Source organism: Micromys minutus, assembly GCF_963924665.1.
Source record: "Micromys minutus genome assembly, chromosome: 23".
In the NCBI taxonomy this organism is placed as follows: Eukaryota; Metazoa; Chordata; class Mammalia; order Rodentia; family Muridae; genus Micromys; species Micromys minutus.
The window spans coordinates 7,795,098-7,939,276 of NC_137958.1; the positions used below are offsets into that span (position 1 = coordinate 7,795,098).

The 144,179-nt window shown below is 41.8% G+C and overlaps 1 protein-coding gene and 1 pseudogene across 8 annotated transcripts; one reads left to right on the forward strand and one right to left on the reverse strand.

Annotated features, from left to right (window-relative positions):
* Positions 1-4,203: 4,203 nt before the first annotated feature.
* Positions 4,204-100,124, reverse strand: RBM33 (RNA binding motif protein 33). 7 transcript variants are annotated; one of them, XM_080936487.1, is made up of 19 exons: positions 99,703-100,124; positions 88,350-88,428; positions 80,017-80,065; positions 73,250-73,326; positions 70,787-71,099; positions 67,741-67,860; positions 60,503-60,674; positions 56,782-56,987; positions 53,378-53,660; positions 50,314-50,372; positions 33,644-33,776; positions 32,324-32,667; positions 30,553-30,852; positions 29,306-29,455; positions 26,005-26,637; positions 12,987-13,196; positions 10,641-10,829; positions 6,811-6,899; positions 4,204-6,593 (listed from the first exon to the last, which is right to left on the reverse strand). In XM_080936487.1, the coding sequence occupies exons 1-19, from the start codon at positions 99,743-99,745 to the stop codon at positions 6,545-6,547; spliced, it is 3,498 nt and encodes a 1,165-aa protein (XP_080792613.1). In that variant the 5' UTR covers positions 99,746-100,124; the 3' UTR covers positions 4,204-6,544. The 7 variants fall into 7 exon arrangements, with proteins under 7 accessions (XP_080792613.1, XP_080792609.1, XP_080792608.1 ...); XM_080936483.1 differs by having other exon boundaries at positions 12,987-13,193; positions 29,168-29,455; XM_080936482.1 differs by having other exon boundaries at positions 29,168-29,455.
* Positions 83,353-85,244, forward strand: LOC308435602 (KAT8 regulatory NSL complex subunit 1-like; annotated as a pseudogene). The gene has a single exon. The product of its transcript is annotated as a KAT8 regulatory NSL complex subunit 1-like (transcript).
* Positions 100,125-144,179: the final 44,055 nt, after the last annotated feature.

Consider the following 144,179-nt stretch of genomic DNA (forward strand, 5'->3'; position numbering starts at 1 on the left):
TAGTGGGGACAGAGCCCAAGTCGCACAGCATGAAAAGGGTTCTGTCCCATGTAGGGGCACAGAGGTCAGAACAGGTCATTTCGCTGTTGACTCCACACTAAGGACACACAGGCCCTCACCAGAGCAGAGTGGCTCTCCACTCACAGTGCCTCCTATGTGGTCTAGCCTGCCGGCAAAACATTTACTACCGGCTAGGCCAAAGGACTGGAATGACCACACTCCAGGAACACATTTGGAAAGGCTCTCCTGTGCACCCATACCTTAGTCCACACTTAGACACACAGCCCTTCATGTACCCCAGGCTGGGCTGAAGGCCACAATGTAAAACAAGACCTATAACTGGGTGGGCACCTTAGGATTTGAGGCTGGACAAGGAGCTTCTCTAAGTCCCTTCCTGTTGTCAACACATGGCCTGAGCCTGATGGAGAAGGCACAGGCCAGCAGGGCACGGTGCCATGTCACCTGCCTTAGCCTCATTCACAGCCACTGGCTGCTGAAGGCTGGGGTCAGCTGTGACATGCACTCCCTTAAGAAAGACAAGGAGCAGGCAAGAGCTCTACTGTACAGAACAGCAGTTGGCCCAGACAAGGGTAGAAATACACAGGGAGGGGGAAGGGAGAAGATGCAGCCTAGGATGAAACCTTTGGCCTTTCAGGCACAACAGTCTGGCTTCTCTCTTTGAATGGGACAACTTTACGATGCCTCAATCTCAAAACACAAGATCTGCGTGAAACAGAGCTTGCAGCTGCAAGGAGGTGTTACAGCCATTGTCTCCGTGCACAGACTCTGAAGAGCGGTGGCATGATATTCATTTCTGCAGGAGTAACAATCTCCCTGACCACCACGCCACCCTGTCATCACCTGGTGAGTTCCAGGTCTTGGATCCGAATGATAGTGCTGTGAAATTTCCTGATTCCATGGCCTCACTAAGGAGACACTGTCACAGCTTTGGGCTGTGCTGAGTACTTCTAGCCCCAATCCCATCTAGGGCCAATCACTGCCCAGAGCATTGTACAGGGTGGACAGATGCAAAAGGAAGTAAACTCTTCAGAGCCAGGAAAATCTCTAATACTTTATTGACAGAGTTTTTGGTTACAGTACAGCTGAAATACATTTTTTGCTATGAAAGCACACAAAGGATACACACAACAATACATTTTCTTTTCATCTACATCACATCTATTCTTCACACATAAAGCCTGAAAGAGTTCCCACGCAGTTAACGCAAAGGATAACTGGAGTACAGCACGGCCGTGTCACTCATACGGAAGGGCATGTGACTGGCAGAAACACGAAGACCAGCAGAAACAGTGAGGCCAGAGGAAAGCAAGGTGGCGTCTCGTGGTTTCTAAGCAGTCAGCGCACTCCCAGCAACACAGCCTGCACTCCAAGCTGCCTGCACAGCAGGGAGGCGCACACACACACAGGACGACGAGGGCCATGTCAGCAAGGGCAGTAAAATGGCTACACGGCCACCACTTCCAAGCGAATGAGAGCACGCTACCACTAACACTGACCCATGCCCCAGGTCCTGCAAAGGTAGAGGGGTAAAAACAGAGAGGGGTGGTTAATGACATGCAGACCACAGCTGAAAGGCACTGGCTTCTTTAGGCCCAGAATCAAACTGCAAAATAACAAGCAAAAGGTCAAGCTCTCCAATTCGGGTTTCTGGAGGAACGAATCCCAAGGAAAGACCTGTCAAGGCAAAAGGGTTAGAGAAACTGCACCTGTGGGTCTGGTGCAGCCATCCACAAGACTCCCTCCTGCCAGAGGGAGCCTGACTCAAGTAAACACCAGTGGCCACTGCATGTGTGAAAGCCACAGAAGTGGAGGAAAAGAACACGCAAACAGACTCACTGGGCGGGGAAACAATGACAACACCTCAGGTGTCAACAAGACGAAGAGAAGGGAAGATGAGGAGGGAGCCAGAGTCCCAGCCAGGGAAGGGGAGTGGGCCGCAGAGCGCAAAGAGAACAGAATATCAGACTCTCTTGCAGTAAAAGGAAAGCACGTGGCACCGCTGCTGCACCTGAAAACTAAACATGAGAATTAATGCCGGGGAGGTAAGTCCTCACAGAGGACACAGCTCGGGATCAGGATCCCACACCTGTGAAAGGTAAAGAACAAGTGGTTATCTGCTCCTCAGCGGCCAGTCAAGTGTGGACTGGGTACAACCTGCTGTCTACAATGTGTGTGTGCTCTAAGACATCAATGCAGAATGCAAAATGTGTTAGTCCCCAAAGGAGCCTCTGCTGCACATGTCCTTAAAATGAAAAGTAGTTTAGCAGAAAGTCATATAAGAAAGTCACGAGGCCTACCACCTAAAACATATTAAACTTTCCGACACAGAACACAGCACATGCACCTGTCTGTCCATCTCATCTGCGTGACTCATAAGAAAAACTACTCAAGGTTCTCTCTAAATCACCTGCATTCTCCCACAAACTTGAAAAATCAGTAAAGGAAACCAAGGAGAACACTTAACTACCTCTTCTCCTGTACATCTAAGGGGAAAAGGAGAGCTCTTTCCGTGCAAGTACCTGTCCTTTCAGCCCGTTCTACCAACACATGGTAGAAAGAGGTAGCTGACAAGCAGTTTCTAGGAGAGTCAGGTAAGGTACCTAACAAGTGTCCCCCTGACACCTGATACCAGCAGGAGGTATACCTGGGATCCAATATGAATCAGTGGATTGCTCTGGTTCTAGTACACAAAGCCATGGGTTTGTGTACCTAAGAAGTTAGGCATTTTAAATGACGAAAACTAAACAGGTTGCAAAAAAACCTTACAGGAAATCCTTAGGATTTAATAAATCAAGGCTAAATGCCTTTCCAAGTTTATATTTAAGAATATAAAAAGAACACTTCATCATAAGCTTTAAAATATCCCAGCTATCATTCCAGAATCATTAAACTTGGTGAAGTGTCTAAGGCTCTCCCATAACTGAGCTAAGCTTACTAGTGGCTTCCTCTGTGGGGGAGGGGTCTTGTTCTTGCCTACCCTGTGCCCCATTAGTTATCTCTTTGCAGAGCACATCATGGCACAATCCCCTAGACCTATTCTCCCTCTCTGAGTAACAAAGCAACTGGGCACGAGAGGAAGGATGCAAAGCCAGAGCTGGGTCCAACAAGCAGGAGGTGGGAATTAAAGCGGATTCTGAGGAAGGGGAACAGCAAGCAACAGAGCCCCCCCACCGCCACCCCCAGTGGGCCCACAGCTCTGGCACAAGGAAGCACTTCCTGACTCATACATTTTTGTCTTGGGTCAGAGCACCCAATGATGATCAAAACCAATACCTAACTACTGCGTGGACCTCTCGGGCTAGTGTTCTTATGTCACTAGGACCTATCTTTGACTAGTTTCAGCCAATGGTCTACATCAAGATTACTTTCCTAATAATGCCACAAAGAAATAAAAGATGAACAAACAAAAACCAAAAGACAGAAGACAGGGAGAGTCCCTAAGCCTAGTTCTCCAAGAAGACCCTTCACCTAGCTTATGTCACCCAGAGAACTCCCTCACAAGCCCATCTGTGGGGCTCTACACCCGAGTAAAGGACCACCCTTGGGGTCCCATCAGGTGTACATCACTAAAATTTCATCCTATAAGACTCTCCTTTCCCACTGGACCACTGTCCGGTCCTCCCTCCCATGCCTTCTAAGTTCCCTACCAATTTCCATGAGCAGCAAAGCCTTCCACCTGCTTCAGGAATGCTGCTTGGTGGGGGATGGGTGCGGGGCCTATGTCCATCCTGATTCAGACAACCATCTCGGACTGTTGCATTTTACATGAGAACTACCCAGATGAAATGGTTAAGGAAAACCCACCTCCCACCCCATTCAGTCACACTTCTCCACAGCAAGCCATGGGCACAGGATCTGCACAAGAAGCTGCCTGTTTGGATTGGGTCGGGGCCAGGGTGGGGGGTTGCCTCAGAATCTCTTTTGAAAAAGAAAAGGTGAGATTTCCCCCTCAAGAAAAGTATCAATATAAGGATTTAACAAATGTGGCCAAGCCAAGGGCAACATAGGGTTATGTTCAGGTAAGCAGCTAAGTGAACTCACATTCATTACAGCACAAAATCAACAAGGCAAAGAGAGGGGAAGTACCTTGTCCCCTCCCCCTACTCTCTACCTCAGGATAGATGTGAGAGTCATTCCTTTAACCTGGAACTTGGGAACAAATAATACACAGATGAGGGTTAATGCATTGACTTACTACCATCTTTATGAAAATCAAATGTACACACAACAACAATTATGAAAGTGTCTCCATTAAACTTTGATAAGACAACAAAAAAGAACTAACAAATAGCTAAGATGTTGCTGTTTGAGTTGAAAGCATTTCCATTAGCGGTTTAATCTGAAAAGGTCCATATTTACACAGTATGCTAATGCTTTTTCATCTCATTTTAAATGCATGATACACAAAGAACAGAGATAATGGTTGCAGCAGATCTTCCACGGTCTGACTTCACTGTGAGAAGGGCACTGCAAGTAGGGAACGCTCTTTCTAATTCTGCTTCTTTCATTTTCTGTGGTTTCCTTCACAGAAGCTAAGCCTTTAGGACTGGCTTGCCTGGTCTGACAGTCCACTGCAATAAGAAAAAACTAGCTCATGTGTGCAAACAGTTAAGGGACACACATGGTCCTGGGCATCTCATCACACTCTAAGTGGCCCTGAGACCCTCAGTGAACAGTGGTCTTGGTGAGCATGTTTCCTTACCTGACTTCAATGCTTCAATGCCTACTTTTCAGACAAAAATTGGGTTTTATAGACCCAGCACTCAAAACTATTTGAAAAAGCAGTGAAATTGTTAAATTCATTTTACTGTGTCCTAACCCCCTACATGGCGTCTATCTTGTTCAACAAGAGCTAACATATTACCAAACTCACCAATTTAATGAAGTATCTATCAATATTTCCTGTGTCCAAGTGAAATGAGTGGGCAACCAGTTCATAGCACTTGGATGGGCTAGGGCTGAGCTGGATACAGCCCCTGCAGGACTGGCCCTTAGTGTACCAAGCAGGGGTGAGGCAGAGGCTTTGTGGTCACAGTTGGCACCATACCACAAGGTCTTCTAAGACATCCTAGGAATGCCTCAGCTCAATTGCCTGAAACCCAAACAACACCTGTGTTCCCAGTGCTCCTTGCCAGCACATAGTGTCATCTCAGAATCAACTCTATGCAAAGTTTCTTGGGGCCTGGAATACCATTCTCCAGTTGTTAACATTGGCAACGTAATTGAAAACGTTAATGTAAGACTTCAGCTGTGGAAACCAACTGCTTTGAGTCCTGCACCTAACTTCTTCCTTATTACCCAGTGACAGTAGATAACAACAGACTTCTGCCTCCCTCCATCCTACTTAGATATGTGCGATAAAATTACAGGTATAAAATACAACTAAAAAGTCCTGAGTGTGTCCTAGTGTCAGTCCATTCTAGAGTATGACCCAAACACTGAAGCGTTCATGGGTGAAACATAATAAGGCACTGTGTTCAATGTCTGCCCAGCATGAACTTCCAAGGGATGCTTTGTAGAAAGCAAGTCTCATCTGTTAAAATCAATCAAAACGACTAATGTGGACAGATACACTTATCTTGGGCAGCGTCAGCCCTGCTGAGAAATCCATCCCTCACATATGTGATAGAAGGACAACCCAAAGGAAACTCAGAGCCCTGAAGGACAGTGAGGCAATCAAAGCAATGACAGCACACGCCACAGAGCTAGGGCATTTAAAAAGCAGAGAAGCCCAAGTAGGTCTGACCACCCTTCAAGCTGTGCCTCAACCTATGCCAGAAAACTAGGCCAAGAGGGCTACCTGTAGGGTGGCAGAGCCACTGGCTTTGGAGTGCCCTGTGCTTGCCTAGTTAGCACTGAGCCCATCTGAGAGTTTCTGCTGAAACAAAAGTGGCACTTGGGAGGTATTTACAAGAAGCAGAATTGCCACTTCCATGGCACCATTCCCAGACACCCATCTCACACCCTGGCTTTCCAGGGCAGGTGAGTGTCAATCATAGTCACCCATTTTTACCTATGTTTTTTTTTTTTTTAAACCAGAGCCTGTGAGGGCTTTCTGAGACCACTGCAGTTAAGCCTGGTTGAGAACTCTTTTCTAGTCTGTACTGAAGATAAGTGCAACCATTATCAAATATTCTTTGCTGTGGAAAAAAATCCTTGGAATTTGAGCTGGTAACGAACGTTCTTTCCTGACTCTAAAACTCTGTGACCAATCAATCACACAGCAGGATCACGAAGAACAAGGTCTACATGCATTATAAGCACTTGGAAACAAAAGAACACGAGAACAGAGTTCTTGTGGACAACAGAATCCTAAACAATCTAACACCAGACTCCAATCCCATGTCCACCAGTTTAAATAGCTCTCTTCTGGAATCACCCTGTGGCTGGCTGGCACGCAGACAAGTTGGCAAACTGCAGACCGGAGAGACCTGCACTTCTGGGGATCCTGCATCAGCCTACAGCTTCCTTGAAGAAATTCCACAGTGTGTGCAGCATGAGGTCAGATTTTTTCCATTCAAGATCACTCCACAATCAGGGCCACATTTATGTGGGACAAATCAATCATGTGCCTGTGGAAATTTGAAGAGACAGTTAACACAAGCTCTTATGACAGCAATTTAATGAGCATGGAAGTGAACCAGAATGATGGAGGTCCTGATGAGCAAATCCTAAGGTGTACAGGGGGCCCTCTCCAAACAATGAAACCGTTTTACAGAAAGGAGGTGGAACCTGGTCTTGTTCTGCACCCTCCTCTTCCCCAGTCACCAACTATGGAACAGAGGATACCTGTGGAATTTCTGCTGGAACGCTAGTGCGTGAGCTGGTTCCTTGAACTTTGCTATGGCTTTCCGTTGCTGGGGAAGCATCTGTAAACTCTAGGGGAAGGAAACAAAGGCAATTAACTAATGCCAACTGTGACATAAAATAAAACATGTCATAAGTTTCTATACAGGACTCTAGGCTGTTGGCGCAAACATGACAATAAGTCACCAGTTCTCCTTGGTCTCCCTGAGCACTTGTACAAAGCAGTGCTCCTCAGTGAGCTGGGAAGCACCATGCCCACTCTCTGGTATGATACTCAGAGACTAATACAGGTAACCACAGGTGAAAATAATTCTTCCCCTGTGCCTTTCTGGAAGGCAACTCTTGATTGATGGTACCCTCACCCATCTAAAAATGACAATCCGCCCTGGTTTACCAGAGGGTAAGTGGGTTCTGGGCATGCATCGGGGTGGGCTGGGGAAGCACCCTGTAGAAGAATGGCATATTGAGCTCCAGAGCCTTGGCTCTCTCTCAGTTCTATAGACATAGCACAACTGACTCCCAAGTAAGAACTCTGACAAAGGCTGCAACTGAGAAATGACAAAACAGGTATCTTAACTCAAGAAAGGTCCAGAGCCTGTTTTCTTACGGCTTTTCTGAGGTGCCTTTCTGAGGGTTAGTACAAGTGTGAGAAACACACTCACAGTTGCTAGGCATTTCAATCTAGTCCACAGAGCTTCTAGAACAAGCAACTAAGCTAACACAGAAAATGAAAAAGAGCAGTGTCAATCGATTCTCAGTGTAGAAAAAGAGCACCGTCTGGTCAGAGGCAGCAATTAGATACCAAATATTCCATTATGGCTCACACCCAGTACTGGCTTGGCTACTAAGCCATGTGAGGAGGAGTCACTTTTTGTACTTAGATACTGGAGGTTCATGGGGTAAAAATTTTCTTCTGAACACAATTTCAAGCAGAGCATAGCAAACAGATTTGTTCTAACAAAGGGGCCTCAAAATTATAATAAACTTACTCTTATTCCCTTGGCTCTTAATTTTAACCTGGCTCTGCTCTCAGAACAACCTTCCCCAGAGACTGACTCACAACTAGCTGCACTCTATCTGAAACTAAAACACCAGGAGACTTAATGACACATCTATCTCTTGCTCCACTTTTCATCAGTCTCCTTTGGTCTGGGGGAACTTGTAGAGTGTTAGGAAGTAGCATGCTAACTGAAACCAGTAGTGCCTGTGGGGTCACTGCCCCACCAAACATAATTTAGGTCTGATGGGTACTAAAATATGGTTTACCATCACTATCCCCTTGGCCAATACTTGGTACTAAGGCAGTGAGCACTAGATACCCCAAGTACACTGACCTCACATTATACTTTGAAACACCAAGGTATAATTTCCCAAATAGAAATAACACACTGTTTCTTCTCAAAGCAGGATTAACAGTGCTAGAACCTTAGTTCAGCTACTTAATGCCATTTCTTTGATTACTGTATTTAAGTCAAAGAAATCAAACACTCTTGAACCACAAATCTATCACTTAAAAAATTATTTAAAATTGTGTGTGTGTGTGTGTGTGTATGTGTGTGTGTGTAAGGGTGCCCAAGAAGGCCAGATGTGGCAGGCAACTGTGAGTTACCTTTTGTGGGTGCTGGGAATTAAACTCTAGTCTTCTAGAAGAGCAATAGATGCTCTTAACTGCTAAGCCATCTCTCCAGCCTCAAGTGACATCTTTACCCCCATCAAATACTACCAGACTTTTGTTAGTACAAGAGTTTTGTTAGTACACACTCTTAATCCCAGCACTTGGGAGACAGAGGCAGTTGGATTTCTGAGTTTGAGGCCCACATTGTTTACAAAGCCAGTTCCAGGATAGACACGGCTACCCAGAGAAACCCTGCCTTGAAAAAAACAGAGAAAAAAAAAAAAAAAAAATCACATACTCCTACTCAAAACCTGACCTAAGACCAGTAGGCACCAAGTGATCTGCTTCCAGAGAGAATAGGCCTTGGCCCAGCGGTCCCTGAGGGACTTCCAGGGTGGCACACAGCACTGAAGTCTCTATTTCATCTAAAGAGTAAGCATGTTACTAACATAACCCAGATACTTATAACATGCCATTTATCAATAGCAGCATTCCTTCCGCTAGGGATTTTGAGTGACCACAATAAACTTTCTTTTAAAATACAATTATTGTTTTCAGAACACATGCACACACAAAAACAGCAAATAAAAGGGAGATGGGTATGAGGCACTTAAGAGATCTATATTAATCCCAAAGTCCCATTCAACATGTCTGCTGGGGATCACCAAAGTGAAGAGAATACCCAGACTTGCTTATGCTGAAGCACATGGCAACAGTGCTAGAGCTGCCCTCACACTGCAGAAAGTGAGAATCCTCACAAGACCCAATTATAAATGTCGGCCTTCACTAAGCTCCTGAGGCCACAGTGGGTAACAGTGTTAAAATCTGGACTATCTGAACCATTGTGCAACCCAGAATTTTCAACTAATACTTATTTTGACTCTCTGGTTACAATAACTACATGTTAACACATCTACAATCCTCTATTAATAATTTTGTTCCTACAAATAACCCATACCACAATCAACTACTCAGAAAGAATCATTTTAGACAGTCTCAATATATGCATGCCCCAGTTAGCCTCAACTTGTGTTCCTCCTGTGTGAGCCTCTCAGTGTTGGGATTACAGGTGTGCACCATCACAGTAGCTAAAACCACCTATCCTTAAAGACTGTGTTTCCAAATAGCTAGAAAAAGTGGTAGTCAAAGTCTGAAGATTAATCTCTCAATATAAAAGATGGTAGGTAAGTCGAGCAACCTCTCTAAGAATCCCATAATAAAGGTGGCTGCAACTAAACTCAAATACCTAAACACCAGGCCCAGTTTTGGAAGGCTTTCTCTTCTCACTTTTAGACCTCTTAAAAGTAGACATGTGTCTGTTTGAGGAAGGGTCATTCCTTCTTCCTATATAACCCCGGCTGGCCCATAACTTGCTTTGTAGATTATGCTGGCATCATTCTCAGAGGTCCTCCAGCCTCGAACTCCCAAATGCTAGGGTTAAAGGCATAAGCTACTATCTGAAACATCTTAGTCAAGCACTAAAAGAAAAAGCCCTTGGTTCTGCTCAGAAATGTGACATTCCCTGTATAACCTGCATTTTCCACTGGTCATGCACAACTCTGAAGACCACCTGTAGGGTCAGTCCACTCTCATAGCAGACATGGAATGGTGTCTGTCTCCATCTTTCATGACTGGTAACAAGCTCAAACCTCCATTTTTAAAGGACATAGCCACAGTGTAAGTTACTGCTACATCTGTATTGCAAATGCTAAGATAAGCACCAGAACTGTGTGACACAGCTTCTGAAAATAAGACAAGGAGGCCTAATAATTTCAAGTAATTATAACTTGAAATTTTGAGAAATTATCACAAATAAAAATTATCACAAAAAAAAATTATCACTGATTGTTCTTTTAGAGGTTGTGGGTTTAATTCCCAGCAACCACATGGTGGTTCACAGCCATCTGTAATGGGATCTGATGCCTTCTTCTAGTGTGTCTGAGAATATCTACAGTGTACTCATATACATAAAATAAATAAATAAATCTTTTAAAAAATGTGATTCAATACAAACATGTATAGGTATCTGTACACATGTGAACTTTAGGATAGATTTTAAAGGACAACTACTTCCGAACTCTGAGACAAGCACTATCATCTTTCCTCTTGAGTACCAACTTACTACAAATGTAATCACAATGGCCACTGTTCTGGAAAGACAGCCCACTGGCATTGTTACCACATGCAGGCAACCCACCTGGATGGGCCCCACGGACATCAGCAGGCTCTTCAGCTGGACATCAGTGGTGGATGAGGATAGGCCTTCCACGGACACCACACAGGGCTGTGGCTTGCATTCCACCACTCGAAGGTTCTGCTTATTTGGCATTAGTCGTCCCCGGCCCATGGGACCTGCTACTCCTCGGCCTCGTCCATGCATGATGGCCTGGTAATGACAAAGAAGAAGCATTCTGACATCTGAGTGGATTCTTCCCATAGCGGCTAATAAAGTTCAAAGGTAAGAATGTGCTCAGGGTCCCTCAGGACATGTTGTGAGCCACAGGACCTTCTTAAGAGGGTGGCCTAATAGGTAACAAGGGCAACACCAACAAGTAAAATGAGGCTAAGATGGAGGTTCCAGAGTTCTGCAGCTATGTTTGGAACGGATTCTGGCACTACTTTCATTCATGATACAAGCACCACAAGGACACGACACTGGCAGCAATTAGCATAGTGAAGGGTCATATCCCATCCTAACTGTCCCAAACAAACACTTCTCCCACCATGGCACAGGCCAACGGACATATGGTAGACACAGTACAACTGCGACAACGAGTCATCTGGGATTCAACACAAAGTGGCAAGGTTTATATTTATCATCCTCAAGCCTTGAAACAAGACCTCATCTAGCCATGTGTGACAATCACCTCCAGAGCTTTCACACAGTCATGCACTCACTGTCTTTCAAAGCTGCCCACATTTCAGAACCACAGTGAAGAGCTTCACTGTAGAAAGGCTTGATGGCTGGCATTTCTAGCATTTTCAACGTGTGAGGTACTTAAAAGGAGAATACCTAATTCTGCAGTTATCTAGTTAGGAGTGCAGAGAGTGGAACCCAAGTACACTGGACCTCACCCATGTCCTACCCTAAATTTGTCCTAGTTCTTGGTTTAAGAGCTACCACTACCCCACTACCCCACTACCTCATGAGGAAAGGCAAAAAGCCAGAGCTGATACTCAGAATATGTGTGGGTACCACAGGAATGGAAACCTAGAGGAACAGAATTAGAGGTCCATCTACATAGGGCCACTAACATTCCTGTGAGACATATCAAAGGTGAGTTAACCAGTTTTCTGTTTTCATTACAGAAAGTCACATTATGTACACTCTGGTATAGATTTCAGCCAGATACTAGGTTTTAATATAAATTCTTATAAAAAAGCCTCACAATAGCTTCAGCAAGTAAGAGAATTCAACAGAGAACTAAGGAGTGGGAGGTGAAGCTCCTCTAGCAAGCCCCCATATAATTCTCTAAAGTCATGTTATTCATATAGTCAGAGGTTAGGTCTGAAAGGAAATGTAGCCTAGAGCAATCTGTGAGATCCACCATCTTATTGCTGGACCTAACACTAATGTGTATGTACATCTGCCTGCTGCAACAGCAGAGTCATTAATGGGCTCCTATCTCATTAACAGTGTGAGAGACAGCACACACAGGTTAAAGAAACACACATCGTACCAGCAGACCCCACATCTGGAAAGGGGCAGAACCTGCAACAGTCTCCTTCTGCCTAGCCTCACCTGCACTTCAGACACGTGCCACTGCTGAAGAGGGGACTATGGGTCCTCCTACTTTTGACAGTTGGAAGCTGCCTTCCCCCAGAAGTTGGAGAACATACACTAGAACTTCTCTGTCTGCAACAGGATTAGACTGGCTTCTTCAAGAAGGGACAGGGAGCCTTAAAGGCTCCAGATCTCCCATTTGGCAGGCTGGTTCAGAGGAGATGAGCCCTACAATCTCACCTACATCTTTACCTCCACAGGGCCTTGTCTCTGCTCCTTGAACTGCGGGGTGATTAGACAGGACAAGAACACCTTTGTTTCTCCATTAGGAACATTCCTGCTATTAAGTGGTGAGAGGAACAGCAGTGCCTGCCAGTACTGTCTAGACAGGGCAGCCTGCTCCATGGTGCAGGACAGACACACTCTCCAGTTGTACCACCACAGTAAATGAGTGGAGGGAAAGGCTTTTTAGATCTTTCTAAACCAGGACTAACAAAACAACAGCTTGGAGCTGGAGAGAGGGCTCAGTGGTTAAGAGTACTGACTGCTCTTCCAGAGGTCCTGAGTTCAATTCCCAGCAACCACATGGTGGCTCACAACCATCTGTAATGGGATCCGATGCCCTTTTCTGGTGTGTCTGAAGACAGCTACAGGCTACTCATATACATTAAATAAATAAATAAATAAATCGGAAGGAAGGAAGGAAACAATGGTTACTAATGTGAATATTACCAAGCACCAAAAACCCAACTAATGCCAAGTTCTCTCAACCAGTGGGCCAGGAAAGCTATAGGGAACAGGGCCTTTCCACTTCAGTACCTTCTTGGCTGGGTGAATCCCTTGGATGCTTTTGATGCCTGGAGGAATAGTCGGGTACATGTGGGGCCCCACAGGAAGGTGCTGGGGCTGCTGAGGAACCCCCTTGGTCAGCGTCACCTTGCGGGTAGGCTGCTGTCTCATGTCCGGAGGCTGCGGAAGCCGCTGTGGCTGGCCTTCTGTGTGAGAAAAACCATCGCTCTCTCCTCCCTGCTGAAATCAACAAGGCAGCAGGCAGATCAGTGTCTGCCGACTGTTCTGGTCAGGCACTGGCACCCACTGCCAGTGTTGACCTCGAGGCAGAACCTTTCAGACAAATAATACCAAATCTGCCTCTTCCCGGGAGCCAGTAGGGAAATTTCTCATTGGGCAGTAATTAAGGTTTTTAAATACTATATTTTTGAAATTTAAAACATTAAGTTTTTTTTAATGAATGTATCCACTTAAAGAAGCTGCAATAAACACAATTATTTAATTCATACTGGTTACATTGTAAAACTACTTCCATTTTTTATTGCCAAGAACACTCTTGTTGAAAACTGACAACCAGTCTTAACTTTGTAGTTGTTGCTCAAACCACCACAAGTGGAAAAGCTACCTGGCTCCAGGGTCTGCTGCAAGAGGTCCCCCATCTGAGGATCTATACCACCAGCAGGTTTCACAGCCAGTGAACTCCAGAGAAGTAGCACATGTGCTTGGCTAAGAGCTTTGGAAACATCCACAACCTGTTTATTGGTCCTCCTGCTCTCAACTCCAATGGCTCCTGATCACAAGGACCATGAGGTATGACCATAGGCATGCTCACGTCAAATTGGCACCTGGTTCTACTGTACTATCAAGCAGCAGCATAAAGATAGTCTGTGGGTGGGGCCTAGGGGCAATCTGCAGGTTTTTTTAGCAGTGTTTTAAAGAATAACTGGTGAGTGGGACAGAAAGAACAGATGACAAGAATTCTGTCCTGTTACATTATACAATCTTAGTAGACATGGATGCTGCCCCTTGAAATGTGGCAAGTGTACCTGTACTCCTCTTGATGTGAATAGGCATAGATCAGGTGATGGTTGGTAACCTTCCCACACAGGCTACACAGTTGTGAGGGTAATGGATGGTGACTTAGCAAACCATTTGAAAAGAGGTACATGTCTGTATCTATCTCCCATTCCCTACAAAGGTGGATTATAGTCTATCCTCACCGAAGCCATTCTCAAGTTTAACTGTCAGTGCAGTGGTGTGAGAGGGCATAAAGCCTTTAGAAGGTGTTTTAGTCATCCACCCTCATGAAGTGATTAATACGGTTCTATGAGGATGGGTTTGTTATGCCAAAAGGCACCTGGCTTCACGCCCCCGCACCCTCTTCTGTAAGCATCTGTCTGACTTTCCTCCATGAAACCCTCACCACAACTAGGATCCTGGCTGCCATGCTCTAAAATTTCCCAGCCTGGAGAATCCAGAATCAAAATTAAGCTGTCTTCTACATCCAGCCTTCAGTATTTTGTTATAACCACAGGGGGTGGGGGAAGACTAAGAGAATCTCCTAAGTTATCTTTTAGAGACCACTTACTGGAAGAAAGGAAAAGCAACCAGTATAACTATGACCCAAGAAAAGATGAGCCGTTAGTTATACAAAGGAGTAGAGCTTTGACCCCTCTGCAGCATGCAGAAACTGACAAGTCTGGTTTCCCTAAAACTTCACAGACTTGCAAAACAACCATTTTAGAGCGGTGGGATCAACACAGTGAAAGAAAAGGTGACTGTTTGCCAGGACAAGTGCATATGTACTGTTGCTTCCCCCACAAAGGACCCAGCAATTGTCTCAGGGCAAAACTGTGTGGAACCCACAGGTCTCTGAGGCTGTGGTCCTGTTTGAAGACTGAAGGAGCCACCAAGAGCAGAGGCACTTTCCTCAGGGTGCCTGGAGGCTGAGAGTGTGCAAGTAGGGGGTGGGGATATGACCTGAAAGGCTATGCTAAGCTATGCAGTACCAGTCCCCAGTCCAGAACTAAGGAAGACATGGTTAAGAAGTAATGATTGAAAAAAAAGAAGAAGAAAGTGAACTAAGTTCAAATATTAGAGTTATTCCAAAAGAGGAAGGGAAAAGACCCAAGGACAAGTTGAGGTTTTTTTTGTTTTTGTTTTTTTTTTAAGATTTTTTTACGTATTAAATATAAGTACACTGTAGCTGTCTTCAGACACACCAGAAGAGGGCATGAGATCTCATTAGAGGTGGTGTTGGGATTTGAACTCAGGCCCTCTGGAAGAACAGTCAGTGCTCTTATCCACTGAGCCATCTCTCCAGCCCCACAAGTTGAGATCTTAAGGGGAACCAGCCCCACTTCCAAACGGAGGAGGAAGGGGACAATGAAAGTCACACTCAAGAACAGATACAGAGAAGCCACATCTCAGCCCCACAGGCTACTCTGAAAACAGCAAACACCACACTCTTTTAATCATCCTGACTTAGAAAAATAAATGGGCAGAGGACAAACGTTTCACACTGGAAGACAGACGGATCATAACAATGTGGCTCAAAGCAGTGAAAAGGACATTATGAACATTATGCCAGCATATTAGTCAACTACCCATGAGATGGGCCAAACCTACAAAAACATACCAAAACCCAAGAAGTAAAGACTAGAGCTCTAAGGAGCAAGGACAAAGAACTGACGAAGAGACTTTTCTCATACAAAATACATTCTCCCAGGTGATTCTACCATGGTGCTAAAGTAAAAATGTTCCCTAGTCCAATCTCCTTCAGGATAAAAGGGGGATGGGAGGCTCATGTTATGCTGACCACAAACCCACCTACATCAGCAGGAAAAGGCACCTACTAAAGAACACCCTCAGAAATACCCAAAAACCTTTAAGATGTTAGCTGGTTCCCTCTAGGAAGACAGAAAAGGCATTTTACACCAAGGTGATTCAACTCTTAATTAACCATAACATGATACAGCTGTAGAGAGCCAGACCTCAGCCTGAGAGGAACGGGCCCCGGTGAGGGCATGTAGGTTACTGGCTCCTACAATGTGTGGCTATGTACTTACATTTAAAAACATTTTACCATGGAAAGTCTCCAATATATACCAAAGATAACCAAATCACATGTATGTATGTATGTATGTATGTATGTATGTATGTATGTATGTATGTATGTATGTATGTATGTATGTATGTATATATGTATGTTTTGTTTTTCAGGACAGGGTCTCTTTTTGAAGCCCTGGGTGGCTTCAAGCTCAGAGATCTGCCTGCCTCTGCTGTCCGAATGATTAGATCAAAGGCAAATGTACCACTTTTTCTTTTTGAATCAACTATATTTTGAAAATTGTAGGCACTTACAACAGGCCTTGCCTACTAAATGAATCCCCTGTTCCTCAAGGACAAAAATTTCTGAAAGTTCTTGACAGGCAGAGGGCAACAGCCTGACTGAGAACCATGGTCCTATGTATGAGGAGGAGTCTGCCTTTCCACAATCTTCCACTAGGTGAAAGTCAATTCTAGACTTTCACACATGAAAAGCTAATTTCAGCAAAGTTTTTGGCTCTCTGGATTAACATTAATAGAAAATGGCCAACAGACAGGATAATGGGCCATTGCCAGGACCACATTTTTATATCTATAATCATGCACATAAACAAACCTGACTGAGATTCAAGACAAACTAAATCTACCCTATATCTTGCTTGTTGTGACCTGTACACCCAGTCCTATCACCTGTAATCATCGATCTCTATGTCACACAAGTTTTAAAATACTGTTGCTTCAAATTGGGCATCTCAGAAATTTGTTGCTGAAATGTAAGTAAACCAGTGCCCTGTGTAGATGGCAGATGGTGTTCCCATGAAAAAGCCAGTCTGCAAGAAGAACAGTCTCCCAAGGCAACATTGTGCTTGAAGTAACTTCTGGCACGCACAGCAATTTATCCAAAGCAGATGAAGGGGAAGACGTTGTAATCATCATGACCACCAGGTAGAGACATACAGATGAATTGCTCTAAAGTAATTGTCTTTTAATGAATAAATAAAAATGTCCCTTTAAACTAATGTTTGGTTTTAAAATTCCTATCTGAATTTTTTTTAAAGTAAGCTCAGGGAATACTTTTTATCAGCTTAATCTTACAAAAAATGAGGTTTGTGGCCATCAACATTAGCAGGACAAATTTATTTATAACAAATGGTTTAAATGTACAGATAAAAATGCCCATTGACACTGTCAGAGCTTCTTGCAATTTGACAGATCAAATCTTATTTTCATTCTTTAAAGCCCATGAAGAAGTGGTATCGCTGAGTTGCATTCACTAGCAGGCAAATTGATTAATCCCTCTCCATAGAACCTCAGCCCTTGATTATACCTATCAGGCGTTAAGCAGCATTATTCTGGAGTGACAACACTTGACAAATTCCCCAATCATTTTCCTCAGCTTTTGTGGCCCTGCTAGCTTGTATTAACCCTGATGAAAAATTAATTTTCCTTATCTTCTTCTAAACCCCAAAATCCAAATCCGCCAAACTGGCAACTCTTTCTGTAAGGTATTATGAAAACCTCTAAAAGATTAATTGCATGTCTTCAGGTGACATTAAATTAATTTCTGTACTCATGACAGACATTTGATACTCAGCACTGAAAGGACAGATAACATTGTCAGGACACACAGAAGGACAGTGGCGTGGTGTCCCGGGGCAGCCTCTTATGAATTCTCCCTCCGATAAATCCACACTTCACTGTCATGATGTGTGCAGTGTAGATGACAGTGCAGCCACAGCCCTTGCTGCACAGGTTTCTATTAAGGACAACAATGCAGACCGATCCCACAAATCTCCAGGGGGCTCGTTTGGGATCAGCACAATAAACAATAAATACGCAAGCCATGTAAAATTTCTAAGTACACATATGTGTAGAACTCTATTTTTTCTCTGTAGACTGCTGGACTACATGAGAGACTGGATAGAAATGGGCCAACCCTAACCTCCTTGCCCCAGGTGCTGCTGCAGGATGTGAGAACACCTTACACTGGTCACATATGCTTACATGCCAGCAAGCACACTGGGGACAGCAACATTATTTCAGATGATGGGTCCAGAGAGCAACAAACCGAATCCAAAAGACAAAAGCTACTTGAGTAGCCAGACCTAACTACCGGCCTTCTCTTCATGGGGGATTCACTTAGCATATGTGTTCTGCTTTACCATAATAGAATGTGGCAGTTATTTGGGTGACTACCTTGTAATAATCCTCCAAGATTTGTTAGATATGAGAGAAGAATTAGTCCTTAAATTAAAAAGAAAGAAAGAAAGAAAGAAAGAAAGAAAGAAAGAAAGAAAGAAAGAAAGAACAATTAAAAAAACAAAACACTAAAACCCTAAGCCTCTGAGGAGAAACAACAATGTCCAGGGCAGATGGCACAAATCTACCAGGTGAAAAGAAAAATGTGCTTCCTAAGCAGTGGGGCTGGTAACTAACTGGTTTTGGTTTTTCCAACTCAGAGCTAAGGCTCCAGGGAAGTTGTTCCTGCAGGCATGCAAGCCTGTTACCTACTGCCCCACCCATGTCACCAAGTCTCCCCAAAACTCTATCCATGGGTCTGTCCTATCTACCTGCAAAGATATATAGTCACAGCCAGTTCCACCTCCATCTGAGCTATATGCCATATGCCCTACAAAGCTAGCTTCTGCCAGAACCAACCAAGCAGGGCAGAGCTGTGTCCTCTAAGTAACAGTATCAAACTAGCAAATGAGACAGATCTACCACTTCAGAGTTCAAAACTGGAGGCAGACAAGATGGCTCGGTGGGTAAGGGTGTTTAATGGTAAGCCTGATGACCTAAGTTCTCTTCTGAGACCCACATGAAGGAGAGACAAGGCTAGGGGACAACTATCCTGTTCACTGTCAGACATTCTGGAGATTCCAGGTTCTCTCTATCTCTGCTTTGATACAAGAAACCCAACTATGCAGACACCTTCAGCTTCATGTTTAAATTTAAGTATTTCTAATACCCTTGAAGCTGTCCTAGGTTCTAGTGACAAACATGGAAAGCTCCTCAAGGAGCAGGGACCAGGAGCTAGTGCTCTAAAGCATAGGAAGCTCTAGTCAGCAGGCAGGGCAAAGCACATGCAGAAACACCAGCAGGAATGTTCTACATCACCCCCGGACCAAAGAGGAGTGTGCAACTCTCCATCATGCCGGCACTTCCCAAAGAAGACTGGAGGGATAAGATGTTATGTTCTCTACTCATCACCTCAACACTAAGGTGATTAGTTATGTCTTATGTCCTCTTCCTATTATGCTTAAAGTAGGACTCAACCCCAAATCTAGAAAACAAACAAGCAAAACAACTGGCCAATATTCCTAGTTTATTTTTCCCCCTTAAGCCAACAAAACAAAATGAGACCATCAACTCATCAAAACTTCCAAGTGGCTCCCACTGCTTTAAGAATTAAGACCTAAAGAACCTATTCAAGGCCCATCTCCAGATTCCCCAACTCTCTGTAATCAGCCCAATGCCCTCCTTTAGTTAGGAACTGCTAGTTAGTTACACATACCCCACTCTCCCCCCCACACATACTTGGAAGACCCACCCCTTTACCCCACTTTCTATTCCACTCAGAAGCCATTTATTTCTCCAGATCTCCCTGCTATGTTGCCCATCCCATTTCATTCTGCTTGAACCTGCTCGTACACACTCAAGAGTCCATGGAGTACTCGGTTCACTACAGAGCTCCACAAAGGCAGGCTGCTTTTATATGCAGCTCAATCACCACTAATGCCTATTGCCTCCGTTCATGTCACATCTGAAGTGACAACTGAGACCATGGCTACTCTACAGGCTCTGATTAGACCTCACTGCTGATACTAATACCATGTCCTTCTTCCCTAAGTAACTGGGGCAGTCAGAAGGCCTCATAAAGGCCTCATCAAAATGCACAAACATTAGAATCCAGAGACCTTGCCCTTTAGGGCAAGTCCCCAGATAGCATCCCCTCCCATTACGTGCCCTATGCCTTGGCTAGTAGAATCACAGAGGCAGGTCTTAGCCCTTGAGTTACAGAAGAGATTCACTTCAAAGATTCAAATACATTCAATTTCTCTTTTGACTATCATATAAATCTAATAGGATGTAGTAAAAGAAAAACAGATATAAAATCTTTGAAGGAATAGGAAACCTCAGTAATACCCAGCAGGCTCAGCGGTGCCTTAATGATTGTTCTCTTTGCAATTTCCAGAAGAAGGCACAGATATGCACTAAGAACTATGGTCCTGACAACTGACAGCCATGATCTTACATGTCCTTCAAAGGCCATGGTTAAAGATGGCCTTCTGTGGTGCTCCTGGAAGATTGAACAGGTCACTGGAAAGTTCCCTCAGTTATATGGCACTTTTCCTTCCAAGCATAACACGAGGCCATCTTGGGATAGAGAATACGGTGGCTCAGTAGCTAGGACCACTAAAAGTAAAATATTGGTAGCCAGGTCACTGTAATTGTAATGGAAGAGATGGTCACAGAGTATCATCTGGGATTCCTGCCACGGCTCCTTCCTGCCCTCCCGCAGCTACAATGATCTCAGGAAATTTTAGCATATGTAAGACACAGAACTCTATGATAAATCTTTCATGAGGTCATTGTCTATGATGTAGTGGGACATGGGTAGTGATACAACTTGGAGGTCACTCATTCTTATAAGTTACCCTTCCTCCATGCTCTGTAAACTCATAGGTTTACCAAGTTGGATTTGTGTAGAATTCTAAATCGGTCTGCCATTGAGATCCATGGAGAAATATTTTTTTCATGTCTCCCCAGGAAAAGCTAATGATTGGAGATATTTTTGGGACCTCAGCTTCTTTTTCTTCCTCTGTTAGGAGACAAGGCCTTCTCTCCTGTGCTAACACTGTAGACATAACACCGAACAGGTAAAACTTTGAAACTGTGGCTCAAAACCTGACTTGGTGAGACAGGATAAACCATTTTTTCTTTCAAACCAATTACTCACCTTTTCACATCAATGGGAAGCTGATGAACACAGCAGCCCCTGGCACATGTGCTCCAAGGGACTAAAGACTTCTCAAGAAGACCCAACGCAGAGTCATACAGAAAAAGGCCAAGGCACATCAAACAAGAGTTTGAGTATAGGGAAGGAAATAAGCATGCATTCAAAGAACAATGGAGAGTTCTCAATGGACACAGACGCCAACAGGAAGAGGCCCTCTCTGGCCAATCATGATGAGATCTAGCATCCAAGTAAATAATGGCAATGACAGTTCATTGAAAACCCAAAAGCTCACAAAGCTGATGATGTTAAGTAAATGAACAGGTAGGTAAGAGCTGACAGATACACAAGGCACATTAGAACTGGACACATCAGTGCTGGATGGTTAAGAAGCTAGTGTAGAAAGTGGGGTCTTCACACAGAGCTCCTTCCCCAACTACAACTTACAGAGAGCGGATAAGGCCAGCTGTAGAAAGACTTAGCAAACATTGCCTCACCTAAGTCATCAAAGCTAATCTCAGCACAATCATACCAAGAACAGGCTCCCCTCTGTGGCCAGCCTGCCAAACACAAACGTCAAACTCATCGGAAGAAGCACAGGTCACAAAATTACTGACTTTAGTTTTTTAAAATGTCAAGGGCAAGCAACATAAAGACCAAGAGTGCTCCAGACTAAAAGGAGACCCAAAATCAAACATGTGGCTCTAGGTAAGAGCCCGGGCTAGGCTGATGTACTGTAGCATGCAGCTATAGTCTCTGTGCCTCTGGCCTAAGGCAGCACTCTGTACCTCCAACCTTCTAAACCACCCGAGGAAGAGAAAGTACTCATTACAAATAGATGTTAAAAGACAGAGACGGGGTGGAGGTGGAGGAGCATATGTAGCACAAGATATAAACACCAGGTGAATGTGGTAAAGGGACTAGGCCTCAAATTTTCTCTCTCACTGAAGATATAACAAAACAAAGTTTATCCTGTGGCCCACAGAAAGAGGGACCCATGCATTGCCTCTAAAGAAAGCCTGGTGAGAAGGATGGAGATACAGTCACTGCCTCTTTCTAAGACAGGGAAAGAGATGAACAAATTCACTCCACTTTCCAAAGCAAGCTCCCATAGATCAACTGAGGCCTTCCACAGTGTAGTAAGGAAGCCTTTAAAAATCAAAACAGAAAGAGCCACAGCAAACAGCTGGCTTTCGTGCCGAGTGGAAGTCCTGAGTCTCTCCCACTTCTTCACGTGCTCAGAGGAAAAACAGTTTATTTAATTTGCTGCCAAATTTCTAAATCTTTTATAACCTGGGTCAGGATAAAGTATCTGCCTAATTTCCTCACACTTTCTCCCTTCAACCAAAGGATAGTTCACTGAAAGGAACTAGGCCTTCATTTTATTAATAAGCAAATAAGCTCTATCAATCCAAGTAACCAAGGTTATTCAGAGGTGAACTGGGTTTCATCTCTCATGAGCGAGAAGAAACTGAAGGACTTTCTCAGGCACACACTGTTTTAATAGCTTGTTTCTGTAGTTAATCAGAGAACAATTGATGGCCTCAGTAGTTCACAATAAATAAACTTTTAGTGTTTTCTACCTTTGCTTTTATTATTAAATAGGGACAAGACTCAGACTTGAACCCAGCCACATGTCTGGTCCTACTGCTTTGTTTATGTAGAGACTCAGTTTGCTCCACTGTGAAATGAGTGTAGCTCTACTTGCCACTCATTGGCCTCATGAGTGGCGCATGCTCAACCCTGGACAAACAGTAGCCATTGCAAATGCCACAAGGAAGCCTCTTTAGAGACTCAGAAACACCTTCATCTGCCAGCAATTTCCTTCTAGAACTCCTCCCAGCTACCAGCTATAAGTCCATTTATAGGCAGGAAATTGAGATAATAACAATGAGGAAGCAGCAGCACAGCATCCCAGAAGCAACCAAAATAGACAACTACCCAAACATGGGTTTTTCTACAGCAAAATCAGGGAAGCTTCTATGTGACAGATGATCACACAGAAGGTTAGTTTATGACCCTGGAGAGGGAGAACTTCAAGTTCTGTGTGCTATAAAAATAAGTTTCAGAGCAACCAATGGAGATATGATGCCAACAACAAGCCCTATACAAAACATATCATCTTCCTCCAGAAATAACTGAACTGTGACTCAGCCATCACAAGTACACAGAAATAATATTGAGATATCATTCTCTAAAACAAAAGATTTATTTATTTATTCTGTGTGAGTGAGTGCTCTATCTGTAGGGACACCTGCATAAGGGCATCAGATCCTAGTACAGATGGTTGTGAGCCACTATGTGGTAGCTGGGAAGTCAGTGCTCTTAACCACTGAGCTATCTCTCCAGCTCCCAAGAAGTCATTCTTATGAAAATCTTTAGGATTGTTTCCTACTACCACAATGAAATTGTTGTAATAAAGAGGACCCAAACAATTTCAACAAAGAGAACTAATATACAACACCTAGAAGACAAATGAACAAAAACATCCTTAAGGTAACATAATTAAAGAAACGACAAACCTAAAAATCTACTGTCTTAAACTCAAACTCTCCATCTTTCACAAAATCGAGTTTTTTTACAAAAAAATTCTAAGAAAGCCAGGTATGGTGGCAACCCACTTTAATTATTGCATTTGGTAGTCTAGGGAAAAACATCAGGAATTCAAACTATAAACCAAGTTCAGAACTACATGAGACCCTATCTCAGAAATCAAAATGAAATACGGAAAGATGATGAGCTATGGAAAGCAAGAAACACCCACTAGGAGTCACAGCAGTCTCACAGGTTGTAAGTCACACACACCTGGCTACAGCCAAGCACCGAGACACACATTCTTAGGCAGTACTGGTCGGACAGCCTGGCTAGAGAGTGACTGCCTGAAGGAGAGACTACCGAACACTGTCAATTTAGTTCCATAGACTTTGTGTTAGCAGTGAAGGAGGCAGCTCTCTTAAGAAGTATAAGCAAACTTCTGCCTTATAATAAATAGTCTCCAACAGTCAGCCCTGAAAAATACAAGTAATATTATACACACATGCGCAGGTGTGTGTGTGTGTGTGTGTGTGTGTGTGTGTGTGTGTGTGTGTGTTGCACACTTGCAATCTAAGCATGCAAGAGGCTAAGGGAGGAGGATACCAAGTTTGAGACCACTCTGGGAAACAGTAAGAAACTACACTGCCTTGTAAAAACCAGGAATCAAAAAGAAAACACATTAAGTTTTCCTTGAGAAACTTTATAAGCAATATATTATACTTTTACTCTATTAGAAGCCAAACGCTCCTAGTCAAATAGAATTCAGCCAACCAAAAAATGTCATAATCAAACAGAGAATTGGAAAACTAAAACCATTCGCACAGATGCCACACTGCACACCTGTCCTCCTCAGGAAGCCTGGTTCAGCGCAGACTCAAAGTGAGATTCCTAGAGGCTTCACAAAGTCCTGCGCCCTAGCATGATGCCAGTGCCGGGAAGAGGACAACCATGATTAATATCTAGTAGCAACTAAGGGCGATGGTAAAAGTTAAATAGATATGACAGCACTAGATGCTGGGACTCACAGCTACTTACTTTCTTAGTTGTCCTAATTAGCCATGTTTTGCAACTAACCCACGATTATATGTTCTCTTAATAACAGTTCCTATCCACTTGGGGGAGGTAGCATTAGGGAAATACTATTTTACTCAAGATAAAAGTGAACACCAGAGACTCATCAGGTTGACCAAAGTTGCCAACACACAGGACAAGAGCTGCTAGAAATGGACATCAGTATTTAAGAGTCAAAAGAAAGAGAAAGGTTAGAACCTGTTCCAAAGCATTTGACTGGTGGCCACTTAAGTAAAAAATTCCAAAGACTGTCTTACCTATTTGTTGTAAAATTAGGCAGCAATGAAATAAAATCACAAATACATTTCTTATTAAATGACTTAGTTTTGTTTTTACATTGGAGCAGAGAGATAATTTTAAAAACAGCTCCCCCCCCCCTTTTGAAAGGAAGTATGCCTTCTAGTTTAAATGCTGCTCCCTATGGGTAGACACTTAACTTCTACAACAGAGCATCTACACAACTCTTCCCACCAGTGGGGAAGGCTATTTCCACCAGTAGCCATCTTCTCTTGAGCTTTTAAGTCAATGAGACAGACTAAAACTTCAAGTTTAAAATAAAGTCCCAAAGCTAAGAAGCTATGGTACAAACTTTACTGTGCCACTGAACACAGCAGCTTCTGATGTTAAATGTGACAGGAGGGACACATTCAGATAAAACAGGATTGTGGACGCTCAATGAGTATTCTACATATGGAATTTACTTGACCTTTTTCTACAGACTTGTTCTTATATCACATGGGAGAAATCCTGTTTTCTGCCTCCACATACTCTGCTAACTGAAGCAAGCCACATACATGGTGCTTCATATACCTGGGGCATTGCTGCCTGTGCCTTTAGTCAATCACTCCAGTTTTACTCTACAAGTCTGTGTCCACAGGTCCCCACTTGCCCAGTTTACATGGTGAAACGCATACAATAGGTATCACTGATACAGAACACAGCAAATACATGGACAAATGTGTGGTCCACTTCTGCCTGAACATACGCGAGTAACGCTATAAACAACTACTATGTATATAGAAAAAAATTTTTTTTGAGCTAGGGTTTCTTTGTGTAGCTATGGCTGTCTTGGAACTCACTCTGTAGAACAGAATGGCCTAAAATTCACAGAGATCTGCCAGCCTCTGCCTCCTGTGTGCTGGAATTAAAGGTGTAAGCACACTTACAACACGTTTGATTGTCTATTGGATTATGAGAAAACTGTTACTTAAGAAAAAGCTAAAACTGAGAAGGGCACAGGGGCAGGATGTCACAATGGCCCTTCACTACTCAAGACCGCTGAGACAGCACAGGTTCAGACAGAAGTAGAACGTGAATCTTAAGGTTTGGTTAATCTACATGACTCCACCAGCGCTCACGTTCAGCTCTTTTTATGGAGACTGATGGCCTCTAAAGCAAACACATTTACAGAGAAGTGCATAAAATTTGTCAACTTACCCCTCCAGACAACTTAATCACCCTGACCTTGGAGCTGACATGTGGCCCATCTCCACCACCTCCACTGTTGGCCCTGTGCATGACAGTCCTCTTCACCCCTGGCTTGGTGTCCTGAGGCCGGCCCTGGAGGGACGTCACTCTGCCTGCCTGTGGGGAGTGGGAGGTCTCCTCCATATCCATAGGTTTGACCTGGAGGACTTTGTGCGGCAGCTGTCGCAGATGCTTCAGTGGTCTCAAGTGTTGCCCTTGATGCTGCATGTTAGCACCAGGCGGGACAAAGTTTACTGCTTTGGGCTGAACATTAGCAGTGGTGACATCTTGGTTTTTAACGAGAAGTCTGGTTTTCACATTCTGCCTGCACTGTGCCCCTGGAAAGGGCAACAATGGGTTACCATTGGTGGGTGATGGTGTAGCTGCCAGTTCCTCTTGCTCCATGGGGGTCTGAGAGCCATAGATTTGCTGCTGCTGCTGCTGCTGTTGCTGCTGCGCAAGTCTTTCCAGTAACTCCTTCTTTCTGGCACCAGCCTGCTGCTGCCTTCGTAGCTCCTTCTGCTTCAGGATTTCTTCTCTCAGTCGCTTTTGCTCCTCTATCTTTAAGCGATATAACCTTGTCTCTTCATCTTCATCAGGAAACTAAAATAAAAACCATAGTTCACTTTGCTTTACATGGTAGGGTGGCCATTTCAAACAAATAAATTACCCCCCCAACCTTGCAATTCAGTATTTTAAAGAAGGCATTCAAAAATCTGCTTAACAAGAAGTACAACTCTTTCCTCCTCTAGGGAGGGGGGAAAATTATACAGCTAAACCTAATTTGGGAAATCTTATCAGAATATTAAAAATGAAATAATGTAAATTTCCACTCATTTACAAGTTTGAAACCAATTAAACTATTCATTTAAGATATCAAAATATGTTTCGAATGAAAATGGCAACAGCCATGAGTCCTTGCTGTCACAGGGGTTTTATCTGGCTCTTCTCTGACAAACCAACAAAAGGTGGGGTGTAAATGACCTGAAAGGCCCTGATTAGAACTATTGATTTTTCGTACAGAATTTTCAGCCTGATCTCAAACTCATTTGTCACAGAATAATTGGTTATAATGAATAGCACAAGTCAATCTTTCTGACCTTGAACTCACACACCCTCCTCAGAATCAAAATGCTGCCAATTGCAGTATTGGAATATTAATGTTAAGAATGCCCTGAATATCTCAGACCCAAACTACATTCAAAGTCTATACAGAGAAATCCTTTCAAACATCTAGTGATTGTTTTTACTAAGGAATCTAATGAAGAAAGCTTATTATTTAAAAATGTTTTATAAAATCACCTATCCATAAAATCTTTATTAAAAATTCAATCTATCTACAATTCACCTAGTTACAAATCTTGCCTATTTGCATAAATCTCAAGAATTAGAAACATAACATGGAAAGTTGAGTGGGCACCCTGTGGACTTCTTGTTGAATGTCAAAGTCTTGGGTACATTTCAAACAAAACTAAAAGTTGTTAGGTAGGCAAGGGGTTGTCACTACAGCAGGTATAATAAGAAGCCCACGGAGCAAGGGATGCAGCCTGCAGCCGTCAGCATCAAGACTTGGACATACCACTTCCTAACACAGGAGTAATTCCTCAGCATTTGTTTCCCAAGCAGTCAAGAAAGGGTTAAAGTAGGTTCAGAGATAGAGATAAAAATACTTTAGATTTATCCTTTACTGTACCAATACCAACTAAATAAATCTAAGCCAAGTCAGTAAGTTGCCTTTAGTTAAGCAAAATAAATACATATAAGCTTGGCTTCGTGTGTGTGTGTGTGTGTGTGTGTGTGTGTGTTTAAACCAAATGAAAACAAATTAAGGCATTCAACCGATACCATTGCCAACTTTCTATGTTACTTTCATAAATTATCTGCTGCCTGTAGGAATTCCTGATAAGTCTAAAAAAAAAAAGAAAATGAGCAAGCATGGCTGATTGTTCCTCTCCTTCTATTATTTAGTCACTATTATTTTATCAGAAACATGTATGTGAACCCGACTGAATACATGCACACACACTCAATCTCTCTCTCTCTCTCTCTCTCTCTCTCTCTCTCTCTCTCTCTCTCTCTCTCTCTCTCTCTCTCTCTCTCTCTCTCATCAGCTATATAACTCAAAGGCATTATTAAATGATTGGCAAAAAAAAGCTGAGATTGAACACAGGGCCATGGGAATGTTGGCCAAATGCTTTACCACTGGGAGAAATATACATAAAATCGTATCATTATTATTAACTCTGAGAAGCATCTAAGCTGTCCAGACTGGCCTTGAACCATTGATTTTCCTGCCTCACTTAACCTTCAGAGTAGCTAAGAGTACAAGGGTGTAACCCAAGACCCAGATCACAAAGGCTCTTTATAAACAATGTCCTTTCAGTCCAGTAGAGCCAGTTTTCTTTCATCCACTAATTATGAAACCCAGACATCAAACTTTTAATAAGTCATGACATTCTAAACATTCTGGCTTCCTAATTTTGATGTGATACAGTTAATACCATTATAATCACTTATCAGAAGAAACCTGAATAAAGAAAATCTAATTAAAAGGTTAAAACAGTGTTAACTGGTTTTGTAGAAGGATGAATTCCCTCAATTCTTGCTACTATTCACTGAACAATATAATAACCAGTCCACTCAACATGGATTTTACGGGTGCTCACATAACTCCATGTACTTATCTATGCCCAGCTCCCATATATACTGCACTTTATTTCATCCTCATTTAACAGGTAAGAAAGTTGAGGTTTTTAAGAGATGAAGATCATGTAAAATACTGATCCACATTTATTACTCCACACCTACTCTAACTTACCAAATATAAAGTAAGGCCACAGAACCACATGATTTTGTGAGTAAGTTTTTCCTAGTATTCAACACATCTGTTCCTGTAAGAACTATTTATAAACCACCTTGTACCACAACAGCAGAAGTAAGTAACTATGATTGTCTAGAACATCTATAGAACCTGGGGGTCCTTTACAGAAAACACCTGCTAAATCTGGATATATACTGATTCTATATAATACAATAACTGTACAAATTTAATTCTTGCATGAGTGAACCAAGCAGAACATAGTGATACTCAGAACCCTAATCCAGAACAAACATGCCCAGGGAGGCATCCTACCTCTGCTTCTGCCTTTGCTTCTTCCTTAGGTTGAGCCCCAGGACTAAGTGGCTTGGCTTTTGCATCAGTCTTTCCCTGTGAGCTCCTGGAAGCCACCACAGCCCTACAAGGTGGGGATGTGTTGACAATGGACTTCACCTGAGCTGCAGGTGTGGAGGAGCAGCGATTACCACTCATTTCCAGAACATGTGAAGGTGCTATGGGGAGTTCACGAAGATTACTGTTTCTGGGAGCAGTGGGCTGCATCTGCTGCATGGGCCGTTTGCTTACATTCTGAGATGCTGCATTCTGTCACAAAAAGAAACACAAGTTTATTATTGGATAAAAACACAAGGGACCACTATTATCACCTTACTCTTTGGCAGATGCTTCTTTTTATGCTTAAGTGTTGCTGTGTGCCCTAATGCGTAGGACTCAGTTCCATAAAGATACAGCTTCCAATTATAAAAGTCAGACCCAGTGACTTTTTAGTATATGGACTAACATTTACAACAACAAGAACACCTCACACTGCCAGACCCAACTATATCAATGGCACAGTGTTTCTACTGTACCTAAGTTTAAAATGGAATAGGAGAACCCACCACTATGTTTCAACCTTATTAAAAAGCTTTCTGGAGGATAAAGGTGCAATAAAGTCCTATTCTATAAAGAAGAGGCATGCCTGAGAGAGAACCCACATGTCAAAGTGGCCGAGACAAGGAGGAACTGAGCTTCTGACGTTACCTTAAACAAGGAAACAGGACTACACAAGTCTCTTTTATCTAGAAATCCCCTTAAAGCTTCCGCCCAAGTCATATTACAATAAAAAGAGGCAGGATTAGGAAAACAGGGTCAAAGCAACTCACTGACTTGCTCAAACTACGAGGATAAAAGTACAGGATTAAAAGGCAGACTTATAGAAAAGAATTATTAGGATACTGTGATTTGTCCTGAAAGAGACAGTAATGGCAGTTACTAGTGGAGGACAAGAAAATGGAAGCTAATTATACTCTCATACCAACCTACTATTTCCCAGTTCCTTTCAATAGATGACAAGATCCGCATTTGCTGACCATATGTAAAATGTAACATCACAAACAAATATAAGTTAATTTCCTGTAACTGAATGTAAGCTCTTATTCAGGACCCACAGAGGGGTCTATATCAAAAACTAAGCCCCTTGCACTGGAGGAATGACTCAACAGTACTACCTACAGAAAACTCAAGGCTCAAAAGAGGGTAAATTACTATCTATAATTTAAATCTTTTTTGCAAAGTACTCTAAAAAAATTAGTTTTGCTTTTGAAAATATACAGTTTATTAATTTTTAAAAACTGGAAAATTAGCTAGCTCAAAAGTTATATCCCATAAAGCCTGTAAGTTAACCCACATCTGTTACTCACATGCCGGAGCCCCTGACGTGGGGTACACTGCATCCGACTGCTGTTGGACTGAGGCTGGGCAGTCTGTACATGTGGCCTGAACTGTGGCTGAGACATGGGCATCAGAGGAGGGGGAGGAGCAGAAAGGTGGTGGTGATGCTGGTGCTGCTGTGGCTGATGCTGAGGGGGAGGCTGATGTTGTGGGGGAGGCTGGTGTGGAGGCTGGAGCGGAGGCTGAAGGGGTGGCTGCTGCTGGTGATGCTGGGGCTGCGGCTGGGGCTGTGGTTGATGAGGTGGTGGCAACGGAGGATGCAAGGGTCCCTTCCATTACAAAAGAAACAACAGCTTATTAATAAGTGTGCCAGGGATATTTCAGTGCAACGGTTTCCTTAAAAACCCAGCATGAGAAGCTGCCTGTGTGGAGCACTAACCTCCCACAGCATGCTCAAAGGGTTCACAAAGACCATAGTGACTATAGTACCTGAGGGAGAAAGTACAAACTTAAGGACACAGTGCTTTCCAACTAAAAAGAGACATACCTGCATGTTCATGGAACTGCTGCTTGGTAACAAAAGTATTAATTTCTTTAGATTCATTTATATTCTAATATTTCTATAACAAAGAAGAAATTATTTCTATTTTTAAAAATCAAAATATATAACCTGCTTTGAGCACTAAATATATATTTAACTTAAATATATATTCTTTTAAGTTTTTTATAGCATTTACTTATTGCTCAACTAGCTGTGCGTATATGTGAGTACATAGGCAAAAACATGTACATATGCCCAAGGAGGTCAAAGGATAACTTGCTACAGTCAGTTCTTTCTTTCCACCCAGACTCCCAGGGGTTAAACTCAGGTGATCAGGCTTGTTTACAGGTCCTTTTCCTGCTATGCCATCTTTACCAACTTAGATATGCTTTTAAATTATTTATTTATGTGTATGGATGTTTTTGGTGAGCGTATGTCTATATACCTTGGGTATGTCTGATGCTTTGGATCCCTTGGGACTGGAATTACAAATGATTGAGCTACCATGTATGCACTGGGGATTGGACCCCATCCTCTGAAAAGGCAGCAAATGCTCTTAATGACTTAGTCATCTCCTTAGTCTCTAAATACACACTCTTATATTCCTTGTGTATCTAAATAGTTGAGACAAGTATACTATTACCAACTCTCACCCATCTGCTTTTTGGGTACACAATACTTCTCAAGTTCTGGAATTAAAGAATGCCACTGTACCTAACTTGATCACTATATATCTTGATAATTAAGATTAAAATACAAAGAAAATATATTTGGTAGAAAAAAATTGTCACAAATACTTGTACTGGCCATTAAACGCCTACCAGCAGAGGGCACACAAGCCTGTCACATAAAGACTGAAAAACAGCATACTTTTCCTCCCCACCAAGAAAGGCTCCTTTTTTCTCCCTAGCAGGAATAGGTTGCTGAGAAAGCACTACATAAGATAAGTAAACGTACTCGCACTATCAGGACATACTTTAAATGTTAGTAGTCTTACATCCCTTAGAAAATTCCAAGAGTGACCCAAGTTCAGTTCCTGGAAAACAAAAATCACTTTTTCCATATTTCTTAGTATTAAGCAAGTAAACAATACTGTCAAGAAGAGCTGGCTGTAATGAACAGTATACTTAAGGCTACTACTCATTTCCTTTACATAACCATAAGTCAGTAGAAACAAAACACGAAACTTTCCTTTCATGCGACACAAAGGCTTAACACCATAAGGCATGGTTTCTTTCAAGGCTGGTTCATGTGCATACCTGAAGGTTAGGCTGTGCATGTGTAGGCAGGAATGGCTGTCCCGGGCTGGGTAGAAACGGCTGTCTAGGAGGAATGAAAGGCCTGGCAGTTGCTGACCCTGGCTGGCTAAAGTGCAGGATCCCCACTGGGCCTGGGGGCTGCAGGGCTGGTCTTACAGGCCTCTCTCGAGGGAACACTGGCTGCTGTCCTTGCTGATTAAATGCTGGTCCAGGCTGAGTGAACGGTAGGGGACTCTGAGTGGGGACAGGATGGCTGCTGTTCAGGAGTGTGGGAGGTGGCGGTGGTGGAGGAGGACTTCGTTGTTCCAAAAAAAGATGACTGGGGAACCTTGGTTCACCTGAAACTGAATAGTAATTCATTACCTTCAAGTTAAAACACACACACACACACACACACACACACACACAATTAGGAATTTTAATACAGCAACATGATTGCTTTGGGAAAGGATTACATCCTAAGGTAAGATCTGGCCAGAATGCAGATACCCACTGGATTACAGTATGATCTGGCTAGAATAAAGACACACCCTTAGTCCACACCTTTAATCCCTAACAATGAAGGTAAGGTTAGTTTGCAGAATGAAGCAGTCAAGTTTGAAAGGGGACAGACAAAATGGTGGATCAGAGAAAGACTGACATAATGAGAGACAGGACACATCCAACTCACAAAGAACAGACAGCAAGGCTAGGCTTACTTAAGAGCACTGAGAGTAAACCATTAGTGGTGGGTGTGTATGGTGAAGACACAGGTTGCAGAGACAACAAGCTAGACGTAGGAAAAGACAGAATAAAGCAGAGAATGAAAAGGAGCCAGAAGATTAGAACATAGCTAAAGTTAGTATGAGGGCAGGCAGAGCAATTCAAGCAGAAGCACAAGAAAGCAGATCTAGTCAGTCAGCTTGGAAGATTAGACTGGACAAAGACTAGAAGCTACCAGGCTTAGGCCCAGGGATAGAACAGAGAAAGAAATTCTGAGCTCAGCCCAAACCCTGTATTTATACAGCGAGGTTAGGCTCTCATGACAATGACTATTTTCAGAAACTGCCTCACTATCTTCAAGTGTTAGCATCACATTTTATAAAGAATCCTAGATTTTAGCTATCCCACGATTTTGAGGGTTTTTTTTCTACAAATCTTCCTTCTTTGTACAAGACTGTCATATTTTAGATACAATTACTGTTTAATTTCAGCCTCTGAGATAACTGGTAGAATCATTTTAACACATCTCCTAGCAGGAGGCAAATTCTGTTTTAGCAGTAACTGCACAGATGTAGCTTCTGTCACTTCATCTTGTGCCCATTACATCCCTTCATGTACCTCCTAAGAAGAAAGGGTCTCGTTCTTGAGGTGGAGGTGGGGCTCTCCACTGGTCCTGGAGAGGAAGTCGAGGTGGCTGGTTAAAACTGTTAGGAACAGGTCCAGGTGTGTGCTGTGGAAATTCTGGAGGGCCCTAAAGAACAATGGAAAACAAGATGAAAAACACCATGTAGACTTCAGAATATACACATAATTCTAAGCTTAACAATGTATCATTCATTTCCTATAGTCAGCCTACTTCTTTTTGTTGCCTCTCTAAGTATGCACATGTATGACAATAGATACTTGCATGTAAATATAAATGTATTCCATAAAAAAAGATTTGCCATAAATAATAAAAACATAGCATCAAAAAAAAAAAAAAAAAAAAAACTTTTAACATTACCAGAGAGCCATAGCGCTGCCCTAAGACTTACTCAAATCTAGACAAATGGACTTGGACTTGCAGAAATCCAAAAGACTAAGTGTGTGGACACCCGTGGCTTTGTTTTGTCCAAGATGTTACTCTCTGTCATCCACTTCACACAGCTCTAAGCTACAACTATGAAGCAATTTATTTCAAAAGAAAAAAAATTTCAATTTGTACCTTAACAAAAATTAGCAACCTGAGATAATATAAAAACATTAATTTTAAGAAATCAAATTATTAAAAGAATAATATAGCTGATTATCTTGTATAAAAACAACTTACATTCAGGATGGATTATAACTCAGTGCTAGAGTGTTCCTCTGCCACCAACGTAAGGTCTTATGTTTTATACAAAGCACCCAAAGAAAACCAAACTAACCAAACTCAATCATTCTCAGTAACTGTATTTTATGGGAACAGCCCCATCCCACTGTCCTTTAGTGTAGTCACTGAGATAATTCAAATCTGTGCTAGTATCAAAGGAACTCGAAGAAGAAAAGACACAGAGTGCTCTAAAACGAAATAATAAATATCAAATTCTTTTCATGTGGTTATTACCCCATCCATGGGAAATGACCCAGTACTTCTCAACTCCTATACTCTTAACTCAGCGGTTAAGAATGCTTGCTGTTTTTGCAGGGGACCTGGGTTTGGTCTTCAGCACGACTGTAAACAGCTCATAACCACTTGTACCTCCAGCTATAGGAGATCCAATGTCCTCTTCTGACCTCTGTTAGCACTGTGCTCCCATGTACATATACATGCACATTCCCATGTAAATACATAATTAAAAATAAAATTTAGAAAAACAATCTTCCTCATATACTCAAAACTCTTAATGCCTTGCTTATTGTTTTATTACTAATTTTAGCTATTCTCCCTAAATGTGACCCCATTTTATAGCACCAAATACTTTTTTTTCCTATTGCCTTTAAATGTCTGCTCTAAGGCCAGCAAGGTGACAATGGTTGCGTGTGAAGTGTCTCACATCAAATCTGATGACTTGAGTCTGACTCCCAGAACCTAAATAGTAGAGGAAAAACACTGACTCCTCCAAATTGTCCTCTGACCTCCTCACATACACCTCCTCACACGTACCTTATACGCAAGCACACAGAAACAACAAAAAAATGCAAGTCTACTTTAGAGTTGGAAAGATATCTCAATAAAACTTGCTTCATAAGCATCAAGACCTGAGTTCCAATCCTCTGTATGCGTATAAACACAGGTTGTGGTAGCACAGACCTAGAAACCCAGCGCTAAGGAAATGAAGCAGAATTCCTGGGATCGCTGGTCAGTCAGACTAGCTAAACTGGCTCCAGATTTAGTTACAAACTCTCAGAAAATAAGACAGAAATGTGTCTGAGGAAAACATCCAGCATTATCCTCTGGCCTATACGTGTGTACCCATACACAACACACACACAGAGGGCGGGAAGGAAGGATGGAGGAAGGGAGGGAGAGATAAAGAGAGCAAGCCTGAATCTAGGGGCACAATAAGAATAGTGCAAAACAAACACTCCCATTTACCACAAACCTGTAAGCCTATTAGCTAAAAGTGGCAATGAAATGAGGTTTGAAATGTGAACATTACATTAGGATTTATTTAAATATATAGACCCAGAAATCTCCACAGATCATCCTTTTAGCTGTTACTTTTTGCTATGTCAAGTGAGATGAGGCAACCCTCATTTCTTGTTACCCCCCCAAAAGTCAAGATACCTACCACTCAGAGCACAGCCAATGAGGAACCTGTGAATATGTAAAACATACCTGTCCATCCTCAGAACATACACACAATAAGGATTCTTTAATATCTTCAGTTTGATAAAATGCAGAAAAACCTTTTCTATCAACACAGATTACCATATTGATACTCACAAAGCCTGAATAAGAAGTTCTAACAGACATGCCCATTCTTCATGAAGTCAATGAAACACATCATGAGCATTGTATTACACATTCTTTATGTGTAAGAGCACAGTGAGAACACTCCAGTTTCAGTTCTATTCGTCAGCCTATGCTATGCTGGCACATACAATTTGATCATCCTTAGTCTGAAAAATCAGTAACTTTCTAAATCGCACTCAAAGTTTCATACTGTAGATTTCAAATTTTGGCTTAAGGTTACTCAATGGGTAAAATCCAAGTTATGCATTTTCCAAACTAGAAAACTTTGAAACCCAAGATACTCTGGTCCTGACCATTTCAGATAAAGATGATGCAACACCTATAAGTTTATCCAAACATGATTTTAAGTGATCTTCAAAACTTCCTGGATTATGAACTAGAAATCATGTTTATGCAATAACTGATGGGGTGGGAAAGGGAAAATGGAAGGGATGGTATATGAGGAAGTCTAACTGATACTATAGCTTCTGATCCAAGTGCCTTAATTAGGGTTTCTATTGCTGTTAAAAAAAAAACACCATGACAAAAAAGAAACTTGGGGAAAGGATAGATTAATTTAACTGCAGCCTGCTTTCTTCCAGGAGCATCAGCTTGGGAGTAGCACCACCTCACTGTGTGCTGGGCCCTCTCATATCAATCATCAATCAAGAAATGCCCCAGAGGCTTATTCACAGGCCATTCTGGTAGGAACATTTTCTAAGTTTAGGACTCAGTCTTACAAAATGACTCCAGCATTTGCTAAGTTGACAGAAAACTAACCAACACACCAAGTAAATCAGCAATCCTGACTCTTTCCAACTAGACAACTCTTCTCCAAAGCTGTGTAGAATTGCCACCTCAGGGGCAGTCTGAAATGGAACACATAGAGGCCATCAGAAATCAGAAACAGTAAGCCCACCTCTCATAACAGTTCAGAAGATTGGAACAGTTTAGAACTCAGTATGTGTGAAGAAGTTGTAACCCATATTCTAAAGCCAAGCACCTAGCATGTTTACTTGAATCCAGTGTTGTCTTTGGTTACATGGTTAATCTTGATGTCGGAGAGAGAGAACTGGCCTGAATGAAGGATCACATACTCCCTACCTTACAGTGGTTTTAACATATTTTTTAAAAAAGATTTATTTATTATATAAATGTGAGAATACTATAGCTTGTCTTCAGACGCACCAGAAGAGGGCATCAATCCTATTACAGATGGTTGTGAGCCACCATGTGGTTGCCGGGAAGAGCAGTCAGTAAACTATTGAACCATCTCTCCAGCCCTCACAGAATTTTAGTAACTACCATGTGACTTCAAGAATATAATAATGAACTTCATAATCATCTACAGAGAACCAAAGGTGTTCTGGTTCAAAAGACTGTGTCATCATCACTGCCCATACAAGGTCCATTACCTCATCAAACACAACCAGAAGACAAAATCTGTTTTAATCTGTTTTCGTAACTTTAAATCATACCAGTCTTTCAGCTACATCAAAAGATTTCACTGAAAAAAAAAAAAAAAAAAAAAACCTAGTGTGAGTACCCACAGGTCATCGTTGTCAGGACAAAGCTCGCAGAATTGAGATTTCAAACAGTAATCAACTTTCCCCTTAGATACAGAACATCAATGCCGGTATTCTCTTTGGCACTATGGACTCTGGGAACTATACTAGACTTCTACAATGTATCCATTTCTTTACAAACTTTGTTCATGTTTTTGTTTTAAACAAAAATACAAAATTCCCCAGGAAACAGCTTCTCTGGTGAAATGGTACTTTCTGCCACCCCTCTTCATTCCACATAGGTCCAGACTGCTCCTTGGGGTTTTGTTTCACAGACCCACCCTGGTGCAAACCACAGATGACCTACATCCCCACTTCCCAGCCTGCAGAGAGACTATATCAAGAAAAGGCTCATTACAGCAGTTAAGTATCACCAAGTGGTTTTAACTGGCCCATCAACACTAAGAAGTCTTTTTCCTATCCCTAGTCAATTTCCATTTGATCATCTCTGGTTCTAATCTGAAATATAGCTAGCTGCTTCTATGCCTGCAACAGCCTGAGCAGCCTTACCATATCCAAGTACTGCATACCTTCATTAGTAATATGCGTGCTAATTTTTAGGAACAGCCTATTTAAGATAATCTAAATTTTCATTCTGTTACTTCCTTTAGTCAATTTTTAAAAATAGAAACAGTACACCGAGTTACAGCAAGCACTGAAGCAGGCTACTGATGTGGTATTTATCAGGAAGTTTAACAGGATGACAAAGAGCAGATGCAGGAGGAATTGAAGAGGAAAAATTTAACACAACACACAAAACTTGTACTGATAGCTGGAAATCAGCAACACTCAGTGTGAAAACTGTTATCACTTTAACTTTCACCAATTTCATAAAAGAGCGCAGCAAGCCTAATTTATTCACAATTCATCAAACCCTGCTACCACTGCCACCACTACACAGCTGTTCTCCCAACCCAACTGACCCAACCTAGTTCCTTTCAGAAACCAGAGTGACTTATTGCAGTGTACCTAGCTTTCTAGACAACCTAAGTTATCAGGAATTACACCCATCTCCTTCCAGAACCAGAGTGACTTCCTGCATTGTGCCCCTGGTTTCTATACATACCTTCTACATTTTTGTTCAGATCTCAGAAAGACCAATCAGCAAGCTCCAGTTTCCTTTTACTGTGACTTCCTCATGCAGACTTCATAACTGAGTGTAATTAAGCCCAGCACTCCTGTTTGTTTTTGTTACTGAGCTCACCGAAGTAGAACATGTGTTGGTTCTGTGAACTGAGTCTGGTATCAATAGGATGCATCATATGGCACACAGAGCTTTTCATAATCCTTCTCCTGCCCCCCACCACCCCACCTTCCACTTCCACCTTTTCAGACAGCTAAAGCAGGAAAAGCAGGCTAATTTCCACATTATGAGGAGTGAACTTTAGCTGAGTTATGATGTCATGGAGAGACTCTCCCCTTAAACCTTCATCCTTGCCCCTATTAGTGGTCAGAGCCAAGAGGACTCCAAGGAGACCAATGCATAGTTTTCAATAAGAACTTCAAGCATTGGATGGTGGTGGTGCACACATATAATTCCAGCACTTGGGAGGCAGAGGTAGACAGATCCCTGTGAGTCTGAGGCAGCCCAGTCTACAGAGCAAGGTCTAGGACTGCCAGAGTTACACTGTGAAACTCTGTCTTGAAAAACAAAAGAAGGGCTGGAGAGATAGCTCAGTGGCTGAGACTGTCCTTGCAGAGGTCTTGAGTTCAAATCCCAGCAACCACATGGTGGTTCACAATCACTATAGTATCTGAAGACAGCTATAGTGTACTTATATATAATAAATAAATAAATCTTAAAAAACACAACAACAAAACAACAAAAAACCCAACAACTTCAAGATATGGCAGACTAAGTACATTGCTTCCCTACCTGCAGTGGGGTAACTGCAGCTCAACACCAACTGTCATTCCTCTCCAGGTGCTACACACCTGTTCTCTTAGACAGGTCTTCACCTCACCAAGCAGGCCATACTGGCTAATCAGCAAGTCCCAGGGAAACCTTCTGTCTGCCTCACAAGCATGCACCGCTACATTCAGATTTGTTATGTGTGCTTGGTATTGAACACAGGTCTTCATCTTTGTATGGCACGCTTTTTGCCAGCTGAGCTATCCTTGTGGCCCCAGGTACATTACTTCTTGTGTCTATATACACTATCAGAGTTCACAGAAAGATATCTAAAGCTGTATAACTTCCAAAGACACTCTTTTAAATTAAACTGAAAATATAATGGGATCTTTAATTTTGTTCCTCTGGATTCTGAATACTGTTTTCTTTTCTAGTACCCATATGCTGCTTAAATGAATATTCACAAGTATCACACTGTATGAGGTATGATAATTCTATGGTTCATTGGAACATAAAAGCTTAAGACTCATGGTAATTCTTTAGCAGAGCATTATTCTGGCTTCCAGATGAACCTTTAAGGGCCCAGCTGAGAATGGATGCTCACAATAACTTTGACTGTAGCACTTGCTCCAGGGTATAGAGTAGAAGAACCCAGAGCTGCCTCTGCCCTGTCATTCTACACAGTCACTTCCCAGCTGTAGCCCAAAGCAGGTGACTTACTGTCTGGACCCATGTTTACTCACCTGTAAAATGAAAATAACAACAGTATCTAAAAGTCATGGAACAGAAAAATACTCTGCACAGTATCCAACAAACAACCCAACTCTATCAAACATGTCATTACCATTCTTGCATGATGTATTTGCATATGGTCATTTGGACTGAAATAAGACCTAGGACTGCTGATAATTTCCACGTTTCCTTGTCATATAAGAAACAAAGGAGTTGGAAACCTAAAATCCCTCAGTCGCAAGTTTGTTCCCACTTCTCTCTGCCTCTAACTGAAGGCCTGTAAGGCATAATACCATATCTACTGTAGATGCTAACATGTCTTCCTTGCTTGGCACAAAACCTGGCACACAGGCTGTCATGAGGTATTACAGTTAGTAAATAAATAACTTCCTACTTCTAATAGCATGCTAGTGCCAAGCCTCACATTGTAAACTTAGAAGTATACTAAAATACTGGCTTCCACAAAGCACGCTGGTATTGATAGCATGACACAAGGCAGGAGGAAGAAAGGAGGGAGGAGGGAAGGAGATTGGTTTGGGGTCTTAGCCTGAAGTTTCATGAGCTAATTGTATCTGAAACTCACAAAGTAAACAGAAGCCAGGGTCTGAGGTGACCACAGGTTTTAGCACTCTCAGATTCTCTGGCTTTGTAACATTACTGAAGAAGAAAGGAGATATAAACATGGATTCTGTCTCTTAGAGGCAACTGCTACTGCTTTCTTTTCTTTTCTTTTCTTTTTTTTTTTTTTTTTTGAAGAGTCAACATTATTTGGACAGTCTGTTGTCTACTTCTAGGACCATCCATTTCCATTGCTCTGCTAGCTATAGACTGAACTGAGACGGAAACACTTATAAGATCCAGAAAATCCAGCTCTAATCATTCACCCCATACATATCAACAAGTACTTTCTGGGGTTAAATCTAAATATAAAAAGAGGTCAACAAACTAGAAATATCTTCATTACTGCAGACATTTCTCAAAGAATAAGAAGATAGCAGGAGTAACCCATCCATTACAACATCTATGCAATTAATTTCCTGAATTGGTCCAAGTACTAGCCAAAGGTTTGTGTCTGTGGATGGCAGTTAATGGAGAAGAAGGAAGAGGAGGAAGAGAGGGGGGAGGAGGGAGACAAAGAAGAGGAGAAGGAAAAGAATCCCATTGTTACTGCAAGAACATGGGTGCTAATAAAATATTAATAGAGTGCTATTTGTTTTACACCAACCTAAGCCCCACTAGAAGTCCTCAAGTGTGTCTGTCATGTTCTGAGAACTAGCAAGGCATACAGCCTTCTGTGAATGTCTTGCAGCTAGGAAAGCATATACAGTGAGTGGAATCTCTAACCCAGAAAACTAAAGCCTCCCATAAATTATCCTCATTCATTTCCCTGCAAACGTGAAGAGCACATCAGGGTCAGAGGCAGGGAGTCAATATACATGAAACTTGACAAACAAACCATGTAATAAGAACATTTTGTTCTACCTGTGAGGTCAGCTGACTCTGGGTATTCATGAAATGGGCATTCTGATGCCATCTAGGTATCAAAACTACATCTGCAGATGTTTCAAACTCCACCGAGACTCACATTCACTGCTTTTCTCAAGTCTACCAAAGGTAGAGGAGGAGGGAGAACTTTTACACACACATGCTTACTCAAGCTAGGACTCAGGGCTCTGCCTTAAGTAGGGGTAAGGGTCTGGGGCTCAGGACTCTTAGCTGGAACCACATCTCAGACTTGCCTCATATCCTTTGCTTCCTGATTCCCTCTGCCTAGCCAGGTTATGCTGCTGGTACCCTCAGATTCAGCCCCAATTACCATCATTCCAGCTGAGGATCTCAGAAGGCCACAGCTATCTTAATTCCTTTAGTTCTGGGGTGCTTCAGCTGGCATGCACCACCTAGCAACTTAACTCAAGTACTCAGGTAGCAACTGAGCAGGTAAGTAATCTAGGTTCCCAAAACATTATAGAACTACCATCAACCCAACATGGGCTTCCTTTCTCAATCCTCCCCTTTTATGATCACTGAGATCTGGTGTATGACCCCTCAACACACCCTGGCCCACACAAGTCATACAGACAATCCTGTACTTAGAAAGGTGCAACAAGCTATTATTCCTTAATAGGAAGAAACCACAGATGAATGGCAGCCACACTTGAGATTTTTCCATCTACTTCAGCTCAATGCTTAAGTCACAGAAGACTTTACCATGTCATTCCTGCAGTCACTCCTACCACTGTGTGTGTATAAAGCTTAAAGAATGACTAATTCTCTCACCAAATGCAGTACAACTGTGTTGACACGGAACTTTCAGTACTAACGTGCTTCTACCATTGGAAAGAAAAGACTAGTTTAATCCATTCAAACTGTTTTGCTTTGTTTATATCTCTTTAAAAAATCCAAGATAAGAGATTATTATCCCCTCATTAATTCCTGTACAGATCGTCCTTTTACTTTTGTGCATCTCTTCTTAATTACATGACATTATCTATAGTAATCCTATTCGGAAAGAAATGATAACTTCAGTTACAAAAAACCTAGATGGAAACTCTGCATAAATTGCTTAGCAAAAACTTAATCGCATAAAGGCAAGAATAAAAAGGCTTCAAGTACTATTATGCCACTTATCAGCTTCTCTAAAAGGGTCAGTGGTATGTTTTAATAAGACTAATTAAATACTTTAACAATGTCATTGAAATTTCCTGAATTTTTCAATAAATTACTACCCTCCTGTATAACATGTTTTCATTTATTAATCTCACTTAAAATGCAAAGAACTCTTTAAGAAATGAATTGGCACTTAAGAACACCTCTCAGTTAATTCTGATTAAATGGGTTAAAAGCAAAGAATAAAGACCACCAGTGACCCCTGACATAATTAAAATTACAGCCTTCTATCACAATGTGTTAATCCTCTTATCTGAGCATTCTCCATAGATTTTTTTTTTCCTTTCAGGTTGTGCCTTGTTTAAATACACTGATTTTCCCAGAAAGCCTTTTTATATTTATAGATAGAAGTTAAATTCTCCAAAGAAGGAAGTTTTAGTTTCATATTCAGGAACACTGAGTAATTTATGTAAGGCACTGTTGTTGGTTCAAGCAATAAACTAGAACGGTGACTGTACACTAAAAACCTCTCTGTTGTATAAAATATTGCTCTTGTAACCTTCCGAGAAATCTTACATCCTGTCACAAAATGGAGTAATGCACTAATTGTGCGCACAAACTCAATGTGCCTATTATTAACAGGCCTTACTAGCAAATCCTCCCAAGGACTGTTAAGAGTCCTGTAGAATTAGTTCTAAGACATAGACTTTTTTTTTTTTTTTTAAAGAAAACAGAAGCAATTAAAAAGCAAGCCATAGCCAGGTGATGGTGGCACATGACTTTAATCCCAACACTCAGAAGGCATAGTCAGGTCTACAGTGCCAGTTCCATATAGAAAGATCCTGTCTCAAAACAACAACAAAAGCTGTGGTCCAGTTATATGGAAAAAAAGCATATAGCCTGTAAATTCCCAACTGAGAACACATTTTACACATGACCCACTGACAACCTAAGGATGAGCCCTTGTTTCTAGCAACACTATAGTGAACAAACAAATGGCAGTACTGGAACACTACACAGCCAACAAGAAAGGACAAGTTACCAGCAGGAACAACAAAGCTAGTGAATCTCAGGTGCCTTATGCCCGGGGAGAGGAGCCAGACTCCAGACATGTCCAAAAGTTCATTTAAAACACAAGATGTGGGCTACAGAGATGGTTCAGTGGTTAAGAGCACTGACTGCTCTTCCAGACGTCACAATCATCTGTAAAGGAATCTGATGCCCTCTTACGGTATATCTGAAGATAGCTACAGTACTTATATAATAAGGAAATAAATCTTAAAACAAAAACAAAACAAAAAATCCCACAAGATACTCAGTGACTGGCAAGGCCAACATAGACCCAGAGTAATGACACTGTCCCAGTGATTAATCCTGCCTCAAAATAAATAAAGTGCACAGATCCTGAGGAATAATCTCTATGACCTAGTCATGTGTGTATGCACTCTCTCTTTCAAATATAATAAAATAAATTAACCAGTGTGTTCTTTGTAGAATACACCCCACCACCCAAGGAGATTTTCTTAGTACAGGGAGTAATTCTATGATTTTAACTTTCTAGGGACAGAAAAATGGCTTAAGGGGTAAAGGCTCTTGCTGCCAAGCCTAGGTACCTGAGAACCCAGATGGTAGAAGAAGAGAACCAACTCTCAAAAGTTGTTCTCTGAACTCCGTAAGAATGCCCAAGCATAAATGGGTGTGCACATACAATTTGTACATGTGATGATTGTGATTACTATATAAGAAACCCGTATGAAACAATTTCAGTGGCTATTTCATGGCCCCTGGGTTGTCAGTGTGGCCTTTAACCCAGACCCACCTCTAGCACTGTGCATACGGAATGCTGACATAATAGACTCAGGTTAATGGGTTATAAATCTGATAAGTTACCTCTACCTTTAGTGGCTCTTTCCACTGTGTTCAGCTGCTTGTGTTACTGCTGCAGATGGCCATTCATTGATATGATTAAATTTGATGGTATGATAATGTATGGTAATCATGATTAATCAGAAACCCAGAAGCAAGTGGAGGATGCTGGGTATTATGTCACCTGCATTTTAAACTGTATTCTCTGCTCGTAAGCCTGACAATATCTGACAGCTGGAAGGATCTCCTACCACATTCTCTTGCTACTCCTCAAAGATCTGATATGAGAAAATGCCCATCATCGCTTCCCTATCTTAAGTGCTAATAATTATAAGGCATGTTGTAAAAACTGTAAGCACTAGAAACCAAGACTGTTCTTCCTAGAGAGCACAGTCTTGATTCTCATCAGTGAGGCTGTAATCAGAAAAGAAATGGGATTTGCTGCAGCAGTCTCTCAGACATGATTTGCATGAAATAGCACTCAGGACCTATCCAGCAAGCCCCAATCACCAGCACCTGATACCTAACAACACAGCCTGGCCCAGACCTCGGCTGCACCAGCCTCATTTGCCAGATCAAGCCAAACAATAAAAACACTGCTAAAGACTAATTCCAATTTAAAACTATAAGCATTTCCATTCTTGATGTAAATAAAGAACAACAAAAAATTATTCAACACCAGTATGGAGAAAAGGAAAGTGGACACATAGTCCCACCCTTAGCAAAAACAATTCGCAATTGATACCTTCTGGGAAAGAGAAAATCAACTTTCTTTAATGGAATATAACTGGGTATATCAACCAATTCCAGGGTAGGCCTCCTGCACTCTACTGTTTTGGGAGGACAGTGTTAGTGTGGTTTTACTTTTTGTGTATGTGTGTGTGTTATAACAGGCTTTTGTTTAACATTTGTTTTTGTTGTCTGTGTGGAGAGGTGGAGGGGGAAGGCATGAAATTATATGAGTAGGGAGGTGGGGAGGATCTGGGAAAGGGAAAAATATGACCAAGATATATGCAGAAAATTTTAACTAAAAAGTGGGGAGGGGGGCCCTACAGCCTATCTGTATGTTATTGGTTACCAGAAACATCACTAGTCTAATACAATAGTGCAAAATCACAGTACTGAAACAGCTTTACTAACCAATGGCAGGAAGCTTTAATCAGTGGTTCTCAACCTTCCTTATGCTATGACCCTTTAACACAGTTCTTCATGTTCTGGAGACCCTCCCACCAGACATTTTATTACTACTTCATAATTGTAAACCTGCTACTGTTATAAATTATAAGTATGTTTTCAATGGTCTTAGCTGACCCCCATGAAGGGGTCAATCGATATCCCAAAATGGGTCAAGACCCAGAGTCTTAGAACAATTGCCTTAAATGGAAATTTGTATGTAAAACAGCAGCAAGACTGGAAATAAACTATCCTGACAGAACTCCAAAGTAACAATAATTGCAATAATTGACATTTTAGCATTGTTATGAGCAAACAATGTATGTTCTAGGACAAACAACTAAAAAATATGCATGAAAAAAGAACTCACCGCTTTCCATGGTAAAGACATACAAAGGAGGGACTGTTTCTATGCAGTGAAACCAACAAGATTTTTAACATAAAAACTGGAACATTTGAACTGAAAGTAGAGCTCAGAAAAAAAAAAAAAAAAAAAAGACAGGACCTGGCTATAAGGTAAACTAGTGCCTCCTATTATAAAACCAACATACAAGTGCTCTGAACTGATACTGGCAAGCTCTAGCTGTGCAGTGAGTGCAGTGGTTGGTCCTAACAGGCAAGGAGCCAGAAAGAATAGCCTAGGACCCCTGTCTTGGATACTGCTAGCTCCTGTGGACATCTATCATTTAAATAACAAGTACAATTTACATTCAGAAGATTTTAACACTGACTCAAGACAAATGTGAAACATACCCATTCTCTGATCAACATCAACTGAGATATAATGCATATTGGCAAGAAATTTGTAAGTCTGGTCTAAAATATATAAAATAACCATTTAATTAAATTAAAAAATGAAAATCTACTGCATAGACCTAATTTTTAGTCTGAAGCTTAAATCAAAAATACTGGGGTTTACCAAATGTGTGTGAAAAGGGTTAGAAACCACATCCGTGTGTGAAGACTAACATGATCCAAACACCACGACAAAGGAACCTCCAGAGCAGTTCCTTCCAAAACTAAATACTTAAAACGGGATCTTTTTAGAAAATTTCTTACCCTGACATTTAAATATTTGACATAAAAGATGATATTCAATTATCAATAGTTACTGTTCATCTTATAACAGTCTATAATACATTTTGGTTTTAAGAGTGAAAATCTAAAATAATGCTAAGTAATCACATGCAAGTGTTTGTTGTTAGGCTGTCTCTGTATTAATTTAATAGTGGCAAAATGAAGGCAAGGCTAGAAATAATCTGGGCGCATTCCCCAGCACCATTCCAAACATAGGCACAAAAACCATATCAAACCAACAAATCTAGAGGAAACTGTCACTAGAAAAAAACTCTACACATACTACTTTTTAGTTATTTTTGAAGTTTTCATACGACTGCCAAACAAAATAGACCTTTAAGCTAGTACAGTTACCTCTAGTGAGGAAGAAAAAACATGCTCAAGCTGAGTGGCAAATGTACCAGGGTCCTTTTCAGATCTGGAGCTGGCACCCTAGTCTGGCCTGTCTGCTTCCCAGTCAGTAAGGCAAAGAAAGGAAGGAATCATTCTTAGTTCAGTAAGTGCTGACTAATCCTCCAATAAACATTCAATGTATCCTCAAAGACAAGGCAAAAAGAAATTTTTAAACATTTTCCCCTCTCTACACTACCCACTTTCACAAGTACCAGTAAACTTTCAACTCTAATATTGTATACCAGTTTCCTCAGAAATTGTAACATTCTATCCTGCAGGTAGCTCCTTAAGTCAAAGGTAAACAACTTGAAACAGCATCAGGAAGTCCCTGAAACTGACCAGATTCAGTAGGCTCTCCTTGCCAGAGTAAGCAAGAAAAACTGAGAATCCCTCTCAAAAGACACCTGAGCTACAAAGAAAACTCTCAGACCAGAACAGCTGTATGAAAGAAGCAGAAACCAGCAAGGCTGCCTGGAAGAGTTTTAGACACACTGAGACACTTAAAAAAAAGACTCTCCAACCTGTTGAGTTGCCTGTAGGCTGTGCAGGATGCTTCCGGTTCCCTGTTTTGTGAGCTATCACCCATGGTGGGGTGGTCTTTGAGTTATTTCTGCTCCTTGTAAGTAAGCCCAATAAAAACTCATTGGTTCACTAAGATTGGACTTCCATGATATTCATACCTTAGTCTCTTGTGGGATTCCTATTTAGGGTGAGTAGATATGTGTATTACATCTCCCAAAGAACCATTTTGTCACATAATTACTTCTACCTGGAAAACCAGCTGTGTACTAGTATGTGCAGCATTCTCCAGGATAATGTCTATTCTCAGAGCAATGAGAATGCTCCGCTTGAGAATGATGAGCAGAAAAAACTTTACTCTGTTCAATTTCCAATTCTATTTAAATTGGTACAAAGACGTCCAAATTTAAATTTAATGTTATAAACCAAAGAAATACAATGAATCCAGTAGACTTAGAAAATCTAAAGTTGAGTTTCTTAACTGAATGTTTATCATTTCGGTGTATAATCTCTGTATGAATGCCTGTGACCTGATGCTAGAGATGGAACTCAAAACTTTGAAAATGCTTGTCAAGCAAGCATTATGTTGCTGAGCCATTCATTTTCTTTGAGGCACCGTCTCACTATCTAGCCCAGGCTGGCATCTACCTCAGGATCCATCTGCCTTAGCTTCCCACATACTAGAATTACAAGCATATGCTGGGACTGTGAGCCATTTTATAAAGCAAGAGTCTATGCAAGTAATACTAACTATCTCTCAATTTCTGAGACGGGTTGAGATAGGGTCTGCAGTACACATGACCAGCAGTAATAAATGGGCTTAATTAGGCCATAATATTGTTTCCACTGTCTTTATAATTTTATTTAGGGGCTGGAGAGATGGCTCAGAGGTTAAGAGCACTGGCTGCTCTTCCAGAGGTCCTGAGTTCAATTCCCAGCAACCACATGGTGGCTCACAACCATCTGTAATGAGATCTGATGCCCTCTTCTGGTGTGTCTGAAGACAGCTACAGTATACTCATATAAATAAAATAAAAAATAGTTAAAAAAAAAAAGTAAGAAGAAAAGAAAAGAAAAAGATCCATTTCCTGGCCAACCCTAATAATTTTACTTAGGTTTTAAGTAAAGACGCAACTTGGCTTCATTTAATACTGCCTAACCCCACATTAGGATATAAATCTCTCAGCTACTACTCCAATGCCAGGACTGTGTGGTTCCCACCATGACAATCAGGGACTAACCCTCTAAAACTGTAGGCAAGCCCCCAAATAAATATTTTCCTTTTTAAGGGTTGTTTTGGTCTTGTTGTCTCTTCACAGCATTACTTAGAACATTACTAAGATGTCAGTTAACAGAGCCTTATAACCCTAGTTCCATTCCTGGAACCCAATGGCAGAAGGAGAGGACCAATTCCTTCCGAGTTGCCCTCTGACCTCCAAGTGCTTAGCTTTTCCTCTAGTAATATTCTTAAAACAACACTAGCTTTTTTTTTCTTCTATTATCAGATAAAATTCTGTGTATACAAGTGAAAAGTAAAAGTTTAGTAAAAATTGCAAATTACTCTAATTTCATATTGACAAGCAATTTGTTTCATAAAAATATTAAATTATATAAATTTCTGAAAATCAGAATTGCTTTTTAATATCAAATTCTAGCATAAATGGCAGCCCAGAAAGTGGGGGGGGGGGTGTAGCCATTTACAAAGATGTTCTGAATAGGGACAAGTATCTAAAAACAACCATTAAAGGCTAAATTTATACAACTTGAACAGCAATCTAAGAAAGAAAAACTTTGCTAAATATGGGAACAAGGCAAGAAAGAACCAGCTTCGGATGGTCCCACAAATAACAGCTACAAAGCAAGGCTGTCTAAAAACTACTCTAAACCCTAAATTCAACACCAGACTTCTCAGTCCAACAGTGCACTTTTCAGTGGACTTGGTTAGTTAGACAAACTCTTCATCTAATCTGTCTGGAGCTACCACACATATCCATGTATTGTTCATCATCAATAGGCAATATATACATAATCAAAACCACTTTCTTTTTTCTATACAAATAGCATTGGCAGTTCGCCGCCTGAACTAATTTTCCCATAGTTCTTAAAAAGTGCTTTAATAAACCAAGAATTCAAAGTAAAAATACCGGACTGTTTTTTCTAGTTACAGATAAATGACAAGAAGTACATGAGTGTGTACTTTGTTTCCTGTGGCTCAGGAACACTCTCAGCTCTCTAACAACCAACTACTTCATTCTTACTTCCTAGAATCTGACACAAAGACTCACATACGTCATGCTCCTTGTAAGATGTGCCCTCAACACAGAACCAAGACAAAAATCAGAATTCATATTCTTTAAGATGAAAGACATTCCTCTGATAATGCTGATTCAGCAATTTTATAGCTACAGAATTAATTCTGCCCTCAAACAGCCAGTGACCTTAAGGTTTTAGTAAACATTTTCCACCAGAGACTGCAATGGACATTTTACTAAAGCCCATGCTGTTTCTGGCCAGGCAAGTGTAACACCAGTTACCTCTCAGTCACCATGTATTTTTCTCCCTGCCAGAGAGAATAGCTGCTACTCACTGGAAATCTTTGGGGTCCCACAGCAGGCCTCGGCTGGCTCGGAACTGGCAGCAAGGGCACTGTAAGAAAACACAGTCAATCACTTGGCATCAGACCAGCAGGCAGGAAGATAACACATGAGCTCTGGCACACAGTACACATTACACACACTGTGCATACAGTAACATTAAGTTTAGACGTCTATAAACAGTTGGTTCTTAAAGGAAAAGGAAGGGTAATTTTGATCCTAGAATAAAACAGTACCAATATGAAGCTTAAGTTCTAACAGAGAATTACTATTTAGAATTCAAATATTTTTACAACAAAAGAAGATAATTTTCTTGTGAAATAAAAAGATCTAGTTTCAGCAGGATGTAACATTGTAAGAACACTTGGAACCCTACCATTCAGGAGTCTGAAGGAGGACTGTTAAAATTGAGGCACAAACTGAAATGTGAATCCTATAGAATCACAAGAGAGTGAAGAGGAGAAGAGGAAAAAAGAAAGGCAGGCAGAGAAAAATGGAACAATGCTCATATAGCCTTACAAAGAATGACAAGAAATCAAACTTCTATCCTAATATTTAATGTTTGATTTTGTTTTTGAAGAGGCAAAATTCTTACCAGTCTACTAGACCAAGAAGTCCACTTACGATAACCACCTCTCCTCTGGTTTTTAGACCAAACTGGCCTTGAACTCACAGAGGTCCTCCTGCCTCTGCCTCCCAAGTGCTGGAATTAAGGTGTGCACCACTACCGCTCAGCAGAGGAAATCTCATGGTAGAAAAGAAGCGAGAGGACTATACTCTTCCGGCTAAAGCATATGCTGCCTCTTTGAAAAGTGCCACACATTATACTGATCTCACTGACTTAGATTTGAAAAACTCAGCACTGTTGTGTTATGGGAGCTCACAATCAAATATGGTACTAGATGCACCCAGAAAACTCCCATATAAGCACCTTAAATGTAACACATTTAGAGAGGACTTTAAAGAGGTCCAAATGACTATGAAGCAGCTGCAATGAGCTCTAATGGTACCCACTTCAACAACTGTTCTGTTGTCACTGTGTCTTCTAATCTTGTTCTTTCTTGACCCACCACTACAATGTGCATTAGCTAGTGGCTCCTGGGTCAAACATGCAGTTGAGGTTTCAAGTTGTCTCCACAGTAGGCCATTTTTAACTTAGGAAAGAGAATCACCACAAGTTGTTTGGTCTGATATTACTTCCACAGAATAAAGATCAAATAGTAAGATGTCATTAGCAAAGAATAATAGAGCATTAAAATGATACATAAACAAAAGCACAGTAAAAATGCATTCTACTAACAAATGACTAGTTTCAGCTATGTGAAAACCAAAATTCCTTTTTGTCCCAGCTTAATATACCATAACCCAGGCAAGTCCTCACAGTAAAAACTACAGTCCTTACACTGGCCACACAGGTGGGACCCTGCATCACTTCCCTCCTTCTGTAACCCACAAGGTGTTTGTCTCTCTTAATTACTTCAAACCTAAAATTTGTGTTCACCATCAACAGTCCCTCTTCTTGTGACCATCTTCAATGATGAGCCACTCCTTCTCATTCTGAATGACCCTAGAACCAGCCAACTAAATGAACCCCCAGATAACTAAATGCATTCCTGTAACTTTAATTTTTTCAATGCCTGTTTTTAATGATAGTTCTTAAATGCTTCAACTTCCCTTTTAGCCCACCATCCACCAGAGGGGGATATAGAAGAAGTAGAACTGTTTAGAAAGGGTTCTTTGGAGCAATTCCTGTCCGTGTTGTCTGGAAACAGGTCAGCAGTGGCAGCTCGAGCCACTGGCAACACCTCATGAAAGTATCAGCAGTCCAGTTCAGTAGAGTCAGGTCAGCAGCAGCAGTGGAACGACCAAGCAGGAACAGCCAGGCCTCAGCTTTGGCACAAGTCAGCAGGAGAGACACCAGGAAAAGTTCTCATCCGTACCTCTCTCAGCACAGTGACGATCAGCGAAAAAGCAAGACCAACAGCTAGCTCTATAAGCAGGCCAAATTTAGCCTCTGTCACAGTCAATTTAGTCCAATTTATACCCTCCAAACATCACCTGTCCTCCGTGGGTCTTGCCTCAGCACATGCATCTGTCTCAGCTAACTGACATCACTTTGCCTATCAGCCTGAATCCATAGAAGCAGTAAGAAACTGCAATACATCACCAGAAGGTTTTTGGTGTGTTTCTTTCTAGGTAGTCCCAACAAATGCAATGTAAGGCAGACCAATACAAACATTCCATTAACAAAGGATTTTTTCATCACGTGTCCTCTCATGTGCTTGCTTTAGCAGACCATCCTCTCTCCTGTGTCTACTTCAGCAAAATGTTCCTTCACAAGTCTGCCTTAGTCTTTCACTTGTGTCCATTTCAGGAAAACACTCCTTCTTCACCCACATGTCCCAACAAAAGACCAGCCAACACAACTGACTCTCCAAAGAACCTACAAGTTTCGACCTCACACTCCCAACTGTTCCCTTTGCCCTCATCATCTGCATTTAGCATGCTACACAAGGCCTATTACCGACCTTGGATGCTGACAGTCTGCCTCTGCCCACGAAGGAGCAAGAACATGAACAGAACTCTGGTCTGCTCTGCTCTCCAACAAAGCCAAGGTGCCTAGAACAGGTGGAACACAGAGAGAAGCAAGTGTTTCAGAGAAGCTACACATAACAGCTCCCAGCTCCAGCACCTCTTCTGTTATAGCAATAAAGATAGCCTGGTTCTTCCCTGTCAGGTAACACAAACTAAAGAGGTACACCATGCATGACCTAAGAAGAACCATTAACATTTCCAACATCCTTGCCATGAGACAGCTGAAATAAGCATTCAGAGACTTCATTCAACAACTACCTTCAGGCTGTGCCTCACATTGAGACTGTCACAGTATATTCCATTCAGTCACAAAGTAACAGATAGGCATTTTGAAGAAAGGAGCTTCTTCAAAGTTACACTACAAGCTACACTGTGTCTGTGACTTCTCACAGACCTGAACATGAATCTAGTTGCTACTGGAGTAGCTTTGTGAATGAACACATACCAGAAAAGAATACACACCTTGAACAGGGGTTACCACTGTCCCCTTGAAGTGTGGGTTGATGTGGATGTTCTTGGGCTGCTGAGGAGTCACTGGGGGAGGGGTCAGCATCATCCTTGGAGTCTCAATCTGGGGGGGCATGTGCACTCCCTGAGGTGGGGAGGGGTGATGCGGGTGCTGTAAGGGGAGTAGAGGCTGCAGCTGCTGCTGCTGGAACAGACTTCTGATTGGCTGCTGCTGAGGTGGTGGTGGTGGAGGAGGAGGCTGCGGCTGTGGAGGAGGAATTAATCTTGGAGAGTGAGCCTGAAAACCACCAAAAGAGAAAAATTTACAGAAATCAACATATAGAAGAATACAAAAGTAATGCTGATGTGCTACAAGCTTACACCAATTAACTTCTGAGAAATAGGCTTATAGTAAAAACTTGTATACAAACTTTATACACAGGATGTGCAATAGACTTACAAGATGTTATGTAACTTAGCCAGTCCATGGCAAAGAGAAGAAATGACAGCCCACACAACATGAATTCTGAAGAAATAAAATTCTGCCCAGGAAACAAACTGCCCATAATGAGAAAAGATACCCATATCCTCTAAGCATAGCTAGCCCTGCCTCTCTTCAAGAGGATAGAAGGCAGACAGAAGCAACCATTAGAAACTTGCCATTAAGAAAGGGTCAGGGCTACATAGAGCTGTTCCAAGAAGATACTCTGAGAAAGTGGTATCTGGGCCAAGCCTGGACAAAAGAGAATAATAGACTATGAATGGAGAAAAATAGGCAAAAGGACTTCCTGTTTACTGGGGGGCGGGTAGAATATGCACAGAGGGTCAACAAACAAACAAATAGAAGCACAACTTAAAGTAGCCAAGATAGCTAAAGTGGCCTCCAATCCCTACAGCCCCATGTCTCAAGTCCACATTGAAAGGTTGTACAGGAAGCAGCAGGCCTATTACTGAAAGGGGCAGAAAGTGATCTGGAATCAGACAATTTGATTCCACGAGTTTCACTTTTAATCACTAATCAGCTCTACTGCCAATTAGCAGTCAAAACACTTGTAATTCAGCTGTCTAATTAGTCCTTTTCCCTGGGATGATGCCCAATTATAGAGGGTCTCTGCATTCCAAGCGAAAGATACAACATGCATGGTGAGGAAGCCCCAGTGATACCCTTTCTAGGAAAGTGACTGACTGCTCACAGTATAAGATGGACAAGATGGACACAGGCCTGTGACAGGCCATGGCAAAAGGCAAATAGAAGAACAGCCACAGCCTGACAAAAGACTTCAGAGAAACAATAAGATTAAAGTTAAATTGTATATGGTCTTGGCTAGCTGCCCTTCCCAAGAAAGGACTTCTCCAAAGATTCAGAAACCGATAAACCTGAACTCTTCTATCCCTAGAATCCAAAGCACACTACCCATTATTTTTGTGCACACACATGTTGTTTGAGCTTACTGAGAGAGGCTGGCACTCCAATGGGGGGGGGTTCCTCCTCCCCATTTCAGACACTAGCATGTTTGTCTTGGGTGGAAGGCCCCCCCTAACTTTCTGATAAGGAGGAAATAGAACAGCACACTGTCCAAGAATAGAAAACTCATTGTCACTGAGAATAATTAAGTCATGTCACTGCCTAATGACTAACACTGGGAATAGCAAACTGTTTAAAATAGTAGATCTTACTATTGTTATCGCATGATAGAAAAATACCTAAAATACCTATAGCATGAAAGAGAAACTGTTAGTTCAGTCATGGGAAGCTCATTAATGAAGAAAAAAAACTAAACTAGAAACACCTCACATCCCTGGTTGGTTTCTGCTGGAAGCTGTGAGCCCCTGATTTAATGTTACCCACCTACTGTCAATATTCATTAACCTGGAGGGCCTCAGCTGAGCAGAAAATTCTGCACTGGCCTGGACTCTAGCTGGGTGCTTTAGAGGGGCTTCTCTACAGTAGATCTCTCCTGAAAGGAGAGCACAAACCCTGAGAGAGAGACCAAGAGAAACACAACTATTGCAAACGTTCCCACCAAAGACATGGTAACATGACATGATGGAGACGTTAGCCGCATGGTACAATCATCGTCACATAGCACGTTACCTGTGAGAGGTAGGAGGAGAAGAGGAGTAGCGCTAAAGCAAAGCAGCCCAAAAGAGAAAGTCATATGATTACTGGGACCCTAGGTATGTGCTGTAAGACACCCAAAATGAGGCTAGGAATTCAAGAAAAACAGAGCCCAGATCAAGAAACAACACTGAAGAGCATTCCTCCGAGAATGTGAAGGTGAACAGGCAAGGGGACAGATCCATTCTGCATGAGGAATAAGTAAACAAGATTAAGTATCTCTATGGCTTGAGGAGGGACACCACAGGCAAGCTCAATGACACACGATAACCCCAATAGGAAAGACAAGGCTGCAGCCAAAGTGCATGGCTGGTCAGATGGTTTGGTGGCTATGCAAGCCACCAGGTGGCTAGTCACAGAGCACTGAAAGACACAGCTACCCTGTCAGGATGCAGGTTACCTTTGTTTACTAACTAGCTGTTATCTCCCACCCATTCTCCACTTTCCTTCTCACTGGTAAATAGGAACTCATTCTGATGAAAAACTAGTCTGGAGCATAACTTGTTGACCTTGATGGAGAACCAACCAATTGTGAACAAAAGAGCAATGTTGTACTGATGTCACCAAACTTTCAAGTGCTATTACTATTACCCACCTTTCCCTCTTCCCTTGGGGTACATTAAAACTGGATTCTCACACAAGGCCAACAACTACCCTTTCTCCTTCATCACTTCACCAATGGATGGCATCTGAAACATTGTTAACAGAAGCCACACGCAGGCAGCAAGCCTTAGAGGGGATGTGGTATACACTAGGTGTATCTTGCATTGTTTCTTCCTAACATTGTCTTCCAAAAAAGAAAGCCCTGAGGTTTTACCTCTACCTTGAAAAGGACAAAACACCATGACTCCTATCTTTGCTTCTGAGACTTCCCAGAAGAAATCTATCCAAGTTTAACTTCGTAGTACAGTCTCAAGTTATGAACATTTTAAAAAGATAGAATAACTAAGGAAAACTACTATTGGGGAGGAAAACCTATAGAAAAAAAGTTTATAAAAAAATCAAGTGTGACCTAAACCCTGTGTCAACATCAGCATATCTCACTAATATAAGGGAGAAAAGTGGGGCTCGGCTGTAGCTACACAGGCCATCAGCTGTTCAACAGAAGTGTTGAGATGGATTTCTAACTACCTAGTAGTGAAAGGACCCAATCTTCAGGCTAAAAACAAAATATTACCACAGACCAAAATTCAGAAGCTTCAGCCATTTCTTCTACTGCTTCGGTGTCATTTCAGAAAAGTTGAGTGTCAACTGTGTTTTGTTCTAAAACTATCAGGTACTACATTATAACCCAAATTACCACAACAGGAGGCTGTGTAGGAAGCAGGGCAGGCCTATGCTCCTTCACTCTTGCCCTGTCGCTGTTGTCTCGCCTCTGGTCTCCCATCCCGCGGCACATGGAGCCTCCGCGCCGTCCTCCCCGCCGGGAACCGTAGCGCCCCTGCTTGTGCTGCCGCTCTCTCTCTTCAAATTCAAGCAGTGCAGCTTTGGCTTCTGCCGAAAGCTCTGTTTAAAAAAGATGTACAGGTGTTAAGTACAGCCCATACTACGGACATCAGTGGAGAGAACAGTAAGAACCAAGTCCCATCTATCAATCTTAAATGCTTTCCTTTTCACAGTGTAGATGTAGCAAATCTAAAAAGTAGTCCACAGACCATTACAGTAAAGGAGGAAACTGCTCCTCTATTGGGCTCCAATGAGGCCAGTAAGAGAATGGTGGTGCATGCCTTTAGTCCCAGTACTCAGGAGGCAGAGGTAGGTGAATTTATATGACTCTGAGGTCAGCTTGATCTACAAAGTGAGTTTCAGGACAGCCATGGCTACACAGAGAAACCCTATTTCAAAAAACAAAAACAAACAAAACAAAAAAAGAATGCCATTAATGTGCAAGCAGCACAGAATTAGAAGGAAACAAACAAAACCAAAACCCCCTTTCTGACATAAATCAAAGCCATTACTGACTTCCTTCTGAAGTTAAATTATTAAGGATAACTCCTGAATGAACAGTCATTAACAGCATTTTGCTTTAAACATGTATGTTCATTAGCATATATGTCATGCTGTAGAGACATTGTATGGCCATGCAGCAGCTACAGACACCTTGTCAAATAAGAGGAAAGCCATGCAAAAGAAAGCTGGCTACTTAAAGCACTGCAGGAGCTTCGTGTGCCTACTTTGTTCCTATGTTTCACAGTGCAATGAACATGGCACAGACCCTAAAAATCTCCCACAGTGCATTATTCTAAGCATAAATAGGGTCCCGTTATTTTACAGTAGTGTTTAAAAAGTACTATTTAGTAATACTACTACACAGCAGTACATCCCATTTTCGTAAATGTGTACTTTCTCAAAATATCACCAAACACTATCAGAAGCCTTCCTCTTCCACCGAGGCCACTTAAGTATCACTAGAATCTATTTTGCCACATCAGACTCAAAATCTCTTAAGTTATGATTCACTTTCTTGAAAATACTGATATGGAATCTCCTCTCATCCAAAGGAATATGAGCTCTTGGGAAAAAAACATAATCTTTTAGCCAGCATGGGTCTTTATTTTAATCTTGACTACATTGTTGCTTCACACACATTTTATGCAGTGAATCAGCAATTATTTTTCTAGTGGTTCAGAGTGTCAAGATTAATTTTACTATCCTCAGTAATAAAATGGTTTCAAATGACATCTTTAATCAGCAAGAAAAAATGTTCTCCTCCAATTGAGACAAGCTGTCACAAAAGGTCACCAAAATATGACAGGATAGAAATTACATTTGTAACTTCAACTGCAATGTTAATTTTCCCGAGAGTGTTTCCTGATCTATGTCCAAATTCTAAAGGGACATATCATAAAGCAACTACAGTTATACTACACTATTTCTAGCAACAACATATTTGCACCCAAATAATTATAAAGCACTTAGAAAAGAATGTATACTTATGGCATACAGTTTGGCAAAATTAAATTGGCAAACATCAAAAAATAACTGAACCCTCAGAATTTTAAAACAAGAACTATAGTATAAAAAGGTAAGTATATGACTACTAGCACGAGCAACCACCCACTGTAAATGGATGAAAGGGTTCTTCCCACAGGCCTTTGGTTTCCAATCAAAGTAGCTAGGATATTAGTTCAATAGACAAGATTTATTACTTTGTCTTAACTGTCAAGCAGTTAAGACAAAGTAATACAAAGTAACTTAATATGATGCATGTAAGTGAGACTGAAGACAAAATTCATAGAGTGACTAGGAAGCTTAGCTTTAAAAAACACTTTCCCTCACACCCATGCTGCTTTCAAAAACCACTGAAGATCCAAGTCTGATTCCTAGAGCAAGAGAAGCTACTGCTCTGCACTTCTAGGCAGAGTCTAGAGAAAACTGGTCAAAGTATCCTTGTGTAGAACATGCACTGACATTTTCATATACAGTAAACCAATCCTTTACACAGTCTAGCTCAACTGGGCTCTACCAGAGAATTACCACCTATGCCTGTGGCTTCTTCTGCACCAAATTATTTACATTCTGAATTCAGTTGAATGTCATCCTTGGGAAAATGGAAAAAAACATAAATATATTTCTGCAAGGTTTAACTTGTAGAAAAAAATCCTGACCGTGAAAAGGGCTAACCAATTAATTAATAAGAATATCTGGGGCTAGAGAGATGGCTCAGTGGTTAAGAGCACTGACTGTCCTAAGTTCAATTTCCAGCAACCATATGGTGGCTCAAAAACCATCTTCTATTGGGATCCAATGCCCACTTCTGGTATCTGAAGACAGCAACAGTGTACTCATATTCATAAATTAATAATTAAAAAAAGAATATCTCAGCCCCAAATTCTACAGCCTGAAGTAAATATCCCAATCAACAAGTGAGATTCTGCTGTTTAACAGTGGAGAGGATCATGTGTGATATAGTGCTTTTCACACTTGAAACAACATTATGTGTCTCAAAGTGATCAAATGTCATTCTAGATCTCAAAAAGATTACTTCACACACAAGCTTTCAGAATCAGAAATGAGAAGTACCACAGCAGCAACTGATTCTCAAGCTGCAAAGAATTCTCAAGATTAATCAACTATCTATCACTAAGGAAATGCGTTATTATTTGAGGGCTGTAGAGTTGGCTCGGAGTTAAGAACACTGGTTGCTCTTCCAGGGGTGCCAAGTTCAATACGCAGCACCCACATGGCCATTCATAAACACCCCTAATTCCCGTTTCAAGGGATCCAGACCCCTTTTCTGAGGTCCACACACATGATAAACACACATTTATTTCAGTCAAATACTCAAAACACACAAAATAAAATCTAAAATTTTACAAGTTTTTATTTGTAAACAAAATGACAAAAAGAAAACAAAAAAATTAAATGTTCAAAAACTACGCATCACTGGAGAACACAGGATCTCTAGAAGAAACACACTCTCATCTCAGTATAAAAGCAGGCAAACTGCTTTACAGTCCAATAAACTCCATCTTGGGACTGGGGACACAAAAGCAAGCTGACAGGTAATACTCATGTAAACTCCCAGCTCTCAAAGACTACGTACGGCAGCTTCTTCCTCACAAAGTCCTGTATCTGTCCACTGCCAAGCATCCCCCCACCTCAGCACAGTCAAGAACACAGGACACAAAGGAGAGTAGCTTTAAGTTATACACTCCCAAAGAAAAGGACTAAAAAAAAAAAATTAAATGCTTTTCAATACTTCACTCAAACACAGATAACCCAGATGTGGTTGTTTGGCAAAATGTTGAGCATAACACAGCTGGGCACCAGCCTCCCATATACCTACACCCTCCCTTACCAACAATCAATCATAATACGATATGGAGAGATCTGAAGTGAAAATGAAGACTGAGGACAAGGAAGGAAAAAAGAAAAGAAAGGAGGGAGGGAGGAAGGAAGAAAGGAGGGAGGGAGGGAGGAAGGAAGGAAGGAAGGAAGGAAGGAAGGAAGGAAGGAAGGAAGGAAGGAAGGAAGGAAGGAAGGAAAAAATTAACCCATAGGCCCAAAACAAAAATTACCCAAAGTTTCTGGAATGTTCCTTCTCTCTCTAGTTACATCTGAAAGCCTAATAATTGTTCCTTCTTTCCTTTCAGTTTTAAAACGTAATCGTCCAGATTCTTCATCATCATCATCTTCTTCATCTGATTCTTCTTTTATGTCTTTCTGAAGTTCCAGGGTTTCCATTCCTCCCTACAGGCAGACAGAAGCAAAGAAGGAGATAAGCCCATAGTCATTTAAAATGTGAGCACATTTCAAAGTTCTTGTGGTAAAAGGCTATGTGAAACCTGAAGCCAACTCCAGTTGGGGAAAAACTTCAAATATTAAAAAGAAACTTACTTCGAGAAAACTTCAAACTCCTGCCTGTAGTTAATACACAAGGATGTCCCCACTACAGCTACTCAGACTTGCTTGAGTATAGACATGTTAAACATCCGTGCTGCCTTGCATCTAATCCAGACCACACAACTTACATTGTCTATGACTATGATGTAAGCTAACATATGGAAATCCACCACTGAGATAACACAGGACAGTTAACAGTGCAGAGCTCACCTGGTAGCTGTAATGGCTACTTCAGTCAAGTAAGCTGAATCATTCACAGTCCCTAACCACATATTTTGGTCTTCTATCAGGAGAGCAGTTCCTGTCAGTTCGGGGTTTTGTGGTCACTATCCCTGCCCCTTCCCTACTTACTTTACTCTTCCTGTCTAGTGTTAACTCACCACAGACTTAGTGCTGAGACCAGTAAAAGACAAAAAATATTTCTTCTACCACTTTTCAATACTAAAACCAGGTTTTATTTTAGCAGAGTCTCTTACAAAAATTTCCTCTAGTGCTAACCCAAACTAAAGCAGTTTTCTAATACAATTCTTCTTTCTGAGCTCCCTCTTAGGTCAGTTTTAGTAGCCCACAGGCAGATGAAGACAAATATGTACTAAACATAAGGCTCATTTAAACATTTTCTACCACTGTAATAACAATGCAGCTTGCTTCTTCATTATCATGAACATGTTATCTTTACTCTTCAAAGAAACAAAGACATATTGTCAGAAAATGTGTAAGATGCTTAACCCATGGACAATTACAGTTAACTTCCTTTCTTAAATGTTATGAATGCAAAAAGATAACTACAAGCCAGACTCTATAACAAGTACTACAAATGAAAAAACAGATCTAGGAATCCAAATGCTGAACTAATGCCTATAGTTTCTCAGTGCTGAGGTTTAGCATGCTAGAGAATTCTGCAACAGAAAAATTCCCCATTCTTGCTAGTGTAATACCATTTCTGAATCACTGTGTACATAAAGGCATCAAAATGAGTAGTATCCCTGATGAGGCCTCAACACACCATTACCAAAATGCCCTGCTGTGCCTCCACATGCTCCTGCAAGACTACTCTGTTTACACCAATGATAAACACCAATGCATATCACTACATATACACCAATGACTGGAAATCCTTTTTAGAAGCAGATTCTGATCTGGGAGGTTCAGGGTGGGACCTGAGAGTCCACATTCCTAACAACCTCCCAGGGAAGCCAAATCTTGGCCACAGAGAAGAAATCATATCTACCAAAGCAAAAACCTTATTGTAGTAGTTATAACAACCATATTATTACTTCAACAGATGCAAAGCTTGGTGTCCATTAGAAAATCACCACTAGCAAACTAGAACCAAAAAGAACATCTTCAATGTGAGAAGAAAAAATTTAACAATGAGCAGTAAGGTGCCTTCTTCCTAGCACTAAAAATATGGCAAGAAAATCAGCTTTGAAGCAAGTTTTCTCCTACACATAGCACCTGCACTGAAGTCAGTAAGGCAAAATAAATAAAAAGGATTCTAAGTACAGAGAAAAAATTAAGATGGTGTCATTAACAGATAACTTATATTAACATGTTAACTGGGCATGAAGGAAGGGCTGGAGAGATGGCTAAGTGGTTAAGATTACATAATATTCTAGCAAAGGATCCTAACTAAATTTCAGTACTCACATAAGGTAATTTATAACAAGTGCCCACATAAGGTTAATTACAAAGTAATTTACAACAACCAGCACTAGCAGGTCCAATACATTCTACTGGTATTCACAGAAACCTGCACTCATGCACACAACCAAATACAAAGACACACACACACACACACACACACACACACACACACACGCACGCACGCACGCACGCACGCACGCACGCACGCACGCACGCACGCACACACACACACTACACCACAAACAGCATAAAAATAAAACCTTTAAAAATTAAAATAAATTTTAAAATAATAAACATTCATTTTTAATCTAGAGCTACCTGGCAACCTCCATCAAACCTCCATCCAGACTTCTAGTAGATACTAACAAATCTGTGACAGGAAAGAACCTTAGAAAAGAATAAAGTTGGTAGATTTACACTACCTAGTTTCATGTTTCATTATTGCTGGCATACAGACTTTATAAAAACAAATTGGTGCAAAAGAGCCTGATAGTAAATAAAGTCATCCAGTAACACAAAAGCTACAGTTATTTGATGGGAAAACTTACACAGCAAACCAGTGAAAAAGTTGTAAAAACATTTTTACTTAAAAACAGCTCTCGTACCTCACATGCTATTAGATAAGGGAGTGTCTAACTCTAAACCTACACTGGCTAATAATACAAAGCTTTCCAAAGAGAAGTGGGAGTTAATTTTCTAAGCATGGAATAGTCAAAATTTTCTTAAGTCACAAAATTACTTGGACATCATCCAAATTACTTTCTACTTACTAAAGTTAAATGTGAGGGCTGGATAGCTCAACAGACATCACCAGGGGGTCTGATGAGCCTCTTCTGGCCCTCAAAGGCAGAAGCACACAAGGCACAGCAGCATGTATGCAAACAAAACTCCCATATACATTAAAGAAAAAAAAAGTTTTAAACTTAAAATTTGTTAATACCCATACCACCATGAACTTGGCTGATCTTATGTAAAACAAAACAAAACAAACTGAAATTTTAGAAAATAATGATGTAATCAGAGGTTCAGAAAAAAATTTACAAACCATGTATCTGCCAATCGATTTGATATCTAAATTATGCAAACACTTATCTAGCAACCTCTCTCTAGATTACAGACACTAAGTACATGCATACATAATATACATAAACAAAATATACTATGTGAAATACAGATATATATACAATAGTCTCAATGAAGACCTTATAAATTCTGTAGCTTATATAAACATGTCAACCCACTTTAAAGAAAAGGTGACCAAACCCAAAAACTACATAAAGTCCAAAAGATTATATATAGTGCTCAGTATCATTAGCCATCAGAGATGCAAACAAAACCCACAATGATACAGCCACTGAAGGGCTAAAGGAAGAAACTCATTCCAAATGGGGAGGAACAGTGGAGATTTTCAACCAGAGGAAAGGTATAAAATGATAATCACTTTGGAAAACTATTTGTTAATCACCTAAACAAATAAAAACTCAACACATGCTAATGTACCTCAATCATTCTTCCAATACCTACATGGTTATATGGGTGTAGTTCAGTGGTACTTGCTCAATATGCCCGAGATTCTAGGTTCACACCACAGCAACAAATCAGGGAGCAGGTAGACATTAAGATGAGCTTCCAGTTTAGTTAGATTGAGTAAGGTAGGAGAAACAGTAGCGCTAGCCTCTGCAAAGCCAGGACTTGAGGGGGAGAAGCTGTTTATTTGCATTGAATGTTAATATCAGGGTTTTAAGAGACTACTTCAATCTTTTCTGACTGCTGGATGTAAAACAGGAACCTTTCCCTTAAGCTGAATTTTACTTTTCTTTTTGCCCCATACTTTCACTCTTTGAAATAAATTAAAAAAGAAAAAAGACTAGTGGAAGAGACTCTCTGCTCAGATGTACAGATGTAGAAGTGTCAATTGAGTGTTAATGTCAGCACTTTAAATGACTACTCTGATCTTTTTTTTGTGAGTGCTAGGTATAAACAGGAGCCTTTCCTTTGAACTAACTTTGATTGGGGGGTGAGGGGGGGAGAGCTGGAGTTCAACTCCCAGCAACTTCATGGTGGCTCACAACTGTTTGTATGTAGTAGGATCTAATGTCCTCTTTTGGCATGCAGGTGTGCACGGAGAGAGAATATTCATATTCATAAAATAAATAATTTTTTAAAGTTGAGCTTTCCTGAGTGGCAATAATATTATCCCTCATCAATGACAATAAAATAAAATAGAAAGACAGGTGAAATTATGGTACAGAAAATTATGAAACCGAAAATGAACCCCTCTCTGGTGTTTGGGTAAGATCTCTTGCCAGTGAAAAACCAAGGCTTCTAACACAATTACCAAGATTTACTGTGATGGCTGCCAACAGAAAGAATACAATATTCCTTTTATGCAGAGATATTTTCAAAAACTACTGTTATACAATAAACCACTTTTAAGGCCCTGAGTTTGGCTTTACTCTTTTCCCAGATATTTTATGAGACTATTTTATTTTATTAACTTTAGTTTACATGAAAACATTCTAACCCCATCAGCAACTCTGATGGCCTCGGCAGTTGAGGAAGCCTATCAAAGCACTTCAGGAAGCACCCTATGATCTCATTTAAAACCTCAGCACCCTGAAGAATCCACCAATATAAGTATATAAAAGCTTCTTTAAAGACTTAACATACAGTGTGACTCATGCTGGGAGGAGTTTCTATCTTTTCTCTGGGAGTCTTTCTTTTAACCCTGTGCAATCTGTCTCTTTGTCCTCTCTCTCCATGAACTCCAAATATGCTCCATACTGACTCATCCTGAAATTATTTCTTGTGGTAAAGCCAAGAATGCCAGTTTCACCTAACTGGAGGTCTCTGAAAAGACATCAGGCTACTGTAGGTAGCTGTATAGAGCTGTATCTCTGGCTTGTACCCTACGGCTGCCAGCAAAATGGTAAGCTGGTATATGCTTGCATAAAAACTTAATCTTTTGAGATGCAAATGACTAATTTACTAAATGTAAACTATTATAGTCTGGGAGACCACTGGGTGTCTATCAGTCTCTTTACTCCCTTAAAGCAACCCAAAATTTACTATTTCTGCTAGGCTATCTGGCCAGTGAACATCAGGATCCACTTGTCTACAATACCCTAATGCTGGGACTAACAGAAAACTCGTGACTAACTAACCCCACAGTCTAAAAACAATCACTAAGGATACTTTATCTTCATCCAAACTGTGGTTGTTTTTAGATATAAAAAACAAGCAATGAAGGAGCAGAGGGGAAGAGTATATCACCTAGCTCTTCTCACTTAAGACATTACTTCCCATGCTGTACAGCAAAAGAAAGGCTAAGGTTTCCCTCCTATGGGGCCACTATAGTTACCTGACCAAAACTTTGACCTATCAACATACACATTTTAGGGTTTTTAGTCCATCTTAGATTATATTATCCCTTTAAATAAACTCATTAAAGTAGAAGTGATGAGTCAAAGGACAACATGCTTCAGGGCTGAGCCTGTCAAGGACAGTAAGAATGTTGATTATACTCCTGAAAGCTGGCAAAGTAGCCTGTCACATACTCATGAAAGATGTGAGATGAGAAAAGACTAAGACTTGGTAGAACTGGGCACTTCCCTGAGGCCCTGCTTGCCCAGGACTTTGCTATCACATCCAGAGGGAACATACTTAAGAACGGATCCTTTTGCATGTGGGACTGCTATTCAACCAACACAGACCTGTCCTGGAAGACCCTTTCTTTCAAGGTCATCTGGTACATAAGCACACCTGAGCAGAGATACTGAAAGAACAAGCAGTGACATGCTCACAAATATGTAGAAAACAGAAATGGTGTTGTGATATTTCTACTACAGGTCCCCCAACAAAATAGGTTTTGCCCATATTAAAATAGGTTTTAATTCTTACCTTACTGAACATATTTTCATGAGCTTATAGCTTATTTGCTTATCCTGTGAGGACACACGATATATGTATAGAACTGTTTCCCTGCCAACTTTTGACTACCTCCTTGGCAGTCTTACAACTGCTCTGCTCCCTGCTTTCAGGTCTTCTTGATTTCTTTCTCAAGTGTCCTTGCAGGCCCGGCTAAGCTGAGTCATCAGTGTGCTAGGAGAATAATACTGAACAGTGTAGGCAACCAGGCTGCCTGTTCTGGGTCTTCTTCAATTTGCCATGGTTCCCTGGATTAGACACACCTTCTTCAACAACTAGACAATTGGGGTGAAGAGTCTTTTACACTAGTCTTATTTTTTTTTCCTCTGTTTTTAATTTATTTCAAAGAGAGAGACACAAAGTAGAAAGGGGGGGGAGGGAAGGAAGGAAGGGGGGAAGGGAAGGGAAGGAAGGAAGGAAGGAAGGAAGGAAGGAAGGAAGGAAGGAAGGAAAACTCAAACTCAGCTTAGGGGAAGGCTTCCAGAGTGCTAAGTGGCTTTGATGGGTATATTCTCTGGCAACCAGGAACATTAAGGTAAGTATTAGAGAAACAATAATGTTAACATTTTATCCCAAGGATAAAAAGGTTTATGGTCTGTTACAGACCTAGCCACAGTAGCTACCAGTTCTCAGTGAGACAGAAGCTCAGAATTACCAAAGCATTCTTAAGAGTACTTCAGAGGTAATTCTACAGTCTCAGACATGGGCCCTTCCACAACAGGACCTTTTCAGTACTTGTGTCTGAGCCTCCCTCCTGGAAGCTGTCATTTTCTGCTGTGCACAACAGTAATTTTCAGTGCCTTCTTTCCTACATGAAACTGCAAAGTCCCTTGGGGCCAGAAACCCAGATCATCACTGTTTCAACACTAAGGACAAACCCTAAAACAGCTTAGGGAACTTGGCATTGTTTCTTGAATAATGGTGCAAATTAACTAATATTAACTAATTAAAACAATTATAGTACTGATCTCAAAGCAATGACATAACACTTTTAAAAATCATCCCTGTGCCAACCTGATAAACTGAGATAAACCCCTCAAAACAAGCTTGCCCTGTGTATGTGCCATGCAGATACTCAAAGCAAGCAAACACACACACACACACACAAATAAAAAGAAACAAATAAGTAAATAAACAAGCACTACCACTCCAGAGCACACACTTCTCACAGGCTCCAGGCACCAGAACTCACTTCTCTAGGCCCAGGTTTGGGCTTCTACTACAGTGCACACAGTTCAGAGATGCCATTGATTTTTCACTAGTACTTTTCTTTTAATAGGTACTCAGTTTAAATCTGGAAGGAAAGAAACTCAGGAAACTGTAGAAGTTGAACAAGTACCTCGTGGGTCTCAGAAGCAACCTGGGAATCAGTAATCTCATCTAAGTCATCTTCAGCCTCACAGTCTTCCCGCACTTGCAGCCCTTGTTGCCCACCATAAGCCTGCAAGTATTCTTCATCCTAACGGCCATTAAAGAGAAGAAACATTTTTCTCACAAAGCTTTTGGTTGTTTTCAACCACTTTTCATGTATGATTCATGCAGCGTTATTTTAACACATTCTACTGTGGGGATGCCCTGACCGAGCACTCAGCAACCCAAGCATACATGCTACTCCAGCGATGAGAGCGAGAGCAGCTCTCATATCGGCCCAAAGGAAAAAAGCTTTACAAGAACCAGGCTTGTGTGCGTGGGCTTGGCGGCAGCAGGAGCTGATCTCTATGCCCCTCATCAACCTGAAGCCAATAGCAAAAGCAGGAGTGGGACAGTTTGACAAAGTGTTTATCACACATCACACTACAGTGTATTCTTCATCAAGTCTTTCTTTCTCTTGGGTGAGGTTTTGGATGAAATGAAAAGGGCTTATCAGTAGGCAACCTTGTCCCTTCTGAGTTCAGGCAAGGCAGAAGACAAAGTGACCAGAGAACACCACATTGCCAAAGAAAGCAGACTGATACTGACATTGCCTACAAGTAGTGAGGTGGGGAGAACTGACCCTCTGCTTCTCAAGATGATCCTGAGAGTGCATTCCACTATGCGCAAAAACTGTTAGCATCTCATCAAAGCAACACTTCAGCCAAATCCACATGGAACAGTCTACTACTCTTTACACAAATGGTAAATTTGAACATGGTTTTTGAAACAATGTTTTTATGAAATCTTATTCAATACTAACTTCACAGTGAATATACTTGGATGTCACCAACAAACATTATTCTGTTAGCTAATGAACAACAGTTCTTGCTAATACCAGAGTACAGATGGTAAAATGCAATCACACTCATCAACAATGGTGCCTGCAAAATTCACTTAACAGACCTTCAGAACTATGTTAAGCAGTCTCTTAACATCCCTGAAATCTCCCATTCCTCACATGTGACAGTATCCCTTGCAATTACAAAGTGTGGTTTTATGGCTTCTACAGTCAGTTCTGCACCAAATGCATGATTTTGTGAGTAGGCTCTCACAGAAAGCTGTTACTTGTGAGATCACATTTCAGAGTTAATTCTTGCTTTGAAGATCAGGTCAACAAATCCTGACTAGGACACAGAACCAGTTTAAACCACTTAATAAACTACATGCCCATAGGATACACGGGGACACAATCTATTCATGTGTTTACTGGTCTAATGGCAATATGCACATGAGGGATAGTCTGAGACAAGATCACAGCAAAGCACTCTACAGCTTAATTCTGATTTCTTCCCACCCAGAGCAGTCCATCACTTCAGATATTATCACTGTGAATCCATGAAGACAGAAGATGATAACTTTGGCTCCAACACCAGATATAGTAAGGTAGGCTGCCACTGGTCACAGAACATTCAGGCATGAAACACTAGCATACTCAGAATTGCAAAATAAAACTTTAAAGTTTCTAAGGAAAAAAAGTAATTCATTTTTAGGTAAGAGTCCAACAAGCATTTCAATTTAAATATTTTATTAGTTTCAGTACCTGAATCTTGGACCACAGGATGCTAAATTATTTAAATGGATTTTGTATTATTCCTAGGACTTTATGTGGTCCTAAATTGGACAAAGATATACATAAGAAAATTTCTCACTGACTACAAGTTCTCTCTGTACAAGTCCCCAAGAACTAAGTGGCTGAACAAACTCACCCTATCCACACTCTCCACTCTATGCTGACTATTTAAAGAGTAGAGAACCAAAGAAATGAATAGCTAATGTTACCAATAAATAGTAACAGTCAAACACTAGAAAATAAAACTAGCACATTTTCGAAAGACCTTAAATTAAACAAGCAGCTTAAATTACGTTGTCTCGCATAAGCAAGCAGTACTCGGTACTGAAGGACTGAGTACTAAAACACACCATTACAGGACCACAGACAGCAGACTCCACTGATCACAAACTACATACACTTTCAGAAGAACGAACCTTGCTTCCTGAGACACCAAACCTCAGTCATGACTGAACTAAGTATTTTCAGGCTCTGTATCATCAACCCCTAGTATAGCAGGCTGTTACATTACAGAAATGACCAAGACTCCTTAGCTGTTGACCAGTGTCCTCAATGCAAGCACACACTAAATGATGGCACCACAGTCAAGGATGCTACTCTACCAACAAGAGTTCTACACACCTCTTGTCCATTTTGTTTACATGGAACCCCAATGAAATGAAACCCTTAGGCATTACACAATGCAACAGTAACATCTTCCCAGAATCAATGTCATCAGGTGCTTTTTAAAAACACAAATCTCTTCTGATAACATACCATTATGGTAGACAGTGACTAATCTACCACCAGTAACCAATTCTTTCCTGGTGTTTAATAAAAATAAACATTGCCTACCAAAGAAATCTTTCTGTAATGAAGACCAGCACCATCTTAGCTTGCTGATTACAGATAGATAACAAATTATGTGTGACATTTTCTAAACTAACCTCAACCTCTTTATTCATGTTTAGACAGTTCTCAGTAAGAAAGGGATGAATGAAGACAGGACATCAATCACTGTGGAATATTAGCACCTTAAAGATGTCTTTAGCAGGTCAATAATCTTTTCACCTTAGAAGGACTTTATCAGATCTTGTCTAAAGCCTGGATAAAAGCTCTGCATTAAGTACTTCTAACATTGACAGAGTGCTTCCACCACACAAAGCTGTTTTCTTCCTTAGGGTGCAATCCTCAAGGTCACAATTCTTTGCAGCTTTCCCGAATGACAAAGGAGCATTACCAGTGGCCAAACAAGCTGTCAACACAAACTTTGTCATAGCTCTGATAAAGAAACTGGCAGCTAGTGATAATAAGGTCTAATTTCTCTCTTTCCCATGGGAGGTAAATAGATTTCACATCCGTCTAGAAACCTATGTGCAGAAAGCCATGTTATCTTTGGCCATTCAAAAGAGAAAAGACTCACTGTAAATTCATCTAAAGGTTCATTGATTTCTATGTCCAGCACTTCATCACTGTACAGCTGCTCCTCCTCCGGCTCATCCCCATATTCTATTTGGTCTTCTGTCAACTCTGTGTCATGGCCTTCATACTGTCCTTCCTCTGGGTACTCTTGAGTATACAGTTCTTGTTCCTCAGGTTTGTGGTAGGCTAGCTCATCGTCTCCTTGTTCATACTCAGATTCCTGTTCTCCGGATTGGTCATTGGTGTTATCAGACAGCTCAAATGATGTAACTATGCCAGAGGTGGTATTCAGACTGATGGTGACACCCTGAGAACTAGATGACAAAACACAATGAGATATATTGAGAGGAGGCTCAAAGCTGAATCATAACCTAAATGAGTTATGAGACTTAATCACTGGTAACAAGATATCCCACTGGGTAAGTGCACTCCAACAATCTGTAAAATGCAATTGCACGAGATTCCAAGTAGCCCAGGGTCACTGACCCACAATGCAGATAGCATCTCTGTTTGTCAGCTGTTATCTGACTAAAAAATGAAGCCAGCCAGAGAAAGATAGTCTGGCTTACAAACATCCAAGGCTAAAACTAAACACTTTGTGTTTCCATCTTCTTTTATAAAATGAAACAGATAAGACTCTGTCTGGTAGAACTGGTAACAGAAAACAAGAGTACTACTCTATACTCAGAAAAAGCACAGAATTGTTTTTAAGATCCATTTCCATGTATCTTTGGTGTGTGTGATTGCCTGCAAGTACATGCACTGCATCTATGCCTAGTGCCCACAGGCCAGAAGAGAACACTGATCCAATTACAGGTGACTGTAGGTGCTGATATAGATGCTGGAAAATAAATGGAAGAGTCCTCTGAAAGAACTACAGAGCCATTTCTTCAGTAACCAGAGTTAGAATCATAAGAATAATTTGGTTTCCAAAAAGATAAAAAGCATGATGCAAATTATAAGCTCTTCTTTAGAAAATCAAGACATTAAGTACCTGTATACCTCAATACCCAAATAAATATTAGTCACAAATATATTCAAATAAATACTAGTCACAAATATATTTTAAAAAATAACTGATAAACTACCAGCTGTGGTGGCTCATCTATAATCCCAGCACTCAGGATGCTGACACAGGAGAATTGACATGAGTAAGAACAGCCTACACTACAATATGATCCTTGTCTCAAAAAACTAAACCCAAAACACTAGCAATTTCTTCATAAGAGAGCAAAGGATCTTCTTAAAACCGCAAAACCCATATTATGTGTAATTATTATCACTACCTACTAAAGTGCAGACATTTCAAAGAGTTCAAATGCAGAAGCTGGAGATAGGGCTCAGCTTCTTCTTGTTCTTCTGGGAGACCCAAGCTCTAGTCCTAGTACCCACATGGTTGCTCACAACCATTTGTACCTCTAGCTTCAGAGGTTTTGATACACTTTTCCAGTCTCAGAAGACACACAAGTGCTACAAAGACATGCATTCCTATGTGCAATTTTTTAAAAGAATTATTTATTTATTTTATGCATATGAGTACACTGTAGCTGTCTTCAGACACACCAGAAAGGGGCATCAGACCCCATTACAGATGGTTCTGAGCCATCATGTGGTTTCTGGGAATTGAACTCAGGACCTCTGGAAGAGTTGGAAGAGCAGTCAGTGCTCTTAACTGCTGAGCTGTCTCTCCATGAACAATGTTTTAAATGTGTGTGTACATACACACAAGATTTCAGATTCAAGACTACAAAGTAAATCTGTGCTCACAGCCAAGTAGTCTATGCAGCAAAACTGAGCACACAATAGACTTCAAACATCTGGCCAAACTTGAAAAATACATTTCAAGGCCAACTTCATTCAAAAGATCTAAATACAATTCATGATATCAAAGAAGAGAATTGGCAAATGCATCTTGCTAGTAGAATTATTTAAGAGTATACTTTTAGTCACAAACCATGTGAAAAAACAGGTTTCAAATCTATGGCCTTCATATGATGTACCTGCAATCACATTTGTAAACCAGAAGAATGTTTATATTTTTCCCATGTGTCCTCCTAAAACAGAAAAATGAGTATTTCTAAGTACTTCTCCAAAGTGGTATCAATTAAAAACTGCCTTAAAAAAAACACACACACACACAGCAAAATCAAATTGCAGTTGCCTGCATCAAGTCAGAAACCGCTACACTCCAAGCAGACAACACTGGGCGTCTTTCCCAACCTGGTCTGAAAGGCATACATGACTTTAAGCCAGTGACCTATTTATGAGAACCATCTGTGACCTATTTATGCAAACAATCTATATGGCTTCCACATCAGAATACAACAATATCCCATTCAGAATGTAATTGTATGTTAGAAGGCCAATATCACATTATTCAACTTCTCATTATAATTATAAAAATATAAACAATTGTGATCAATTTAGTTAAATATGGTACAGTTTTAATGTTGATATTGAGTACCTGAAATTTTCTTCATCTTCATTATCACTCTGTAAAAGATCGTCATTCAGCTCTTCATCTGACAAATCCGACTGATTCTAATTAAAAGAAAAATCTAATTAATCTATGTCACTTCCATGAGAAGACTTGTTACCAAGCACAAGCGTACTCTGAGAGGGTTGTTTCTAACCTACCGCTCAACTTCTTGCCATCCAGGTTTGCTCAGTCTGACATTGCCACAGAGAATCTAGAGAGCTCACATACAACCTACTGGCTTACCCCTGAGAAATGTTTAATGCCACAGACAAATATCAAACAAGCATAACGGTCACATTTACTATAATTCTGGCAGAAAAGGAAAATAAGACATCCCTTGAAGACTCTCTTAACAATTTTTCCTTAACCAAACTAAACAAGAATAGGTGCCTTGCCCGGCACAATGACATGTCTTCAGTCCCAGAGCATGGAGGCACAGGCAGGTGTATCTCTGTAAGCTGAAGGTCAGCTTCAAAAAGAATGATAGCCTTAAAATGAGCAACAATGACAAGAACAAAAATCTGAGGTTTTTACACAAGAGATACAAATCTGATATAAGCTGTTTTTAAGGTTACTGGAGCAGAATTTAAACCAATTAGAAACAAAACTTCAGCTTTCACAAATAGAAGGCATGAAAATACAAATAAAAGCTCAGATCTTCCAATGTTGTCAACCATCTTGTTAGTATGTAGAGTGATCTGCCAGAGTTCTAAATTCTAGGCTGGGATAAACATATCTCAATATTCTAGACAGAGGGGTGGTTCAACTTTCTTCCTCTACTAAAAGTATTCCTAAATCTAAAAGGGGCATATTCTTCCAAAAGGCACACACATGAAACTTTAAGTGGAAAAAGAAAAACTGGCTTAATTTTTTACTTCTTAAGTGAAACAATAAGTATCTGACATCTACAGCTTCTAAAATAAGTCAAATTTAACTGTATATTTTTTATTACAGTACTTCCGATAATTCCAAAAAATCATTATAGGAAAATACATTAGCTCAAAAGACCTTATCTATCTCAACAGTCAAATAAGCTACCCAAAGCTATGCTTCCAACACAGCAGGATGGACCTACAGTAAGCAGATCTAAAACAAATCTGCTTTAGTGATATAACCAGCCATACAAACAGTCAGAAAAGCAGTAAGGTACCAAACAAGGACCACAGAGTGACAGCAAGTACTTACAAAATCCTTTGCCCCATCTTCCCTAAGAAACATTAAAAAAAGTCCTCTCCAAAACTCCTAAAATGAGGACTTTCAATAGGATAGCATGGTCTTAAAAATGGGGACAAACACTGGTACTTATGACAGAGATCCTGTCTCAGGGTTTTAATGCTGTGAACAGACACCAAGACCAAGGCAACTCTAATAAAGGACAACATTTAATTGGGACTGGCTTACAGGTTCAAAGTTTCAGTCCATTATCAAGGCAGGAGCCATGTCAACTTCCAGGAGGGCATGGCACATGAGAAGCTGAAAATTTTATATCTTGTTTCAAAGGCAAACAAGAAGACTGGCTTCCAGGCAGCTAAGACTGTAGTCTTTATTTATTTTTTTAAGATTTATTTATTGGGGGCTGGAGAGGTGGCTTTGTGGTTAAGAGCGCCGTTTATTCTTCTAGAGGTCTTCAGTTCAAATCCCAGCAACCACACGGTGGCTCACAACCATCTGTAGTGAGAGATGATGCCCTCCTCTGGTGTGTTTGATGACAGCTACAGTGTATATGTATATGTATATGTATATGTATATGTATATGTATATATACATATAATAAATTTTATTTTTAAAAAAGATTTATTTATTTTATTTATGAGTACACTGTAGCTGTCTTTAGCCACACCAGACACTCCCACCCTAAAAGTAAGGTCTTAAAGCCCACACACACTGTGACATACTTCCTCCAACAAGGCCACACCTCTTAATAGTGGCACTCCCTGGACCAAGCAGTCAAACCACCACAGAGCCCTTGGCATACCAACCTGCCCAGATATGAGGTGTTATTGAAGTAAAACAGATGGCAGGACCTAACACAGCAGCCTAGCTCCTCCTCAACCATGCTCTTCCTTCCTCAGCTTGCAGCCTTGCCTTTTCAACATATTTTAACCTGGCCCGAGATGCTCTGCACTCTGTCACAAGGGCCTAAATGTCACTCAAAGGTAATACCTCTATATATTTCACTAGTTCTGGTGGAAAGCAGAGTCTAGGCATCTAGTCCAATCATAGACAAGAACAATAAACTTGGTAACAAGTACCTTAAGGGAGGTCCAATCAAGTCAGAAATCAAATATAAACTAAACAACCAGCAACAATTAACATCAGTTACGCTGACAAAGATTTTTTTTTAAAGTAGGATCACGCTTGAAGAATCTGAGATGTGGGATACCATGACAGAGACTGTTAATAGGAACAAAAGCTAATCAAGCATTTCTGGGATTGGCGAGACGGCTCAGCAGTTAAGAACACTGACTGCTCTTCCAAAGGTCCTGAGTTCAATTCCCAGCAACCACATGGTGGCTCACAACCATCTGTAATGGGATCTGATGCCCTCTTCTGGTGTCTGAAGACAACTACAGTATAGACATATATATAAAATAAATAAATATTTTAAGAAGCAAGAAAAAGCATTTCCAGGATGCAATTTGGCAACATAAACAATCTTGAAATGCCCATATCCTGAGACCAGAACTGCCCCACCCAAACTTCCAAAGATCTCCAAAACAGCTTATCTAAAGTGCCCTTCAAAATAACCTAGGCAGTCAGAGTAAGTAAAGTTGAAGCAAGATTACCTCTAACTAAGCACTGCTGAAGCTAACTAAGTAAAGCCCCACCAGAACAACTCATACCATTCTCTCTTCTTCCTACTTGCATTCCCACTGAAGAGTCTGGTGTAAATGCATACCTTGAAGTAACCATAGAAACAAAGTAAATGTGATCATGGTGAAAGAAAAGTACTAGAAGGGACTAGTAGGACACAAGTGCTATGAAGGGAAAAATGAGAACAGAGGGGAGGAGAGAAGAGCAAAAGAAGATGACTGAAAACACCATAGGGAAATACATTATTTTTCATGGTTAACTAAAAAGACACACATTGCTGGGCATGATAGAGGCAGAGGCTCTTTTAGTTAGAGAACAACATGATCTACATAGTGAGTTTGAAGACAATCAGAGCTATATAGAAAAGTCCTGTCTCAAAAAGCACGCATATACAGTAATTATGCATATACAGATATAAAAAATTTGAATGAAACTACTCCACTAGGGTGATAATGCTCCCTCTTGAATCATGGACTGTCTAACAGTACCTACCAGGCATGAGAAACCCCACTTTGAGCTGTTGGTTAGAAAAATTCAAAGAGACTCCTCAAACAATAAATACAGGTGCCATCATCACCTTCGGTTGCCTCCTAAAACTTAAAGAATTTAAAACTCCTAAAACTTAAGACTCTATTGCTAAAAACATCACACACTGCCAAGAGAGAACTCAAAGAAATCAAGCTAGGAAGTCATCCCCCTAAGTAATAGCTTTCCTGGTATTTATAAGCTGCCAAGGAAGAAAAGTAATTAAAAGTTCTACCCAGCAGTTCAGCCTACAAATTACAACAGTGACCAGCATGGCAAGACTCAGTCAAGGGAACAATAGTTGCTTCTATCTCAAGGGTAACCAACAACTACCTAATTAAACTTAAGGCCTACACAACTGGAGAAAACTCATTCATGAAAACTGTCCAACTAGCCAACTAGTCTGTAGTTCATGAGATCATGGACCCTAGAGGAAGACCCACTACTGCCACTTCCCTAAACCAGTATGTCTTAGTTAGGTTTTCTATTACAGTGATGAAACAGTACCAAAAAGCATGTTGGGAAAGAAAGGGTTTATTTTGCTTACACTTCCACATCACAGTTCATCAACTGAAGGAAGTCAGGACAAGAACTTGGAGGCAGGAGCTGATGCAGAGGCCATGGAGGAGTGCTGCTTACTGGCTTGCTCCCAGGGCTTGCTCAGCCTGCTTTCACATAGAACCCAAGACCACCACCCAAAGAATGGTACCATCTACAATGGGCTTGGCCCTCTCCATTCAATCACTAAGAAAATGCCTTACAGGTGGATCTTATGGAGATATTTTTCTCAGTTAAGAAAACTGAGAAAAAAAGTTCCCTCCTCTTAAATAACTCTTAGCTTGTGTTGACACAAGACCAACCAGCATATAGTGTAATTCCAACTTCATTCTTAAAAAAAAAAAAAAAAAAATACCTATCCTTATATAAGTGTATAAGGTAAGTGTGGCCCTCACCAAAAAAAGCTTCTTTTGGCAGCTGACCAAGACCATTACAGAAATCTACAACTAGCCTACAACTGGTCAAAATGTAGAAAACAACTCACTGTGGTATACCCATCCCCAGCTGATACATTTACTACACAACCCCTATAATAAAGGCTCAAGGAACATCTGGGATGTAGGCATAATATTATTGTGCATTGTATAAAAATTATCTTGTATTATTCAAATGCTGGTTTCTATGCCCTTATATCTAGTTACAAGACATTGCTCCTCAATTTTTCCAGTTGGTCAATAAAGAAGCTGATCAGCCAATGACTGGTCAGGGGAGAGAATAAGGCTAGACTTCCTCCCAGCCAGAGGAGGAGGGAAACAGAGGAAGGAAGAATTCCCCCCATGAGGATAGAGTCCAGGAGAAACCATGAGAAAACACCTGGCGCCTAGAGAGCCATATCAGAACTGAAATGCAAGTATAACTGGGACTTTGACCAGGAGGTGGCCAGATTAGTTTAAAGGATTAAAATACAGTAATGCTGCTCATTTGTTGTACTCTTACAGCTTGGTAAATAAATACTCATCTAGTCTCCAGTACTTGGGAGCTAGCTAAGAGAAAAACTTCAATAAACATTTATAAAACAGCCATTATCACTAGGAAGAGAGGGTAAGAGCCTGGTCCAGTGGACCCAGACATTAACAATGAGAAAGTGTCTCATACACACACACACACACACACACACACACACAGCAGAACAAACAGAATGAACAGACTTACTGAGTCAGTCACATTTTAAGTCACATTCAATTACTAAGGCCTAAGAGTTACAGACAGAGCAACAGTAGGACAGGGCCCAAGACTACTAAACTGTCTACAAGTCTTAACTGAATGTGTAATGAACATCAGTATAGTTCTTAACAATGTGAACCCTAATAATTTTAAGACTTAAACATGAGGTATGAAGAATTACACTGAGGACCGAGGAGAAGTCTCAATGAGGTGCTTGCCACACAAGCATAAGAAACTGAGTCCAATCCCCAGCACATGAACCTAGAATTCTACCACTAAAGAGGTCGAGACAGAAGATCCCTTAGGTTCACTGACTAGCCAGCCTAGCAAAACTGGTAAGCTCCAGGTTCAGTAAGGAAATCTCAAAAAATAATGCACCAAACAATTGAACAAGACATACAGCAGCAACCTTTGATCTCCAACTGCATATATGAATATATATAAGCACACGCATGCATATACATAAACATATACATGCATAAACACTTGCACACATTTACAAATAGCATTAATGCTTAAGATTCTCATCCTAGCTGCCTAGAACCCAGTATTCTGCTAGCAGCCTTCACTATGCCGCCATGCTTCCTGCCCTGATGATTATGGACTGAACCTCTGAACCTGTAAGACAGCCCCAATTAAATGTTGTCATTTATAAGACTTACCTTGGTCATAGTGTCTGTTCACGGCAGTAAAACCCTAACTAAAACACTAAGTGAAAGCAGAAAATGTTTTAAACTATTTAATAAACCAAAAAAAAAAAAAAAAGAAAAGAAAAAAAAAAGTTACTTCACTTTAGGGGAACAGGGGAAGTGGCTCAGTGAATAGAGAGCTCACCAATCAAGGGCTGGAATTCAGATTCCCAGCACTTATACAAAAACTTGGTGCGCATAGTGGTCCACCTGTGACCCAAGAGCTCAGCAAATGGAGACAGAATCCCTGGGGTGAGCTATCTAGACTAGTCAATGTGCTAGAGACCCTGCTTCAATAAAGAGTGACTTAGAGAGATGCAGAATGTCAACCTGACCGCCACTTACATATACACGAACCTGCAAGTATACATTTCACCTGCCCACAAAAAAAGAGAAAAAAAGAAAATTCTCACTTTCATCTCTTGCTTCACAGCTCTACTTTTTACATGATTTCATAAAACAGATTAGAAATATATTATAGACAAAAACACATATTAAAGATAATGCTTCAAAGGTGCTTAATCAATCTAGAAAAGTTACCATGAGAATTTCTAACTATATATATGTAGATCTGTTACATGATACAGTTTGGCAAATTACCTTTAAGCTGAATATTCCTAGATGTGCCTTCTAGAACCACAATGTAAAGTCTCAAACCTACAAATGTTTCAACTCTCTAAGGCAACCTACGTTTTATGCTGTTATCCTGATTCTGATACACTGGACACAGTGGCAACTAAAATACTTGCTCTCTATGGTAATATCTGAAGCATCTACTAATAAGGAGCCATTTTGCTGGACTGGAGGAGTAACCCCAGGGCAGAATACATGCTGAGCATCTGTGAAGCTCTGGGTCAATCTACAGCAACAAAACAATTAGTCCATTTACAAAGTTCTGGTCCATGCTCAGTTTTCTAAACATCTACCCCTTACACAAGTAATGGTGGTGTATCCCTGTTTTAGGTATAATTAATTCTAGTAAACAAATTTTTTTTTTTTTACCTTTTTGCCAGACAGTAAATCTTCTCCAAGCAAGTCATCTTCCAGTTCACTGGGGGAAAAAAATGCAAAATGTTACTCCTATTAGAAAACTCAGAAATCCAGGTAAGGATCCAGGATCCAGGGTATGAGAACTTCCCAGGTAGCTACACCTTCCTTCCTCTACAAAAAGAATAAATACTCTCAAGAATACATGGACAAGTCTATCAGCTAAGGTCAGGCTAAATACAGAAGGTGGTTTACTATACCTAAGCTCAGCACTGTGTAGAGTACTTTATTCCCTTTGAACCTGAATAATCAGCACAACAATAAATATATACAAAGAAACACCTAAAGCTTTCCCATCTTTAAAACTTATGATGTAATGAAAAAGATGCTCAATATCATCAATCAGGAAGAAAAAACCCACAAGAAGTCATCTGATACTCATCCAACTAGCAGAAACCAAATGGAACTTAAGATAATTGAGCCGAAGCAGTGGGTGGCTCCGCAGTTAAGAGCACCTCCTGCTCTTGCAAAAGAAAAGTTAAGTTCCCTGCACCCATGTCAAGAAACTAGTTTAACACAAGGATTCAACATTCCATTCTGGCCTCCAAGAGCACAACATTCACATGGCACACACATACACACACAAATTATCTTAAATATTTTAAAGAAAAAATTTTAAATTATGAATTAATAAAATTATATGCCATAACTATATTACTATTGTTTCCAAACCTTTAACACATCAAGAAGATTGAAATACTTTTTACTGCCTTATAAAAGGCCATTTCCATTCAGGTATATAACATATTTCTTCTTCCATTCCCATTTGTTTTCTTTGTTCCCAAAGCAGTTCTGTTTCTACCTTCTTAACACTAATACAGATGTGATAGTATGTATATAAATATAACATCTAGCCGCCCCCAGGAAAACATGTCAAAACAATATTTTTGTTAAGAAAAATGGCTACTACTACATTATGATTTTAATTCCAGGGAATCGGCGTTTTAGAAGCAAAGCCGATTTATATTGGTCTATAACCAATATAAATGAAAAAATACAATTAAAGTCAGGATGATCTAGATACAGAGAGGTCCAGGAAAATCTAACGGTACCAACATTCTTACTAAGACTATTTAGGCTCTGGTTTAAAATTTCTATAGTTTTTGAGATTAGCACCAGTACCAATTTACTAATTTAGTATATCGCTGAACACATCTCTAAGAATGTAGAGATGAAGTTATAAGAGAAATACACACTCTCATAAAAAGCCTTTCAGAACTAGAAGCAACCTAAAAAAAAAAAAAAATCACTCACTTCAGATGCTAAAGGCTCTGAGTTACTGTAAGTTACTCTGTAATTAGCCTCAACCTCACTTCATAAATAGAAATATGGACAAGAGCTTACATAACCTGATACAAAAAAAATGTAAGACAAGGACTTTAAAAACTATCTTTTTGACTTCTGCATAGTTCCTTCCAACATTTTATAACCAGAATGTAGGATTTGATTATCTTCTCCATTACATTCCTCCTGTGAAGGCAGGAAAATAAGCTGCCAGCCAACACCCTATTTGAAAACCTGATTCTATATGACAAAACCACGCAAGTATCTCTTTGAAAATGAATTTCTCTCCATGCCACAGCTTTAAAAAATGGAAAATGGGAGGTAATAATACTTTCTCAGGACACATTAATTGGGATGGTAATAAGAGAGGTCTTCATAATTATACCAAAAACAAGCAAACAAAAAAAAAAACTACAAAGAATATAGAACTTTTGCAAACAATCAAAAGCATTTAAAAGTGAACTAATTTAAATATCTGTGTTTGTGTCAGTCACCTGGCTATGCATGACAGCATGGCCATTTCCTGAGAACTCAGTCTACCGCCCTCTGCTTCCTATCCACTCTAGTCTCCGCCAACTCATTCTAGACATGGACTATATCCTCCAGGAATGGCTCAAATACATGTCCCCACCTTCTGGATTCAGACCCAGACCAGTCCTCTCCTGGGGCCTAGACTGAAAGCTACGTTCTGGGGAGGGGCTTCCCCCTCATTCCTTAAGCCTGCTCTCTAAATACACCTTCATTAAATGATTCTCAGTTAAGATCTCCTCAGTGTGTGCCTATCTTGCTTGAACGTTTTTCAGATGCTGGGTAGCATCTCCATATTCTCTCGCAAATCACTGATACATGACAAAAGGTTTTCATAATAACCACTCTTCAAAACTTCTCCATAATGCAGCAGGCAGAAGGTGTTTGATACTTAAACATTATCAAAACATGCAAAACACAGAATCTTTAATGTGCAAACATCATACTGCAGACCATGTGGGAAAAGAAGCTGATTTACAGAGACAACTGCTACCCACACTGAGGAGAATAATAAAGCCAGGCTTCCTCACACCACGATCAACCAACATAGCAGAGAGGAATGAAGCTGCCAAAAACTCTAAGTCCCAACAACACACAGACTCAGGAGTCAACCAGTATAAATTCTAACTGAGGGACTATTAGAACAGTCTGACCACTGTAAGAGAATAACTACCACAAATTGAACACAACTGACATAAGAGTCTATGCTTTAAAATTATTCTAAACCAATGATCATGAGTAGATGTTATAGGTAATTACTTTGAAAAAGAACAAATGAACACTTCCTTTTGTACTGACTGGCCTTGTGTCTCAACTTGACACAAACTGGAGTTATCACAGAGAAAGGAACCTCCCTTGAGGAAATGCCTCCATGAGATCCAGCATTTTCTCAACTATATTGTGGGTGGTACCATCCCTGGGCTGGTAGTCCTGGGTTCTATACGAAAGCAAGATGAGCAAGCCAGGGGAAGCAAGCCAGTAACATCCCTCGATGGCCTCTGCATCAGCTCCTGCTTCCTGACCTGCTTGGGTTCCAGTCCTGACTTCCTCTGGTGATGAACAGCAATATGAAAATGTACGTTGAATAAACCCTTTCCTCCCCAACTTGCCTTTTGGTCATGATGTTTTGTGCAGGAACAGAAACTCTGACTAAGACATCTGTCTAATCTGTGCCTTGTAAGAACTTCCTAGTTAACAGACACTACAGGAAAACAATCAACTAAGACTTCGATGTGAACCACCTTTACACCTACATTCATGTACATAAAATATAAAGGGGTTGATTAGACTTTATACAGATAAGCAGATAAGCAGAAATCCTAGAAAACATCATTTTGTTTCTTTCATAAAGAACTAAAAAGATTCTAGACTTGGTTGAGCCGTGCAGATCTCTCTAATTCATTATCCACGGTAACTGGGAAATTACTTAGTCTCTTCCTGCTTATTCCTGAGTTGTCTGAACTATTCCTGACACTATATATGCTATTTGGATGCCTCTTAATGAAATGCAGGTCTGAATGGAGATGAGCTACAGACAGAGCAGCTAATGTCAGCCGCTGGAACTGACTTCAGACCCATGTTTCTGAATTTGGAATATCAAATTCATCAGCAAACAGATACATGATAATTAAGAAGTTGATAGTCCTTGGGGAAGCACCTTTCCCAGATCATACAACAGACTTACTTTTACTTAGTTCTGAGGTAAAAACAGATCATGGGAGTAATAAATTGATTGAGTCTGTCTCTCTGTCATCAGAAAACCATAGTATCCCTGTTAGTCATATTTCAGAGTCATTGTCTACTAAATCATGTGGAGCACTGAGACCTGTCAATAGAGTTAACAGTCTTCAGCCTGCCCTGGCAGACCAAGTTCCAGGTGACATCTCTGATGCTGAGGAACAATTACACAAAAAGCAAAGGCTGAATTTAGTTTCTTCATCATCCAATGGCACGTGTGTTGCAGTGCAAACTCTGCCTGTACTGAGCTATAAGAATCAGAGGCTTGTTAGACCCAGCAGCATTGTTCCTCTTTGCGCTCCAGCTATGATGTGAATCCTTATTGTACACTGTGTGGTTCAGGCAGTGTGAACACCATGCCTCCTGAAATACACTATGTTGGACTCATGTGTTCACCCAGATGATGTTCCCACAAGCCTGCACTTCCAGAGCATACTGAAGTCTCAGTGGCAAAACAAGCCTTTTGACAAGATCAAATCTACCAAAAAGTTTTCTCTTAAGCACAGAGCGCCCATGCCATGCAGTCTGTCAGATCCAGTTCGTAAAGACAGGCACAAGTTTGGTGAACTCCTTCCTTACAATAGCCAAGCTGTCCCATCACCAAACACAGCCTGACGTGACCCACAAGCAGCACTTAGACAATGTGGAGGCTGTGCCCATGGTGGAGCAAGTAAGTTCCAAAAGCAGAGTGCTTGCTCCACCTACCGCCACCTGTGCATGACCCAGCCCACAGCAAAATGAGATTTCGAGATCATTTATCTGAGAGAAGTAAAGTGTTGAAGCATCACACAGCCATGAGCCATTCGAGCTACTTGACAGCTACCCACCATTCACCACACAGCCCCCTGGTGAAACAGCTTTCCACCTCATCAGACACCTCTACTCCCACCAGCTCTAGCTCACAAGCTGCAACCAGCACATCTTAGCCAGTGAGGAGAAGGGGAGAGAGCTCATTTGATATTAACACCGTCATCCCAATGTCTGTTGCTGCAACAACATGTGTCCAGAAACTACAATACAAAGAAATCCTTACTCCAAGCTGGCGAGGTTGCTCTTCAGTCTTTGAAGGGATGTCCTGATAAGATGAGGAGATGGAGGACCTATCTGATGCAGCCTTTGCTGCCCTGCATGTCAAGTGTAAGAAGATGGAAAGGGCAAGGTGGTTGGTGACAAGTGTGCCACCCCAGCATCCGGGCAGCAGGTCTTACAGGTCATCAGAGAGGCTGGACCACCCCTCAGTTGGGCACTCCACAGCCTGCCTCCCGTGATGTCAGAAGTAGTCACACTCTGTCAGAGTTCACCCATGGTCAATCTCCTAGAAGTCCCATTAGCCCATAACTGCTCTCAGCCCCCCTCACCCCTGTGGTTCAGGACAGTCTGCAACATTTGGCCAGTGAGGACACCTGATACTCCACACCAGAGCTAGGGCTAGATGAACAGAGAATGACGGACCTGCCCTCTGGCCTACAGTCCCAGGCAAATGTGAGGAGCAGCTGGTTACACAAGACACAGCAGCCCATTGCACTTGACACACCTCAGGCAGCAAGACTGGCCAGGAGACAGAGATGGCACCCACCTCACCTCCTGTTGTCCCCCTCAAGAGTCAGCATGTGGCAGCAACAGTCACAGCTTAGCGCCCAACTCAACAGATGAGCGGGAAATGAGACTTCCTACTATCTGCATTAAAGCTTCAGAAACCTCTGCATTTCATATTCAAACATCATATGCTAGAAATTTTCAGTTTTTAGTGAATTTAAGGAATTTATATCATCCTTTGGTTTGCTTGGTTTTGTTGTTTGCTTTCTTGTTCTGTTTTCATGTCACACCTGAGCACTTCCTCCAGTTGGCAGACAAGTTCAGGAAGAGACCCTGCTAGCCTGGTCCTGCATATCCTCTGCACTGTTGGATTACCAGACTTCCAATGTTAGATGCTCACCCCCTCTCCCCAGCACCTGTGGGGTAAGGTAGACCAGCCAAACGGCAGCAGGGAGAAAGCTCCAGATCAGCACAGCCTCCTTAGATTAGGATGAATAGAACAAGAGCAGTCTGTGACTTGGCTTAGCTCTGGTTGGCCACCCACTCCTTGGTCATCTAGGATGACACACCCTTCCAGCCAGCCTCTTTGCTCTGTTGGCTAGCTCTTGCCACTGAGCTCTGGGCCAGCAGGAAGCTAGCTTGTCACCCAAACCTCGAAGGCCCATTTTCAGTTTCATCTGTATTTGGTGGTCTGTCTTGGCTCCTTGACTGCAGTGCCCTGCTGCAGCTGCACAGGTCACCCTACCCTACCCTTCCCACTTTTTTCCTCCCATCCATGCCCTCTCATAGATACGGTAGTCCTTCAAATCAGAGCTTCTGTGACCCATTCCCACTCCCCTACAAACTAGGAAGTGTGTGGAGTATACATCATCACTTCTGCATCATGTTTTCACAGACTAGTTCACATGTCCTGTCTCCTTCACATCCTTGTCAGACAGTCACTTGGAATCCCCCTCTTCCCCACACCCCTTGCCTGTGGAACGCTGTCTGGTCCTAGCTGTGGTTTCCATCATTCCCCATGAACCCTCCTGTTAGCCTTGTGCCTGTCATATGTATGATCACATCACCAAAAAAAGGGGAGAGGAAAGAAATTTTCTTTTTCTGCCATTTTATAATCGTACAAAAGCAGTGGGCAGACTGCTTCATGGTTGGGGTTTTTTCACAATTTTCAACATTAGTGATTTTTTTATCTTTCTGTTTGCAAGTTAAAAGGTTTGTCATTGTTTCTTTAAACAATAATGTACCATATCCCTATGCATAAAGTGCTTCTTCTATTTATAATACTGAAAACTCTAAATAACCCCTTTAGCATTGTAAAAAAAAAAACAAAAAAAGACAAAAATGTTTAAAAACTTGTATTCTGTAAATATTCTTTTCCTGCTTTGAGCTATGTAATGGCAGTAAACATGTAGCTGTCTTTGTTCTATAGAAATGCTTTTCTTCAGAGAAGCTGATCTTTGTTAATGTCTTGATTCTGTTAGCAAAGCACAGACTAGTGCCTAAAAAGAAAGAAAGAAAAAAATGGAAAAATTATAATAAAAAAGATACAGGGGAAAAAAGAACTAAAGGCTTCAGTTCTGATGAATAACCTCTAAAGGCCATAATTCAGTTAAAATCATGGCCTCCAGGGTGGTGCTGGGGAAGGGGATGGAACTCTGAGTAGATAGGGACTACTGAGAGATCCTAGGAATAGTGGAACATGAGTATGTTTCTGGCTCATAACATGAGTGGTTTTACATAACATGAGAGGCCATGTGCCTCTCCCATGATATGCTGCCTCATCAGAGGGCCAAAGCTAAAGCAATTACAAAGTGGAGCCTCTAAAACTATGGGGCACACAACTTTCTTTTTGTTTTAAGATTTATTTATTTTAAAAGATTTATTTATTTTATGTGAGTACACTGTTACTGTCTTCAGACACACCAGAAGAGAGCATCAGATCCCACTACAGATGGTTGTGAGCCACCATGTGGTTGCTGGGAATTGAACTCAGAACCTTTGGAAAAGCAGTCACAGTGCTCTTAACCACTGAGCCATCTCTCCAGACCCAGGCACACAACTTTCTATGCTAACTGTCAAGTACTTCACTATAGCAACAGATAACACAAATGGGAAGAACCAATACTTTAAAATACAGACCTTTATCTGGATCTAATTTCAAGCCACAGAAAAGCAAACATGTACCTGCACTGTGTGAAAATGCACAGATACATTACATACATAGTCAGGCATGTATAGTCAGATTTTCCTTAGATACAATACAGCTGTATGTGTAAATACTCTGTATCTTAAGAACTATTCTTAAGTGTTTCCAGGTAACCTACATCTGATTTGAGGGGATTGCAGACTATATAGATAAAACTGATAATCACCCAAGTTGGCTGACAATACACTGGGTTGACAGTGCTCTATTATATTACTTCCACGTATGCCTGGAAGTCTTAATAAGTTATCAATCAGTGCAATCAAATTCATGTAGATTGTGCTGTTGAAAAAAAATTAACTTTGTCAGACCATCTGATAATACATACGTTCACCCACCTTCATCCAAACAAATAAGATACATCTCTCTCATGCCCTAATAGTCTGCTCTAGAATCCAGACCGAGCACTAATTTAGTCAGGAAAGGCTAACTATGTCTAACTAATCAATCTTAGGTTGATTATCCATGATTCCATTGTAAATCATCCTGTAAACTTCTGGGCACTTGTTCTTAAATGAAATCAGTCCATAACCATAGCACATTTTTTGTTCACTCGCCTCAGCACCTAACACAGCCAGTCTGTGCACCTCCAACATGCCTCCTCTAAAAGTAGAGCTCCTCACCTCTCCAGGTACTCACTACTCTGAGATGACATCAACCATCACTGTGGTTTACAAAGCAGGGACCTGCCTGCACTGATAGGGAAACAAAATTAAAAGCTAATTGTTATTAAATGGCAAAATGTTTAAAGTCTTGCTCACTACTGAGTATGATATACACCAGACAAAGTGGGCACACGCTCTACACAGCTACTTACAAGATAAACTTGAACCTGGCCCTGGTGCAGCCTAAAGAGACCTCTCATCAGTCCAGCAGGGAGGTTCATCTAGGACAGGGCATCAAAGAGCCAATACACTGTCTTTGGTAAAGATCTCTGTATACAGTACAGGATCACAGACATGACACAAGGCACCATGGGGGAGCCCAAGTATGGACATACCTGTCCCAGTCCTCGTCAGCAGCTCTTCTTCTCCAGGACCGTTCTGCTCCAGGCTTGTCAAACTGGTCAAAGTCATCATCTGTGAAATTAGTCAGTTTTGTTAAATTAAGGCTGATACAAGCAGTCCAGCCTAACTAACTCTACAGATTATATATAGCAATCATAAATCCTCAGTCATGCTGAAGCATTAGTTTTTTTTTTAATAAAAGCAATCCAAAATACATTGACTACTAGGCACAAAAATATAGCAAGAACAGCATTTTTAAATTATAACTTGTTACTGCACAAATGATTTGTTAAAAGTTAAAGACTCATAATATATATATATATATATATATATATATATATATATATATATATATATAAAAAATAGTATAATGCAAGCTACATAAAAGTTTTCTACTGGTCACAATTTAGAAAAAGTAAAAACTGTCTAATCTTAAGGAACAAAATTTCACCTGTATTATATTTAGCTTGATCTAAGTTTGGCCATTAAAGCATGGACTCAAACAGACAGCAGCAGTGGGTGTTTTGCTGCCATGTAAAGTCCTAAGCACACAGTTTACACACACAGCACAGTTCATAGCTCAACATGGTGACAAGAAGCCACTGAGATAGCTCAGAAATAAACAGAGCCCTTCTTTCTTTCATAAAATCAAGCTATTATTTATCTTACAAATTTGCTGGAAGTTTAAGTATGACAATGTATTTTAAAATAAAAGAAGCACCTGACATTTATTTCTATTGTTAAGAAACACTAAAAACTAAAATTAAAGTTTTCATGTAAAGTTGAGCAGGGTGGACATACCTGTCCCAGTGGTGGTACCTGCTTTTTATTCCAGCACTCAGAAGACAAAGGCAGGCAGATCTGAGTTTGAGGCCAGCCAGGGCTACAGAGCAAGTTCCAAGACAGCCAGGGCTACAGAGACATGTCTCCAAAATAAAAACAAAGGGTGGGGGATCACGCAGAGTTCCCTCAGGCCCAGACCTGGAACCCTGAGTGACACAAATATATTGCCTAGGGCATTTCTCTAGCTCAGACAGTAAAATTAACCACGAAGTTTCTAATACCAAACCCTTTACCCAGATAAGACTCCTGAGAGAACCTGTTTTTATCAGGGAGTACTGGTGCACATCTTTAATCCCAGCACTTGGGAGGCAGAGACAGATGGGACTCTGAGTTCAAGGCCAGCGCAGTCTATATAGTGAGTTCCAGGACAGCCAGGGATGCATAGTGAGGGGGCTGAGGGGGGATGAGGGAAGCGTGTCCACAGACTGCTTTTTTAAAATGACTATATGTCTCTGAGATGAATCAAGTGAAAGACAGATTACAGAAATTCACTACATGTTCAGAGCTGTGGCAGCAACAAACCCAGTGTTCCTCCAAAATCATACGGCTCCTTGTTCCTGGGATCTCTAGATGGGAGCTAGAACCTCTGGTATCTTTCATCACAACCCCAGACTACCTGCTACTGAGGCTCAGCTGTAGGGGTATCAGTGGCGAAGGAACCCTTCTCCCACACCTGTGGGACAGACACTCAACCCAAATGTCTCTCTCAAGAGGGAAACAGAAGCTTCACACTCCAGTCAGTAAAGTAATCAACAAGCAAAAAGAAACCCAGGGAGCAGGAGTAGGAAAACCAGCTCCTACAGCTATGCCTAAGTATTACTACTAATACCCATTCAGGAGGGGGAAAAAAGGCTTAGCAAAGAAAGACACTCAGACCAGCCAAGCTGAAAAGAAGAATCTTGAAATCAGATGAGACCAACTACAGGGTAAAAGGCTTGGAGCAAGTTCCTCGAAAAGGACACTTCATTTTGAGCTGGCCTGGCCTGAAGGCCTGCAGTGTGCTCCAGGTTCCCAGTTTGTGAGCTGTAACCCAGGTTGTGATAGGCTTTAGTGATGCAGCTGTCTTTGAGTCATCTCTGCTGTAAGTAACTTTACCCATATTCCTGTGATTAATCCCCATAAAACTCACTGGTTCACCAAGCTGGACGTGGGTGTTATCCATACTTTGGTTTGTAGTGAATTTCTTATCTGAGGTGAGTAGGCATATATACATACATATACACATGCATATTTTCCCTCTCCACAGGTAAAGTCTTATGACACAGCATACACCAAAGAAACAGAAAGGTATAACCATTCATACATGAAATGGGAGGAAAGAGACAGCAGAAACTGCTTGTGAGAGGTTCTTAAGAGCATTTAAGTAGCCATCACTGATATTTATGTTCAAACTAGGAAGAACTAAAAATTAAGGTGGCAGTGCCATAGCAAAGGACACAAAAAAAAAAAAGCAAACCAGTATTAAACCAAATACATCTTGAAATTAAAAATAACAGGAGGGCTGGCAACATGGCTCAGCAGAGATAAAGGTAGTTGTCTCTGGGCCTAAAGACCAGATTTCAAGTCCCAGAAGCCACAGAAAGGTGGAAGTAATAAAACATCAACTACCCCAAGTTGTTCTCTGACCTATGTACATACACACACACACACACACACACACACACACACACACACACACACACACACACCCCACATTTAAAAATCAAATACATCACAGGAACAACGCATGGTAGTTCTCTTGAGTAATTCTAGCACTCACTTAGGACATTGAGGCAGGAGACTTGTCATGAGCATGAGGCTGGCCAAAGCTATGAAGTGAGATCTAGGCTAGCCAGAGATACAGTATGAAACAATGTTGCCTCAAACAACCAAATAAACTAAATTTATTTACAGGGGTCATAAAAGCAAATTCAAGCAGGCAAATAAGAAAGCACATCAAATGACCACCACTGTAGAAAATGTGGACCACCAGTATCCCATGAATATAAACCAAAAGGAATACCAGGAAAGGGTACAAAGGAGCAGGAAAAACAATCAGTTTTCATATCTAGGAAAGTTCAGCAAATTTAATTTACAACACAATAAACATGCACTCACGCATGCATGCATGCACGCGCGCACACACACACACACACACACACACACACACACACACACACACACACACACACCAGTTAAAATGTCCCAAAGTCAAAGCCAAGGAGAAAACCTAAAGAGGAATAAAGGCCTCATCACTACAAGGTAACTCAGTGTGTCTTATAGCCTGCAAAACTATCCTTCATAGAGATAAAAATAACATGCACAGAAAGCCGCAAGCAAGATCTTATAGTTAACAGATCTACAATAATTAAATTATGTGATGTGTGAAAATTACTTCCTGTTACTGGTTCTTTTTTTGAGATAAGGTGAAAATAATTTTAAGTTGAGATAACACTGGACAGTAAGAGAACACTAAATCAATAACTGGTGAGGAAAAGAAAATTTGTAGACCAGACATAACACAAAGAAAGGGCCATGTCAGACCAGAGAGTGAGGCTTATAGACAAGTACCACCAAGAGCTGGAAGGGTATGGTGTCCAGATTCCCCCAGAGACTTTCTAGTCTCCTGACTGTAAGTAACTTCCCATCAAGCTACCCTCTTTGTAGTGTTTAGATATGCACTTTTATCTTCTACCTGAATCTAAGGGGTTCTTATCCTTTGTCTACTATCCCTGTGGTCTCCTGGGCATGCACATGTGCTAAAGTACACATTTCATGGTATCCTACATGCTTTTCCCCCCGATTCTCCATTAAATGGATACTCTCATAGACCTCCACTCTGAACTTGCTCGGTCTCCTTCTTACCTGTCAAGAGATTTCAGGGATTTTACTTCTCAGATCCAGAAATGTCACTTGCTTCCTCTTTGAAATTACTCTTTCTTGCTGTCTCTCTTTGAGCATGCAGTTCTCCTAAATTCTAATAATGTATATACTAATGCTTATTTGTTTTGGTTTATTTTGTGGCCTAGGGTTTCTTAGACAGTTATTTCAAAGTACTTCTGGGCTTCCTGATAGGTGGTTGCTATTTCTTTTCCTCCTGAGTAGGTCATGCTTTCCTGGGTTCTTTGTACAAGCTCCTTTTTCAAACTATGTATATCTTGGATACTGCAATAGATTAACAGTTCATCTCTCCCAAGTCCATGGCTGCTGCATTTATTAACTCAGGCAGGCTGTTGTCCATTAAATGACTTCCAAACCATTTCTGCAAATACTGTTTATTCTATCCCTTCTTGAATAGGGTTACTGAAATCCCTAGCCAGCAAGTGACTTAACAGGATTATTTTTAAATACTTCAATACAATAAGGTAAGGGAAAATTCACCCACAATGTATGGCCATGATAAAAAATTAAATAAACAAAGTGAATCTGCATCAATACTCTGTAAAAGCACAAAAGAAAACCTTTGTTCTTAGGGTAAGCAATGAATCTTTCATGTAACAGCATTACGAAAACCAATGAAAGATCTGACCATCAGAATCTACATCTATTCTTCCAAAGGTACAATCAGGCAAAGAAAACAAGCCAAACAGTTCTCTCTTCCCCAGTGGAGCAGTTCACTAATTTGTAGACCCTGAGCCTACTCAGGCACCACAGTGGTAGTCTGGACCTCATGTGCCACCTTCAGTGAGTGGGAACGGTGCTGTTGAATGAACCCCTAATTCTGGGACTGTCACATAAAAAGGAAGTGCTGATGCTACAGAGTGACTGTTTAAATTAGTATAATCTACAAGTCTAACTTAATTTTACAAAGACAACTGAGTGAGGAGTTAGTGAAAACAAGAGTATGCCACCCTCTCAGCACTACTGATGTGTGTGTAGTAAGGGCACACTGTGATTGCATTCCTGGAAGGTTAGGAGTTCAAAGTTCTAAACTGTAGCAGAATTTTAGTGGAGCCAATGTAAATGACATGAATTCTAAAATGATGGCACCTAGGCTTTGTGGTAGCCTTTTATAAATAGTCAATGATTGCTAGCTGAGGTTTTATAGGGTTGTTCTTCTGAAGGATTCTCAGATCCTTTGCACAACTTAGTTCTGAAACATACCTAGCAAACCTGTAAGCCTCCTATGGCTGACAGTTGCTTAGGTAATGGTTCCTTCTGACAACCCTTAAATCAGATAAGAGGTTTTACTATGCAGAAATTGACTTGCTAACACTGCCTTTGTGCAATGATAATGCAAAATGGGTTTAAAATTCAGTACTTAAGAGGCCAGCCAGCCTAAATTCATTCTGCAGGGTCTCTCTTTCTTAGATTAATCATTGTGTATAACCTTAAACACCAAAATCTAACTTCTAAACATAGTTGGTTTTTCATACCACCAACCCCCATCTCACAGCTAAGGAGACCCCTCTTCACTCACTTCATTAGCATAAAAGAGAACAAATCCCAAGAATTTTAGAAACTCTGTACATAGGGATCAGAAACAAGGCCCACTCTTTCACCATACTACATACAGCTAATGCCAATCAAAAATCTTGATCACTATAACCCCAGAATGTGCCCTCATTTAGATATATCAAAGACCTTACACAATATAATTAGTTCAAATAAAAATCATTCTAATAGAATGGATCCCAAAACCAATAACTAATGTGACAAGCCACTCCCATACAGGCAGGCCCAAAGTTATTTGTGTATCAGTGCTCACAACAGTGCCATACAGTAAACAAAAGGTGGGAAACACAAGTACAGCTGAGAAAAATGACTTGTTTGCCTTTTTAATGTGTTTTCTGTGTTTAATGTGTTTTATAATATGGAATATGTTTTATACATCTAATATAGGCACAGGCAAGATGTGCCCACTGGTACAACAATTCCATGACTGTGATGAGGGTAGTTAAATATTTTGATTGGATTAAAGGCCTGCTCCATACTATACATCTAATCAATAGACCAGGGCTGGAGAAGATCACAAGCAACTGGGGGAAGCTACTATCGTTACTTGGCTAAATAGGCAAATGTACTCATCAAAGTGCCTCCTGAATATTTTGCTTACACCCTTAAGTGAGAGCTGCTTTTTGACTTTATCAAAGAAGCTTCTTTTTATAGTGGTTACCAAGCACTGATCAAAGTGCTGACAGTGCCTGTTACATGTTCACCCCTAAATCAAGTATCTGCTATCACCCCATCCAAAGCTCAGGGAATATCTTACAAAAGGGGGCACAAAGAACGTAAGAGCTGGAGAAAGGTTGTCTTCCAGACATGACAAGGCACAGCACTTACGAACTCACAGCAGCTGTGATTACCTCACAAGACTAGACTGCTCAACACTGTATCAGGGATGGGGGAGGGGCTTACAAGACCCCCCCCAACCCTTCCAGAGGGTTTATAGGCAGTTAACACAGTAGGAAGGAATCAAGAGGACCACCTCCACCCCCAGGAAGATCTACTGGTAGTTAATAGTTGCTGGAAGGGTAGATTTTCTTCAATGCTACAGTCACTGTTAGGTTGCCTATTCTCCTGTATAAAAGAAGAAAAAAAAAATCCTTCATCCATGTTCATATAACCAACCCAAATTAAACTCCAGTCACCAAAAAAAAAAAAAAAAAAAAAAAAAAAAAGACATAAAAAGGTGGACTAGCTGGGAAGATAGGAGTGAAAGGAGACTATGATAAAATATATTATACACTGTATAAAAATGTCATAATACTAAAATCTATTGTTGTATATTTTATTATATTGTATTATTGTAATAGCATGCTACTAAAGTGTAATAGTATTAATTTGAAAATATAAAAAATACTACAAAAAATAAACTAAGAGCTGACATCTCAATTTTTAAGAAGCTTTAAAAGGTACAATGATAGAATAGAAAGAAGTAACTTTAAAACCATGTGTAGTTCACATTGAGCATTCTTTTAGCACTTAATATTTTTCAAACGTTTCAAACTCCCCAGAACTTCCACTAAGAGAGCAACATACAGTTATCACAGCACGTGTGTTCGTTCACATGCAAGACAACTGAAGCAACCTCTGAAATAACTCACAGATTAAAACCTAAAATGAAACTTGATATTGGGGGAGTGGTCCTCTCTTTAATAGAGCATACAGGTGTTTTCTCTCTTTAACAAAGCATACAAAATAAGAAACTGGGCAAAACAGAGAACAAATTTATAAATGAAGAGGTATTGAACCCAGGAATGCATGCTTGTTCAACACTGAGGAACTATTAATACAACACTATGTTAAGAGACTGGAAGAAGGGAGATCCATGATTACCTCTGCGACCAGAGAAGTAGTTGATTCAAACACGATCAACAACCTATATAGCAAAAGTTACACTCAAGGTAAGACATTTAAAAATCAGCTACAAAACTGTAAACCAAGACAAAGAGACCAGGACATCTCTCACCACCCACCGTACTGAACTTGTTATTGGAGGGACAACCAAATACTTTCTATTCAAGTACCTGACTTCCAAAAGAGAGACACAGATGAAGATACAACTATATAACTAAAAAAATCTAAATCTCCAAAATATTAAAACCAGAGTCCAACTAGTTAAACTATCGCAATTACAAAATTGTTCTGGCTAGCGTTCTGTCAATTTGACACAAGACAGGGTCCTCTGGGAAGAAGGACCACATCCTAGGCAATAGAAGTCCAAGAAAGCAAGCTGAGCAAGTCATGGAGAGCAAGCTGATAAGCAGCACTCTCGTCCATGACCTGTGCATCAGTTTCTACCTTGAGTTCTTGCTCTGACTGATGGACAATGAAGTGAAGCTAAAATAAACCCCTTCCTCCCCAAATTGCTTTCTGTCAATGTTTTATCACAGCAACAGAAACCCTGTAATACACAAAAGCAACAGGGGAGCTTTTGTATTATAAAGCACTAAGGAATTTGAGAATGTTAAGGTATAAAAAAGCAAACTAGGGCTACACAGATGGCTCAGCGGTTAAGAGTTCAATTTCCAGCAACCACATGGTGGCTCACAACCATCTATGATAGGATCTGATGCCCTCTTCTGTCATGCAGGCGGACATGTAAACACAACTCTTATAAATACATAAATAAATCTTTTAAAAAAGTTCAGAGCACTTTTAACTTACTAGACACAGTAGAACTGAACCTATCTGGCCACTGAGGTAACATTAAACTGACAAAAACACAGCCTCAAAAACCAAAAACCTACTTTATGAATTAAGCAACATCAAAATTTTGATAAATGTGACAGTGGGTTCATTCTTTTTACATTAGATATGCCTAAATTTTCCTAATCTTTTTCTTCAGTAATATTGGCCCAAGAGACAAAATTATACAAACGCATTTATTTTGTTCACCTACAAAATCAGTGTATTTAAGGTCCAAGATTACTATTAAATTGTGAGACAAGGCACTCATCCTACCCAGTTCATGAGATGTTTTATTTTCATCTTATGCTGCAAAGCAAGCACTAGGCCCAACATTTGTTATCTGTTCCACAATGTGTCCTTCCAGGCCCAGCTCTGCATTTACACATTCTCTTTCCAGCAAGGACCCCATGCTCTTCCTGCTCTTACTTGGCAACAGCTACTGTCTAAAGTTGTGGGCATGCTTTATTTCTATAAGCACCTAAGTCTCACACTGACATAATTGTACCTCTGTGATGATCTATTCTGGCCACCTAGTTTCTAGCTACATTCTAGACACTGCAAGTAGTACTCCTACTACTACCACCACCACCAACCCTGCCCCCAGACACCAACCCCTTACAATATTGTGTTAATTTTAAACTGACAATTCTGGGACATTTAATGGATTTAGTTTAACAATGCAGTTAGATTAGGCCACAACCAGGTTTTGTTGTGGAAGGAGGTAATGACAGATTCTCACTATGCAGCCCAGGTGGCCTCAAACTCAAAACCCTTCCACCTCAATTTCCTAAGTGCTGGGATTGTAAACCCATGCCAGGTACACAGCAACCTTTTAATGTAATGAAACAGAAATCAGAATTTGGCACAGTACACACTAGAACTATCATTAAATTTGTGTAGTACTTAATCACAATGTCAGTGTGTGACCTAACTGTATGTAAAGCTCTGAAAGCCACTGTGCTAGGTGATATGCTAAACTAAGTTGTCAAGTAAGCAATTTGCAGAGATAAAGAATGTATTACCTACAATGTAAATATTTCCAGTGTAATGGTTTGTTGGTTCTACAGCAAACATTACAGATATAACGGACAAAAGAAAGGGCACTTTTCTTTTAGAGGAAATATTTCAATCTCTAACTCATTTTTCAAGTATTTGCTGAACACATGCACAAGATCAGGAACTTGAGGTGCATGGCATTGCAGGCAGACATACTTGTCCTCACAGGTCTTTAACAAAATTTACAGATTAAGGTAATTGTTGAAGAGAAAACAAGAGTGTTACTAGATGGAGGGGGAGGCACTGAGGTAGGAAACAGATAAATAGGAGCTAATGATTTCTGTAGTAAGGCCTCCTCCCTCAGGAGCCAGAATGTGCTGAATCAGGAGACAGTTACAGGATATTTGATCACACTGTGAACCCCAAGATTGTGTTACTTACTGAAAAAAACATGTTTCTACTTGTGCTGTATCTCAGGCTTAGCACACAACTTTAATCACTCTGTTGGAATATAGAAATGCCCTTAGTACACACTTTTAATCCCAAACAAGAAGGGTAAAGGTAATTTGTAGAAGAAAGCACTAATGTTTGAAAGGGATGTCTAATTGAGCTGAGTGGCAGAAAAAGTAACGAATGAGTGAAAGATTTGACAGAATAAGTTATGCCCAACTCTCAGGAGGAAAGAGGGGAAAGAAAGGGAAGCTATTTAACAAGCAGGACAGAGAAAGAAAAAGAGGAAGGAGGCAGTTTTACTGGGAGTTTTACAAAGGCAGGTTGAAGAGAAAACAAGCAAGAGAATGAGGAGCCAGATTAGAAGAGATTGCTGAGTTAGTCTGAGGCCAAACACAGCAACTGAGGAGAAGCCAGACTGACTCAATCAGCTTGGAGGAGTTTGAGCCAGAACAGCTAAGTTGAACCAACCAGGGTTCAGAAAGAAATAGAAAGGGTGAACTTACTCAGCAGTAAGTCTCAGAGGCTGAAAACGTTCTAAGCCTAGATAAGATTGTGCAGAGGCTAGAAGCCTCCAAGACTTTTACCAATAGGAGCATAAAAGATACTTTTACAACACAGCCCCACAAGGCAGGAACAGTGCAGTGCACATGGGGTGAGGAGCTCAAGCAGTTCCAAGAGGGCAGGTCTGCTGAGTACCATAGTGAATATTCAAATGAACTGGCTCATTTTTGCCAGGAGTTTAGATTGAGTCTGAGCAATGGGCGTGTTGGCAAGGTAGTAAAATGGAACAAAAACTCCAAACTTCAAAAAAACAAAGAAAAAAAAAAAAAAACCTAGCCCTTTAAAAGTACAACCCTCAAACTTTCTGGCTAAAAACTAGTATACAGCCCTCAAATTTTATTTGTGTGGATGCTTATCAGTTTTTACCATTTTTTTAAAGTTGTAAATGAGAAACTTAAAAGTTCCCCAAACCATCAATGTCAAGTCTTCACATGCCACACAGCCTCTAGAAAACCACAATCCACACTAGTGAAAAACAAATAGAAAATTCATCTTTTCATTTAGAGCAGCTTTGACGCAAGGGTTCCCATAGCACTGAGACTCACATGTAAAACGTTAGTTTTAACCTCTATAACCATGTAAGACAGATCAAATGTATTATAAACATTTAACTAGAAAGCCTCAAATTTGCTTGTTTTTAAAAAAAAAAAATCATCTATGTTAGCTGACAGTGACATGTAATACTACATTCTGCCAAAAATGGCATTCTGGCATGTAGCCTTTGCTGTTTTGTTTTATCGTTTTATCATACAAGCATTCTGGTATTGGGGTCAGAAGTCCTAAGAAGGGTTGTTTTACATGCCCCCCTCCCCACCTGTAAGCATCCCAAAACACCTCAGGAATATGTACAATAGTTCAAGCGTCTATAGCCAGAACTAGCTGGCAAATGCTTTTGTTGTCCACATTTTACCATGTGAGGGTCTCCTTTTATCCAAGTCCTGAAACGTCATTCTAAAAGTATTGTTCCACATCTTTTTAAAAACTCAACAAAACGTGGTTAGTCTTTCCGGATCGTTTATGATTACAAAATGAAAATATTCAAACGACTGATTCAGTAACTAACCCTTTGTACCCGGTCTTCATCCCTTTCAAGCATACTGCCAAACACAGGTTTTCCTAAGATGATAATAGGTTTATTTAAAGCGCTAATAAGCCACGAAATCCTTCTTACATTGAAGACTGGAAGTGCCAGGGCCACCCGACACCCGACCCCCGACCCCGTCGCGGGCCCGCCGCCGACCTCGCGGTGCCGCCTCGGGCCTAACGCTCCGCGCTCCGGGCCGGAACGGCGCCTGCAGGCCCGGGGCGGCTGCGGCGGGGCGGCACGAAGGCCCTACACACAGGATGCCCGGTCTACAGCCCCCGCCGCGGCCCACATACCTCCAGCGCCTGCTCCTCCGCCCGCGCCCAGGGCGGCCGCCATGGTGGTCCCCGGGCCCGGCCTTCAGCCGTCCCCCGAGCCCCTGGCGGGCCGACGGCTCTGGTGCGGGCCCGGGAGGCGGGGGAGCGGCGAGGGCCGGCGCCCGCGAGCGAGCAGAGGCGAGGCCCGCACGTCGCGGTCCGCACCGGACCCTCGCCTCCGCAGGAAGAAAACAACACTAAGGCAACATGGCCGCGCCGCGATGCACGCCGGGAGGAAGGCGGGCGGAAAAGCCAGCGGGCGGCGGGAGGACGCCCGAGGTCCCTGGAGCCTCACCGCCAGGGAGTGCCCGGCGGCGCGCGCTAGAAAGAGCGGCGCACACAGACGGCTTCGGCCGGGCGAGAAAGCCGAGGCTCCAGGCGGGAGGAGTGTAGCCGGCCGCACGCCGTAAGTCGAACCGGGGGCTGTCATAAATCGCCTTGCAGCAGTCGGCACAGCTGTGCTTTACGACGGCAGAGCCGCCATCGCAAGTGGAGCTGTGGCGCGGCCGGAGACGGTAACGGCCGAGCTTGGCTTCCGCGCGACCGGGTTTGAGGTGCGCGAACGCTGCATTGACGCACGCGCACTCGCGTTCGCGCTAGCTGGCGGAAACCGTAGCTTGTAGACTAGGGAAAGGAGAGGTGTGTTGTGGTGGACAGAGCGCAGGCCTGGGGCTAGGTACCGCAGCCTCTAAGACCGACTCCAGAGCATCCGAAAGCAAGCCGCCTTAGAAGAGGAGGTTTCGGGCAAAAGTGAGCAGGCAAGGCCGAGGAGCAGCGCGGGTGGGCCCCTGGAGAGGCCCGGCTTGGAGAGAGAATTCCAGACAAAGGCGTCGACGTTCATGGGAAGTCATTGGGCGCGAAAGAATGTCTCCTGTGAGGTTTAACTTTTAGGTGATTGACATTTTTCCTCAGAAAATGTTGGAGAAGATAAAAAAAAATTCTGCTTTTATAGGTAATGTTAATTTAAGAAACAGAAGAAAACAATGTCCTTTTGAAAAAAACCTCATTTATCCTCATAAAGGCATTGCCCAATAAAAGTAAGCCTGGCATGGAGCCTCATTGGCTAACTAACTAGATTTCTGTCAGAAAACACATTAATTTATATCTAAACTGCTTGAACCCTTTGTCACCTTTTCCCAATTTTTGCAGGATGGAATGCCCAACTCATAATTTCAGTGCTGGTCTTGAGAAAGACATCTCAAAAATATGCACACTGATAAAATTACTTCATAATACTTTCTATCATATTACATATAAAAAACGATGTATCTCAATTATAGCAAATGAAGATTAAATTGCTCATTCAAAAGCCACTGAATCTGTACTTCCAACAAATGAACCAGAATTTCAACTCTGTCTCTCTTGACTCAAATATCATGCTCTAACAAAGTTATGACCTTAAGAAAGTAGTTTTTTCAATCTCACCTAAAACGGAAATTCTCCAGGACAGGAAGCGCTAAACATTTTTGTACTCAAACACTAACAAGAAAAACATTTAACCTGTATGTAGGAACACCTAATATTTAGAGATGTGACCACTTCCTATAAATACAGATTTAATCACCCTCTTTTCCTTATCTCTGCATACCATTTCCAGTCTACTCTCGAACTTCCTCTAGAAACCTGTTGAAGGTTCAATGTCAATCAGGAAATCAAACTGCAGTGCTTATGGTGAAAATGATCTCCGACTTGGGGCAATTGCTTCTGGTTTCAGAGCACTGAACAGTCGTCCTTAAACACCTCCCAGGAACCCATCCCTCTGTGCTCTACTAATTGAGGTTGCAAACTAAATGTGAAGTTTAAAAATGAGCTCTCAGAGCTGATGAGAGATAAACTGGCTCCTATAAGTAAGTAGCCTCTAAGCCGAGAAGGCTCAATCCTCTCAGTGAGTACCTTGGAGACACACCATGCTTTCGTTGACACCAAACACCCAAATCTTGGCTTTTGAATCCTGTCCTCCAAAAGAATAATTTCTATTTGAAACACTTCACCTGAGTTAATTAACACTTCTATTATGAGCAATTAAAAACGTGTACCTACAGAATGAAGTAGAAGTACAGCATGTCTTTTGTGGTGATCTCAACAAAGATGTCTACCTGACACCCAATGTAGCCACAGACCAGCTAATAAAGACTTTAGATTGGCTGAAACAAAATAAATAAAATGGAATAGTGAATGAAAGCACAAGAAGTAAAGAAGTACAGTCTGTAAGTCATGGAATGATCATTTGCTGTACATTATATGCCTCCATAAGTGCCGTACATTTTATGAATTAAAAAGTGAAGATTAAATTAATCAAAAGCCACTGAATCTCACTTCCAACAGATGAATCAGGATTTCAACTCTGTGTCTGCTTTGACTTGCAGAACATAGCTATGGCCTTAAGTAAAGTTTGCTAACAGAGGAAAGAACTGGAATTCAATGATCAATCAGTTCTCCAAGAAGAGATGCTTTCTACATTTACATTTACTTGTTGAAGAGGCAGTATCTCCACTGCCTGCCCAGGTGCCTGCTGTCAAGTCTTTTCTTCCATTATGAACTCTCCCTCTGGAATCATAGAGTCAAATAAATCCTTTCAAATGTCAAAAAAAAAAAGTCTATCTGTGTTCTATGCAGGTTTGTAATCTTTAAAAGCATCACATTTATGAAAGTCTGGGAAAAACAGTAGGTGGAGTTCCTGGCTAGAAAAGTCATGGCCACCAATACATGACTGAAATGGCTCTCCCAGAGTGAGGCGTATTAGTGAGACAACTAGTTAAAATAGGAAGGCCACAGGCTCCAAGAGGTGGAATATGGCAGCTATCTGCCTGGTTTTGATTATTGTGGTTTGTAAATAAGTGCTTTCGCATAATAAACACAAAGATAGAGATGGTTACCTACTCAAAATTCACGTAGTCATGCATTCAACCAAAACATGGAGTTAGAGAGATGGCTCGGTGGTTAAAATCATACTGTATTTGCAGAGGGCCAGTGTTCAACAACCACCTATAATTCCAGCTCCATGCATCTGATGCCCTTTTCTGGGCTCTGAGTGCACCTACATACTTATACATACCCACACACACATAAGAAAAAAAACCATAAAACCATTTTTAAAAAGAGGAGCAGGACATATGATTGATACGAGAAGAAAAATAATTAATGGAATTATCTAAAGAATTTCAGACAATTATAAATATCTTCAAGGAATAAGGGGGAAATAAAGTCCAAATAAGGTGTTCTGAAGTAAAGTTTTCAGAGCTAGGCTTGAAATAAAGTATTTAGTTGAAAGATATAAAAGAATAAAAATTCCTAGTTCTATATCAGAAATGTACACAGTTCAGAAGAGCATCATTCCCAAGCTTACAATTGAGAGAACATACAATTCCCTTGATTTAAGATTTCAAAGCAACCAAGTAACTGAAAATCTTGGATAAAATGCCTCTAAAGAGTTAGGACTTTCTCAAGGGTATTCACTTGCCTGTGGTAGACACAGCCAGCTTCATATGAACTGGAATCTCTGGTCAACCAAAATGGTTAATGAATTTGAGAATGCCACATGTGGAATATGGTGAGTTTGAAGCCCCTAAACTACTGGCTCCCTTATAGGCTTTTCCATGTGTTGTACCATGTACTCATGAAAGGTAGGGAGAATCCTGAAACTGCTCATCACTATGATAGCTGATTTTCACTTAAGAAATTTCACCCACACACATCTCCCTTTTCATCCTTCTCAGAAGATTCTGAATCTTCATGGGGGGAGCAAAAGCTGAAGCCACAGGGCAATGAGGAAAACAAGTTCCACTGTGGGAAGAGTACAGAGAAAAACCCAATCACCACAAGATTCAGGGATACCTGCCTAATATGGAGTTCTGACCCATCATCAGTGGACCCTACTTTTCTCTCCTATCATGGAAGTAACAAATACCAAGTGGGAAAGGGCTAGGGGTATTTGAGAGGCCGAGGCAGAAGGATTGCTTCAAATGCATGGCCAGCCAGGAATTCACAGCTAAACCCTGCCTCAAGAAAGAACAGAAAAGAAAAAGGGAAAGAAAAGCCAAACACAAATAACTGATGGATTCAGTTGGGAGTCATGGGGGCTGATTCAAGAATGCCTCAGGAAGAGTGGACAAAGGAAGTAACTACCAACAAACCAATCCACACGTCACATGTAGTTACCACTAGAGGAATTGGGAGCCAAGGTGCTCTTTCAAGGCTGTGGTACCTTTAAAGGTGAAACCAGTCGGCAAAGTAGATCATTAGGGAAGGTCTCTGAAGGTTGTACCCCATCCTTATTCAGACTCTTCTTTCTAATCAGCCAGGGTGTGAATAAGTTGTACAGCAAGCTTCCACTGAACCCCTCCTGCCATGATGCTCTCCCAACCAGGTTGGACTGTACCCCCTAAAACCTAAACCCAAAATAAACCACCTTAATGAATGTGCAAAATGTATGCAGGCACTTTGGGGAAGCCTGGTAGTTTCTGTAAAAAGTAAAAGTACATGTGTCTAGGCAGTGATATGGGCCAGCAGGTAAATGCACTGAACCTAACAACCTGAATTTAATTCCCAGAGCCCACAGAGTAAAAAGAGGGGAAGGAAGAAAGGAAGGAAAAAAGAGAACAAAAGGACAAACTGATTCACACAGCTTTCCTATCAGTGCTCACAGCAGGCTTATCTGTGTCAGAATTAATGATCATCCTTCAGTGGGTGATGGGATGAATTGGTAGGTTCATGTCATGGAATGCAACTCAGAAATAATGATTGAGCTGTTGATCCACACAATGATGTGGATGGATTTTAAATGCATTTTGCTACACATTCATAAGTAGAACAGTTGCTCAGCATGTGTGTAACACTGGGTTCCATCTCCAGAAAGGTGGCGAGAGGGCTTGTGTCAGAGCACTCCTTTGCTTTGTCCAAGAGGAATGAGAATATGCACATGAAATATTTTGACAATTAACAACACTGTCATGTGCAGTGGCTTCTATCCAATAGTAATGCATCAACAAACAGTGATATGTATACATAATGGAGTGTCACTTAGCAATCAGAGGATCAAGTCACTAATGCATACAATAGAGTCAGGGCTCACAGCTACAAACAAGGCAACCAAATATCAAAAGAGTACATCCACACATGTCCACTTATTTGTCATTCTGAGGGAAGTCATCCATGGTGACAGGAAACAGATCTCTGGTTGCTGGAGTTACAGGGAAGGAAGCCTGATAGAATAACAAGGGAAGCATCGTCATGAAACATATTATTGTGTCATCAGTCACCAGTCCATACAAACCTCAAGTTCATCCAATCATGATTACAATGTAAGTGTTCAGCCAGACATGATTGTACATGACTGTAATCTCAGCACTTCGGAGGCTAAAGTAGGAGCATTTCAAGTTCAAGGCTAGCCTGAACTACATCGTGAAATCCTGATCACATATACCTAAGTACAAATTTCATTCTATATGAATCGTTCCTCAACAGAGTTAAGGATAACGAATGTTCTATAGTTAGGGAGAACAATGTGGTCATCTACTAAGGAAACACAAGCTAAGAGAAGACCCTTTTCATAACAAAAATAGAAGCTAGAACAGAAGGAGGCTTTTTAGAGCTCTTGACGAAAACTGGACGCTCCCAGTGCTGACTACAATCATGAGGGCACAATAAAGACAAAAACAGTGTTTACAGACACAGGCCTGGAATCAGACTCCGAGGAAAGTAGTTAAATAGAGGGAAAGTGGCCCCAATACAAAAGCTGAGATTATGAATGCCAGAGGAAGTGGACATGGGTGTGGTATTCCTGCACAAAGTCAGGTCTCAGCTAAAGTGGAGGGTTGTTCTTGTCCCAGACAGGAACAGTTCCATATAAAGTACCAAGTAAACAGCAGACAGACGGCTATGATCAAAGACCTTCTGTTGCTCATAGGATGGATTCAGCATAAGATCTTTCACCTTTTCTTTCATGTGCAAAATTAAATGTAATGAACAAGAGAAAATAAGAGGTATGCTGAACACATTTCAAATTGTTCTTACCAAAGGAGGGAAGGAAGGAAAATTAAACAACAAAAAAAGTGAAGACCACCACAAAAAGAAGCATTCAGTAAAAAGGAAAACACTATGAAGAGATCAGAGCCTGGATTAATATAATGGTTGAGACCGGCTATTAACAGATTATTAGCAGTGCCAGTTAGGAGACAGCAGCATGGAGGGCTGGGAGAGTTCTTTAGAAGGCAGTTGAATCAGCATCCAATATATGCTACAGTTTCTCCCATAGGTAGGATCCATGGGTCCAGGAATCAAGAGGTGGAAAAGGGAATAGTTCCACTCATGATCACTCCTAGTGACCCTCTAGGAAAAGTTTTGCTTCCTGTCGCCACAACTCTAGGTTCTGCTGGACTAGAAGTTTTGGTTCCAGAGCGGGGAGTGTTCCTACCAGGAGCCACTACAAACATTCCATGGAACTGGAAGCTCAGACTTCCCCCCTGGTCATTTGTAGAAATTAGATTGCCTCTCCACAATGGAGGTAAGAAGGATTATGATTGGAGTGCAGGAGATCCCTTAGGGCATCTCTTAATACTACCATGTCCTGTGATTAAAGTCAATGGGAAACTACAACAGCCTAATCCAAACAGGATGACTAAGGGTACAGAACAAAGAGGAATGAAGGTATGGGTCACTCCTCCAGGAAAAGAGCCAAGACCTGCTTAGGTGCTTGCAGAGGTTGGAGGAACTACAGAATGGGTTGTAGAGGAAGGTAGCTATAAATACCAACGAAGGCCTCGTAACCAGTTGCAGAAACAAGGATTATAAAATAATATGAATGTTTTTGTTTTATTTTGTTAAAAACACATTTGTCTTTCTTTTAATTTTATTAACATCAATTGGTATTTAAGCTGAGATACTAAAAGAATATTCCCAAGGGACATTGCCCCATTGTAATTTACAAATGCATTTTTGATTGTCCAAGGAATAGTTATATCATGTTAGGTGTATTCATGGCCTTGTCATTGTTTCATGTGGACATGAGATTTTATTTGTGTCAAGTTTACAAGGGGTGGATTGTAGTGGCTATTCCTGGCTGTCAACTTGACTATATCTGGAATGAACCAAAATCCAGAATTGAAAGGCTCACCTCTGATCTTGATCTTGAGGCCCGGAGATACAGCTTCTGACCTGGATCTTGGCATGAAGATCTTGAGGCACAATGGCTATGAATCCCAGGACTCTAAAGCAAGGAGATCTCTGAGTTCAAGGTCATCTGGGACAAAGCAAGTCCCAGATCCAGGTATGGAGGTGCACGCCTTCTGCTGGAGACCTGCATAAGGACATTGGAAGTAGGAAGACTCTCCAACTGCTTGCCTTGTGGGACTGAACAACTGCTAGATCCTTGGACTTCCATTCACAGCTGCGGCTGACCATTGTTGGGGAGTTAGACTACAGACCGTAAGTCATCAACAAATGTTCTTATTATATAGAGACTACCATAAGTTCTGTGACTCTGACTATTACAATGGCCTTTCAATATGAAGACTGATAGCAAGTTGAATCCATCATCAAAGCCAGTTGTGGTGACACAAGATTAGACTCCAGCATTAGAAAGTGTGAGGCAGAAAAATGGCTGTGAGCACCAAGCTAGCTAGGGATATACAACAAGACTCAGTTACTAACAAAAACAACAACAATAATAGTAATTGGGGGCTGCAGATGTAGCTCAGTTGGTATAATGCTTACCAAGATATGCACCAAGCTGGAGCACCACATAAATTGAGGGTGTTGTACATACCTATAATCTCAACACAACTGGATTAACATGAAGAAGCAGACAGAGGAGATGATAAAGACCACAGCAGGGATGAATGAAGAACAGACAAGAAAACAGACAGTGCTGACCTTGTGTACTTCAAGGAAAGACAATCTTGAGCTGTGTTGCTGACACAATTTGACAGGATTTGGAATCACCTAGGAGGCATTCCTTGGGGCAGGTCAGAGAGTATTAGCTGAGGGAGACTCCTGCCCTCAAAGTGGGTAACATCTTCCAGAGGACAGTCCAGATAGAACGAGGGATGAGGACAGGCATTGTTTCAGAATCCTAGCTTCTTCCTCACAAAGCACACCTGCTTCCACTGGCACCAGCTCTTTCTACCCTCCAGTGGGAACTTAGTGCCAGACAATCTCCTTCAGAGAGCTTTTTGTGCACCAAAAAGCTACTGGGCTCTCTCAGTCATTCCAGAGTGCAGACAGTCGTCGATGAAGTACCTAGCCAGTTGTGTAAGTTGTTCCAATAAAAATCCCTTTACTTGAGCATGGTGGCACATGTGTGTAAGAAGACAGAGGATCACACACACACAATACACCACAACACATACACCACACATACACACTCAGACACACATACCACACACCTCTCTCTCTCTCTCTCTCTCTCTCTCTCTCTCTCTCTCTCTCTCTCTCTCTCTCTCTCTCTCTCTCTCCCTCTCTCTGGTTCTGTAGAAACATATGACTGATCTTCCATTTTGTATCTAAATTATTACCTTCCATCACAAGAAATTCTCTTATTATGCTGCTTTTTTTCTTAGCTTGGTTTGTCCTCATTATTAAGAACATGTCATTATAAAGCCATAAAAATCACATCATCCTAATGTGTACTGATAAGACTAAAAGACTCCATGTGACTTGGATGATTTCTAAACTATTCTAGTTACATACTGCATTTAGAAATGGAAACTGAGGTCCACCCTCACTTCTGAACCCCCTGCCAAGTTCAGCCCACTAGAGCAGCTGGTACAAACCCAAGGCCTTGAGCTCCATAGCTCCTGAAGTAGACTATGATAATGGGTAGATTAATTACAGAAAACGGCAATTCTAGTCCTTTTAAAGAAGAGTTCTTTGTTTCTATTGTATGAGCATAGGCTTTTTACCTGCATGTATATCTGAGCACATTTGCACAGTTCCAAAAATGGCACTGGATCCCCCGGAACTTGAGTCAGAGAGTTATGAGCCACTGTGTTGATGCTGGGAACTGAACCTGGGCCCTCTGCAAAAGCAGCAAGTAATCTTAACCACAGAGCCACCTCTCCAGAGCCCTGTTCCGGTTCTCGAATGCCACCAGCTCTCCTCACCAGAGTCCCATCCTGATGACAGGAGATGGCGTACAAACAAGTATGCTAATTAAACAGTGCAGATCTCGATGAAAGGAGGAGCTTCTTCTGTCAGTGATGACTGATGACCTACTGTGACACACTATTTGGTGCTGCTCTGATACAATATTGTGTTCTATCATAAAAGAGCAGAGCATTTATCTGGAGAAGGTCTTGTGAGCACAGTGGACAGCCTGGCCTTATTTCCTAAGCATTTACTCTTCCCCCTTCACTGTTTACACCAGAGATCTGAGAGAGAAAGTTCCACAGAGGTGCCAGGTACAATGGTGCTAGTTCACCCTTGTGGTCTTGGATCTGTTTGTTTGTTTGTTTGTTTTTGTTTAGTTTTATATATATATTGTATATATTTTGTATATATTTTTATATATATTGCAGAAAGCAGTATAAAATAGTTGAATAGAATTAACACTAACATTAAGAATGGTGTAAAAACAAATGAACTGTCTTTTCTGACCCTGAGACAGCCCAGGACTGCAGCAGTGCAGTGGACCCATACAGAGAGAAGTGGGGTGGAGAATGCCTCACTCCACACAGAAATCTCAGCCTTGCATCTGTCTGAAAATCTGGGCTGATGCCAAAACATCTGGGTCCTTGGCGAACTGCAAGGTCATGTTCTGAAACATTCTTATTGAAAGAAGCTAATGATTAAAAAAAAAATCAATATGTTCCATTCAAAAGCTGGCACATCATTCTAACAGGCATAACTTGAAGATCTCAGATACCATTGGATACATAAGCCTGGCCATTCTAACAGGCATGACTTGAAGATCTCAGATACTGCTAGATACAAAAGCCTGGCCATTGAATACTCCAATTAAAGAGTTAGACTCAGCACAGCTTGCTGTACTAAGACCCCGTCTTAAGGGAGACATGTAAGATGCAATTTACCTTTTGTTAATAAAGTCACCTCCCATGATATCCCTGAGCTTTCCTTGGGTGCATTTTTAGGGTGCTGATGAGGCAGGAGACAGTTGTCAGTAGGCAGTCAGAGAACAGAGCCCACAATGAAGTCACAAGTTGTGCACACATTACGGTGAGAAAAGACACCTGGATTTAAAAGGAACTTAGGGTAAAAGGGTGGGGCCAGGTATACTAGAGAAGAAAAGCAAAGAGGCTTGCGGATGGCTATGAGACAGCCGAGTGGACCTTAGGAGAAACAGGCAGAAACGCTAAGGAGCAAGGCCAGTATCCATGGGATAGCTGGCTAACTTCCACTGAGACACTCCCTCAGCCTCAGTGTTTTTGTTAGGCTTTCAACGGCTGTGAAGAGACACCACGACCATGGCAACTCTTGTAAAGGCAAACATTTCATTGAAGCTGGCTTACAGTTCAGAAGTTTAGTCCATTGTTGTCATGGCAGGAGGAATGGCAGCCTATAGACACACACGATGCTGGAGAGAAAGCTGCCTGTTGAGGTAGAAACCTCAAAGCCTGCCTGCCCCCTGTGACACACTTCCTCCAACGAGGCCACACCTCCTAATTGTGCCTATGAGCCTATGGGAGCCATTTTCATTAAAATCACGGCACTTGGGGAACCTGTGTTGGGCACCATTGCTATTTTATATATCCCTGCTTCTAATGTAGTCAATGGTAACAAATTAAATTCTAAGTAAAGATGGCCTCCACCTACCTGGTAAGAGACCGGACTATCCTATAGACCAGAAGCTGATGAAGAACAACAATAGCTATTTCGTGTGGCTGTAAGGACAAAGGACTTGAGACACCGCCAGGTTGGAGGTAGCAAGGACAACAGTTCACAAATCACAAATCAGATCTGCGCAGGGACACACTTCAACCATCCCTAACTGGGTGGGCAGCGTATCAATAGAAAGAACATGGTCATCATTTCCTGCTAGTGGGGGAGAGGCATGCATAGAGGGTGTGACACTCCCAATGGAGGCTCATGAGAGCCCAGAAAACCTTTGTCCTCTTCTTACTGACAGCTCTATAAAAGCCCCTAGTCAGGGAAGCTTAGTGGCTTTCTCTTGGGAACTCCTCTTACTTTTCAGAGTTTCTCATACCTTTTCTTAATATCTCTTAGTGTACTGAAGCTTGCATTGCTTTTGTTTCGTCCCAGAAGAGTGCAACTTTAGTATTTATCCAGTAAGGTAGGGGACTGGAACCACTGGCCCAGTTACATCTGTGATGTAGCACCTGGTACCCTAGATCCTGTTATCAAAAACAGCTGGGTGGAGAGAGGTCCCCTTATACTGAACAATCTCGGAATCACTAAATGACCTCACAGAGGTCATTTAGCAAGTCTAGAGCAAGTGACCAGAGTTTCCTAAGCTGCATAATCATACCTAGCTACACAGTGAGTATGCTGTGAGTTCTGGTAGCTTCTAAAATTTAGGAAGGATGAATGTACTAGCAAAGAAATACATGACTTCCATTTGTTCTAAAATAATGGGATTTGTATTGCCTTGTAGTTTATAAGTAAACTGACATCTTTGAGAGTAAAGGTATTGACCAAGACCCCACAATCTGAACCAGGACCCACATCCTGGTGTATGTATCATTCCATGTGGTCTCTGTGAAGGGACGTTAGTCTCATCTTTGCGATTATTGCTTTCTCCTCAATTCTCCAACCAATTTGTGCCTGGCAAGAACAGCTGGGAGGCTACATCTTAAGTCAAAAGGGCAGGATTAGGGCAGCCCTGGGTAGAATCCTGTCTTCACCATCCCACTGTCTTTAGAGGTGCCATGAATCCAATGAGGACCCTTTACAGAACCCTCCACTCCACAGCTGTGGACTCCATCTTCCACAAGTGGAGTTGGGAAGGCAATGCCTGAGCAGTGTCACTGGCTGCGTCTTTCCCTCATAGCATCCTTGGGCCCAGCGGGAAAGGAGAAACAACCAGAAATGAGATCTTGTAACCTCAAAGTTAGTTTTCTAAAGTACCAGCCAAACAATGGTGTTTCCATCAGAAGAAATAGAAGGAAGGTGGACTTCTGGCTTCTGAGCTATGAATAAATATTTACCCATGGCATGAAGTCCAAACATCCCTGTTCAAAACAGCATTTGCCAATTACTGTTTGATTCCACTTGCCAGCTGCCATTTATAGCGTTCTTTATAGCACACCCATGTTAATAGCAGTTTGAGTTATCTCTGCCTAGAAGGAGTTTGAACACGGCAGAAGAGATGGGTGCCACAGATACAGCTTCAAACAGCGTGGATAGAAGCAAAGGGGTTGTGTGCATACAATGAGCCAGACCATGGGGCAGTGCTGGAGGTGTTTATTTGGTTTGGGGTTGCTTTGTTCTGTTGAGCAGGGTCTTACATAGCTCACGGTGGCCTCAGACTCTGACCGAGGCTGACCTTGAACCCCTGCTTCTCCTGTCTCCACCAGCCAAGTTGTGATATTGCAGGTATACACACCATGTCTGGCTGGTTTTTTGCTTTGCCAACATTTAACATGTAATTTGAAGATCTAACACTCGTGGTTGAAGATGATATATCCAGTAGTCCTCACCCTTTATGACACCCGTGGGCAAATGAAAGAGAGAGCAACAGTCCTTCCGTGTCTTCCAGTCGTCTCTGTAAATACCATTGGCAGAGTTTAGTTAATGTGCTAGGAACAGTAAGAGATGAGGACCAATAACTAATAACAAAATGAGACAATTATAAGGCTGTGCTGAATGAAAGTTTTCACCTCAGGCTGTTATTATGATAAGGATGAGCTGAACACAGGCATCGCGGTGGCAGCCAACCTTTAACTGACGTGCCTATGTGATTGACAGGCGGTGGGTACAGCACACGGATGTGTTAGACAAGGAATGCATCTTGTCCCAAGAGATTCTTTCAGTTAAGAACGGTGTGCAGTTTAAAACATAGTGATGCTGACATATAGAATTTTCCATCGACTATTTTCAGACTGAAGTTGTCACGGTTAACAAATAGGGACCACCAGGACAGGAGCTGGAAAACAATTATGAAATTGCCTTGCTGTTCAAAAGAGCCAGTGCGGCTTTTTAGACAATTAGCAGATATTGTTGGCATCATCAAAGTTTGTCTGCTGCTAATCTTTGGAGCTTAGGGGGAAACATCAATGTTTTGATAAGCAGCTGCCTATTAGTTGAATTATAGAAACTCGGTGGATAGAAAAGGGTTATTTTAAAATCAAGACCTGGGGATTGAAAAAAAATGGCTCCCTTGTGAAGGCACTTGCCACTAAAACACAACCTAAGTTTTATCCCCTGTACCTACAGGGTGGAAGAAGATAACGTGGGAGCAAGTTGTCCATGCTTGTGACCCCATCACACACAAAATAGATAAGTGTAAGATATGTATTAAATAAAAGCCAACATGACGTAGTGGAATGGCACAGCACTTTGGAGTCTAAGACAAAGGACTGCTGCAAGCTTAGGGTCATCTTGATCTACATAGCAAATTCTCATCCAACCAATGATACACAGTGAGACCCTATTTCAAGAAATGGAGAAAGAAATTTTATTTTATTTTATTTATTTTACTCTTTAGAAATGGCCTCTCTCGAGGACTAGCTTCCTGCCTGCAAGATGCTGGGCACCCAGAAGAGCCACAGGAGGGCTCTTACTCCTGAGCCCAGGGGCAAATCCAAACTCCCTCTCACTGACTATCCCAGAGAGGCCGCCCTGAACTCTCAGGGCCCAGGTTGCAGTGCTGCCTGGGAACAGACACTTCAGGCCCAAGGACAAAGCCAGCCCAGTTGCATCAGGACCGGGCACCACCATCGGAATTCACAGCCTAGCCAGAGAGCTGAACACAAAGGAGCAATCTTCCTCCAGAGACCACGGGCCCACAGACCCACAGGAGAGACCAGCTCCAGTCAGAAACAACAAGATCGCCTAGCAGTACCAATGACAAGATGGCAAGAGGAAATTGCAAGAATAGAAGAAACAGAAACCGAGACAACCTGGCAACATCAGAACCTGGTTCTCCCACCACAGCAAATAGTGGATATCTAAGCTCACCAGTAAAACAAGATTTAGACTTAAAATCATACATAATGATGATGATGGAGATCCTCGAGAAGTACATAAATAACACTCTTAAGGAAGTACAAGAAAGCCAATACTTGCAAACAAGTTGAAACCCTTAAAGAGAAAACACACACACACACACACACACACACACACACAAACTACAGGAAAGCACGACCAAACAGGTGAAGGAATTGAAAACAGAAATAGAAACAATGAAGAAGTTACAAATGGAGACAACCCTTAAGTTGGAAAACCTAAGAAAGACATTGGAAGTCATAGATGCTAGCATCACCAACAGAATACAAGAGATGGAAGAGAGGATCTCAGGGGCAGAAGACAACAGAGAAAACATTGACACAACAGAAGGAGAAAATGCAAAAATCAAAAAAGCTTCTAACCCAAAACATCCAGGAGATCCAGGACACAATGAGAAGACCAAACCTAAGGATAATAGGTGTAGAAGAGAGAGAAGACTCCCAAGTAAAATGCCCAGTAAATGTCTTCAACAAAATTATAGAAGAAAACTTCCCTAACCTAAAGAAAGAGATGATCACAAACATACAAGAAGCCTACAGAACCTCAGATAGATTGGACCAGAGAAGAAAAATTTCCCCTACACATATTAGTCAAAACACCAAATGTTCAAAACAAAAAATACTAAAAGAAGTAAGGGGAAAAGGATAGGTAACATATAAAGGCAGACTGATCAGAATTACACCAGACTTTTCAAAAGAGACTATGAAAGCTAGAAGATCCTGGACTGACATCATACAGACCCTAAGAGAAAACAAATACCAGTCCAGGTTACTATATCCAGAAAAACTCTAATTACCATAGGTGGAGAAACCAAGATATTCCAGGACTAAAGCAAATTTACATAATATCTGTCCAAAAATACAGCCCTACAAAGGATAATAGGTGGAAAACTCCACCTCAAAAAGGGAAACTTTACCCTAGGAAAAGCAAGAAATTAATCTTCTTGCAACAAACCACAAAGAAGAAAAGTACACAAGCATAATTCTACCTCTAACAACAAAAATAGTAGAAAACAACAATCACTATTCCTTAATATCTCTAATCACCAATGAACTCAATTCCCCAATAAAAGACATATGCTATCAGACTGGATATTTAAACAGGATCCAGCATTTTGCTGCATACAGGAAACTCATCGCAGAGACAAAGACAGACACCACCTCAGAGTAAAAGGTTGGGAAAAAACTTTCCAAGCAAATGGTCCCAAGAAACAAGCTGAAGTAGCCATCCTAATATCAAATAAAATAAATTTTCTACCAAAAGTTATCAAAAAAGATAAGGAAGGACACTTTTTACACATCAAAGAAAGAAATCTATGAAAAGGAACTCTCAATCCTGAACATCTATGCTCCAAATACAAGGGCACCCACATTTATAAAAGAAACTCTACTAAAGCTCAAATCATATACTGGACCACACACAATAATAGTGGGAGACTTCAACACCCCACTCTCATCAACAGACAGATCATGGAAGCAGAAACTGAATAGAGAGGCAGTGAAACTAACAGAAGTTATGAACCAAATGGATTTAACAGTCTATAGAATATTCGTCCTAAAACAAAAGAATATAACTTCTTCTCAGCACCTCAAGGCACCTTCTCCAAAATTGACCATATAGTCGGTCACAAAACAAGAATCAACAAATACAAGAACATCAAAATAATCCTATGTATCCTATCAGATCACCATGGACTAAGGCTGGTCTTTAATAACAACAAAAACAGCAAAAATCCCACATGCATATGGAAGCTAAAGAATGCTTTACTCAACAATAATTTGGTCAAGGAAGAAAAAAGAAATCAAAGACTTTTTAAAATTTAATGAAAATGAAGGCACAATATATCCAAACTTATGGGACAGAATGAAAGTGGTGCTAAGAGAAAAACTCATAGCTCTGAAAGCCTCCAAAAAGAAGCTGGGAAAGCATACACTAAGAGCTTGACAACATACCTGAAAGCTTTAGAAGAAAAAGAAGCAGATACACCCAAGAGGAGTAGACGGCAGGAAATAATCAAACTCAGAGCTGAAATCAACCAAATAGAAATAAAATGAACTATACCAAGAATCAACAAAACCAAGAGCTGGTTCTTTGAGAAAATTAACAAGATTGATAAACCCCTAGCCAGATTTACTCGAGGGGACAGAGAGAGTATCCAAATTAACAAAATCAGAATGGAAAAAGGACAGCCTCTTCAACAAATGGTGTTGGTTCAACTGGCAGTCAGCATGCAGTAGAATGCAAATCGATCCTTTTTTATCTCTTTCCTCATACAAAGCTCAAGTCCAGATGAGTCAAAGACCTCCACATAAAACCAAGTACACTGAAACTAAGAGAACGGAAACTGGAGAAGAGCTTAGAACACATAGGCACAGAGAAAATTTTCCTGAACAGAACACCAATGGCTTATACTCTAAGATCAACAATCGAAAAATGGGACCTCACGAAATTGCAAAGCTTTTGTAAGGCAAAGAACTGTCAAAAAAGAAAAAAAAAAATGGCAACCAACAGATTGGAAAATGATCTTTACTAATCCTGTGTTTAAGAACACATGCTTCACTGTGTTCATAGCAGCCTTATTTATAATAGCCAGAAGCTGGAAAGAACCCAGATGACCTTCAACAGAGGAACAGATACAGAAAATTTGGTACATTTACACAATGAAGTACTATGACTTCATGAAATTCCTAGGCAAATGAATGAAACTTGGAGCTGTCATCCTGAGTGAGGTAACCCAATAACAAAAGAACATTCATGGTATGTATTCAAGCAGATACTAACCCAAAAAGCTTGAATACCCAAGAAACAATTCACACAACTTATGAAGCTCAAAGAGAAGGAAGGCCAGAATATGTATTCCTCAGTCCTTCTTAGAAGGGAGAACAAAATGCTCAAGGGAGGAAATAAAGGGACAAATAAAGGAGAAGGGATTGGAGAAAAGATCATCCAGAGACTGCCTCACCTGGGGATCCATCCCATATGCACCCACTAAACCCAAGCACTATTGCTGATGCCAAGTAGAGCTTACTGGCAGGAACATGATATAGATGCCTCCTCAGAGGCTCTGCCAGAGCTATGCTGATACAGAGGAAGATGCTTGCAGCTAACCATCAGACTGAACACGAGGACCCCAGTGAAGGAGCTAGAGAAAGGACTGAAGGAGCTGAAAGGGTCTACAACCCCACGGGAAGAACAACATTATCAACTAATCAAACCCACCACAGCTCCCAGGGACTAAAGCACTAACCAATGAGCACACATGAAGAGACCCATGGCTCCAAATGCATATGTAGCAGAGGATAGCATTCTCTGGCATCAATGGGAAGAGAAGCCTTTGGTCCAGCAAAGGCTTGTTTTCCCAGTGTAGGGGAATGCCTATGTGCTGAGGTGGGAGAGGGTGGTTGGGAGAGAGAACACCTTTATGGAGACAATGGGAGGGGGAGTGGAGGTGGAATTAAAGGAAGGGAATAACATCTGAAATGTAAATGCAGAAAATAACCAATAAAAAATAAGAAAAAAAGATCTCTAATAGCCCCAGGTGTCCTGAAACTCAGTATGTAGACCAGACTATCCTTAAAGTCACAGGGATTCACCAGCCTCTGACTCCCAAGCGCTAGAATTAAGGGCATGCACCACCATGCCCAGAAAGAGAAGCACATTTAAAACAACAACAAAAACTAACCAAAGAACCAAACAAAAACAGTAGAGAGAATGATGGGTGGTGGAGGAATTGCTGGAGATGTCATGCAGTGGTAGAGGCTTGACCCATGCATGAAGCCCTCATTTATGCTGCTGGATTGTTTTGTTTGCTCAACTGCAATCCCGATGCTCTACGTGAAGGTGACATGAGCCAAAATTCAAGGATATCCTTGGCTACATAGTGAGTTTGGCCCCAGCATGGTATACATAGTCTTCTTTAAAAACAAAACAATTCCGTAGCATAAATGAGCAGGAGGTAGAGGGCTCGGAAGACCGCTCACGCAGTCAGGTGCTTACTTTGCAAGGGCAAGGAACCAATGCAAAAAGGCTGCATATGGTGGCACCTGCTTGTATTCCCACCGTGAGGAGAAAGAAACAGACAGACATTGTGGGTCTTGCTGGTCTAGTGTACTTCGCGAGTGTTGTGTCTCAGTGAGAAACCCTATCTCAAAAACTAAAGTGGGTGGCTCCTGGGAACGATCCTGGAGGACCTAGAGGTCTCCCTCTGGTATACATACACCCATGCACACACAGAAATATCTGTTATCTGCAGACATTTAAAGGGTGAAAGCACGAAGCTGGAAAGATGGCTCATGGCCAAGAGCAAGCACTGTTTCTATAGAGGAACCGAGGGTTGGTTCCCCACACCAATGCTGTGTCACTCACAACTACCTGTAACGCCAGCCCCTCAGGAGTCTTGACACCTCTGGCTTCTTTGGACACCTGTACTCAGTATGTTCACACAAAGACAAACATGTGTACACATGTTTTTTAATGTGAAAAGACAAGCCATGAGCCAATAACAGATATTTGCAGCGCACTCAACCAAATGGTTCGTGCCCTGCATATCACAAATCTCTTATTAAAAACACACAAATAGACCTACGGGAAAATAGGCCAAAAGAAATACCCAGATTACAGACGAGGAAACTCAGTGGCTGACTGTAATATGTGTGGCTGAGCCACACGCTACGAAGAGGTAAAAGCAATGGAGTTTCACAAGTCAGAGAGGAGACATTCCACTGGTGCCAGTGAGGATGCTCTTGGTGCTGGAAACACTGCTGAGAGACTGTGGACAGTGACTTGGTGACCTCAGATGAGTAATGCCCATATAAGCATACCGCCCAGAGTGTCACCCTCACGTAAGACACAAAGCAGGGTTTTTGCAGCATTGGGAAAAGGAATAACATCAACATTTTCAAACAAAGACACGTAGAAAACCAAATTAGAGTGGGAAAGGGGAGGAGCAGTAAGAGAAGGAGGGAGAAGGGGAGTGGGGAAGGGAAGAGGGGAGAAGGAAGCAGACCGTGATGTAGTCACAAAATGAGAACACACCAACATGGGAAAATTCACGTGTTCTTCTGACCTAAGGTCACAAGCTGCCTTTAGAAGTCAAGCTCACACACCTTACATCCATCTCTGTTGTCTGTGTCGTTGCCTCCTTCAAAGAACACTGGCCAAGGAGGACTTGGTAGACCGTTCCTCCATGTATCTGGCTTGGTCTAGTTTTAGGCTGGTAAGGCCACCAAGGGATGGGTATGAGTGTCCTCACTGACCACCATTGGGATGGGCACAACCATAGGGATGGTGGCTTGGATCCCATGGTAAGGTGACATCAGCCCAGTTCTCGCCTGGAAGATCTCACTCCCTGTGTAACGCACATCCTGAAGATCACTGAGGATCACTGTGAATCCTGTGGGTCACGTGGTCACTGAGACCACGTGAATGTTCTGCTTCTGCCTTGAAGGTGGATCCTTATCCTTAGATCCTTGTCTGAATTGGTGTTTTTTTAACAAGCACTAAACAGTGCTGTCCGGAGCTGTGATTCTGCTTGTGATGCTGCTGTGAGGCTCTTGCCCATTAATTCCTGTCTCCAGTCACTATGTTTTGTCAACATGGAACTACGGCTTCTTTTTCTCGATTCTGTGGGTTATAATTTTTATCTTCTCAGGGCTTATTATGTTTGAAGTGTCATAACTTTGATTAAGGAAAATCCTGCTGGCCGATCCAGCAGGTGTGCCCGGTGCCATTTAATCACAACACTGCGATGGGCCACCCAGTGCTGGGCCAATGTCTCCAACAAGAAGATGCAGCTTCTACAACTAGGCCAGGTGTCTCATTTTACAGCAACAGCAGAAACAGCAAGAGATGAGTCAGGCAGAGGGCATGAGACAGGGCCTCCCTCCCAGCCTCCTGGTGATTGAAGTGAGTCAGGCTGGGAGGGAACACATGGTGTGTCAGACGAGCCGGCTTTGCCAGCAACTGCTCCTCACATGTAAATCCCACAAAAGCAGCTGAGGAGTTGTGTTGTGGAGGGGGGACAGCATAAAATGCCTCATTTGGCCGGTTTTAACCGGGCAACACAGTAGCGTCCAGAACAATTGTCCACACCCCATCTCCAGAATACTTTCGTTTCACCTTGAAAACTCAGATTAAAGAGGAATCCAGCCTCATTTAAATTTGGCTTCAAGTCCTGTTAAAGCACTGAGGGACATAGCCCCCCTCAGCTGGCATGGATCAGTTTATACCTTCTTATTCCCCAGAGCCTCTTTGTCTTTTTGTTGCCTTTTCTAGACTGTCTTACAAATGGAATCATGCTTGACGTGGTTGTCCTCAGCGCAGTGTGTCCGGGACTTCTCCACTGTGGATGTGTTCCGCCTTCCTTGCTACCACATAGTACCCCATTTGCTCACCCTTATCTACTTACTTGCCCAGGGACTGGGGATGTGCCCAGCTTTGTGAGATAAGAAAATGCTATACAAAAGGCACAGACACACAAGCTGCCACCTCAGCACTCAGCCTGCTAAGATAGGAATGGCTTGAGTTTGAGGCCAGCCCAAGCTACAGAGAGAACTCAAGGCCAGTGTGAGATACAATGTGAGACCCTGTCTCTAAAAAGAGGAAGCAAAGAGGGGAGGGAGGAAGTGGAAGGTAGGAAGGAATGGAGGACAAAAGGAAGAGAAAGTTGTAAACCTTCTCAGACATAATTACATTTTTGTTTATCTCCAGCAGATAAGCAGACACCTGGAAGTGACATTTCTGGGTAACAGAAACTGGTTCACCCACAAGAACTTCTTGCTGGTTTTCATGGTGAAGCCACACCCACCATGGGCACCGTAGCTCCTGAGAAATACCATTGGCCCCATCAGCATGTTGGACTTTCATAGTGGCTGGTACCAACAACTGACTTAGGTCATCGAAACGTATGTGGAGTGGTTGGTGTTGCACTGTGGCTTGAACTGTCCTTTCTCTAATGGCAGTTAAAGACACTATTTCTCTTCTCTGCCTTCCCCATACCTGTGTTGGTGACATCTGTCCAACCCATTTGCCCATTTTTTAGGTAGATTTTCTTACCAAGTTTCAAGAATATTTTTAATATGATGGATTCAAGCTGTGCTTTGAAAATACTTTCTCTGGTTGGTGACATATCTCTTTATATTGTTGTGTGTGAATGTCTCTGTGTGTGCACATGCCTGTTTGCATGTATGTCTATATGTATGTGTGCATGTGTGTGAGAACATGTGTGTGTGTGTGCATGCATATTTGTGTGTATGCTTTTTTCGAGACAGAATTTCTCTTCGTAGCTCTGGCTGTCCTAGAACTCGCTCTGTAGATCAGGTTGGCCTTGAGCTCAGAAATCCCCTTGCCTCTGGCTCTGGAGTTGCTGGGGTTAAAGGTGTGTGCCAGAATACCCAGCTTCTCCTCATATTTGTAACTGTCTTTCAAAGAGAGTCTAAGGCTGTAGCTCAGATGAAGTCTACCAAGCTTGCATTTTCAGTCTGCTTGAAATTTGGTAAAATGCAAAGCCAAGGTTTCTTCTACAAGTTGTATAGTTAAGATTTCACATTTAAGTCTCCAGTTCATTTTGAGTTTGTTTTGATTATGCCGTGAGTCCTAGTTCATTTTTTTTTTTCATTAAAAACAATGTTTCCTGACAGTGAGGGTAATGCAGACTCATTGTAAAAACATGAAATGGAGAAAGAATAAAGCTAACCTTCATCTTGGTCCCTCTGTGCTACTGTAACCAAGTGCCATTGACTGGTTAACTTATAAAGAACAGAGATTCATCTCTTACAGCACTGGAAGCTGGAAGTCTGAGGTAAAGGCACCAGCAGGTTCAGGGTCTAATGAGACCCACACTCTGCTTCCAAAGTGATGCTGTTATGACTGCACATTCTGGGGAGGAAGGCAAGAGGTAGCCAAAGGTGCTCTTATCAGGATCCCGGTCCCATCCCTAGGGGAAGAACCTGAGACCCAAGCTCACCTCTTAATCCTTCCTCTTTGGCCACTCCATTTGAACATCTGAATTTAGGAAGAAACACATCAGTCCAGAGCCACTGTGCAGAGACTCAACAATCTGTGACCTAGGTATCTCCTTTATTAATGTGTACCAAATGATTTAATTTTGCTCATAATGCATGTAAAATACATGTCTTCCTTCTGTGAATTTAACTCCGATATTGCTTATATTACTTGGTTATAACTACATGGCTGTGTTCCTTTGGGTTTGTATAACTGTGATAAATGACCATAAGTAAAAGCAACTTGAGGAGGAAAAGGTTATCTTTACTTCATCACTGAGGGATCCAGGAACTCGGGGCAGAAACTAAAGCCGATGCTGTGGATGAACACTGCTTACCAGATTGTTCCCATGGCTTGCTCAGACTGCTTATACCCCCCAGGGACCATCTGCCCAGGAGTGGCACCACCCCCATTAAAGTGGGCCCTTCCACATAAATCATCACTCAGGAAGATACCCCACAGAGTTGCCTACAGTCCAGTCTAATGGAGACATTTTCTCAGTTAAGATTTCTTATTCTCAGATATGTCTAAATTTGTGTCGAGTTGGCAAAAGCCAACAAGTACATAGGCTAAGCATTCAGTAAATTTTAATGCTTTATCTTAAGTGTATGGCTGTTGTACCTGCATATATATCTATGTACCACATGAGTATCTGGTGCCCCTGTGGGACAGAGAGGGTGTCAGGACCCCCTGGAACTGGAGTGGTAGAAGGCTGTAACCTACCATGTGGATGCTAGAAATAGAAGCCATGTCCTCTGAAACAGCAGATAGTGCTCTTAACCTGAGTCATCTCTCCAGCACCACCCCACATTCCAGGTCAGGTTTCATATTGTAATTCAGACTGACCTAGAATTCACTATGTAGCCCAGGTTGACCAAACTACAGATATTCCTTCACCTGCCTCTGCAATTCTGGGGTTACAGGTGAAGCCACTAAGCACAGCTGTAATGTTTTTCTTTTAAGACAGGGTCTCATTATGCAGTCCTGGCTAGCCTGACTATGTGAGTCAGGCTTAAATAAAGTTTCTTGATAATTTCTTTATTACTAAAACAGACATGTGCGTCGCCTAGAACTAACTAACCTAGTAGGAGAACAGCACTGAGCCCTTCGGAGCCCACGCCTAGAGACAACTTGCCTGGCACTCCCAGATGCTCACCTCTGAGGAGAGACAGAAGTTTCATCTCACTCACTAAGTGTACAATCTTTATTTTTTTAATGTGCTTAGCAGTTCCACTGTTGTATTTCAGAGATATTCTCGTGTGTGTGTGTGTGTGTGTGTGTGTGTGTGTGTGTGTGTGTGTGAGTGAGAGAAAGAGAGAGAGAGAGAGAGAGAGAGAGAGAGAGAGAGAGAGAGAGAGAGAGCGCACAGTGAGACCTTGCCTTAAAAGAAACATTTCACAGCTGGGCTAGCTGGGCTGACTGGGCTTGCTGGCGCACACATGTAATCCCAGCACTTAGGAGTCAGAGGAAGGAGGTTTGGCCAACCTAGGCTACATACCGATGCCAAGGTGAGCAACTGCCCCTATGTCTCTGGATTTCAGACTTGTTCCCAAGGTGGAGTCTAAGAAGGTGTAATGCCCAACACTGTGGACAGCAATGCTCTTAGGACTTTGCCTCATTCTCCTCTAGAGAGTGTGACCCATTGGTCTCCCGTCACGTGGGTCTTTGCAAACACTCGGTGTGGATGATTATTTCAGTGTGACGCATTGTCTGGGGGTTGGCTCTTGCCAGCCAGGAGAAATGCTTTCCTCGGTGCTGACTCTACGTCTCTTTCATGGCTTCTCCACTCATCCCTTTTCTTTATAAGTTAGCATCTCTATTAGTAGGCATGATAAAGCATGTTCTTTGTCAGACAGAAGACATAACAGAGTCCTGTCAGCCTGACATCTCTACTACATAATACAACACGCGGGTGAGATGAGGAAATTATTCCTATCAATCTCTGTGTTGTTGGGTTTCTGTTTTCTGAAAAGTAGAAAAGACAAAGTAGATCTTTTTGACCTTTGAATCTTTCAATTACTCTGCCAAGATTCCAAGACAATTAAGACATACATAAAGTTTCTATGGGGTCTTTTAAGTCTGTGATTGATACCCTGTGCTGAGGCAGTGTGGTGGTGTACAGAAACGTGTCTCAGATATGAACATGTTAGTAAAAGGTGGAATATCAAATATATTTAAACAGAAAGAAATCAGGAGAAGGCAGTTTGCCTTTCGTAGGTACCCGTGCTGTAAATATCAAAGTAGGGACTGACCACCTTTCTTGGCTTTCTCTTCTAGTTGCTGGCCTGCTTGAGCCTTCATGGCGCCACCTGCTGGCCATCGGTGGTACCGCATGCGAAACGCTCTGGAACAGGAACCAGTTTGGGAATATGGGTGGAAATGAAACTGTTTGGGGATGAGCCTGTGTCACCGTGATTACCTTGTTTCTGACAAGTCTTGTTCTGTAGCTTGAGTCATTCTTCAGTTTACGATCCACTTGCCTCAGCGTCCCAAGTGTTGTGATTATAGAGATGTGCCACCATGTTCTATATATTTAAAATACAAGTTGTATCTGATTTTTGGATTGATTATTTAATAAATTCTCCTAAGGACAAATTTCAGAAGTCAAACTCAAGTTGCCAGGCTTGGGTGGCCAGAGCTTTTATGAGCAGAAGTATCTCCTCAGTCTCAATACAATCTTACCAGGTGGATAATTTAAAATGAGAACTTGACAAAGGGGCTTTCAGGTGACGCATAAGGCTAAGATGCTTGTCTGTGCCAAGCCCTAGCACCCACATTGTGGAGGTAGAGAACCAAACCCCATGAGAGGTCTGACCCACAAATGCTTGCTGTGATGTGCATGTGCCCAACCCCATCGTAAATAAATAAATGTGGTTTTAAGAACAACAACCTTGATTAATGGTCTTAGCAATTTTTTTAAAAGAGTGTTTTCTATTTCTCATTCACATCCTCAGCTTTTTCTTTGTTTAAGAGAGCCCATATAACAGGGTTTTCCTACCTCGTTTTTTTCCAGTGTGCTCCCGGTATTTTAAAACTACTTTGAAATGCAAAACCTCACCTGTCCTGTGTCCTCTCTGATTTGTACATGGAGATTTTGCTTGGACTGAAGAAGGGAAAAGCCAAGCTAGAGGAGGCTTGTTAGTTTCTGCTGGAGACCAGTTCTCAGCCCCTTACTTTTCAGTTCTGGTAAGAGGTGCCTATTCCTCCTTTTCCTCTCTGCATCAGAACAGTATTCCCAATGATTTTATACTGGAAAGGCCCAAAGGCTGACTTGTCAGAGCAGGGAGAACTCACTCAAGCCACTGTGTGCAATATGCTGAGCAGAGCAGGAGTGTGTGGACCAGCCCATGATTTGCAGTGGAGAAAGAACGCCTGTCTGCACACCCTCGGCCCCACCTGGATGGCGAATCGAAGACCACTGTTGTCAGTAGATGTTCTCAGTCCACCAAAGGCATGTTTTAAAAGGAGATGTTAATGCAAAAATAGCACCTCACCACAAACAGGAAGAGACCGTTTATTCTGAAGCTAACTATAAATGACCATAGCCTGGGAATAGATTCAGGCTACCCCAAATTCCATGTTCCAGCATGGTGACCACTTCATGAAGTTCTTATAGTAACAGAAAGGTGTGCCCGGGTGGGCAGGTTCAAGCAAACAGCGAAGGTGTCACTGTGGCCTCATACGCTATTAGATGCATCTTTGGCCTTTGGTTTAGGAAAACCACTGGTCTTTGGTACGTTCCTAAATTTTTCACTGTGTCCCAAAGGTGCCAGGTCAGACACACAGGTGGGCAAGGACTGTCTGTTAAGAGAGCTAAGGCTAGCCCAGGATAAATCGTTATTAGGCTCTCAGCCTACATCACCCCAGCATTGACATGTGAATCAGTTAGCTTTGTAGAGAAGGTTCAGTGTGAGGTGCAGTTCGTTCTGGAAACTTTCATTCGCAGAAGACAGCTCAGTACAAGACATTCTCTTTCAATAACAGCCGTCGTTGTCAGCAGCACAGCTTAATGGCTCGTGTCTCTCTGGAGGCAGGGCAGGAAGCACTGGGACCTCAGCTGTACCACCCCCCCCCCCAGCCAGTTACACATAAGTCGGCTCTTACTGCATGTGGTCTTTTTGTCCCGGGAGCTGCCAGAGTACACAGGCTGGAAGGTTGTTGGAAGTGGGGTGGGTGCTTTCTGTGCAGCTATGGGGAAGTTGTCTTCAGTGCTGGTGAGACTTTCTGATGGTGCAGCTTCTAGGAGTTACCTGTGCTCCTGTAAGTAACCCCTTACCCATGTTTTGTAAGCCAGCCCAATGAAGAAATTGGTCTCAAGTTGGGCTTTAGTGAATCATACTTTGGCTTATTTGGACTCTTATAATAGGCAGGGAATAGATGGCAAGAATTTCTACAATTCTATTACAAGCATCCCTATATACATACATACACATATACATACATATATACATGCATGCACACATAAATATTGCAGTGGTCTTCAGAACCATGGATTCAGGAGGAGACTGGCTGGCATTCATTGTTGACCTTGCTCATGATGTTTAGAAGTTTCCATGGCAGCAGGAGCTGTTTCCATGAGGTGCTGCTGCCCCCCCCCCCACACTAACCTAAGCAGTGCCCTGAGGCCCAGCAAAGACACACTATGCCCACCAAAGACTCTGCCTCCCCGTTTGATCCCACGTGGCTCTTAATTCTACAGCCACATGTGGTACTTGCTGCCTATGTGGGGCAGAGAATGAAGCTGAAGACACACAGTGGCCTGTTGGCAGTCAAGGATTATATGTGACAGATGCGTCATCTCAAGCATGCCATCTGCTCTGCTCGGCACAAAGAATGTGCCCCACCTCCTGGAGAAGGGGGTGTTGTGAAGAAGTAGCCATGCAGACCTCAGGAGCATCATTTCCCTTTTGTGGATCTGAGCTGTCCTGGCTAGTTTTATGTCATTGTCACAAGTTAGAGTCATCTGAGAAGAGGGAACCTCGAATGAGAAAAAGGCCTCCAACTTTCTTGGTTAATGATCAGTGCGAAAGGGTGCAGTTCACTGTGGGTGGTGCTACCCTCGGTCTAGTAGTCCTGGGTTGTGTGAGAAAGCGGGCTGAGTAAGTCAAGGGGAGCAAGCCAGTGAGCAGCATCCCTCCAAGGCCTCTGCAGCAGCTCCCTCTGCCTCCCTCCCTGACTTCCCTCAGTAATGTACCATGACTGGGACATGTGTGCCCTTTCCTTCCCTAAGTTCTTCTTACTCCAAGTTTTATCACAGCGATCAAAAGCAAATCAGGGCACGGAGTAAACAAATACGTACTTGTGTTTGGATGCAAAGGGTGGGTAGAACAGCTCTGCATTTCTATGGCTTTCTGAAGCTCCCTCTGATACGATGAACAGGGTTTGTTTCCCCAAACACCCCTTAGCTGATTGATCTGCTTGCAGCAAAGAATAGGGCTATGAACCGGTACTGCAAAAGAATTCCTTTATCTCTGCGGGCAACAGACTATCTTTAAAGTCTGATAAAGTGCTTTCGAGCACATAAAAGAGCTGTGGGCTTGGTGGTAGTGTGGGGTGTGGGAATCCCAGGAGGTCCCGGGCCAAGGCTTTCTTTATAGCCTCAGTTTGCAACCACAAAGGACCCAGTGAAAGAAAACTCTTGCAAATCTTAAGCCTGAGGTTTTGACTGCATTTTCTTTCCTTGTCTTTTAATGATCATGACTTTTGTTTTGTTTTGTTAGGGGACACAGTCTCAGTACATGGTCCAAGCTCAGTTTGAACTTGAACTTGTCCCTCCATCCCCAGCCACACAAGGGGCCAGGATTTCAGTGTGTACCATCAGACCCGACTAGTTACCACTATTTGAGTGTGTTCTTCCTCCCAGGACCCAAGCACAGGTTGCTCCAGGGGCCCCCAGCCTCTTAACAATCGGGAGCATCACTTAGATTATGAGCAGCCAGGGAAGAGAGGGCCAGTAAGCCGTGATGGGACACACGCACAGTTCCACCTTGTCACCCTTGTCATCATTAACAACCCAAATAGTTCCCTTAATCTTTTAGGAACTGTGACTGAGGCCTACTCTGGACGGATTTGACACAGGACAAACTTTAAGACTAGCAAGTGTGAAGCAGAGGTGGGGATTTTATTAAAAGCAGAAAAGAGGAACACGGAGGGAAACATGGGTGTGAGGGGCGTAAGGAACCAGTTTAAAGGGCTTCTTAAGAAAGAGATTTAAGAAATATATTTTTATTTTATGTGTGTAAATACACTGTAGCTGTCTTCAGACACACCAGAAGAGGGCATCGGATCCCATTACAGATGGTTGTGAGCCACCATTTGGTTGCTGGGAATTGAACTCAGGACCTCTGGAAGAGCTCAGCTCCTAACTGTTCAGTGTGTCGTGGTCTCACTTTCTGACAGGAGGAGTAGTCTGTGGGCTCAGAGAGGGGAGGGAAGAGCAGTGAGGGCTCTGCAGCTGGGGGACAGTGCTTGACTGGTGGCTTAAGGACAGGTGTCTCGTCACTTGCCATTCTGGACTCTAAAAACCGGAGACCAGTGAGGCCAGTGAGCTTAGCAAGGGATGCCTCCTGCTTCTCAGATTCTGCTTCTAGCCCTGTTTTCACACAGTGCTTGGGAAAAACACCTCTCTGAGTCCCTTTCATCATGACTAGTCGCCTCCCTAGACAGATGCTTAGCGTCTCCTCTCTCATCCTCTCTCATAGCATACCTTTGTTTTCTATGTTTTTGTTACATTTATTAGCGTGTGCACACGCATGCACAATATAAGTGTGTGTGTTCGTGCCTCAGCAGTCAGAGGACAGGCGGTGCTGGCCCAGCCCTTTAATCACAGGCAAAGGCTGGCAGATCTCTGGGAGTTTGAGGCCAGCCTGGTCTACAGAGCAAGTTCCTCAGCTGAGATTACAAAGAGAAATCCTGTCTCAAGATACCAAAAGGGGAAAAAAAGTGGTTCTCTCTTCCCACCATGTATGTTCTAGGATTTAACTCAGGTAGGCTTGGAAGCAAGTGCCCCTAGCTGGACCATCACCTAATATTTCTGGTTTCCTTTCTCAGCTGAATGTGTGTTCATTCAAATCTGACATCAGGAAATCAGCTTGCCTTAAGGAGATGGGGGTTTCTTGCTGGGGGTTAGCCTGGGTTAGGAAGGCATGTCCCATGATTTGCTCGGGACTTTAAAGGACAATGATGACAAGGAATGTCCAGCCATCCACCTCCGTCCTGGTGCTAAGTGAACGGTTATTTTGAAAGAGTTTGCTGCTTGTGCTCCCTGGCCACCCTCCTGTGGGGATGTAAAGAAGCCGGGCTTCTGTGGGCTACAAAACTCTGGTGCCATCTGAGGAGCAGGGAGGGTGCCCTTTATCTGCAAACCGTTTTGAAACATGCTTTTAGGCTCTTCTTTTCACGCTGCAGCCTTCAGACTAGGGTGCATTGGCTCAGGCTATTCAACAACTGGTTTTTAGGAGAAATTTACCTTCAGGCTTGCAAATAGTGTTTCTCTGAAACCCCTTTCTTGGGAGGCAGTGGGATGGTTCAGTGAGTGGCAAACCTGACGACCCGAGTTTGAACCTGGAACCCAGATGTTGCAAGGAGAGAACTGATTCCCGTAGATTACATTCTGATCTCCACACATACCACAGCAAGAACGTACCTGCCAAAGACATACAGGTGGGTGTACAAAATAAATCAATGTTCAAACAATTCAGTGCGATATATTTTACATGTAGCATTTTTTTTTTCTGATTGATGTGTTTCAATGAGTAGCAGAATCAACAATGCTTACCCTTGTCACTGCATGGATGACGGAGAAAATGTTCCTCAGCAGGCTCTTTGGTAAATTACATCACATTCACACATGGGGACACCCAACTGGGTCACCAAAGCACTGTCTGTCAGAGCCTCACCTGGGAACCAAGCAAAGGAAAGTGACCCTTCCATCCATCCATCTATTTATTTATTTATTTATTTATTTATTCATGAAAATAATGTTTTTCTCACAGAACACATCTTGATTAGGGGTTTCTTCCCTCTGCTCCTCCCACTCCTCCCTACCCTCCCCCCAAATCTAGATCTACCCCATTCTGTCTTTCATTAGATAACAAATAGTCTTCCTTGGGATAATAATCAAATGTAATAAGGTAAAACAAAAATTAACACATCAGAATTGGACCAAACAACCAACAGAAACAGCTCAAAAGAAGACTCAAGAAACAGAGATCCACTTGTTCACATATCAGGAACCTCACAGGAATACAGAACCGCCTTAAAACACAGGCAACGGAAACTTTCTTCATGGTGTTTCCTGAGCCGAGCAGGGGAAGATTTGATAGAGATATCCTGTTTCAGGCTGTGTGTCCTAAAGACTCTCACTCTCTGCATAATGTCTGAGTGTGGGTCTGCATCTGTTCCCATCTGCTTCAGGACAAAGCTTCTCTGGTGATAGCTGAGCAAGTCACTTAGAGATTAGTATAGCAGAATGTTATTAGGAGTTACTTTGCTGCTACATCTATTTCTCAGAACAGATGCATTTTGTTTCATCCTAAGGTCCTGGGCTATCTAGTCTCTGATTCTTGGTCACCCAGTATCAGGTTTGGGTAGCTGGTCACTCCCACAAGCTTTGTGCCATGATCACGTTAGTATATCGTGAAGGCAAGGCATTGGGTGTTTATGTGTCTCTTTTGGTAGCATGCAGAGTACCTTCCTTTATCTAAGATGGTAGAATGTTGGGGTAGAGGCTCTCTGTAGGGAGCATCTTGACATTTTTCGTGTTCAATATGTTGCGCCAGGTGTTGTCTTCAGCAATGGGGCCTTGCTGTCAGTCTGGAGAGAAATCTACAGTTGGCAACAGCCTGGGTTGCTTGGGTGTTCCCATGGGACCTCGCTGACCAGCAGCTCAACTAGATGCAATCCAATCCTTGTACTGGAAACTTCAATGGTTGACCAAAATATGGCCTGTTGAGACCATGCCTCCCTCATTATTCTTCAATTTCATTTAGATCACTATCTTATTTATTCATACTTTAGAAAGTTTCTACCATATTTGGTGTCCACAGTAGCCCTCAAATGCCCTGAATCTTAGCTGTCTCTCTCCATATTTCCTCCTGCAATCCCTTCTCCCCCTCACTTGATCCTCCCAAACACATACACTATCTATCCATTACTATTTCTTCTATTTCTCTTCCTAGAGAGATCTTTCTGCCCACTGGCCCCAGCCTCTTACTCCCTACCTAAGCTCTGTGGTTCTATGACTTAACAGCTAATAGTCACATATAAACAAATACATGCCCTATTTGTTTTTCTGTGTCTGGGTTACTTTACTCAGGATGATTTTTTTTTTTTCTGGTTCCATTCATTTGCCCGAGAATTTCATTTTATAACAGCTGAGTAGTACTCCATTCTGCAGTCAAGGAACATCTAGGGTGTTTCTAATTTCTGGCTATCAGAATAGGTCAGCAGCAGACATCGCTGAGCAAGTGTCCTTGTGGTACGGTGGAGCATCCTTTGAGCATATGCCAAAACAGTGGTAGAGCTGGACCTTGAGGTAGATCTAGTCCCGTTCTCTTGAGGAACCACCACACTGATTTCCACAGGGGCTGTGCGAATTTTCCCTACCACCAGCAATGGGGGATTGCTCCCCTTTCACCACACCCTCAACAACTCAAGCTGCCCCTCTATTGATCTTAGTCATTCTGAATGGAGTAAAATGAAATCCAGAAGTAATTCTGATCTGCATTCCTCTGATGACTATGGATATTGAACATCTCTTTAAGTCTTTCTCAGTCATTTGAGTTTTCTATTTTGAGAGTTCTCTGTTTAGATCTGTGACCCCTTTTTAACTGAGTTCTTTGGTTTTTGGGGTTTTTTATGCTTAGTTTCTTGAGTTCTTTATATATTTTGGAAATTAGCTTTCTATTGGATATACAGTTGATAATTTTTCCCCCTATTCTATAGGCTACCAGTGTCATTTGCTGAACAGAGGACATAAAATCCCATTTGTCAATTGTTGAGTTTAGTGTCTTTGCTAACATTGTGTCCTCTTCAGAAATTCTCTTGCTATGCCAATGAATTCAAGAGTATTTTCCACTTTCTCTTCTAACAGAATCTGTATCTGGCCTTGTGTCAAGGTCTTTGATCCATCTGGAGTTGGGTTTTGTGCAGGGGACGAATATGAATCTATGTGCATTCTTCTACACACAGCTGTCTACTTTGACCAGGACTGTTTGTTGAAAGAGCGGTGGTTTGTTTTCCGTGTAGAGGTTTGGTTTCTTTATCAAAAAATCAGGTGTTCATAGGTGTGTGGCTTTATGTCTGGGTCTTCAGTTTGAGTCCACTAATCAACATGTCTGTTTTTGTGTCAATACTGTGCTGTTTTTATTACTTTACCCATGCAGTACAACTTGATATCTGGGATGGTATTATTTATTGCTGAGAGAGAGAGAGAGAGAGAGAGAGAGAGAGAGAGAGAGAGAGAGAGAGAGAGAGAGAGAGAGAGAGAGAAGAGGAGTAGGGTCAGCCATGAGCATGTGGGGGGGGAAGGGGAGAGAAAAGACAGAGAGAGAAGAGTGCAAGAGAACCAGAGAGGAGAGGAGCGTGTATGAGTTTCTAAATGGAGCTTAAAATTGTCCTTTCAAGATCTGTGAAAATTTGTGTTGGAATTCTAATGGGGATTGCATTGAGTCTGTAAATTACTTTTGGTAGGATGATAATTTTATTATATTAATCCCACCAATCCATAAGCATGGGAGACCTTTCTATCATCTGATATCTTCTTCAATTTCTTTCTTTAGTGTCTCAGAGCTTTATCACAGAAATCTTTCACTTGCTTGACTGAATATCCCAAGATATTTTATATTATTTGAGGGTATTGTGAAGGGTGTTGTTGCCTTCTTTATTCCTCAGTCAGTTTGCACTTGTATACAGAAGGGCTACTGAATTTTGCGAGTTAATTTTATATCCAGCTACTTTGCAGAAAGTGTTCATCAGCTGTAAGAATTTCCTGGTGGAATTTTAGAGCCAATTATATATACTATCATATCACCTACAAATAATGATACTTTAACTTCTTCCTTTCCGATTTGTATCCCCTTTGTTGGAGCGTATTTACCGGAGAAGACTGCTCAGACTTGCATTAAGTCAATAGAAAGTATTAACCAGCAGGCAAACTACACTGCGTGTTCAGGATCCCGGTGTGGCCTGAGCCTTTCTCGGGGTGAGTTTCTCGGCACAAAAATGGGTTCACACACTTCAGTTAGCAAGAACAGTTAGCCAGAAGCAGAACTGCAGAAGCCAAAAACCAAGGTTAGTACATGTTGAGGCTTTTTCAGAACTGTATGGATTTGATAGATGAGATCTTTTCAATTTGGTAGGTGGTGCTGTCGGGTGCTGAGTTTTACAGCCTGAATGGAACGTCCATCATGGAGTCGGTTGTGACAAGGTCTAGGCCGTGTTACACCTTCAGTTGTCTTATTGGTCTACCTAAGGCTTTAAGTACTGTATAGAATGGGTGTGGAGAGACTGAACAACCTCAGCTTGTTCCTGATTTTAGTGAAATTTCTTTGAGTTTAACTCCATTTAAGTCGATGCTGGCTACAGGCTTGCTGTGAACTGCTTTTATTATGTTGAGGTATGTCACTTGTATCCACAATCTCTCCAGGACTTTTATCACGAAGGGGTGTTAGATTTGGTCAAAGGCCTTTTCTGCATCTAATGAGGTGATCATGTGGGTTTTTTTTTTTTTTTAAATGAATTTCTATTTGTTGATATGGTGGGTTATATTTATTGATTCATGTTGAAATGTGCAGCATCTCTGGGATAAGACTTGCTTAATAATATAGATAATTTTTTTCACATGTTCTAGGGGTCAGTCTGTATTTTGTTGAGAATTTTTACATCTATGATCATTAGGGAAATTGGCCTATAATTTTCTTTTGAGCCTTTATGTTGTTTGTGCACCAGGGTAACTGTGACCTCATCCAATATTTTTTCTGTTTCTATTTTGTGGAATAATTTGAGAAGTATTGGCATTGACTCTTCTTTGAAAGACTAGTAGAATTCTGTGCTAGAACTCTCCAGCCCTGGGCTTTTTTCCTGTTTTTGTTTGTTTGTTTTGTTTTGTTTTTTGGTTAGAATACTTTTAATGACTGCTTCTAGTTCACTAGGGATATAGGTCTGTTTAATTTTATTATCTGATCTTGATTTAACTTTAGCAAGTGGTATGTATCGAGAAAAAGTATCCATTTCTTTTAGATTTTCCAATTCAGCAGTATATAAGTTTTTATGTATTTATTTTTATTTTATGTGCATCAGTGTTTTGCCTGTATTTCTGTGTGGGGTGTCAGGTCTTGGAGTTACAGACAGTTGTGAACTGCTATGTGGGTGCTGGGATTTACACCTGAGTCCTCTGGAAGAACAGTCAGTCCTCTTAACCACCGAGCCATCTCTCCATCCCCGATGTATAAAGGTTTTTAAAGTATGTTCTTCCTCATGATTCTCTAAATTTTCTTGGTATCTGTCCCTCTTTTTGCTATTTTGAGGCAGGGTTTCTCAGCATAGCCATGGCTGTCCTAGAACTCACCGTGTAGACCAGGCTGGCCTGGAACTCACATAGATCTATCTGTCTCGACCTCCTGAGTGTTTGGATTAAAGGCATGCACCACCACTGCCCAGCTTCCCCATCGTTTCTGATTTTCTCACTTTGGGTACTGTCTCTCTACCTTTTAGTTAATTTGGGTACTGGTCTGTCAATCTTACTGATTTTCTCAAAGAACCAACTTTCTCTTTCATTGATTCTTTCTTGTTTATCTGTTTCTTTCTATTTTATTTATTGCAGCCCTGAGTTCAATTCTCTCTCACCATCTCCTTTTGGGTGTCATTTCTTATTTTTGCTCAAGAGTTTTCAGGTATGCTATTAAGTCACTAGTGTGAGATCTCTCCAGTTATTTTATGTAGGCACTCAATGCTATGAACTTGCCTCTGAGAACAATCTTCATTGTGTCCCATAAGTTTGGGACAGTTCCTCCTCCCAGCCCTGTGCTCCCAGAAATAGGACTCAGACTCAAAATATATTACAAATATCTTGGCCATATAGGTAGACTCTTCTATAACTAGATCATAACTAGTGACAACCCATTTATTTTAACCTACACTCTGCCCTGTGACTGGTTATCTGTATTAAGGTACCATGTGTCTGTCCCCTCCCATCTTTCCAGGGAATCCTCCCATCCCTGGCTCTATCCCTGAATCCCTTCTCCTCCTGGGTGTTCCACCTCTCCTTTCCTGCCTAAGCATAGGCCATGGGCTTTTTAATTGACCAATGATGCATAAGATATTCTCTCTGCAGTGGTTAGATAGGATGTAGAGTGTTATTTCAATTTTCTTGTATCCATTGAAACTTGCTTTGTGTCCAAGTATATGGCCAATTTTGGAGAAAGTTCCATGAGGTGCTAAGAAAAAAAGTGTATTCTTTTGTGTTTGGGTAAAATGTTCTGTTAAAATGTTGGGTAAAATATCTGTTAGGTTGATTTGGTTTGTAACATCTGTTAGCTCCAACATTTCTCTGTTTGGTTTTTCTGGATGCTCTATCTATTGGTGAGAGGGGAAAACTGAAGTTTTCACTATCAGTGTATTAGGATCAGTATGTGATTTAAGCTGCAGTAGTGAACTTGGATACCCTTGTGCATAGATGTTAAGAATTGCAATATATTCTTGGTGAAGTTTTTCTCTGATGAGTTTGTAGTAGTGTTTTTCCTTATCTCATCTGACTAGTTTTGGTTTGAAGTCTATTTGTCAGATATTAAAATGGTTATACCAGCTTGCTTCCTACATTCATTTGTTAGAATGCATTTTCATCCTTTTATTCTGAGGTAGTGTCTCTCTTTAATGTTAAAGAGTGTTTCTTAGATACAGAAATAGGATGATTCTGTTTTTATATCCATTCTATTAGTCTATTAGTCTGTGTCTTTTTGCTGGGGAATTAAGACCATTGGTGTTAAGAGATATCAATGAGTGTTTGTTGATTCTTGTTATGTTGTTGTTGTTAGTGGTGGTGTGCTTTTTGTGTGTGTGGGTGTGTGTTTCTCTTTTTTTATTTTGCTGGCCTGAGATTATTTATTCCTGTGTTTTCTTGGGTATGGTTAACTTCTTTAGGTTGAAGTTTACTGCCTTTTGTAGGATTGGATTTGCAGATATGTATTGCTTGATTTGGGTTATATAATGTAATGTCTTATTTTCTGAGAGTTTTGCTGGGTATAGAGTCTTGACTGGCATCTCTGTTCTCATAGTGTCTGCAGTGCATTTATCTCAGTCTTTCTGGCTTTTAGGGTCTCTTTTGGAAAATCAGATGTGATTCTAATAGGTTTGCCTTTACATGTTACTTGGTCTTTTTCCCTTGTAGCTTTTAATAGTCTTTCTTTATTCCTTATGTCAAATGTTTAAATTATATGCCCAGGGGAATTTATTTATTGGCCTAGTCTATTTGATATTCTGTAATCTTCTTGTACATTAGCAGGCATTTTCTTTTTTTCATTAGAAACATTTTCTTCTATGATTTTGTTGAGAATAATTTCTGTGCCTTTGACTTGAGTTTTTTCTCCCTCCTTTATTTCATTATTTTTAGATGTCATATTTTCCTAGTGTCCTAGAGTTCCTAGTGTTTCCTGAATGTTTTATGCCAGGACTTTTATATGTAAGATTTTCTTTGACAGAGGTATTCATTTCTTCTACTGTATCTTCAACGTCTGTAATGCTCTCTTGGTTTCTTGTCTTCTGTTGGTGAGGCTTGCCTCTGAGGTTCCTATTCAAATTCCTAAATTTTTCATTTCCAGATTTTCCTCAGTTTAGGTTTTTTTTCCCCATTGGTTCTCTTTCTGCTTTCAGATCTTGGACTGTTTTATTCACTTCTTTCTATTGTTTGTGTTTTCATAGGTTTCTTTCTTTCTTTTTTCCTTCTTTCTTTCAAAAAGAATCATTTATTTATTTTATTTATATGAGTACACTGTAGCTATCTTCGGACACATTGGAAGAGAGCATTGGATCCCATTACAGATGGTTGTGAGCCACCATGTGGTTGCTGGGAATTGAACTCAGGACCTCTGGAAGAGCAGTCAGTGCTCTTAACCACTGAGCCATCTCCAGCCCTCTCCATAGGTTTCTTTAAAAGATTTATTTATTTTTCTTGAAGGACCTCTATCATAGTTATAAAGGCCAATTTAAGGTTTTTGTTTTGTACATTATAGGCCTGCTATGGTAGAGTTGCTGGGCTTTAGTGGATTCATATTACCCTGGCTGTTATTGATATGTTTTCATGCTGGCATCTAGGACTCTGAGTTTGGGGAGATAATAATCCTATGTGGTGATTTGAATAAGCTTGGCCTATGGGAAATGGCACTATTAGAGATGTAGCCTTGTTGGAGAAAATGTATCATTGTGTGTGTGGGATTTGAGGTCCTGTGCTTAAGCTCTGTGCAGTGCAAAAGAGACCCTCCTCCTGGTTGCCTGTGGAAGTCCATTTCCTGCTGTTTCCTTGGGATTAAGATGTAGAACTCTTGGCTTCTGTCTGGAAGCTGCCATGCTTCCTACCATGATGATAATGAACCTAACCTCTGAAACTGTAAGCCAGCCATAATTAAATGTTGTCATTTATAAGTTTACATAATCATAGGGTCTCTTCTCAGCAATGAAAACCCTAAGACATCCTAGGTGCTGATGCCTTGTCATTTTTGGATGAGTGTTTTGTTCCTTGTTTTCTGTCACCTTGTCTGGTTCTTAGGAGAGTGTGGTGGTGGCTCTGTGTTGCCTGGTAGGAAATTCTTCTGGGCTCCTATGGGTTCTGTACAAAATGTGTCCCTAGGTATTGAGAAATGACACTTAGAAATGGGGATATATGGGGGGTCCACAGGAGGGAGGAAAGCAGTGTGTTCCAGGATCTGCTTAGTCCCCTGAGGACAGGGGCAGAGAACAAAGAGAGGCCACAACAAGTTGTCTACTGCAGAGGTGGGGATGAGACTAGGGATTGGCTTTGGGGAAGAGGAGAGAGAGTGAGGATTAGAAGCTAGAGTATCTGTTTCACTGGCCTACTTGTTTTTCTGGCAGGCTGGGCTGATAGGTTCCCGGGAATACCTTCTGGAGTTGGAGCTGGGATCACAGGGTGCAGTGAGGAGGAAGTCTGAAGAAGACCTATCTGTATGATTCACTGGAGGTGTGGGCAGAGACAGGGGTGGGGGGGAGGAAGAACAAGGGGATGAGAAAGGGGAGGCCTCAGCAGGTTGTCTGCTATACAGCAAGAGGTAAAGAGAAACTTAACAAAGTGGGCAGTTATTAATCAAATCCTTCTATTTGGGATGAATTACTCTGAGTGCTGACCAGGACCTCTGAGCTGGTTGCTAGAGATGGCAGATAGATTTGCCATGGGTCTGTCCTAGGCAGAAGGATGGCTTCCCCAGTCACTGAGCAGGTATAACGGGTCAGCTTCCTAGACTGGTGGCTGGAATTGATGGGTTGGATCACTATGCTGGTTACTATGGAAATGTGTTGGTTCTGTGCATTGGTTCTTTATGGCAGCCCCAAAGAACTAAGGCACTAGGCAAACCTCTGAGTATAGAATACAGATACTTGTAATTTGCAAGATCTCATAAAATGCTTGCAAAGCTTTCTTTATATGTTTTTATTTGTTTGTTTGTTTGCTGCCTGTGTATCACTGACATGCCTGGGACCAGCAGAAATCAGAAGAGTACTTCAGAGCCCCTGAAACCAGAGTGACAGAAGGCTGTGAGTGCCGTGTGAACACTGTGTCCTCTGCAGGAGCACTGAGGGGAGATGGCCTCTGTGATGGCCTCTGTGTCACCTGTGCATCCTCTTCGGTTCCCTGTTACAGAGAACAAGTGAAGAACTGGACGAATATAGATGGTTGGCATGAGCATAGGACCCCAAGGCCCCAACCATGGGAGTCACAAAGCCCTCCTGGGTCAGGCTCATGCAGAGCGAAGCTTCCCACTGGTTTGAGCACAGATGTTGGTAGAGTGTGAAGAGAGTGTCTACCCTAGCTTCTCCTCCCTTGTCCATGTTTACAGCCTGAACATTACTCCCCTACAGAGCACTTAAACTGGCTTGGCTAAACCTGTCTCCTTGTTCAGCTGTAAATAATAACCCAGATTCCATGTTTACCTGCTTGCAATAACACTACCTCCCTGTTCAACAGAATATAGTGAAATAATGCTGAACTTCTAGTAGGGCTGTGGCTTCCCCATCAGAAAGCTCAATCCATGTGAGCCCAGGTTTTCTGTGAGTCCAGCTGTTACCTCCCAGTCAGGTCAGGCCCCGGAGCTGTGCAAGGCTCTACACCCCTTTAAAGCTTGACACTCTCTGGTTTTCTGTTTGTTTTGTTATCATTTTGTTTTCTTTTCTTTTTTAAAAGTTTATTTATTTATTATATATGAGTACACTGTAGCTGTCTTCAGGGTGTCCAAATGCAGTCAGGAGGGCAGTGCACTCAAGCACACTAAGACCCCACCATCATCAGGTAGATGCTAAATAGGAGCACAAATACCCGCAGGACACCCGGGGAGAAAGGTCATGCACATGTGAGCTCAGCTGTGTGTGTGGCCAACCTGCAACTACACTAACCTAAATGAGGAAGTTGGAGAACACCTGTCCTCAAAATGCCACAAAATAGCAGTACACATTTATCTATTTAGAAAGGTGGGCTCAATGATATAGGAACTCAATTGGAAACAAAAGTTTCCATATTGCCTCTGAGAACCAGCAGGTCTTGAGGTAGGCAAGATCTAAGCTGCTCTCTCTAGTGGTGTCAGACAGGGCGACTTGACCTTTGAAACACTGTCTACATTGTACAAGTTTGATAAACATGCAAAGGAGCTGTAGTTTCCAGAGCTCTGAAGTACAAATCTCTACGTAGGTGGAAGCATCTACACTCAGCACTATATAGCCTAGAAAGTCATCTCATGATGCCAGCCTGCATGAGGTCTGGCCTGGCTAAGCAGTCTCTGCTGTCCCGCTCCAACAGTGTTTCAGATGGGAGTGTGGTCCTCACCCCATGCACCTCTGGTGGCACACAGTATGTATATGGGGTAGACTGACATACATCACCACCCATTCTCAGAGGAAACTGGGAAAGCATGCAAAATGCAAATGCAATATTGTTTACAATAAACAAACATTGTTTCCCTGGCGTGAGTCAGGGAAGCACAGCCTCGCAGTGCCTCAGGCAGCATGGCACAGATGGTTCCAACCTCCGATTACAACCGAGCTTGGAATTGAGGTCTCATCTGATCCCTGCCCCTCTGCTGGGGGAAGCCCAATGGTAGTTAGAGATGTTTAGCAGTTAATTTGTTTTGTCAGAATTGCAGGTCCCAAGGTCAGAAATACTGCAGCACAGGAGCCTGAAATCTGTGGCAGATCACCTGGGTGATGAATGGACCACATTCCACCAAATAAGCAGCGTTTTTGTTGTTTTGTTTGCTAAATTTTGTGTCCTGTGGCTTCAGCGTGGGGGGGGGGGGTTTACTGGAAGCTCTTTCTGAACCTTAGATCTGGGAAGATGGTTGCAGATTTGCTTGAGAAAAATTTCACTCTCATGCACCTGCCGTGTACCATACTGTGCTCAGGCGTGCTGGTAGGAGTGTATGAAAAGAGGTCCCATCCGGACCTCAGCTGGGCAGCACACATCAAACCCACTCACAGCTCCAACCAAGCTTCCCCAGTGCTGCTCCGGGGCCACTATGCAGCAAACTGTCCACAAGAGCAGGACAGTGCTCCAGGAAGGCTTCCTGGAAGAAGAGCACTTGACTTCAATCTCCACAGCCCGGAGTAAATGGGAAGGCTGGCCCGGGTTTCAGAATGAGGCCATGGCTTTGCGAGGACACAGGGTGTATTTGAGGTAGTCTAAGGCCCTCCACTGAGGTCATCTGATTTAAGTTAAGCCTTTCAGAAAGCCATGTTCTCCAGGTGCTGCTAACAGTTGGGACCCTGGACTGGTAACAGCTCCCAGTTCCTGGTGGTCCAGATCTTCATGAAGAGCACCTACATTAAACTCCCTAGAATCACTCAGTTTGCACAGGTAGCTGTTTTCTGCCTGGCTGATGTATCACGTCCTTGATGAGCCTTGGGAGCAGACAGGTGTTTGGGGGTAGGGGTTACTCTGTACCTGGTCTCCAATGCTCCTAATCCCTGGTTTATCACAGGCGGCAGTTGTGCATGTAATTGTGCACGACGTACCTTTATCCTGTTTCCTCCCTTACAAGGTCTAGACAAATTCCTCCCATTTGCAATGGGCTGGCAAAATGCTGGCTGTAAATAAATTTTCCAAAAAGACAGAAGCAGAAAATGTATTAAGCCCACTGTGGCTGCCTGAGAAGGAACCGGGATCTTTTACAGCAGTTGACTGGGAAGTCAGTCCTATCCCACAGATAGCAATCGGCTGCCAACTCTGCCTTGTTAAGCAGATTTGTCTCTCTGGAGCCTTGCTATGGTTGTGTGTGTGCGGGGGTGGGGGGTAGGGAAATGGGGGCATGGGTGGTAGGGGTGGGTGGGAGGGTGGAGGGTGGGGTGGTCATTAGGACTTCAGCTCTAAATGTTCGTGTCTGACATCAGAAGTCTCAGGCCTGAGTTCTAAGCAGCCAGGGTCTGGTTGCCCAAGTGTGGAGATGTCTGATTTTATTTGAGGTCTTGTCTCTACACTCTTTCTTCAGCAGGATTCTACCCATGAGGCATCTCTTCCCAGCTTTCTCAAGGCGATACATCCAAGGGAATAAGGAGAGGAGGTGGGGGAGATGAGGCTTCTCCCAAGCTGAGTGGGAGGGGGGCTCCTCCTCCGCTTTTCAGCCAAACACACCCAGGGCTGCCTCCTGGGTCCTGCCCGGAGTGTGAAGGTGTAAGGGTGCAGTGCTGAGGGTATACCTGCTGCCCTTCTTAGCTCCACCCACTGAGGGACAGGAAGTCACTGCGCATCTAAATCCACCTTCTCGGTGCTGAGAGTTTATTTAGAACCCCACATGCTTACAAATTATTACTGCTGGTTATGCTTAGGGCAGGAAGGTCATGTGACCTTGCCCAGGAGGTTTGGGCTCTAAGTAAAAGAGACAAAACAATTCAAGGAAAGAAAAATGCATCTCCTGCTAAACGAGGCCATTCCCCACCCAGAGGGCCGAGGTTATTGGCTTTTTCTCTTATTCATTCTTTTTTGCCTGGAGGGCACCATACCACCTGGCCACAGATTCTTTAATGTGAATTTCTATGTTAATACCCCTCGCGTATCTATTTCAAAGGGGATCTAACCATTTTACCAGGGAAAGGCTACCGAGTTTGGAGGTTGCTTTGTCCTCAGAATCTCAGAGGCCTGTAGTTTCCCCTCCCCCTGTCCTCACAGTTTCCAGGAATGTTAGAGCAGTTGGGAAATCTGTCCCGGTACCTAGGTACCTACATGTAAGCCCAACAGTCCCTACTCTGATGGCTGATCTGTGTAGAAAAGCAGAAACACCATCTTTGCCTTAGAAACTCTATCCTCTGCAGGGAGAGTTTTGATTTCTTTAAAAATCCAGTTATATTATATGAATGTGTTTGTGTTTTAATCCCAGGTGTGTTTGTCCACAGACATTAACTATGACTGTCTCATGCTCTAGGGTGGGCATGATCTTTGTCAGTTACAGATGGCTTAGTTCAGGGGCCTCTGGGTAGAAATATGAGAACCTCAAGAGGGCCTACAGCAGCTGCTGCCCCCCACTGCTGCTGCCCCCCACTGCTGTCCCCCACTGCTGCTGCCCCCACTGCTGCTGCCCCCCCACTGCTGCCCCCACTGCTGCCCCCCACTGCTGCCCCCACTGCTGCTGTCCCCCACTGCTGCTGCCCCCCACTGCTGCCCCCACTGCTGCCCCCACTGCTGCTGTCCCCCACTGCTGCTGCCCCCCACTGCTGCTGCCCCCACTGCTGCTGCCTTCCCACTGCTGCCCCCACTGCTGCTGCCCCCACTGCTGCTCCCCCACTGCTGCTGCCCCCACTGCTGCCCCCACTGCTGCTGTCCCCCACTGCTGCTGCCCCCCACTGCTGCCACCCACTGCTGCCCCTAGTGCTGCCGCATTTGCTATTGCTGGACTTATGGACTGATGGACAGTCTTACAACAAAAAAATGAACTTGCCCCAAGAAACTCAAAGATCATAGCAGAAAGTAGTCTATTTTGTTGGCTGAAAGAGCCAATTCTTTCCCCCTTTATTTTAGTGTTCTTTTTCTCCTACATAGTGTTGGGGGGTTGGAAGGGATTAGGGTAGAATAAGGGTTGGAAGGGAGGTGGAGATGAGTCCAATCATCATTATCATCACCACCACCACCACCACCATCATCATCATCATCATGCCAACAATCTTTCAGCGCCTTCCAGAAAAGTTGCACTTATTGGGCTTTTTAGGTGGCTCAGTCCCAGCCTCCAGGTTGTCAAGAGGTGTGGTTTTTGAGCTGTGCTTTGCCGATAGCATCTCTGTGCAAGCATTAATTACAAGACAGACCAGGCCTTGAGAAGCACAGCTCCAGCTGTGCTTGCGATGCTGGCTGAGATATAGAAATAGCATCTGGGCTCATGCAGCCAACTTAAAAAAAAACTTACTAAAAATAAAATATATTTAAAACACTGAGACTTTTAATATTTCAATTGTTTATTTACTATGTGTGATCGTATGTGCTTGAAGGTTGGTCTTTTTATTTCTACCATATGGGTCCAAGGGACAGAGCTGAGGTTGTCAGGCTTGGCAGTAAGCACCTTTTTTTACTTGCTGAGGCATCACACACACACACACACACACACACACACACACACACAATGAGGTATTGCGTTATTTAGTGCATCTGTGTGTTTTATATTATGTGGATATGTGGATATGTGTGTTTGTATACATAAATGAGTGTGTAAGTGTACTTGGGGAGTTTTAGAGCATGAACTCTGTAGATGACATCCTGTCAAAGTATCCGAAGGTGGCAGCCTAGGCCATCTTAGTGAGTAGTAAATGCTCCTGGCGGAAGACTGCATCAATGACTGTGTCAAGTCATAACGGAACCTTTTCCACGGCACAGAGATAAGGATTGTTCTTTTTCCAGTGTATGCCAAGTCCTCCTAAAAACAAACCAATAGGAGATGGAGGTCATACATGTAGATATTGCTGTCAGATGTAAATATCAGTGTAGCATAGATGTGGACATGGATGTAGATGTGAACATGCGTGTGGATGTGGACATGGTGTGGATGTGGACATGGTGTGGATGTGGACATGGTGTGGATGTGGACATGGTGTGGATGTGGACATGGTGTGGATGTGAACATGCA

What these genes read in the sequence shown, in the direction of transcription:
- RBM33 (XM_080936482.1), bottom strand. Translation starts at nt 99,745, where the DNA reads ATGGCGGCCGCCCTGGGCGCGGGCGGAGGAGCAGGCGCTGGAG. An exon ending in GAACATTCCAGAAACTTTGG is followed by an intron (nt 56,988 to 60,502) that starts GTAATTTTTGTT and finishes TTTTTTAAACAG; the next exon opens with AGCTTTCGGCAGAAGCCAAA. An exon ending in TGATTAAGTTGTCTGGAGGG is followed by an intron (nt 13,197 to 26,004) that starts GTAAGTTGACAA and finishes TGTTGATTTCAG; the next exon opens with CAGGGAGGAGAGAGCGATGG.